Consider the following 107,351-nt stretch of genomic DNA (forward strand, 5'->3'; position numbering starts at 1 on the left):
GAGATTCAAATAGAGAATTCATCAGCAAACAGGGGGTAATATGAAGTAGTAAGATTTCCTAGAGAAAGCAAGTAGAATGAATAAATAGAGACCCAAAGGAAAGACCTACATTTAATGGGTGAGAGGAGGAAGAGAAGTCATACAGGAAACTTAAGAACTAGAAAACCAACAAGGATGGTGCACCACAAGTCAAGGGGGAAAAGAATTTCTAAGAAATTCAGAAAAGTGCTGATGGGGTTGACAATTGGTCATTAGTGACCATCCTGAGAGCAGTTTTAGGGGAGTTGTGATGGCAATATCTCAATTGCTATGGATTGAGGAACCTGTGAAAGAATCCTTGTAAATGTGATGGGTGAGAGAGAGTGGCAGGAAGTTTAAGTGTTCCTTCATAGAAAGCAAAGTGATCTGCTGAGAGGGAAGTGTGTGGGCCTGCAGAGGTGGAGGGAAGGAGGGTTTGTAATAGTTGTCCTGAGAAAGAAAATCTTTAAATGCCGCTCTCTGCCAAGTTTCTGCTCAATATTTTTCTCCCTTTCATGCTAAACTTCAGGAAATGTTGCTTTGCCTTTTCATTTTCTCTTCCCCTTCACTCCTTAAAACCACTTTCATGGTAGTCTGGCATTTGTGTCTATAAAACAATGACTTTCAAAAAAAATCTCCAATGACTTCTGTGTTCCACCTAATGTACATTTTGTCACTCAATACTGTTTGTTCAAAAGAATGAATATGCCTGCTCTGATTGTGTCTAAATTATGTAATTCTGATTTCCAACAATGAAGTAGAAATATAAACTCTTATCTCCTCCCAACCTCAGTGGAATGTTGGAGTTGATAAATTGAGATTGTAAGGCCCAGGGAACATCTCTGAGACAAGTAGCTATAATTAACATCATTTTCCTAATAGGGTTGTTTTAGGGATTAAATGAGGCAACATAATAATTATTGCATTGTCCAATAATGTCAAATTTGTAATAAACATCTGGCATATGATAGTAAATGGTAATGACTCTTTATATTTTAGTTTGAAAATTAGCAAACTAAAATTTAGTAACTAAAAAAAGAAGATCCAGCTATTTGGGGGCCCTGGGTTGCTCAGTCAGTTAAGTGTCTGCCTTTGGCTGGGGTCATGATCTCCAGGTCTTGGGATCAAGCCCCATGTTGGTTCCCTGCTCAGCCTGGTGTCGCCTTCCCCTTCTCCCTCTGCTCCTCCCCCCCCCCACTCATGCTTTCTCTCTCTCTCTTTCAAATAAATAAATCTAAAAAAAAAAAAAATCCAGCTATTTGGGGGTGCTTAGGTAGAAAAATATTAGGTATTTATGAGATGATATGTCTGGAAATTTCTTCAAAATAATCTCCTCTGGAGTTTAGGGGTGGAGTACAGGAATTGGCCGTGTGATTGAAGCTGAGCATTCATTATTCTACTTTTGTATACATATGAAAGTGTCATAATAAAAAGTTATGATTTGTTTCACTTTGATTTGTTTCAATCTATGAACTATGTTGACGCAACACACTTGGTATATTGAAATGTAATGAAAACTTAGTTTATAACTGACAAATGGCTTTTTAAGATTTATATACCTTACACCCCACTCCACTCCTCAAAGATAGGAATGCAAGGAAGGTTTAATTTGACATGGAGATAATGACTTCAATTTATTTATGGCTTTTATAATATCATAAATAGCCGTAATTTCAATAATTAGTCTCGTTGTCTTATCGTTCCCCTTAAACTTCACTCATCATTAAATAGAAACTACAAGGCCCAGAATGCACTGCACGACTAACGTCATATCGAGGACCTCGCATCTCCTTGCTGGTTGCCCTTGCCTAATTTGAATGAGAATATCGCGGCGAAAATTGACATCTGTGACCTACAGCAGATTTTCAAATCTTTGTCCGCCTGAGTCAGTCGAGAGTGCCATTCCGAGACAGGGTGGGACCTTTCCGTTCAGGCATGGCTTCGGGCAGCCTCATCCTTTTCTGGGGCTTCCGTGCGACAGGAGGGCTCCGTTAGTGCGCCTCCAAGATGGCGACGCTGTTGGCGGTAAATTCGGGTAAGGGCGGCCGGGGCAGAAAGGAAACAGTCGGGCAGGGCGATGGTTGGTTCTTTAGGGAGAGACCCGGACTGTGAGTTTCCTCGCAATCCAGGCCTTCACTTCTGTATCGTGCTTGCTTTTCCCTAGCTCTGGCCCTAGAGTCCCACCCCTCCCCAGTTTGAATGGCGCGCGTCGGCGCTGCAGCTCTAGCTCTGGAGTTGGGGTGGAGGCACGGATGCTTGGTCCACTGGAACCGGGCGTGCAGTTTCTTGCAGCCAGGGTCTGAGCTTGGTCCCTTCAACTCCCCACCCCATGATGAGTCTTTGGCCCGGATTTCGTCAAGATACATAAGTCTCCGGCAGTGAGGCCAGAGGACCCGAGATAATTTTTAGCTACAAGCGTAGGCTGAAAACTCGCCCCTCAGAGTAGGTAGCGCAGTCCCTTATGGATTTTGGGCGGTCTTGTAGGAAGCGAATATCTTTGATTATGAAGCCTGCAACCTGGAAGGTGGCTGGGGAGGCGGTGCCACCGGCTCAGCCGATGACTCTGAGCTCTGCGCATGTGGCGCGTCCCTGTATACTCTGCCTTTGGAGTGGTAGATCTTCCGGGCAGGGTAGAACCAAGAAGGTAGTTGAAGGACTCTAGAGGATTTGGGGTCGGTTCTCTTTTGGTGATTCTCAACTTGGGCGGTACCGTTCCCAGAGGCTTTTGAAAGAGTGGGTGCATTTTGATTGTCACAATTCCTGACGCCTAATGGGCGGGGCAAGGATGCCAAAAGTCCTGCACAGGGCAGAATGGTCTTGAAAACGGAGTATTCCTGCTCAGAATGAGGTGCGGTTAGCTTCTTAGATTCAATTTAAAGAGCATGTCTGTGTGGTAAATGCTAGTAGAGAATCTCACTCAAGAGTAATATTTACTGGGCAATTTTTCCCCCCCTTTCTCTATGTAGTCTTTTTTGGGGGGTGGGGGTGGGGGGTGGGAGTGCTGGTTCTGCTTTCCACAGGACTCATATTCTTGTAAAGTTGCTAAATCTGAATTTTGCAAATCAACCCATTTCAGGAACACTCACAAATTATTTTATAATGATGAAGGATTATATTTATTGAGCATCTGGTATGTCCCAGGCATTGGACTAAGTGTTGTACTTGCATTATCTCATTTAATCCCCTTTGTACACCTATGAAGTAGCTGCTATTAAGTACCCCAGTCTACAGATTGGGAAATAAAGGCTTAGGGTAGTTAAGTAACATCCCCAAGTTTATACACCTAATGATTGTAAACCAGTCTTAGGTGCTTAAACTACTTAAGCACAACCTAATTCGTTTTATTACATCAAATTTTCATATATATGAATGCTGGTCATGAAGTTATGTTCTAAATATTTCTGTCCTCGTCTCCTACCCAGATATAATCTTAAAAACAAGGCTTGCATATTATATGTGTGGTTATATACTGTTCTTTAGTACATATCCCAAGTTTTTATCATTAAACATAAATCATTGAAGGAACAAGGAAAGGGAGTTACCAACAACTGCAAAGAGTATACATTGTATAATAAGGCCTTGTGACAGGAGTGTTTAATTAATAACATAGAAAGGAAACGTTTTTCACAGCTGAGTCAGGAGAATATATGTATATTTAATTAAACATCCTAGGGTAGCAGCCCAAAGGACCATAGATGGATGAGTGGATAAACAAAATGTAGTATATACATACAGTGGGATATTATTTGGCCTTAGGAAGGATCCTGTCATATGCTACAACATAGATAAACCTTGAGGACATTGTGCTAAGTGAAGTAAGCCAGTCAGAAAAAGGTAAATACTGAATGATTCCACTTATATTTGATACCTAAAGTAGTCAAACTCAGAAACAAAGAATGTTGGTTGCCTGAGGGAAGGGAGAAATGGAGAGTTGTTTAATGAATGGGTACAGAGTTTCCATTGTGCAAGACAAAAAAGTTCTGGACATCTGTTGTGCAACAATGTGAATGCACTTAAGACTACTGAACTCTACACTTAAAAATGTTTAAGATAGCAAATTCTGTGTTGTTGTTTTTACCACAATTCAAACAAACAAACATCTTATAGTTGTGGACAGGGAAAAATAGAGGTTGTAGATTCTAAGACCTTTGCTTGAGTTTCAGCTGCGTGATTTACTGGTATTGTGACCTGTATCATTCCAGCCGAGTAGACCTACAGGCTTGTTAGTAAGCAACCATTGACAGTGGTTAGCAGGCTTTCTGTGGCAGTCTTGTCACCCCTGTCCTGGTCACAGCAGTCTTGTCACCCCTGTCCTGAAAGACTGTTTCAGACTTTTTCCACAACTCCTCAAAACTTTAACTTGTAACTGATCCCTCAGCCTCCTAGTCATAGAGAAGAATAAGAGCCAGTAGGCATGCACTCTCTTTTTTCACTCTAAAAACTTTAAACCTACATATATCTATACCTTTTTTAAACAGTTTCCCTGTGTCTAAGTTAAATCCCACCCTTTATGCCCTCCTCCCACCCTTTATGCCCTTCTCCCTACTATCTCCTCCCTCTCCTATATTCACCTCTCTCTTTTCTTTCCACTAACCTCCCCTTTTGATCTTGATCTCATGCCTTTTCCCAGTTACTATCCTTTTGCTTCTCTTCACAGTCAAACCTTTCAAAAGATTTGTCAGTATACACTGGTACCATTTCCATACCTTTTCTTGCTCTACCCACTCTAGTCTCTTCCCATCCTCTTAAACAGCTTTCAGTAAGGTAAATGTGCTTTTCTATTTCATTAAGTACCTCAGACTTTAAAAATCTTTATCTTGTTTGATCTTTTAGGGCAAAGAGCAAAATCTTTAATATGGGTTAGGGAGGCCTGCTTGCTATGCCAGTTGCCTCCTTACCAAACCCTTATTTCCTGTACTCTAGCGCTCTTGGCTTTTTCAGTTCTTTGAGAGGGCAGTGTTCCCTCTTCCCATGGGAACCCATGTGCTGTCCTCTCTTCCTGGATGTATGTTCTCCCCTCCTCCCTTCAGTTAACTCCATTCTTGATCCTTCAGATTTCAACTAATGATCACTTCCTCAAGGAATCCTTCTCTTCCCTGACCTCCTTGACTTCGTTGTATTCCCCGATTCTGTAATCTCTTGCCCTGGGTACCTCTCCTTCATAGCACTTGTCAAGTTGGATATTACCCTTACGTCTGACTATATAATTACTGTGTTTTGTCACTGCACTGTAAGCTCACCAGTACCGAGTACATGATAAATGAGTGAATGAATGTGATTTGCTGGAGGTATTCCTAAAGATTAAAGAAAATATATTTCTCAAATGAGCAGATCACTTATGTTAAAACATATTTAGTAATTTGGAAGAATTTATAGCCTTTTTTCATTTGTAATCACAGAAAGATATTTATGAAAATTAGCCAACCAATGATGAAAACTCTTTGTTGCAATTAACTACATGTTGTGTTGATGTTAATGATAGACTAAGGATGCCAGGATACATGGGGTTTTTGGTAGATTTTTGACCAGTTACTGGATGCCTCTCAGCTTCATAAAAGGGGGGGAAATAGAATTTTTCTCTATAACTCAGTCAGCTTATAATGCTAAGTATGTTTAATACAAAGAAATTTATTGGTTCTTCAGAGGTTCTGTTGTATATTGTTACTTTTATTTATTTTTTTTAAAGATTTATTTATTTTTATTTGAGAGTGTGCATGCCTATGGGGGGGCGGGGGGAGGGGTAGAGGGAGAGAGAGAATCCCAAGCCGACTCCCTGCTGAGTGTGGAGGTGCACTCAGGGCTCAGTCCCTCGATTCTGAGATCCTGACCTGAGCTGAAATCAAGAGTTGGACGATTAACCAACTGAGCCACCCAGGTGCCTCAATATATTGTTACTGTTAAAGAAGAGAATTTACTTTTGTCAGCTCTTTCTCAGAATTTTTAAATACCTGTGGTAAGGCAAGTTTCAAATTTGCCTACAAGTTGTTTGATACCTTTCTTTCTTTCTTTTTTCTTTTTAAGATTCTCTACACGCAGTGTATGGCTTGAGCTCATAACTCTGACCTCAAGAGTCCCATGCTGTACCGACTGAGCCAGCCAGGCTCCCCTTGATACCTTTCTTTTGTACCCTGTGCCAATCAGTTGCTAGTTCGGGCTCTTTTCTACTAACAGGCCTTTTCTTGTCATTTTACTGCCCTCATCCTCCTTTAGGTTCTATCACCTTATTAGCAGCTTACTTAACCTGTCATCCTAGGTTCCTGACACTTCTGTGGTTCTATTTAGTCCAGCAACCACACCATTGCCCTATAGTACCAATTTCATTTTGTCATCTACTACTTGAGACTTTCCTATTTACTAATAGGAAAAATTCCATCTTGGCCTGGAATCCAGGACTCAAACCTGCTCTATCCTTTGCAGTTAGAGAAGGCCAAGAAAATGATCTCTAGGGAAATTAGCTAGTTAGCATCCAACCAGTACCTCACTGGCAATCAGCAGGATCGAGGGGTTAGGTTCTCATTTTGGCGGGCTCTTAGTATATCCAGAGTTGATTGGATCCTAGCAGTTGATTTTCTTTAATGAGACTCAAAAGACAGATAGGTAAACCAGTATTTCAATTTATTGATCTTTAATGGGAAGTATATCTGCACTGGTACTCATGTTGGTTTTTTTTACTCTAGAAATTTATATGACAAGCTATATTTTTTACTCAGAAAATTGGCAAGAATGAAAGCAAAGCAGGGAGTAGACTGCTGTTTATGTGAGGTCTAGACCTGCTGATTCCCATCCCCCACATCCCCACACCAAAGACCTATAGCTTCCTGCCCTGATCATCAGATTAGGTTAGGCTAGGTTCTCCCTTTTATATGTTCTCCTAGCACTCTGTACTTCTCCATTTTCTTTTATTATATTGGTAATTGTTTTCTGAATTCTATGTTTAATGTCTTTCTCTGTGTCAATCTCTAAGTTCTGTGAGGACTGGGATCCTGTTTGTCTTGCTTGGTCAATAGTCCCTGGCACATAGAAAGCCCTCAGTAAATACTTGTTGAGTGAATAAATGATCTGGTTTGACTAGTTTAGTCTGTCCTCTCCCAGCACATTCCCCCTTAAAAAATTTTTTTCCCAGTGCATTGCCTTTTTCTGACAACATTGTTCCTAGGACAATGAACATTTAACACATTTAATTAGGTTACATTATCATGCCATCTTACTGCCCTGGTAGGTTTATTTTTTATTCTTTTTTTTTTTTTCTTCTTAGAGAGAGAGAGAGATAGTGTACACATGAGAGGGGGGACAGGAGGGAGGGGCAGGGAGAGGGAGAGAGAGAGTCTCAAGTAGACTCCATGCTCAGCAGAGTGTGCCCTGCCTGCCCTGGTAGGTTTCTTTGGATTTGTGTTTTCTCAGATAGCAGTTAAGCATGTTTACACACCACCCTTAACAGTTTAGGCTGTAGATAAGTTCCAAGTTTCTGGAATGACTGATTGGTATTTTTTGTTTGTTTGTTTTTTGTTTTTTTAAAGATTTTATTTATTTATTTGACAGAGAGAGAGAGCACAAGTAGGCAGAGCGGCAGGCAGAGGGAGAGGGAGAAGCAGATTCCCCGCTGAGCAGGGAGCCCTTCGCGGGGCTCGATCCCAGACCCCGGAATCATGACCTGAGCCGAAGGCAGACGCTTAACTGACCAAGCCACCCAGGCACCCCGACTGATTGGTTTTGACTAGTTTCCCTTTCAGAGTCTTTATAAACACATATGGGTACTATATTTGATTGTTTGCAAACAAACTTGGGTCTTCAGGGAGTGTTATTCAAACAGTGGGTCTAAAATAAATACAGTGAATAAAATAGTGAACAGGATACAAAATCTTGGAGTGCATTGATACAATGAATGAATATTAGTACTTTATATACAACTTTTCAGTTTTGCATATAAGTGGGTACTAGATTGAGATACAGATTATTTCTTACCATGGGTTATAGTCAAAAAAGTTTGGAAGTCACAACTCTTTAACATCACTATGGCTCTTTGAATTCTCTTTTACACTTTCACACCTGTCTTTGAGCCTTAGCTCCCACTTTCCCTTGGCTGCTCTTTGTCACCCAGATTTTCCCCAAATTGCTGCACAGGTGTAGTCATCCCTTAGAAATTCTTGACCATCGTTTTGTCTTTTGAAATCCTTATTTATTTTTTGTGGCAACAATCATATTCCCTTTTTTGTATTGTTACTAAAATTTTTCACTTAAGTATGCTTTGTCTCCAAAACTTGATGTGAGTTTTTAAAGACCAGATTGTTTGTCTTATCCTCTGTAATATTTTATTGTTAAGGGCTTAAAACATTTTTAGATAAGTGAATTTGGCTGAGTTTAGTTGAATTTGCCTAGGTATGTCTAGATGTGATCTTAATTTCTTCACTTACTAGATATGTCAGAAATACCTGTATTTATCCCAAACATGTTCGTTTTCCAAGTATTATGTATAGAGACAATATAGTTTAGCAGTTAAGGCACATTCTGATGAGAAACTGGGTTCATGACTCACCTATCCAGTGTGGCCTTGGGTGAGTTTCTTGACCTCTCTGCCTCAGTTTCCGTATCTATAAAATGGAGGAAGACATAGTGCTGACCTCATAGTGTTCTGAAATAAAATAATATGTGTGAAGAGCTTAGAACCATAGCAAAAGCTCAGTATTACTTACTGTTATTACCTTTACAAATCAAAATGTGATCCTTTTTAAATAAATTTATAGAAGTGTTCCATATTTCTATGTTGATTTTTAATAGCTAGTGTCCCAGCCAAAATAAAGTGCTTTTTTTCAGCTGCTAAGTTTTACAAAATCTAATCTTTTGCCCCTGCTCCTGCTTTTATTTGGATGGTGGGGAGGATAGGAAGCACCTACATTTACTGAGTGCCTGCAGTATGCCAGGCACTGTCTTGTGTCTCACCTGGTTTATATCATTGAATCAATCCAACCCTATGATATAGATGATTTCTCTATTACTTATGCACAGAAACTGAAGTTTAAGAGGTTATTTCCTTGCTCCATGTCACACATCTAAAAAAGTGGCAAAACCATAGCAGATATTCCAGTTTAAAGTCAGGATTTACTTTATGTTATATTAAGTTAAGTAAAATAATGTTTTTATTGTCACTTGAGAAACCTGATATGTATGCTTTTATATTAATGTTTGGTTTGTAGGTAGAACCCTGTATATTTTGAAGTAGGTATGGTGAGCATGACTGAAATGTGTGGACAGTAACCTGATGTTATTTTCCACATGTATGTTTTATCTGATGTTTGTTTTATTTGTTTTTTCTTGAAGCTGCCAGCCTCTGGGGTCCTTACAAAGACATTTGGCAAACGGTGGGAAATGCTCTTTGGAGAAGACAACCTGAAGCTGTCCACCTTCTTGACATGATTTTGAAGAAACACAAACCTGACTTCATCTCATTGTTCAGAAACCCAGTAGGAAATTTTCTTTTTTGCTTCTTGGATATGTTTTTTTTTTTTTTAAAGATTAGAGAGCAAGTACATTTTTAATGCATGTGAATGAAATATACTACTTGTCCTAGTCCTTGACTCAAGTTTTCTTTACGAGTGTAATTTTTCCTAGAAGCAGTTATTACCTTTCTGTTCTCCACAGATGCTGATACTGTAATCTCTAGCCAGGAGATATCTTAGTAATATTTGAATGTGATGTAGAAGATTTAGTATATTCCAGAAATATGAGCCTCCTTGGAATTTCTGACCAATAGTTAATATATCTAAGCTCAGTAAGATTGATTATTTTGTTTATTTCCAGGTACACTTTCAACATTTTAACTCTTCATAATGTTATGTAAGTTGTATTAGCTGCACTAATTTATTCTTGCGTGTCATTAATCACTGCATCTTGAAATCCTTTTCAACCAGGAATTGAGTACTTCAGTGGAGGGAATTTATATTTGGAAATTCCTTTCCTTGCTGTTTGATAATTTTCTCTTATAGACTAACAAGACTATCTAAGAACTGTTTGTCTTACCAGAAATGGCCTTTTGCTTTTTAGCTTTTTTATTTTTATTTTTTTCCCTTGCTGTCTTTAGTAGAAAGAGCTGTAGCCTGGGAGCCAGTTGAGCTGAGTTCCAGTCTTGGCTCTACCACTAGAGTTGTATGTGCACAGGGACGTCACCTGACTTATCTGGGCATTAGCTTTTCCATCTGTTTGTTTTTTTTTTTTTCAAAGATTTGTTTAATTTTTTTATAGAGAGAGAGAGAGCGAGTGAGTGAGCAGGAGCACGAGGGGCAGAAGGAGGGGGAGAGAGAATCTGAAGTAGATCCACACTAAGGGTGGAGCGCAGTACAGAGCTTGATCTCATGACCCTGAGATCGCAACCTGAGCCGAAACTAAGAGTTGGACGCTTAACTGACTGCCTCATCCAGGCGCCTGCTTTTCCATCTGCTAATAGTAGAGTTGGATTAAATGACCGATGTGGCCATTTATAAAATGTAAATTTCTGAAATTTTATGATCCATCAAGTAATTCTATGCTGTATGTCATTTGTTAAATATTTGAATCAAGTAAGACTTTTGCGAATAAGACTGCATTTTACATAATATATTAACAAACTATCCTTAGTCCTCCTAACTGATTCAACAATTCATATATCCATTTGTTATTTCCCACTTGCAGGCCTTATGTTTTTATTTATGAAATATATAATTAGAAACGTTCCTTACAAATTTGAAAAATAGTGTACTGTTTTGTGTGCTTTCTCAACATTTTGTATTTCAGAGTTTAGCAGAAGCAGTTATTGAGAAGATAGTAACAGCATAAGTGTTGAAGGTAATAGGAAGTGTCATGTCATAAAGGTCTAATTGTAGATTGTCTGATAAGCAGTACTTCTTCCATCATGTTACCTGTCTGCCTTATCATGAATTAACTTCTCTAGGTAATAATTTAAGACCTTGTCTCCAGTATACTATTTTCATTCCATGATTTTATTTATTTTTACCATTGTAGCCAAAAAATGTCCAACAACATGAGAAGGTTCAGAAAGCCAGTACAGAGGGAGTCGCTATCCAGGGTCAACAGGGAACCCGACTTCTTCCTGAACAGCTCATTAAAGAGGCCTTTATCCTTAGTGACCTTTTTGATATTGGAGAATTGGCAGCTGTTGAGCTTCTCCTTGCCGGTAGGTTGACATTTAAGTGAATCTGTGGTAAGATAGTACAGAATTATAAAGTCATTCCCTCAGGGTTTAAAGGGTTGTATCATTCAGATTCCAAAGTAGTTTAGTTGAAATACCATACTCAAAATATCTCCTTCTGTTTATCTTTGATTAATGGGAGGGCTTTAGTGAGTGGAATTGTTAAAGGTAATTTAACTGTTTTAAAATAGGCTTTTACATGGTAATTTACTAGCAAAGAATCATTGGCAGCATCTCACAAATTTTATAGCACAAAGAATTTATTGTCATGTAATGAGTAAGAAAGTAAGTTCACCGCTTTTTTGGAGTTCTTTTTGAGGAGGTGATTCAGATAATAGGTTAGAAATAAGATAATTTTAGTAATACTGAGTATGAGGAAGAAAATAAAACTATGTGATATAGAGAGATGGGGGCTTTTAGGGGGCAACTCTAAATAGGATACTTAAGGAAGGCTTCTCTGGGACATTTGACCTGAGACCTGCATGATGACAAGGTGCCAGAGTTGTTGGAGAAGGGTGACCCAGGCAGAGCAAACAGCAAGTGCTTGAGGTGAGGCCAAAGGCACACTAAAGAATAATGAGACCATGGGTAAAAAGATGCAGGAGCCTCACAAAGATGGGGGAGGGCGAGGGAAGTTAAGGAAGAGAGCAGGAATCTGAGTATATTTAGTCTTGCAGGCAAAGAAAACTACTTGGATTTTATTTTGCAGTGGGAAGTTGCTGACAGGGGCATTAAGCAGAATAGTTACATATAAAGAGAGAGAGAGAGTGCACGCGAGTGGGGGGAGGGGCAGAGGGAGAGAATCTCAAGCAGACTCCGCACTGAGCACGGAGCCCCACGAGAGGCTCGATCCCACGACCCATGAGATCACAACCTGAGCCGAAACCTGAGTTGGGCACTTAACTGACTGAGCCACCCAGATGCCCCAAGAAAGTCTCCTATGTTTAAAGATATCACGTGGCTTCCAAAATCCTTTTTGACCTAAGGCTGCATTAAAAGAAGTATAATACTGAGAAGTAGGAAGATAGTTTTCCCACTCTATTGTGGAAATGTTAACTGGATAGGCTTTGAGTTTTTAGTTTAACTCAGAACTTGCATTTAACAAACATTTATTTTATGTTTATCATGGGCCAGGCACTGTGGTAAGACTCCAGGGATAGAAACACGAACGAAACTTCAACTAGTGTAAAGGAGCTCATAGTCTAGTAATTGAGAAAAATATGGAGACAGGTAATTATACATTAAAGTGCATTAATGCCAGTTTATGCAAGATTTAGTGATGGTCCAGAGGCAAAGGGATTAAAGTGACCTCAGGGTGTACAGAGAAGTCTTCACAAAGCTCATGAGGCCTGAACTAGGTGTTGAAATACGAGTAGGCACATGTCACATGGAATAGGTGTGCACTCAGGAGGACAAAAGGCGTCCAGGTACGAGGAATGGCCTGTGCAGAGGTGTGAGCCGCAAGATGAATTTGGGGACAGGAGAGAGTGGAGTGATTGGACTTCGGGGAGAAGACAACTAGCCTTAGGAAATTAAACCAAAACTAAAAAAAACAAAAGTGGAACTTATTCAAAGGAGAGCAGTTGAAAGGGCGAGTGAACTAGAAACATAGGAATTGGGTTATTTACTTTTCAGAGAAAACTCTAGGGGAAGAAACTTCTAAACATTTGAAAGACTTCATGTGAAAGAGGGGGAAATGGGCATTAAATATTATTAGACTCAGTGGACCGCAGAGAGACCAGCGTGTGGAAATCGTGGATAAAGGTGAGGTTGAGAGTTTGGGAAATGGTGAGTTCCATGTGAGTGCTGGTGTTCAGCACAAATTGGATGGCCTCTTGAGGATGTGGGAGGAGGAAAACAGCAGATGGGTGTTTGGAGTAGAGGACCGTAGGACCCCTTGAACCCTGAGATTCTGTGATTTCTTTGAACTGAACATTGGTATAGTAATTTTTTGTCTCCTCCTAAACACATATTTACTAAATTATTTCTCAACTCCCCTATCTAGGAGAGCACCAACAGCCACATTTTCCTGGTCTCACCAGAGGATTAGTAGCTGTTCTTTTATACTGGGATGGAAAACGGTGCATTGCAAACTCCCTGAAAGCCTTGGTACAGTCCAGACGAGGAAAAACATGGACCCTCGAACTCAGGTCTGTTGGCTTCCTTGGATTTCAGGGCGTTTTTGGAAATTACTTGTCGAATTGTTATTTTAATTATTAGAAATAACAAAAATTTCTCCTTTTAGTATGTATAATTTAAGTAAAATATGTAACATAACTGAGTATTCTGCAAAGAATGACAAATTAAAGCTGCTTTATTTTGTTTACAAATAAAAAATAATTATTTATGATTAGAAGTTTATTGACGCCTAATTACCTAGCAAGGATGAAAAGAGCTGAGTTACAGTTCATCCTGTTTTTTTTTCCAGTAATGAAACATTATTGTCAAGAGCACTTGCTGTATCTGTATGATGAAGTGTAGACGTGACTGTTCATTGTAACTTTCTCCATTGATTTCTTTTCATTACAGTCCAGAGCTGGTTTCCATGACAACCCGCTTTACAGAGGAGCTGATGGAGCAAGGATTGACTTATAAAGTCCTTACTCTGGTGTCACAGATTGATGTGAACAATGAGTTTGAGAAACTACAGCGGGAGAGAGGTTTGGGCAGTGAAAAACACCGAAAAGAGGCAAGGGTTCAATGAGATCAGTTCATGGGTCGTCTGTGTCGTTTCTCAGGCAGAAAAGTCATGGCATTTAGAACATTCTAACACAGGCATAGGAAAATTGCTAATGTCCATTGAAATGTATAGGCATCTCTATCCAATATTGACTTTCAGCTGTTTTCACTTCTTTCTAGTCACTTATGTGCTTTTGTAGCTCTTTTTATGGAATGAACTCTTGAAGGAATTACATGAAGTTCCAAGGAATTATGTAAGTTCCAAGCTCCTTCATTACATAAAGGAGCTTGGAACTTAAAATGAGGAATTAACAGTAGGGTTTGTTTAGAATTCTAGAGGTGAGATTTTAGGGTTACTTGTGGATTCAGATAGATTTATTTAGTTAGTTAGCTTTGTAAAAGGTGGTTTACTTTTTGGAATAAGACTAGGCTTCACTGTGATTTATGTATACTGATGATCATACATTTTTATCTCTAGGTTTCTGATCTCATCAAGGAGTGCAGGCAGTCTCTGGCAGAAAGCCTTTTTGCCTGGGCTTGTCAGTCACCTTTAGGCAAAGATGACACTCTGCTTCTTATTGGACATTTGGAAAAAGTGACAGTTGAGGCTAATGGCTCGTTGGATGCCGTGAATCTGGCTCTTCTTATGGCTCTTCTGTACTGCTTTGATATCAGTTTTGTAGAACAAAGCACAGAGGAAAGAGATGGTATTGAATTTTGTACCTATTAATGTCTTTATTTAAAAAAATCAGATTAAATTTTGGAGGTTACACCTAAGAAGGGCAATATTTTAACTACTAAAATAAAAAATTGTATATTTTATTCCTGTATTTTTTCCTGTGTGTGTAATTCATCAATATTTGAATATTTAGATAAAGATCACCTTTTAAAAATATGTACCCTGTTAGATATCTCTATTTCCCTTTTCGGTTTTGGAATAGGAAAGTGGTAAAAGTTATGTAATACATGTTCATGAGTTCTGCATGCACAATCAATTGCTTGTTTCTTTATATTAATTATTCACATTTCAAACCTTTCACGAAAACATTCTAAGGGAGGATAACTTATCATTTTTAGTAATATATTCTCTCTAATTTATATTTTCTCTGAAGTAGGTAATATTTTTACTTGGTAACCTCATACACTACTGCTTAGAAATGAGGATCTCAAAAATGATTCCCGAAGATTATTGGAAGATTATTGCCTTTTAACAGCATAGATATTTATACTTACTTGAACAGTTATCCTCTGTCCACTTTTTTTTTTATTATGTTATGTTAATCACCATACATTACCTCGTTACCTCTGTCCACTTTTGATCGTGTCATCGGCATGTTCTCTCAGTAGGTATGTAAAGAGGATAGACATTTTCCACTCATGTTTGGTGACCATCTTTAGGCATTAGGAAAGGCTTATGGAAAACATAAGTAGCCCTTTCCTCCAGTCAAATTGTCACACAGTGCTTTGCGTGTCACAGAATAAGTGCTACCTGTGCTCATCTAGGAATGCTGCCCGTTAACTGCGTTCGTCAGATTTCCTGTCTTGAATGAAGTAAAGCACAGAATTAAGTAGGGGCAGACTGTGTTCATGGAAGCTTGTAAGTGGGACTTCCAAAATCAAAATGAAATGCCTGGAAGGTTTCATAGGCTAAAATGGAAGGTTTTGTATTAGGTTGTAATTTTATAAATTTAGGATGCTTATATTAATTAACTCATTTTGATTGTAATTTCTTGTCGGCTGTTCTGTATATGTTTGATTAATAAATGGGAGAAGTGAATTAGTAGTACATGTATAGTAGTAGATGGAAACTTTTAAAACACAGGAAATTAAATAAAGAATGTGTTCTTGGTTAAAGGTTGGGAACCACTGACATCAAAAGGAAGTACAAGAAAATAATGAAGTAAAATAAATGAATTCTTAGGTGTTAGTGGTGTTTCCCATTTTAGTATTTATTCAGAATCCTGTGCTTGTTTGAAGTACCATAGTATAATTGAACTGTAAATTGAAAATTAGTATTATTTAGCAATTTCATTTGTTATAATCAGAGTAGATACTTGTTTGCAATTTGGATCCTTTGTTTTGGCCAGTTTTTTTTTTTTTTTTTTTTAAAGATTTTATTTATTTATTTGAGAGAGAGAGAATGAGAGAGAGAGAGCATGAGAGTGGGGAGGGTCAGAGGGAGAAGCAGACTCCCCGCTGAGCAGGGAGTCCGATGCGGGACTCGATCCAGGGACTCCAGGATCATGACCTGAGCCGAAGGCAGTCGCTTAACCAACTGAGCCACCCAGGCGCCCGTTTTGGCCAGTTTTTGCTTGATATTTTAAATTCAGGCATTTATTTATCTAGTAAAATTCTTTTTTTTTTTTTTTTTAAGATTTTATTTTTAAGTAACCTCTACACCCAACATGGGGCTCGAACTCACAACCCCAAGATCAAGAGTCATACACTCCAGCAACTGAGCCAGCCAGGCGCCCCAAATTATATCTTTTTTGATCTTTAAATGTCATTGATTTATATATTTTTTAAATTTATTTATTTTTTTTTTTTTTTTTTTTTTTTTTTTTTTTTAAAGATTTTATTTATTTATTTGAGAGAGAGAGTGAGAGAGAGAAAGAGCACAAGAGGGGGGAGCGGGAGAGGGAGAAGCAGACTCCCTGCTGAGCAGGTAGCCTGATGCGGGACTCGATCCTGGGACTCCAGGATCATGACCTGAGCCGAAGGCAGTCGCTTAACCAACTGAGCCACCCAGGCGCCCTTAAATTTATTTTTTAAAAGATTTTATATTTTATTTTTTTAGAGAGAGAGAATGCACAAGCAGTGGGGTGGAGGCAGAGGGAGAGGAAGAGAGAGGGAATCTTAAGCAGGCTCCGTGGAGCCTGACACAGGCCTTGATCTCATGACTCTGAGATCATGACTGAGCCAAAATGAAGAGTCGGATGCTTAACCGACTGAGCCACCCAGGCACCCCTAAAGATTTTATTTTTAAGTAATCTCTACACCCAATGTGGAGCTTGAACTTAGAACCCCAAGATCAAGAGTTACACGCTCAACCGATTGAGCCAGCCAGGCGCCCTGATATATTTTAGAATTTATATACAGGAAAAAATGAGTGACTCTTTAACTGTTTTTTAAATTTTTTATAGTAAGCTTTTTTAAAAAAATTGAAAAAAATAGCATTAAAATTTAGAATTGTTGTCGATTGCCTCTTTCAGTTTGTTTGCATATAATTTTTGTGGTGGTAATTTTGTTTTTGGTTTGTCAAACATTAATGTTAATTAGTCCACAGTTATTTGATAAGAGTACTCTGATTTTCTGATTTTTAGACATTACTCCTGTATATCAAAAGTGAGAATTTTTCTACTTTTTGGTATAGTGGTCTATATTTGTGTTTTCAGATATGATTCATCAACTTCCACTGTTGACAGAAAGACAGTACATCGCAACAGTTCACTCCCGCCTTCAAGACTCACAGCTTTGGAAACTCCCTGGGCTGCAAGCCACTGTTAGACTTGCCTGGGCACTGGCATTGAGAGGAATATCTCAGCTACCTGATGTGACAGGTAAATTGATTGTAGGTAATTTAGTTATGAGAAAGAACATATCAACTTTAATGGTATTTTGAAAGAGGTATTATCTTTGACATATATAAGCATGAGCACAGGAAGGTACCTAGAGTTGTGTTAAATGAAGCTTTGGAATGTGGTGAAATACCGATTTTTTTTTTTCTTGTTTCCCGAAAGAATTTTTATGAAATATTATTTCTCTTTCTTAGAGCCAGTGGCAATGCTCTTTTAGCTTCTTTATTTCCTTAAGAGTGTAAAATTTGAAATGGCAGTATCATAATTTTTTAAATTAAAATTTACGATTTTTTTTAATGTTTTCTTCTTTGGTTTTCACAAAATAATTTTTCACAAATTAAAAACTAGTATTATTTAAAAATAAAATATGTTAAGGGTGCCTGGGTGGCTCCAGTTGGTCAAGCATCCAACTCCTGATTTCAGCTCAGGTCAGATCTCAGGGCTCCCGTGCTCAGTGGGGAGTCTGCTTGAGGATTCTCTCTCTCTGCCCCTTCCCCCACTTGTGTGCACGTGTGCACGCACACTCTCTCTCTCTCTCAAAAAAAAGGCCATTCTTGAAATAATACAGACAAGTTTTTGTTGTTTGTTTTTAAAGACTTTATTTATTTTTAATATTTTATTTATTTGACAGAAAGAGAGAACACAAGCAGGGGGAGTGGCAGGCAGAGAGAGAGGGAAAAGCAGGCCTCCCACTGATCAGGGAGCCTGACGCGGGGCTTGATCCCAGGATCCCAGGATCATGACCTGAGCCAAAGGCAGATGCCCAACTGACTGAGTCACCCAGGTGCCCCTGTTTTTAAAGATTTTATTTATTAGAGAGAGAGAACACAGTTAGGGTGAGCAGGAGAGGGAGAAGCAGGCTCCCCACTGAGCAGGGAGCCTGATATGGGGCTTGATTCCAGGACTCTGGGATCATGAATTGAGCCAAAGGCAGATCCTTAACCCACTGAGCCACCCAGGTGCCCCCAGACAAGTTTTAATAAAATAGGAATTTTGAAAAATTAGTTACTACTCTCTTCATAGACTTCTGAAAAACTTAGACCAAACATGTTTACTACACTAATTTATAGTGTTTGAAACTTTATTAAACTCCAAAATTTCAATAAACTTTTTAGACATTAACACTCAGTTTATAAAGACCTAAATGTGAGATAGGAATCCATCAAAATCCCAAAGGAGAACACAGGCAGCAACCTCTTCGACCTCAGCCGCAGCAACTTCTTCCAAGAAACATCGCCAAAGGCAAGGGAAGCAAGGGCAAAAGTGAACATTGGGACTTCATCAAGATAAAAAGCTTTTGCACAGCAAAGGAAACAAGTCAACAAAACCAAAAGACATCCGACAGAATGTGAGAAGATATTTGCAAATGACATACCAGATAAAGGGCTAGTATCCAAAATCTATAAAGAACTTATCAAACTCAACACCCAAAGAACAAATGATCCAATCAAGAAATAGGCAGAAGACATTAACAGACATTTTTCCAAAGAAGACATCCAAATGGCCAACAGACACATGAAAAAGTACTCAACATCGCTCGGCATCAGGGAAATCCAAATCAAAACCTCAAAGAGATACCACCTCACACCAGTCAGAATGGCTAAAATTAACAAGTCAGGAAATGACAGATGTTGGCGGGGATGCGGAGAAAGGGGAACCTTCCTACACTGTTGTGGGAATGCAAGTTGGTGCAACCACCCTGGAAAACAGTATGGAGGTTCCTCAAAAAGTTGAAAATAGCTACTATATGACCCAGCAATTGCACTACTGGGTATTTACCCCAAAGATACAAATGTAGGGACCCAAAGGGGTAAGTGCACCCCGATGTTTATAGCAGCAATGTCCACAATAGCCAAACTATGGAAAGAGCCAAGATGTCCATCGACAGATGAATGGATAAAGAAGATGTGGTATATATACACAATGGAATATTATGCAGCCATCAAAAGGAATGAAATCTTGCCATTTGCAAGGACGTGGATGGAACTGGAGGGTATTTTGCTGAGTGAAATAAGTCAATCAGAGAAAGACATGTATCATACGATCTCACTGATATGAGGAATTCTTAATCTCAGGAAACAAACTGAGGGTTGCTGGAGTGGGGGGTGGGAGGCATGGGGTGGCTGGGTGATAGACATCGGGGAGGGTATGTGCAATGGTGAGCACTGTGAATTGTGTAAGACTGTTGAATCACAGACCTGTACCTCTGAAACAAATAGTACATTATATGTTAAAAAAAAAAAAAAAAGATAGGAAGGGAAAAATGAAGGGGGGGAATCGGAGGGGGAGATGAACCATGAGAGACGATGGACTCTGAGAAACAAACTGAGGGTTCTAGAGGGAGGGGGGTGGGGGGATGGGTTAGCCTGGTGATGGGTATTAAAGAGGGCATGTACTGAATGGAGCACTGGGTGTTATACGCAAACAGTGAATCATGGAACACTACATCAAAAACTAATGGTGTAGATGTATGGTGATTAACATAACATAATAAAAAAAAGATTGATGCTGCTTTATTACCTAAATAGTCTTCAAGAAATAGTTCTTGAATTGATCATCATGTGATTTAAATTCCAGTATTTCTGAATTCAAGTGATGGTGTGTAATTAGTCGTTGTTATTAATATTTAATTAGTAATTTTAATAATAAGTATTAGTCATAAAGAATTAAACTATTTTGTTCTCAAGGAGTTTGTATGGTATGGGTAGATATGCAGGCTTTATTTCAAAATGCAAAATAAAACATAAAAACCCATCTGTTTTCCTCTGGTTGAAACTCTTGGCTTGTATCTATTCCTGACCCTTTTCAAGGCAATGAAAATGTACTTTGAGAAGCATACTCTGTATTTGGTCTGTATAACGCTCAAGTAGAATGAACTACAAACAATTCTTTTCCAAAGCCAGATTACCACAAAGTTACCTAGCAGTTTTATATGTAAATTTAAAAGAAGCAAGCAACGATGTATTTCTTGATGGAAGGACACAGCAGCACCTGTGACATACTTTTACCAAAAAAATTGAATGTAAGTCAGATCAAGTCTCTAGATCAAACTACCAATTTTTAGTATAACCAGAAGACAGAGGAGTGTCTTAACTATACAACTGGGATAGATATCAAACCACATTGGGGAAACTCTGTAGGATAAAAGTCCAGTTTCTGCAGCAGATAAAGGGCAAGTGAAAAATTAAAAAGATACAGGAGGAGTCTACAGATGTATCACTCAAACATAATCTGTAGATCTTATTTGGATCCTGATTCAAGCAAACAAATTGCACAAAAAGACAAAAAGCAAAAAACCAAACTAAAATCTTTTATAGCATTTATGGGACTGTTGTAAATTTGATTACTGTGTGGATATTTGATATTGAGGAATTGTTTTTTTTTTTAAGATATAATGGTATTAAGGTATAATGTTATTTGTATGTATGGTTTATTTTTTGTTTTTAAAGTATTCTTTTGTATACTGAAATACTTACAAATGAAATGTTAAATTGTCTGGCATTTGCTTAAATCTCATTTGGGAATGCGTGGAGATCCAGATGAAATATGATTGCATAAATGTATAACATCAAAGTTAACTGATGGGTTTTGTGGTGGTTCATTATATTGGTTTATTTTTAGATACCTATTTGAAATTTTTTGAATAAAAAGCTAAAAAAAGTTACAAGTAGACCAGTTTGTCTTTAGGTTAAGGTTTAGTTTTTCAATTTTTGCTACTTTGTTATCAAATTAGAAGAGTTACTTAGGTGGTCATGTTCAGGTCTTGGTCTCACTTACTAGCTGTGAAGACTTTTTCTGAATGATCTAGTTCATTTCACTGAGATTAAAGCCTTGGCGTCATTTTCATATGTTAATGTTTTGATAATAACTCACTGACTATATCAGTGTTACATCATATATTCTTGAAGTAATTTTTTATTGCTCATGTTGTTACTGTGATGAGCAATTTGTTTCCTAATGTACTTTTTAAATTAAATTTTATTTTTTTTAAAGATTTTATTTATTTATTTGACAGAGACACAGTGAGAGAGGGAACACAAGCAGGGGGAGTGGGAGAGGGAGAAGCAGGCTTCCCGCGGAGCAGGGAGCCCGATGCGGGGCTTGATCCCAGGACCCTGGGATCATGACCCGAGCCGAAGGCAGACGCTTAACGAATGAGCCACCCAGGCGCCCCTGTACTTTTTTTTTTTTTTTTTTAAAGATTATTTATTTATTTATTTGACAGAGAGACAGTGAGAGAGGGAACACAAGCAGGGGGAGTGGGAGAGGGAGAAGCAGGCTTCCCGCTGAGCAGGGAGCCCGGTGCGGGGCTCGATCCCAGGATCCCGGGATCATGACCTGAGCCGAAGGCAGACGCTTAATGACTGAGCCACCCAGGCGCCCCTCTAATGTACTTTTTCTGTAGCTCTTTTGAATTTGTGAGTCTATTATAGTAATACAGTCTTATTTTTAACATAGCACATGCCTGAGGGTTCAGAAGATACCTGAATTTTGAAACATCAAGAGAGTATTCTGAAATGTTATAATCTAGTTTAATAACTTTCCCTTCATGTGCTGTTTTTCTAAATATATTTCTAGCTCTGGCTGAATTTACAGAAGCAGATGAAGCAATGGCAGAGCTCGCAATTGCTGACAATGTTTTCCTGTTCCTCACTGAATCCGTAGTGGTGTCAGAAAACTTCTATCAGGAGGAATTTTATATCCGTAGAGTCCATAATCTCATCACAGATTTCCTTGCACTTATGCCAATGAAGGTAGGTATAATAATGTAGGATAAGTAAAAAATAGTAGAAAATTTTTATGAAATAAAACTGATCAATTCACTTTATGTTTTGGAAACTAATAAAATCTTCCATTGTAGACTATAATTTGACAGTAGTTGTGTTACAGCTTTTGAATTAGTAATTCGTGAAAATGAAATAAGACGTGGTAATTGAGACTAAGCTAAAAGAACAAAATATTTGACATTGAGAATAGTTTATAAGGAGAGAGTAATAGTTAAATTACTATGCGTAGAAAATTGTTAACGTCATGATACCCCAGGGATCAATGCTTAGATTGTCTTATTGATATATTTATACATGATTTGGAAGAAGGCATAGTAGAAAATCTCCAGTTTTATAGATAATTGTGTACACTCTTAATTATAGTATATAAATGGACTTCTGCATGCATACAGGTAATGTAATGGATTTAAGAAACAAATGCAAAGGCTACTTTCGAATAAAGAGTTCAAGCTGTAACTTTGATCCAAAAAGGGATTCTTAGAGCCATTTCAGAGAGTTTCTCCAGAGCATTTTTTTTCCGTGCAGTTTTGTTCCAAGGAAGCCATCAAAATGCGGGCAGGAAATAAATGAGGGCATAAAGCTCTATGAACTCACTTTTTGTGTGTATTTAAAAAAAGCACCCTAAAGGACGTATACTTGTAATACTGTAGTACAGTTCTGCTACCATACCTCCTGAAACACATAAGGCAAATGGAAAGACTACCTCAAGTGGCAACAAACGATCAAGGAGTGAAGTGCTTATTCATTATTTAATGAATTAAGTGTTTGTTGAGTTTCTCCTGTGTGCCAGGTACTATACTAGAAGTTGTGAAGAAGACAGATAAGTAGTAGACTCATTCCTTACCAATAAAGAATTTATAATCTAGTTGGAGAGATTAGGTAGTGACAGTGAATGAGAGGTATAGACAGTAAATTTATGGATTTATTTAGGCTAAGAATAGCTCCCTCAGGACTAGAATAGTCAAGGAATACTTTAACAGATAACCTGAACCCTCAGTAACCTCGAAGGACTTGATAGATTAATATCACAGAATTTTGGAATAGGAAGAAGCATGCTAATCCTTTCATTTTACATTTGCAGAAATGAAGTCGTAGAAAGGTTAAGTCTTAAGTGTTTCCCAATCAGTAGTCCAGATGGGACTTAAGTTATGGAAAGATAATCATAAATGGCTTGAATAATATGAAGAGTGAATTCACATAATTGGAGTACTTTGATAGATAATAGGAGTATTTAGGTTATTGGTCTCTTCTTGAACGAGCTTTGCTTTGTGTGTATCAGTGAATTTGTCCTTTTTATTCAGATTGATTGGCATAAAGTTATTCCTAATACTCCTTTATTATACTGTTTGTGTCTGTAGGATCTGTAATGATGTTTCTTTTTTCATTCTTAATTTTGGTAATTTGCATCTTCTGTGTGTGTGTGTGTGTGTGTGTGTGTATGGGTGTGTGTGTCTTCTTAATTAACCTGGCTAGAGGTTTATCAATTTTATTGAACTTCCTAGAACCAGCTTTTGGCCTCATTGATTTTCTTATACTTTGTTTCACTGTTACTGATTTCTGCTCTACATTATTTTCTTCCTTTTTGCTTTGGGCTTAATTCGCATTTCTAATTTATTAAGGTAGAAGCTTAGATTATTGATTTGAAACCTTTCTTTTTTTCTAATACAAATATTTGATGTTACACATTTATCTCTAATTATTGCTTTAGCTGTGTCACATAAATTTTGATATGTTGTGTTTTCCTTTTTGTTCAATTTAATGTTTTTTAATTGTCCTTGAGACTTCTTTGATCAGTGGTTTATTTAGAAGTGTTGTTTAATTTCCAAATATTTGGGGGCTTCCAGGCATCTCTCTGTAACTGATTTCTAGTTTATTTTTGTTGTGGTCAGAGAACATACTTTATAGGATTTCAATTTATGTTAAATTGGCTGAGGTTTGTTTTATGATTCAGAATATGGCCTATCTTGGAAAATGTTCTACGCACACATGAAAGGAATGTATATTCTCCTGCTGTTCTGTGGAGTATTCTGTAAATGCCCATTAGGGAAAGTTGGTTGATAGTGTTAAGTCTTCCATGTCCTTACAGATTTTGTATACTTGTTCTAATAAATATTGAGAGAGGAGTATTGAATTGTGGGTTTGTCCTGCTTTTTTTGTTTTGTTTTTAAAAGAGAGTAGTTTCTTCTATCAGTTGGCACGAATGTTATAAGGTGATGGTTCTCAGCCAGTGCAATAACGTCCTTCAGAGAGTGTTTGGGAAATTAGTGGCACCACTTTTCCTTGTTAAAATATCTTTGGTGGAGGAAGAATGAAGGGGGGGGAAATAGGAGGGGGAGACGAACCATGAGAGACGATGGACTCTGAAAAACAAACTAAGGGTTTTAGAGGGGAGGGGGATGGGAGGATGGGTTAGCCTGGTGATGGGTATTAAAGAGGGCACGTTCTGCATGGAGCACTGGGTGTTATGCACAAACAATGAATCATGGAACACTACATCAAAAACTAATGATGTAATGTATGGTGATTAACATAACAATAAAATTAAAAAAAAAATCTTTGGTGGAGTTATTGGTGGAAGTAGGTAGTCCAGAGATGCTAAACTGTCCTGCAGTGTTCAGGATGATCCAACCCGGTGAAGAAATGTCCTGTTCAAAATGTCAGTAATGTTCCTTTTGAGAAATACTGTAGTTAAAACTCAACTTCTCTGTACTGGAAAATGCACTGACATTTTAAGATATTTTTAAATTATGGATAGTGGTATCACAAAATTCCTAGTATATTTCTTCATGTCATTAAAGTGGAATAGATGTTTAAACAGTTTTTCTATTATGTAATCACTTTTAGACAGTTGCCTGATTTCAGTATTATTAACCTATATACTAAATTTCCATATTAAACTGTATGTAATGTATTTAATAGGTGAAACAGTTGAGGAATCGGGCAGATGAAGATGCTCGAATAATTCATATGAGTATGCAGATGGGTAATGAACCTCCCATTTCACTTAGAAGAGATCTGGAACACTTAATGCTCTTGGTAAGCCATTACACTGGATGGATGGTCATCTCGCCCTCCTTCCATTATTTATTCCCTAACTGTAGAAAATTTCACTTTTAATGTTTCAAATATACAAGTGAATTCCGTAAAAATGTAAATTTTCACTTAAAAGTAATTGTTGAGTTACAGGCATTTTCACCCAGTCTTTGCTTACACTTTGCAGATTGGTGAGCTATATAAAAAGAACCCTTTTAATTTGGAGCTTGCTCTCGAATATTGGTGTCCCTCAGAGCCTCTTCAGACTTCCACTATCATGGGTTCTTACCTTGGGGTGGCTCATCAGCGACCCCCTCAACGCCAGGTGAGCTCTTAGTTTTTCTACTTTTCTACCTTGGTATGATAATTGGGAGTCTTGAACCATGAACAAATGTTATTTCCTGATGTTATTGCCATTAACACAAATGATCTCTTGTGTAACTTAGAAATTTACACTGTTTTCTTTTCTTAAGGAAATTTGAAACTCTTAAATTTAAGTTCTTTTTTTTTTTTGCAAGGAATACTTTTTTTTTTTTAAGATTTTATTTATTTATTTGACAGAGACACAGTGAGAGAGGGAACACAAGCAGGGGGAGTGGGAGAGGGAGAAGCAGGCTTCCCGCTAAGCAGGGAGTCTGATGCGGGGCTCGATCCTAGGACTCTGGGATCATGACCTGAGCCGAAGGCAGATGCTTAACGACTGAGCCACCCAGGTGCCCCTAAATTTAAGTTCTGATATGTAGTTAGCCTTTTGTAACATACTAGGTATGTGTCAAATTGTAGACAGAAAGGTGTGTAGTCTTTCTATGTGTCATTTATTTGAATTTTATTGGTATTAGTATTAGTCTGTACTCAACAGGCATGACAGTAACCAATATACATCATTCTTTTTTCTTTTTGTCTTAAGATATTATTATTATTATTTATTTTATTTTATTTTTCTAAAGATTTTATTTTTTCATTTGTCAAAGAGAGAGAGCACACAAGCAGGGGGAGCGGCAGGCAGAGGGAGAAGCAGGCTCCTGCTGAGCAAGGAGCCTGATGCGGAACTCGATCCCAGGACCCTGGGATTATGACCTGAGCCAAAGGCAGACGCTTAACTGGCTGAGCCACCCAGGCGTCCCTAAGATTTTATTTATTTTTTTTATTTTTTATTTTTTAATTTTTATTTTTTTTAAATGTTTTATTTATTTATTCATGAGAGTCAGAGAGAGAGAGAGAGAGGCAGAGGCAGAGGGAGAAGCAGGCTCCCCGCCTAGCGGGGAGCCCGATGTGGGGCTCGATCCCAGGACCCTGGGATCATGACCTGAGCCGAAGGCAGACGCTTAACGACTGAGCCACCCAGGCGCCCCCATAAGATTTTATTTTTAAGTAAACTCTACACCCAGCATGGGGCTCGAACTCACCACCACGAGATCAAGAGTCTCATGCTCCACAGGCTGAGCCAGCCAGGCGCCCCCAATATATACCATTCTTAAGAAGTTGGGGAAGATAGGAGAGGTATAAGTACTAGAAGGAAAGGTTTAGAAGTTAGAATTGATGACAAAATGCCTATGAGTCAGTAGATAATGTAGGAAAAAGTCCATTTTCTATCCTATGTTAAGTAGGATACGCAGTCTCAAATAAGATGGATTGCAGTATCTTATCTTTATCTTTTTGGGATTTGCTGTTCTAGAAGCTTTCATGTCAAATAATTTTCAGTTATGCTAGAGTCTGGGATCAGATGCCTTTTTACTGCATTTCTTACATTTATTTTTCTCCCCATTTAAAAAATGTTTTGGAGAAGTGTTTATTAAAATTTTTTGAAGATTAAAAAAATCTTTATATTATGAAATACTTCAAGCATTTGGAAGAGAGAATAATTATAATGAACACCCAACATCTCAATTTAATAGCTGTTAACATTTTGCCTTGTTTGCTTCATCTACTACTGCTGTTTTTACTACTTTGATTTTGCTGGAGTACATTAAAGTAAGTTATAGACAGCATGACATTTCCCCTTTTACTAGGTAAATAAATATCTCTCAAAAATAAGGCTGTTTTTCTACATAATTAGGAAATCATTTATACCTAACAGATTTAACAACGATTTCCAGAGATCTGTAACATTTTCAGTTCTGAATTACAACCAATGAGCCTCAGTGTCTGAATAGTATTTTTGTTATTAGATTTAAGGAATAAGCAAGATAAAAGGAAAAACTAAGAAGTGGATTTACAGAACAGGAATGTAGGAATGTGGTACTGGCTGAACACAAAACAGTACGGTTAGGTTAGCACCCAAAATTCTTTCAGGTTCCTAGGTGTTCATGCTAAATTTGACTGGGATTCATGAACCCTGGGTTCCAAGTATATCTGACTTTGTGGTTAATTTTAGAAGAAGAAATTTCTTCCATTGCTTTACATATTTAAAATGTGAGTAGTCTTATGTTCTGTGACATTGAGGTGTTTTAAAAAATAATTGTACTTTATGTTCACAAAAATATTCTATAATTGCATTAAATTGCTAATGACGATCTTGAAAAAATTTTTCATAAGTAGATTACCAGATTATTAAATTAGAGCATTTAGTTTTAGTTCATATGTAGTCTTTATTAGTTAGTCTGTGCTACCTAAAAGTTAAGATAAGCTTTATGTAAACTATTGGTTTTTCCCTATTTCAGGTTGTCTTGTCAAAGTTTGTTAGGCAAATGGGTGACCTATTGCCTCCAACGATTTACATTCCTTATTTGAAAATGCTCCAGGGATTGGCCAATGGGCCCCAGTGTGCTCACTACTGTTTCAGCCTGCTTAAAGTCAATGGTAGTAGTCATGGTAAGAAGAATCTGGATGTTGTCTAAGTTTGTTGTGACATTCTTGAGTTCACTATCCCCCTGCCTATTAAAGAATATTAGTTATTTGTACTAGGTTCTACCAGGTGTATACATTATTTTTATAATAATGGGAAAGAAGCACATTAGTAGCTTTATGCGTTAGTGATGGTCTCACAGATTGGGCAGTTTTACTGTTTGCTTTATAAAATATAATTCAGTTTAAGAAATCAGAATTGATACATAAAAACTTTGAAGAACCCATCTGGTACTCAAAACAGAATATATACCCTGGCCACATGAATTTGATTTTTTAAATTCATGTTCATAAGTACTTGTTTTCTAAATTTCTGTACTTACAGTTTCTCTGTCAACCCTCCCAATTTCCTCATTTAATTTTCAGACTTGAGTCTGGTTAAATTTGCAACACTGCAAAAGAGAAGAGAAAGAAATAGTTATTAAGCATCTGTTTTGTTAGGTAGATATTATTACTTTCATTTTTACATGTGAGGAAACAGGTTTAGAGAAGTAATTTACCCACGGTCATGAGGAGGAGGAGGATTGGACCTGAGATCTGCCAGCACTAAGGCCAGTGTTCTGGCTACTCTGTCAAGGCCTGCTTGTAGCGTAATTTAAAATCTAGACTGCACTTACCTCTCTCTCTGGGAATTTAAGCTCACATTTAGGAATTATCTGATGGGGAAAGTAGTCCTACATAATTACAGCACAACACAGAGAACTCTTACGGATATAAAGCAGATAACTGACATCCAAAGTAATTTGCCTTTGCACTTACATGGGCACCACCCATTCTTAGCCCTGAGGAAAAATTAACCCAGAGTTTTAGTTTACAGAGGAATTCTAACCCTTTTTCAACACACTCCTTAATTTAGACAACACACTCTACTTATCTAGGACAAAGGCAAAGTTTATTGCTTTAAATTTATTTTCCTCCCTCGATTTCCAAGCACATCCTTAGACATTCTTGAAACAAAATTCTGTGCTGTCTTTACAGTTGAAAATATTCAGGGAACAGGTGGCAGTCCTGTTTCCTGGGAACATTTCTTTCACTCCTTAATGCTTTACCATGAGCACCTCCGGAAGGATCTTCCGAGCGCAGATAGTGTCCAGTACCGTCACCTTCCTTCACGTGGCATCACCCAGAAGGAGCAGGATGGATTGATTGCTTTTTTACAGCTCACCTCCACCATCATTACTTGGGTAATTATCATCCACAGCATGTGAGAGCATAATTTTATTTGTTTTCTAGCACAGGGGCATTTTAAGGAACTCCCAAATTTTCATGAAATGCTTGAAGTTTATGAGTGATGAATTTTGCATATATAGAATTCTGTTTTTAAGTTCTGTGTTTCTTTACCTTCAGAGGGTGTAGTAATGGTAGCCCAGCTTATTGCTGTCAGCTAGTGGGAAAATAATAGCATATGCCTGAAAGAAAATAGAAGGGCAAATACGAATCAGTTGTGACTGCACATCCTTCTAGAAGGTTTCCTAACATAGGTGTGGATATGTGTGTTGGTGTTATGTATACATAAAGAATATATTTTTTATTTATTATTTTTTAAATTTATTTTTTAATGAATTTATTTTTTTATTAGAGTACATGTGCGAGTGGGGGACAGAGAGGGGCAGAGGGAGAGAATCTCAGGCAGGCTCCACGCTAAGCACAGATCTCAAAGCAGGGCTCAGTCTCATGACCCTGAGGTCATGACCTGAGCCAAAATCAAGAGTTGGATGCTTAACCGACTGAGCCACCCAGGAACCCCAAGAATATTTTTACTTAAAAAGAAAAGTTTTTTACTAAAAAAAAAAAAAGAAAGAAAAAAACCAAGAAAAGTTACTTACTGGATTACTTTTATTCTCTCCTTACACCAAACCATCTTACCCCTCACTATCAAATTAGTCTTTATAGGAAACATGAGTTTCATTACATAATTTCTCTACTTAGAAACCTCTTCTAGTTGTTCTATTATTTCCTAGAGCAAAATTGTTTACTGAGACATTCTGTCTTAAGGACAGGAATAGTGTCTTCTAACTTTTTGGCTTTTCTAGGAGTGCTTAACATTATTATTATTATTTTTTTAAGATTTTATTTATTTATTTGACAAGAGAGACACAGTGAGAGAGGGAACACAAGCAGGGGGAGTGGCAGAGGGAGAAGCAGGCTCCCCGCGGAGCAGGGAGCCCGACGTGGGGCTCGATCCCAGGACCCTGGGATCATGACCTGAGCCGAAGGCAGACGCTTAACGACTAAGCCACCCAGGTGCCCCTTAACATTGTTATTAAACATTAAAACATAAAGTTAGGGGGCGCCTGGGTGGCTCAGTTGTTACACATCTGCCTTCGTTCAGCTCAGGCATGATCCTGGGGTCCTGAGATTGAGCCCCACGTCGGGCTCCCTGCCCAGCGGGGAGCCTGTTTCTCCCTCTGCCTGCCGCTACCCCCTGCTTATGCGCTCTCTCTCTGACAAATAAATAAATAAAATCTTAAAAAAAACAACAAAAAAACCCCATAAAGTTAGTAGTTATTTCTTGTTGAATTAAAATGGAATGGTATTGGCACGCCTGGGTGGCTCAATCAGCTAGTCAGCTAGCTCTTGATCTCTGCTTAGGTCTTGGTCTCAGGGTCATGAGTTCAGGCCCTGTGTTGGACTCTACGCTGGGTGTGGAGCCTACTTAAAAAGAGAGTGGCATTTGATGCCACATATATCTTCATTTTTTTTCCTCAAAAAACTAAAAGGTATTCATTCATATATTATAGTAAAAAATATACTACATTGTTTCAGAAAGGATTGCAAGTGCTTAGGTAAGATTTATGTGACCTTGGCAGACCATTTATCTCATATGGATTATTTTCCATACTTAGAGCTATAAAAGTAATTCTAAAAGGCTATTTCTACCCTATTCCTTACATTGCCTGAGCTGTAATTTGATTGGATCCACTGGTACAACTCAGGAATAGCCATAGGCTTATCTTTGTCTTAGTATGTATCAAGCCTCTGAATGCTCAGTATGAGTGCTAGCAATTTAGATGATTGCTGGTCATTTTTCTTAGCTTTTAAAGATGGGAAAGTCTCTCTTGTTCTTTTTGTGTTTGATTCCCAGAGTGAAAATGCTCGTCTGGCACTCTGTGAACATCCTCAGTGGACCCCGGTTGTGGTGATTCTGGGACTCCTGCAATGCAGTATCCCCCCTGTTCTCAAAGCAGAGTTGCTGAAGACCCTTGCAGCTTTTGGAAAATCCCCTGAAATTGCTGCTTCTCTTTGGCAGTCGTTGGAATACACTCAGGTAGCATTACAAGCTCTCTTATTTATTACAGTTTGGAAAGTGAGGCTTGATAATATGGTAGAAGCAAGGGCATCCAATTTGCAACTTACAGTATGCCCTGAACTTCCCAGTTAATGATTTAGTACCGAGCCAGTGGTTTAGAACCGAGCCATAGCATCAGAAACTAACAGGCTTAGGTTTTTCTCTTAGATCAATTGACAGCTTCACTAGGTTACCAGAGATAGGTTCTTCTCTTAAGACTTTGTTTTTCAGTGTCTGTGAGATATTTATAAATGGACAGAATTCCTCAACTCTGTCTTTAAGACCAGGCTGATGAAAGCCTTCAGACATTATTTGTACTCATTAAATGTGGGGAATACCAGTTTTTCTTTTCTGTTGCTTTCTTTTATGTCCTCCTGTCCCATCCGAAAAGAACAAAGTATCTCTATTAACTTTTATTTTTTTAGATGTAAGGCCTATTGGAATTTTTCTGTGAAGGTATAGTTATTCAGTATATACACTAAGATTAAAAAGGAGAATAAGGTTGTGCTTTACAGAAATATCTCTAGGAAAATGGTTAGGTGGAATATGTGTTTGTCTAAAAATAATAAAACATATAGGAACCTGTGATTCTAACACCATTTTGAAGCAGTAAAATGTTCTTGTTATTTTCTAACGTGTGTCCTGAAGATGTAATGATACTTTATAAGAGCAAAATGCAGGGAGCTGGTGTGTGCAGGGAGCTGGTGTGTGCCCTTAGGTTTAGTATTAATACTTCATTTTTTTCACTTATGAGTGTATCACCACTTAATGTTCTAAGTGTTCAGTGTGCTCCTCTATACTGAAAATGAAATATGATTGGGTTTAGACATTTTTATTCTTAGAGCAAGACTTGTTTTTAAAGGATCCTACCTGATAGTATATTTTCAGCTTATAAGAGTGGTAAATAACATAACATTAAGTGTAATTGATTATACCGTATACTGCTTATGTCCCTAGCAAGGTCAGATCAGAACATCTTAACTCAGAACTTTTGCCCACACAAGAAACCTATTCAGACCTGTTCTTAACAAATTTAATTATTGGTTTTCTGGTGCTGATTGTAGGGCTTGTCTTGAACACTGGTGAGATTTTGTCCCATAAATCCTCTTTAAGATTTATTCCTAGAATATCTCAGAGGAAATTTGCTGCATATACTTCTTGTGTGCACTTAGAAACTACTAGTTTTTTGAAGCCCAGATAATCGAAGGTTCTGCCTGAATCCCACACAACTGCCAATGAAAGTCCCATCAGAGACTTCTCAGTTGTGCTTTCTGATCAGCATCAGAAGATACATGCATGTGTTGCGTGAGGAATATGACTATTATATTGCAGAGCCACTACTTTTCATTGAGGAGTGGGGGATGTTCCTAACATCTGTTTTCTTACTATTTTAAGATACTGCAGACCGTAAGGGTTCCAAGCCAGAGGCAAGCTATTGGTATCGAGGTAAAGTTTTCCTTTTTCTTTAAATGCTCTCTATTCATACAATCACATGGTGAAAATTAACAAAAATTGTTCTTAACCCTGTTAGGTTCCTATAATTTTCAAATTTAATATAATTTCATTTGAAGTGTTGTCTGGTCAGTGTTGAAATGGAGATGAAATTTTTCGTGAGAGGAACCAAAATACTCTAGGTTTCAAAGTTGGGAAAGGATGTTACATGGCAGCCATCCAAGCTGAAAGTTTGCTTTAAATTCAATTTAATTAGGTTACTTGGGTCAACCTGAAGTGAGAATTTACTTGTTTTAGTTTCTTTTCTTCTCTCTCTACGCTCCCCCTCTCTTTTTCATAAAGAAACATGTAAGATTTCTATTTTTAATTCACAGTTGGGAACAATATGTGGGAATTTGAAATTCTTCCATCTGATTGATCTAGATTTATATACTACTTTTGTGTCTTTTCCTCTAAATGAAAAATGGTGATGTATATTAGGTTTCTTTTGGTGTGGTGATGATACGTTCAGTATTAATGAGTCAATGTCTGCAAGATGTTTTGTACTTTATAGCTGATTGTTTTATATTACTAAATGTCTTTATTTTTCTTTGGTAGGTTGAACTAAATGAAATAGAATCCCGGTGTGAAGAATACCCACTGACTCGGGCTTTTTGCCAGCTTATTAGTACTTTGGTGGAGAGCTCATTTCCTTCTAATTTGGGTGCTGGCCTGCGGCCCCCTGGCTTTGACCCTTATTTGCAGTTCCTTAGAGATTCTGTGTTTCTCCGATTCCGCACAAGAGCTTACCGGAGAGCAGCTGAAAAGGTAATGTTCAGAGAAAACCGTTTTTGTCCTTATTCATTTATTGCTGCTTTTTCCTTTATGAAAGATATAAGATGCTATAAATTCATTTTAGCTTTTGCCAATCAGTAAAATTCATAGTCTTAATACTAAGGTGTCCATGATCTGATTAAGTTTATATGCATTAAAAAAAAAAATCTCGGCATTAAAACCAAAGCACAGACTTTTTAATGATCAGTAGTTTAATTGATATGAATTCATAGTCATTCAGATCGTTAATTGAACAAATTTGGACCAAAATTGAACCAAAAATGTCATACCTTTGTCAGTTGGAAACACATTGTCCTTTTTGGGGATGATTTTGTTTAGGGATTGAAATAAGTTTTAAACTTGCACACCAATTTCTATTGATTTAGTAGCTCTTTTGGGTTGTGGAGTCTCGGCTTAGTGGGAAGGTGTATTATGATCCGTCAGGTATGTTTGCCACGAATGGAGCCTGAGGGAGCGCTGACATTTACATACATATTTGCTCTGGTTGCAACACACTCAGAACTGAACTTACCATATATATCATCTTATGTAATTCCAATATTACCGTGAGGCAGGTACTATTAATATTCCCATTTTACAGATGGAGGCTTAGCAAGGTTAAGGAACTTGCCTAAGGTCCAGGACCAGGATTTGAACCTAGGACTCTGATTCCAGATTCAAGCTCATAACCTCTAAGCTATGTAAGAGACCCTTCCAGGTTCTGACGTAATTCACTTAGTCTATAATACTGTTTATTGCCTCACAGAATATGCTTGGATGTGTCCTGTAGGGACATTTCTGCTTTATTTTTATAATTTGCTGTTTTTGAACCTGTTGGGTTTATTTGTTGTTGTATTAGTGATTATAAAAATAATTTTTGTGCTAATTTGGGACAATTAGGAAAATATAGAAAAATATAAGAAGTAGTGATATTATCCATAATCCTGTTGCCAAAGGAAGGATAACTTAGTCTTTTTCCTATACATACATACTTTAATTGAGATAATTAGTTTAGTTTGCATCTCTTTTTGGCCACTAAATATGGTATCATGAGCACTTCTTCATGCCATCAAAGATTCTTTGAAAACAGTCTCTTTAATGACTGCATGATCCTTACTTGTTTTTAGCGTGGTTCATGTATTCATTCCCCTTTCATTGGACAGTTTGTTTCTCATATTTAGTCCCAAGTAACTGAAATTCATTTTTTGTCAGTTTTATGATTTTTGCTTCTCACATAGTAAAAATAAACACTGTGGGGGTGTACATTTAAGTCCTAAAATTACGTCGGTGACCAAATAATGGACACTAAGAATGGCAATCTCTTTAACAAGATGTTCTGATAACGTTTTTGTACTTGTCTTAGGTAGCTTATTTGCCTTTTCCTAAAAAGGTCATTATGACCTAAGTGTTTAGAGCTTCAGTCAGCCGTGTTCTTTCCACATTATTGTTTTTCATTCATGCATATGGACACTTCCAGTGCTGCTGTTTTCCCTAGCTACTACCCCAGCATACTTACCCTCAGGCTTTTTTCCCTCAACTTCATGAATTTTTTGCACTTGAAAGTCTTCTTCAGGTTTAACTTCTGTTACTATATTTTAGAGCACTAGCTTCTCACAAAAACAGTGCTTTAGATTGAGATAACATAGACTATTAGAGCCAGTGTATATATTTACCAATCCTAAAATCCATTATTATGTGGTGATAAGCCTTTTTTATTTAAATAAATGATCTTGAAATTTTTGGAAAATACAGATAAGTGGATAATTTTAAAATAATAATTTAGGGGCACCTGGGTGGCTCAGTCGTTAAGCGTCTGCCTTCGGCTCAGGTCGTGATCCCAGGGTCCTGGGATCGAGCCCCGCATCAGGCTCCATGCTTGGCGGGAAGCCTGCTTCTCCCTCTCCCACTCCTCCCCCTGCTTGTGTTCCCTCTCTCGCTGTGTCTCTCTCTGTCAAATAAATAAATAAAATCTTTAAAAAAAAAGTAGTAATTAAAAAAAAATCACTGTATAGTCCCAGTTCCCAAACTCAGTCTTGATAAAATTATGTGCAGTGGAAATGATTTTAAAATAATAATTAAAAAAAAACACCCTAACTACAGTTACCAACCTCAGCCTTCATAAATTCTATATAATGGATTTTTTTAAAAATAAAGTTTTAATTTTACTGTCTATACTGTTGTATATATTTTTCCCTTGGCATAAATATTTTTCCTTGTACATAGTTTTTAAAAACGTTTTTTAACAGAAGGGTGTTAATGGGGTCATTAGATGCAAGCCCAGCAGTGATCTTCACTTCTTTGGCTAGAGCCATAAGGTAGAATACTGGTCTGGGAATAGAAGTCCAGGGCTTGATTTCCAGTACCTTTGCTACCAAGCTTTATGGTTTTGGGGAAGTTACTCATGCTCTCAGCTTCACTTGCTTTCTCTGTGAAATAAGGGTGATTAGATGATTTCTCAGACCCTTTACAGCCAGGATTTTTAGAGAAAATATGAAATATTTGACACTTTGGCGAAGTGTCTTCATGTTCTGGAGAAAAGTGGGAGGAATGAAAAGTCTAGCAAGGCTGTCACCTTGGACTGTTTTATTGTTACTGTAACATTTGTTTCTTTCTGTAGTGGGAAGTTGCTGAGGTTGTTTTGGAGGTGTTTTATAAATTGCTCAGAGATTATGAGCCTCAACTTGAAGATTTTGTAGACCAGTTTGTGGAATTACAAGGTAATTTAATTCTGTCACTTTCAAATAAGCTGTCAGCTATTTATAAAGCTATTTATAATTTATAAACTCTAAGATACAAATTATTTCTAAATTTATGAATTAAGTTAGAGTGTAATCTTTTTTGTTACATTATTTTAGTTATTTTAATTGTTCTGAGCAAGAGAAAATAAAGTAAACTTTCGCCAAATGAAAGACAACACTGCCTTACAGATTCTTTGAGTTAACATGTTATAGGTAACTGACTGCTATGAGCAAAACAGCCCTTTTGGGAATTACAGCTGTATACCCTTTGTGTCCTTGTCTTTGAATTGAAACTTGCCCATTTAGATGCCATTTAATTTACAAGTCTCATACATTACATATAAATCAAGGGTGTGACAAAAATACTGACTGTCTTTTGGATTGTGTTGTGTTCTATTTAGGAGAAGAAATCATAGCCTACAAGCCACCAGGATTTAGTCTGATGTATCATCTTCTGAATGAGTCACCAATGTTGGAGCTTGCCCTTAGTTTACTGGAAGAAGGCGTTAAGCAGCTGGATACCTATGCCCCTTTCCCTGGTATGTGCCTGAATGTCTTAATGTCATGAAAACAGTTCTCATATTTTCATTTTTTTGTAAATGGAGGGTTAAAATAGATGATTTCTGAAGTTCTTTTTCACTGTGAGATTCTCCATATGTACAGTGGTGTTTTCAGTGAGTCATGCAGTAAAAGCATATTTAAAGTCAAAGAGTAAAGTACAGAGACTCTCACTATAACTGTGTCTCATTGCATGTTTTTTTATAGGTAATTATGATTATCTTTCTTTCACTTTAATGTCTTAAACATGTCTAAATTTAAATCTAATGTACTTTTTGTTTTCTTGTCCATATAGTTTTTGTAAAGGAACTTAATTAGTGCCTGGTACATAGAGTTCAATAGGTTTTATTTAATATCATGACTACTGCTAATTATCATGATTTATTGAGTGCTTAGTATGCATTTGATGCTTTTAAAAGCACATTTAACACATTTTTTTTTTTTTTTTTTTAAGATTTTATTTATTTGTGAGAGAGAGAATGAGAGACAGAGAGCATGAGAGGGAGGAGGGTCAGAGGGAGAAGCAGACTCCCTGCTGAGCAGGGAGCCCGATGTGGGACTCGATCCCGGGACTCCAGAATCATGACCTGAGCCGAAGGCAGTCGCTTAACCAACTGAGCCACCCAGGCGCCCTATTTTTATTTTTTTTAAAGATTTTATTTATTTATTTGACAGAGAGAGAGACAGCGAGAGAGGGAACACAAGCAGGGGGAGTGGGAGAGGGAGAAGCAGGCTTCCCGCGGAGCAGGGAGCCCGATGCGGGGCTTGATCCCAGGACCCTGGGATCATGACCTGAGCTGAAGGCAGACGCTTAACGACTGAGCCACCCAGGTGCCCCAACACATTTAATCTGTACAAAATCCCTGTTATTAGATATTATTATTTCCAGTTTGCAAATAAGGAAATTGATGCAACAAAGCGGTTTCATGTATTTCCACAGTAAGTTGTAGCTCTGTGATTTGAAGCTAGGCAGTTTGGCTCCAGAGTCCATGTATTTTAAATTTGAATGGTGGGATTATAGATGATCCTTGTTCAAATTCTCAGTTTCTTTATTTGCAGATTTTTCTGCAATGAGTATGTATTACTCTAAATCAGTTTCTCAGTCTTGGTGCCATTGACATCTTGGGCCGTATAATTCTTTGTTGTGTGGACCGTCCTGTGCGTTGTAGGCGTCTACCCACTAGATGCCTGTAGTGCTTTTCCAGTTGTGACAACCAAAAGTATCTCTAGGCCTTGGCAAGTGTCCTCTGGGGCCTAAATCACCCCCCCCCCCCAATCTGGGAACCATTTCTCTAAATAATCAATGAAGAGATAAGGGAAAGTGACTGAGAAGCCATTGCATACAGGTAACCTTAAGGTACGATAATTACTGTGAATTGGCATGGGTGAGTAGTTTTATGCAGTTGCTGCTGCAAGTGAACACTTGAGGGCCTTTTGAGTCTAGAACTTGTCCTTTAGCTTGTTTTTCTAAGAACTATGCATTTCTAAGATTCATGTAGAACTTTCTAACTTCAGTTTATGTCTTTTGTAGGGAAGAAACACTTGGAGAAAGCAGTGCAGCATTGCCTTGCACTTCTCAATCTGACTCTGCAGAAGGAAAATCTCTTTATGGATCTTCTAAGAGAGAGTCAGCTGGCTCTAATAGTCTCTCCTTTAGAACAGCTGTTACAGGGAATCAATCCCAGAACTAAGAAGGCTGATAATGTGGTGAATATTGCCAGGTAAGTAGGTAGAAAAATGACGAAAACACGTGGGCATTCTACCTTTGATTTCCAAATCTGGTCAGATCCCTTATTCATTACTTGGGGGGTAGGGGGCTCATTTTGTTCTTGTCTTCTTTAGCCCTTTTGATTTTAATTACTCTGATGTTTACAATTTCTTTTTTTCCTTCTGATGGATTCCATATCCTAAACATTTCTAAGTATAAAATGATATTATCTTAATATTGTTTGTCTCCTGGAGTGGAACCCTCTTACACTGTTGGTGGGAATATAAACTGGTGCAGCCACTCTGGAAAACAGTATGGAGTTAAAAAATAGAGCTACCCTATGACCCAGTAATTGAACTAGTAGGTATTTATCCAAAGGATACAAACACAGTGATTCGAAGGGGCACATATACCCCAATGTTTATAGCAGCAGTGTCCACAATAGCCAAACAAAGGAAGGAGCCCAGAAGTCCATTGACAGATGAATTTATAAAGAAGATGTGTGTGTATGTATATACACACACACGCACGCACACGTGCCATGGAATATTACTCAGCCATCAAAAAGAATGAAATCTTGCCATTTGCAACGCTGTGGATGGAACTAGAGGGTATTATTCTAAGCGAAATAAGTCAGTCAGAGAAAGACAAATATCTTATGATTTCACTCATGTGGAATTTAAGAAACAAAACACATAACCTTAGGGGAAGGGAAGGAAAAATAAAATAAGATGAAAATTAAGAGGGAGGCAAACCACAAGAGATGCTGAACTCTAGGAAACAAACTGAGGGTTACTAGAGAGGGGTGGTGGGTGGGGAGAAGGGGTGACCGGGCGATGGGCAGTAAGGAGGGCACGTGATGGAATGCGCACTGGGTGTTCTATGCAACTGATGAATCACTAAATTCTACCTCTGAAACTAATAAAAAAATATATAGTTTGTCTCCTTCAGGGAAGCTGGAAGTTTGGCGGTTAGGGGCTAGGAAGGAAGCTTACCAGTGTGTATACCCTAGCTTCCGGTGGCTTGCTTGGCAGTGTTTGGTGTTCTGTGACTTGTAGAGGTGTCGCCTGCATTGCCGCCTTCAGCTTCACATGGTGTTCTCCCTGTGTGTGTGCGTCTGTTCCAAATCCCCCCTTTCAATAAGGACAGCAGTCATCGGACCAGGCTGTCTATAATGACCTCACCTTAACTTGACTGACTGTGTCTGCAAAGACCCTATTTCCACATAAGGTCACTGTGTGTCCTGATTGAGCACTGCGTGTTCAGATACCAACGACTGAATTTTGGAGGAATGCAATTCAACCCATAACAGACTGTATCTAGTTAGAACAGAAGCCTTTGTCTCATTCACCCAAGAGCGCTGTATGGCCTGGTTCTAAATGTTCCTTGTAGAGAGGAGTGAAAAGCCAAAAGTTTTGTCACATTGTTCGTCAAATGTTTTTTTGTTTTAAAGATACCTCTATCATGGCAATACTAATCCGGAATTGGCTTTTGAAAGTGCCAAGATCCTCTGCTGTATCTCTTGCAATTCCAATATTCAGATAAAATTGGTTGGAGATTTCACACATGACCAGGTAACTGATTTTGGTGTTGTTATTTCTTCTGGTACTTTCTGAGTACGTATGGGAGTCACACTGTCTGTGGAGGAATCTTACTCATGTTTATGAAAAAATTCTGTGAGAGTAAGTATATTTATATATGGTGGTGAAGACCCGTCCATGTCCTGGGCTGTGATCTGTTTTGAAGAGAACACCATCCACAGTGATGCTCCAGACGCTGCTAAGTTAGAACAGCTGTTACAGGGAATCTGTGGTGTGTGCCTGGCAGGCGGAGGGAAACTCTTGCCCCTCTGAGTACATTAAGGTGATGAGGTTTGTAAGTGTGGCTTCTGCTTGTGTTCTGCATCCTTTGTCTCACTCTGTCGGTCACTCTGACCGTAGTCTGAGTGAGCCTGTGCAATTCTGAATGTGTCTCACTGTTGAGTTGTCTACTGCTGTGGCTTTCTGGTGACTTCCATTTGTGTCACTTCATTTGATACTGCACTGTAGACAGTTTTCAGATGTTCTTCTATTAATCTAATTTATAATCTCTTTCTATTCTGAATAGCTCGGTTCTATGCTGAATAGCTACTATTGGGGAATCTGCTACTTTTTTCCCCTGCTCTTTATAGGCATTTTCCCCTTGTATCTTCATATTAGAAATCACTGCTTTAGCTAGTTGAATTTTGTTGTGTACAGTGTTTTAAAAGAGGGACTCTTGGGGTGACAGGGTGGCTCAGTTAGTTGGGTGTCTGACTCTTGATTTTGGCTCAGGTCATGATCTCAGAGTCCAGAGATCAAGCCCCATGTCAGGCTCCGCACTCAGTGGGGAGTCTGCTTGAAATTCTCTTTCTCCTTCTCCCTCTGTCCCTCCCCTCCGCTCATGCTCTCTCTCTCTCAAATAAATAAAATCTTTAAAAAATAAAACAGAGACTCTTCTGGCATTTTAGATGGGACAGATCTTCATTCTGTGTCACTCTTCCTCATATTGCAAGACTCTTAGCATCCCTGGTGCCCTGCCAGTGTCCGTCAGTAGTAAACTCTAGTTGTGACAACTCAGAATGCCCCCACATGTTTCCAAGTGCCGTCTGGAGCGGCAGTGCCACCCAGGTTGAGAACCGCGGTCTGATCTGGCTTTTGGATAAAACTACATGATAGAGAGGATTGTATTTTCATCACGAATCCTCCTTTGTTGGGCTGGCAATCAGTGTATCACCCACATATTGAAGTTCCATTAATTAATTGTAACAAAAAAACCCCACAAAAGCTACATGATAGGGGATGTGGAAAGTGAGGGTTCTCAGCTCACTCATATACATTTGAGTATGAATTATTATTACCAATTTTAATATCCTGCTAGGTTCCTCGAGGAGATGGGGCAGTGTCTAATCTCTCAGCCCAGCCCAGATACGTAAAACTGGTGATAAGCAATACATTTCTAAAGAGAGAAGATGAGAATTTTATTTTATATTTTAGTTAAGATCTCATAGCATTGGGTATACAATGAAGAGATCATGAGATGGCAATTTAATGTTATTTTTTTTTAAAACCGGTTTGATCCTTTGGGAAAGAAAATTAGGGAAGCAAGTTTTGAAACCAGTAACTTAAAAAATTTTTGTTACTTTTATTATTTCTATAGAGAGCTAACTTATGGCAATTTAAGGAACTGAGTTCCCTATTAATTAAAAGCAAAACTGAAACCTAAGTACTTTAGAGATTTGCCTTTTTTCTTTGTAGACAAATGTTTATAATACATAGCATATTTATCATAGTTTCTTTAATATTTAAGAAGCTTATAATTTGTCTTTTAAAAAATCTTTATATGACCCCAGAGTGTAAGTCAGAAGCTGATGGCTGGATTTGTGGAGTGTTTGGATAGTGAAGATACAGAAGAATTTGTACGTCTAGAAGAGGGTATGTCTTCTACTAACGTGGACATTTTTTACTCTTTATAAATAATATAAAGAAAACTGTTAACTGTCTCTTGGTGATACAAGAGAAGTTTGAGAATTTGCTGGCACAAACACATAAGGCTTTCTGGAAACCTCTTAAATCTGCACTCTAATGGCTGATGAAGTGAACTTTAAGAGAATGTGGAGGTTTGCAATACAAGCTTTATGTATTTAAACTTGACTTATCTTGATTTGTTTATTGTTTTGTAATTTTGTTTGTGGATTTCCACATTAAGGATCAGATCTTGAAAAGAAGCTAGCTGGAATCCGTCATGAAACAAGAATCCACATCTTGAATCTTCTCATCACCTCTCTGGAACGCAACCCACCCAACCTTGCTCTCTATCTCCTGGGCTTTGAACTGAAGAAACCTGTCAGTACCACAAACCTGCAAGATCCAGGTATAACCAGAAGACACATAGACATTGATTTCTTTTCGGTTTTATGTAGCTAAATGGTCATTCGTTGAATTCTGGGCTCATGGGATAATTCACTGGAAGTGAGAGGTTATATGGTAGGTAAGTCTTTAGAACTTAGATCAAGTCGACAAATTAAGCTTTGGAAAATTAGCATTTATTAATTTTCTGTGTCAGTATTTGAAAGTGTGTTTACAGTGGAGCATATATTTATGTAATTTGATATTTCTAAAGGGATTTTAAAGTTTTTAATGCAGAAATTTGAAAAGCTGAACTTCTTTTTGGTCTCCCGTAGGAGTGTTAGGTTGCCCTCGGACGTGCCTTCATGCCATTTTAAACATCCTGGAGAAGGGAACTGAAGGGAGAACAGGCCCGGTGGCAGTGAGAGAATCTCCTCAACTCGCTGAACTATGTTACCAGGTACACAGAAGGCTGTATTTGATAGCACTTAGTAGAAGAAATTTAACTAGGTGCTTGAATATATCACAGGTACGGAAGTATAACAGTAAGACTTGAGTTAAAATGAGTTCATTTGGTAGTTTGGCTGGTCTTTCATTTATAGATAAAAATCCACGGAGCACAAACCCCAAGTTCCTATAGATCTACAGATCCTGTATGTTGCTCCTTTGAAAAATGAGGGAAATTAGATTTTTGAGATGGATTTTGAGCTGGTAGTGTAGAACGTGTCCAGTGGTGCTATTTCAAGTTGTCTCTTTTTGGTGAAGATAGTAGTGGATTTGGGTCAGAAGACCTCTGATTCTCATCTCTGCCCCTTAACTAGCTAAATCAGCTTGGGTGGGGCACGAAACTTCTCTGAGTTTAATGTGTGCAGCGGGCTGTTGTGAGACTTAGCTGAGAATGTAGGACTGTGGGTGAGAGCGCGATTTAAGAACCATGTGACCAGCGCTAGAGCTAAATGTAAGGTGGTGGAAAGTCAAATTAGTGCAAAGTTGAAACTGTACTGAGAGCTTCTGTTTTGCCTGTGTTCGCTTGTGATTATTCCCCGTCTTACTCATTTTGTGTGTGAAAAACTAGGCTTTATAAGATGCGACTTGTTTCTGAATTTCAGCAGCACCCTTGATTCACATTTTCAGAATAAGAAAGGCATCGTTGGCTTCTAGTGACCTGGAGCTTTTTCTTTATTTTTCTTTTTGTAATCTGTTACAGTTTTCTCCTGTCCTCTGGCTGTCCAAACAGCCCTTCACTGTAAGTCCTGTAAGGAAAGCCTGTAAGCTAGGTCTTCCTCAGAATCAAAATGAATTCTTCCTTAATGGGAGAACAAACTTGACATGCATTTTACTTATTTATTTACAAAATTATTTATTTGAGAGAGAGAATGAGGAAGAGAGTGAGAGTGGGGAGGGTCAAAGGGAGAAGCAGACTCCCCGCTGAGCAGGGATCCTGATGTGGGACTCGATCCTGGGACTCCAGGATCGTGATCTGAGCCCAAGGCAGTTGCTTAACCGGCTGAGCCACCCAGGTGCCCTTGACGGGCATTTTAGCAGTACTCTAGAATTTGACGTATTTAGGTAGAAGTAGTTGATAAGCTTAATCATGGAGGATCATGGAAAGGAGTTAGGCAGATGAAGTAAGTGAAAGGAGCCAGATTTAAGACAGGAAGCTGGGGAGAGGGCGACGGCGGAGAGTCTGACCGGAAAGCAGATGCGCTGCTACTCAGTACAATTTTTAGAAGTTACTTCGAGTAATTTGCTATTAATAATAGTTAAAATACTAGACTGTATGTATTAATATACTTAGGCTGACTTAAAGATTAGTTCTATAGTGATGTCATCAGCACTCTCAATTATATTCCAATATGTTTTCTTGAGTTGGGGTACCAACAACTGCTTGTAACTGAGCATCTGTTTTATATGTGTGTTTATCCATTTTGCTTGAGTTATTGATGGGTCTTAGTTTCCATTTAGTAAACCTTGGGTCACCTTTTATCTTAAAATTTTTAACACAGAGAAAATGATTTGGGGATTTTCTTATCTCATTTGAACTCTTTAGGTGATCTATCAGTTGTGTGCATGCTCTGACACATCCGGTCCTACTATGAGGTACTTGAGAACCAGCCAGGATTTCTTATTTTCTCAGTTGCAACATTTACCTTTTTCTAACAAAGGTAGGACATTATTTTCCCGCACTATTGTAACTAATTTGTAAAGTCCATGTTGAATGATTTTATTTATACAACATTGGGGGGTAGCAGTTACAGTACTTGTGGAATTCTGCTTTCATTTTGTTACTTTGCTTCTTACTTTGGGTTGCTTTTGTAATTTATTCTTGAGAAGCCTCACTGTTCTAGCTGTTGGCATAAAATTATTTAAAAATAGCTTGTCAAGGATAGAATTTGATCCTTATACTACCAAATAAAGATTTTAAATTCTGTTGAAGAGATAAGAAAATATTTATATGATTCTGGAAATTTAGATTTTTTGAGTGAAGGTGTTTAATAATTAAAATCTCTTATTTTACTTTTGTTTCTTATGTATATGTTGAAACCAATTCAGGTCTTGACATGAGAAATGGAAAACTAAGTACAGTGGAAACTATAGCTGAGTTTATTGACCTGACCACCACAATCCCAGGCTATGTTTTATAGGATTCTACTTTATATAATTTTCTTTTTGATCATTTTGTAACAATTTTCTGAATTCATATTATATCCAGACAGTTGTAGTCTGTGGAGTTTTTTTGAAGATTATTTTGTATCATCTTTATGTTTTGGGAAATGTAAGCCCACAGATTTCATAATAAATTTGGATTACTAGTAATTATCAGCTACTAATCTACTTTTTAGAGTGAGGGTGTGAGAAGCCCTTGGGAATTATCTAATGGCAAAAAATTTTTCACTTCATTTTCATAATAAACATGTCTTATTTTTAGTCCTAAGATTTTGTTTATATAACAAGCTTTTTAAGAAACCCTCCTTTCTACCTAATCAGGAGGGAAAGTTAATGTCTTATTTATTACTGTATCTGTCTTTTAAAAATCCATCTGGTTTTGCTTATTGGGAGTAGAGCTGGTGGCAGTAGGAGTAGGAGTATTTGGTGTATTTTATGTTTATACTGTTAAAATTTAGGACTTCAGATCAGGCCCATTAAGGATATTGGATTCAAAAGCTTCTGTAAGTGGTTCCCAATCCTAATTATAGGTTTCATTTTTGTTTTTGTTTCTGGAAAGGTTTTAGTTTGCACAGAGTGGGGAGGGGCTCGGTCCTTCTCAACGGCCGCTTTCCTCGTGGCTGCCAGGACATCGTGAAGTTCCTCTCATCTTCTTGGTGTTGGTGCGTTTCCGCACCGTTTTCTTGATGAACTTGAGAGCCCCTTGCCCTTGGAGGCGTTAAGCAGCTCCACAGTGCACTGCTCTTGTGGGGTGAAGCCCCACACCTCTCAGATCATGTCCCGCATGAACTTGGTGTGCTTGGTGAGGCGCCCGTGGTGGCTGTGCCTCAGCTTTTTCGTGTTCTTGGTCACCTTGTGGCCCGCGGTGAGGCCCACAGCCGTAGGGTAGCGCAGGCCATGGCTGTAGCTCTGGAGTGGCTGCTGTGGTGTAAAAACCAACCCTAGTTATATGTTAAATCGGGTGTCCTTGATTATCTTCAGAGATATCGTAAAATCATGCATTGTGTATTTGTTTTAGGAAATAAAAGTCAAACTGTATGTTAGGGTTTTTATTTTTTACAAGTTATATATTTGAGAATTTTTTTTTAAGTATGAAGTTCCATATAATGTCAAAATAGGACAGACTTAGATCTGTGTAAAATTATTCTGGTAACGGAAACTTGATTCTCTTTTGTTCTTCATTTGCTTTGGCTTATTTTTTATAGACATATACTTGTTTATTTTTTCTCTCTTAGCATCTGTTTTTGCTTTTTTAATTTTCTTAGAGTGATAAATTATTATGATGCCAGGTTTTATAAGTTATTGACAGTGTGACATGGGAAAATATCTGATGAGTTATGGAATTTAGGTCTGTTATGATTCTGTGTTATTACTCTATGAAACTAAATTTCTGTATGTAACTTGCAGAGTATGAAATGTCTATGCTGAACCAGATGTCATGGCTAATGAAGACTGCCTCAATAGAACTAAGGGTAACTTCTCTGAATCGTCAACGGTCCCATACCCAGAGGCTCCTACACCTCTTACTGGATGACATGCCTGTGAAACCGTACTCAGGTCAGTGTGTGCGTGTTGGCATTTGTTTTATTGTGCTGCTGACTGGTCTGTGTGAATGCAAGCACAACAGTCTTGTGCTTAGCATGTGATTGTAGGCCAAACAAGTTCTTTCTGTCTTTAGAAGTTTTTTCCTTAAAACACAAAATTTTTAAATCATCCCATAATTGTCATTTTATTATTGTTTGAAGCATCCACATTCTGCTATATTCATATCCACAAATATTCAGTGGAGTTTGTCACACTGAGCCAGCATGACCCATGATATTTTAATGTGTATTATACATGCAAATTAAACATAAGCTTTTCTAATCATCTCATTGGCATGATTGGGTCCTGCCTCTTTGGGAGTTCTGATTATCCTCTTTACAATTGTGAAGTGGATCTCCTAGGGACGGAAAGAATTAGATGAATGTTGTTGGTAAGTCCTCGTCATCTTTGCATTTCAATTATCCATTTGTGGAGGGCTCTTTGACCTAGCAACAATGACCTAGAAAAAGAAATACCTTATGTTTGTTATTTCCAAATAAATGTTACAAGTATGTTCTTTTCCTGATCTGTTATTATTGATGCTCTAACAGATGGTGAGGGAGGAATGGAAGATGAGAATAGGTCTGTCTCTGGGTTCCTTCACTTTGACACTGCTACAAAAGGTAAAGACCTTTGAATCTGTAATGACTTTATAGGTATATATTAAATTGCTTAAAATTTCAAGAGGTAATTATTACTCCTGTGTCTGCAAATTCTGAACTGGTATAGAAAAGCTATAGAAAGGATTATTTGCCATTCAGAAATAATTTTTTTGTAATTAGGATGAATGAATGGAAAAAATATTTTTGTAAATGGATATATTAGGAATAAAGTCAAATTTAGATTTCGACACAGTCTCCTGTTGCTGGACTTGCTTGACCATCGCACCGCCTTTGGGCGTGAGCTGAGTACAATGGTTTGCTTTTCTCCTCACTATCCCAAGTACAACTGAACTACTTTTTATTTATTTCTAGTACGTCGAAAAATTCTAAGTATTCTTGACTCGATTGACTTCAGTCAGGAGATCCCTGAGCCTTTGCAGTTAGATTTCTTTGATCGGGCCCAGATCGAACAAGTTATTGCTAACTGTGAACACAAGAACTTACGGGGACAGACAGTCTGCAATGTCAAGGTGAGGATTGTTTTGAAGTGCGTGCCATATCAAGGGCTTCTGACTTTGAGTCATCGGACAAAAACAGAACCATACACTTGTTGTTTTCTGATAAGGATATTGGTTTATTGGGCTGTGTTTTCATTTTTCAAACAGCTGGGAAATGAAACTGAATAGGCCACACTAACTTTACCTCTTTAAAAGTTTCCCCATCACCTTCCTGAGAGCAGTCATGCTGCCCAGCTATGGAACGGTTTTAGCTATTTAACTCTCTACCAGGTAAATGGTAATGGCCTCACTAGTAGGAAGAAGATACCCAAGGGCATTTGCACCAACTGACCTGCTACCGAGGCTCTTTGGTACCACTTAGTAATGTGAGGGATACCTAAAGTTTGTGTCTAGAAGCTGGACAGTGCCACTTGAAGATTATATGTAAAGGTATCCAAAACTTTTCCCTCTAGGGCAGTTTATAGTAATTGCTAGAGGTATTGTTCTGTCAGTGTCTGCAGTGGTCTGATTTTTCTCTCTTTTCTCAATTATATAGCTTCTTCATAGGGTTCTTGTAGCTGAAGTAAATGCCCTTCAGGGTATGGCAGCCATAGGCCAGCGACCATTACTAATGGAGGTAAGCCCCATTGAGTGTATATTAGTTTTAACCTTTTTAAACTACTTAACTGCCAGTTAGAAAACAAAACAGTAAATTGATTTGTAGCTGATTAATTAGTAAACTGCTTAAAATTAAACGTTAATGGAATCTTTCATTTTGACTTTAAAATTTTTATAAACTAAACTGAAGTTAATGTCTGGATGCCAGAAGAAATAAAATCTTTTTCTGCTATGCTAGTTAAGGATTTGCAACCTGTCCATATTGTGTATTAGACTTCCCTTGCTCTCTGTCAGTGAGGGAAGAGAGAGTCATTTGTCATCACAGGTGGGGAGTAATGGTAAGAGGTCAGGCAGGAAGAACCACATACATGGAGACACAGCTGGCTAGGCCAAAGCCAGAGGCAAAGAAATAAAAGGTGTGTCAGGGAAACGTGCCCTTGACCTTGAGTTTTAGGCAACTAGTGTTTGAGAGTAAGCGTAAGTAGACAATACAAAGAGAAAATGGGGTTAAAAAGCTCATTTCTACCCCTATCACCTCTGCTTATTGGCATGCATGTGGAAGGTTTCCAAAGTGTACTAAAAATGTATTCAGGGGCACCTGGGTGGCTCAGTTGTTAAGCGTCTGCCTTCGGCTCAGGTCACAATCCCAGTGTCCTGGGATCGAGCCCCGCATCGGGCTGCCTGCTCAGCGGGAAGCCTGCTTCTCCCTCTCCCACTCCCCCTGCTTGTGTTCCCTCTCTCACTGTGTCTCTCTCTGTCAAATAAATAAATAAAATCTTCAAAAAAAAAAAAAAATAAATAAATAAAAATGTATTCAGATGAACAGACAGAGTTAAAAATAGGACTCTGTTGGGGCTCCAGGCTGGCTCAGCTGGAGGAGCGTGCGACTCTTGATCTCAGGGTGGTGAGTTCGAGCCCCACATTGGGTGTAGAGATTACTAAAAAAGATAAATAAACTTTTATTTATTTTTAAAAGATTTTATTTATTTATTTGAGAGAGAGAGAGAGAGTGCCCTCGTGCACGAGTAGGGGGAGGGGCAGAGGGAGAGGGAGAAGGGAAAGCAGACTCCCCTCTGAGCGGGGAGCTGGATTTGGGGCCTGATCGCAGGACCCCAAGATCATGAACTGAGCTGAAGTCAGACGTTGTTAACCAACGGAGCCACCCAGACATCCCAATAAATAAACTTTAAAAGAAAATGGGACTGTATTAATAAAAGATATTATTTGCCCATGTGTTTACCTTGTGATTCAATTTCTGTGGCTTTAGGAAATCAGCACTATACTTCAGTATGTGGTAGGAAGAAACAAATTGCTGCAGTGTCTTCATGCAAAACGGCATGTGTTAGAGTCATGGAGACAGCTGGTAGAAATTATACTGACAGCTTGTCCCCAGGACCTCATTCAGGCAGAGGATCGACAACTGATTATTCGTGATATTTTACAAGATGTGCATGATAAGGTGACGTACTTCCTAAATGGCTTCCTGAACTTCCTTACTTCCTAATAACTTCCTATATTGCTGAACAGATATTTGTATACCATTTAAACACAGTTTGCCACCATCCTTCCCCCCCCACCCCTTTTATAGTAGGAATAAATAGAGCTGGGCACTGGCGGTGTTGAAGACTTTCCTTGAGAAAGGCTTCTGTACAGTAGTGGCTCTCAACCAGAGTATGCATCGGAATTATCTAGGGAGCTTTTTAAAAATACACAGGGATAGATCCCACCCTGGACATACTGGATGGGACACTGGTGGTGAGACCATTTATGTGAATTTACATTAAAATCCTCCCTAAGGAATTTTGATAGGAATCCCTTTTGGTTAAGAACACGTGTTACCAGCATCATGTTTCAATTTCTTTCTGTATATTAGCTTTTATTTGCTTTGAACGGTGCCATTCCATTCTTACATTCTTATGGTAGTTGGAAAGCTAAATGCATATAAAACCCATAATGACTGTAGCTGAAAGCGCAGTCTTCACTCCGATTTGTCTTTCTGCTTTAAGATCCTGGATGATGAAGCAGCGCAGGAGTTAATGCCGGTGGTGGCAGGTGCCGTGTTCACCCTGACTGCTCACCTAAGCCAGGCCGTTCGCACGGAACAGAAGCAACCACTAGTCTTGGGACCCGGAGAGACCCATTACGCTTTTATGCTTGAGAGTTCTTTCACGCCCACTCCTCCAGCAGACAACCCTGTGGTGGGTTTTGCTTCTATTGGAGATTCTTCGCTTCACATTATATTGAAGAAGCTCTTGGACTTCATTTTGAAGACAGGTCTTTTCATCTCAATTTCTTATAAATTACACCTTTTGTATTTGTTTTAACTTTAATTTGAAAAGAGACTTCTACTCTATGTCTCCCTAGGTGGCGGGTTCCAGCGAGTGAGGACGCACCTGTATGGCTCTCTGTTGTATTACTTACAAATTGCCCAAAGACCAGACGAACCAGACACATTAGAAGCAGGTAGAACTAGACACATTCCTAATCTTTCCTGTTTTAGTGATTGGTTACTTTAAATTTTAAAAAGGCCCTTTTCCATCTTTTGGCTAAGCAAAGCTGTAACAAATTGTTGAGTCTTTATGGAATCATTAAAGCGCCTACTCTAAAGTCGAGGAAGAATGTTTAATTTTCTAAAATTAAGAAGATAGTACATGAGTACTATAAAAACAAACCGTCAGATACCACTTTAGCTTATATATATTTTTGACTCCCTCTATTGTCTCTGGTCGCACTGAACAATATGCGATACTTAGCGTGTCCATGTCTTTCTTTCCTTTGCAGTATGTCACAGTGCATATCTAGTTGAATCTTTTCTTTCTTTTTTTCTTTTTAAGATTATTTATTTATTTATTTGATAGAGAGAGTGAGAGAAAGCATAAGCGGGGGGGTGGAGTAGGAGAGGGAGAAGGAAGGCTCCCCGCTGAGCAGGGAGCCCGATGTGGGGCTCTATCCCAGGACCCCAGGATCATAACCTGAGCTGAAGGCAGCCGCTTAACCGACTGAACCACCCAGGCGCCCTTAGTTGAATCTTTTCAAATGACTGTTGTTCCATAATATGGAAACGTTTATTTCCCCACTTGCATTATTCATAGGCACTTCCATTATTTCTAATTTTTTACTGTCAGGAAAGTGCTGCAGCAAGTATTCTTTTATATGCCTGTGTATTTTTCAAGAAGAATCCTTCACGGTGAAATTTCCATGTGAAAGAGTATGCACGTTTTTATTTTAGTAGATTCTACCGAATGGCATCCTACCAGTTTGAAGTCTCATCAATAGTGTACATGTGTCTTTTTGTACTAATGTGAGGTTTTTCTTGGATAAATCCCAAGAAGTAGAATTTCTTGGTCAAAGGTAATACCTATTTAAAAATATTGATAAATCCACTTTCTAAAATATAATTAGCATTTTTAGTTAGGAGTAATAACCTGGACTCTTTGGTCTCTGGATATGAAAAATATTTTTTTTTTTTAAAGATTTTATTTATTTGACAGAGAGAGAGATAGCGAGAGAGGGAACACAAGCAGGGGGAGTGGGAGAGGGAGAAGCAGGCTTCCCGCCGAGCAGGGAGCCTGATGCGGGGCTCGATCCCGGAACCCTGGGATCATGACCTGAGCCGAAGGCAGACGCTTAACGACTGAGCCACCCAGGCGCCCCTGAAAAATATTTTTAACCATCCAGCAGATGAGTATATAATATGCTACACCAGAGTTATTCTGCTATTTAAGAACTTGTCGTAAGTACCTTTTGGTAATGGACTCCTGGTACCCTTCTGAGAACCTTTATAAGTATTTGCTATTTTGTACACAGATTTTTAAAAACCACTCTGTATGTAAGACCCAGATCATATTATTCTTTACTGGCTATATATTTTTACATATCTTTCTTAGAAGGTAATAATAGCCAAATGATATATTTATAGAAATGCCCTACCCACTTAAAAAATGCACAAAAATATTTTTAAAGTCATTAAATAATAGTTCAGAGAAGCTTTTTAAACAGATAAGAGCTTTTATAAAGAGAGATAGTAATGGGGATTCCACTCCCTGCTCCTCTCACCTCCCCCATTTTTCTCTTGTCTAAAATTTTTGTAACATTCTATTTAGTGGAACTATGGCAAAATCACCACATAACCACTAGGTGGCGCGCCACAACATGCTTTTTATAAGGCATCATTATCAAGATGTGATAAAGTAGTAGGACCACGTGGGGCGCCTGGGTGGCTCAGTCGGTTAAGCGTCTGCCTTCGGCTCAGGTCATGATCCCCGGGTTCTGGGTTCAAGCCCCGCATCGGGCTCCCTGCTCAGCGGGGAGCCTGCTTTTCTCTCTCTCCCACTCCCCGCTGTCTCTCTCTCTGTCAAATGAAAAAAAAAAAAAAGTAGTAGGACCACGAAAGAAAATTCTCCTTTGTTTTTATTTTCAAATGATCTGTTTTCAGAGTAATTTCATCCCTTAATTAGTTTTTTTACCACTTAATTGCTGCTTATTTTGACTTATTTTAAATAGCAAAGTAATTTATTCCCTAGATACTAGTGTTTTTAAGTTTCAAATTAGACATTAAATTCAGAGTGGTTCAGTCGGTTGAGCATCCGACTCTTGATCTTAGCTCAGGTCTTGATCTCAGGGTCTTCATTTCAAGTCCCACATTGGGCTCCACACTGAGCATGGAGCCTACTTAAAAAAAAAAAAATTAAATTCAATAAATATTTATTGAGGGCCTTTTTGTATGTGTATATTTTGACTCTGTACTTACTTTCTATTTTGTTTTAAAACAGAAACTGAATTTTTAAAGTCTATATACTTATTTTTCCATACTTTTACTTTATTTATTTATTTACTGTTTAAAGAGTTTATTTTAGAGAGAGCACATGCAAGCAGGAGGAGGGGCAGAGGGAGAGAGAGAATCTCAAGCAGGCTCTGCACTGAGCATGGAACCCAACATGGGGCTTGATCTCAAGACCCTGAGATCATGACCTGAGCTGAAACCCAAGAGTTGGACGCTTAACCGACTGAGCCACTCAAACGCCCCTACTTTATTTTTAACATAATTATACATACTGAATACTAGGCAGCTATTTTCCCTGTTTTGTTTAAAAGGAATCTGACTTACAGAGAGTAAATGACTTGCTTGTCTGTGACAGATCTGAGATTAGAATTCAGTTTTCTCAATTTGTAATAGAATGTTGCTTTTCCTGACCAGATCTTCATCTTTTTTGTTGTTGTCGTCTTTTTGCAATTTGTAATTTTTTCCTTTTAATTTGATAGATAATATGTACCAGCAATGTATTTGTAGCTCATGTTATAAAGGATTAATTTCTAGTATGTGAAGAGCACCTACAAATCAATAACCCAGTAGAAAAATGGGCAAAGGTTATGAGCTTACAGTTTAGGGAAAAGGAAATCAAATGGCTCTTAAGCATATAGGTAGCTTTCTTTTTTTTTTTTTAATTTTTTTATTGTTATGTTAATCCCCATACATTACATCATTAGTTTTAGATATAGTGTTCCATGATTCATTGTTTGTGCATAACACCCAGTGCTCCATGCAGAACGTGCCCTCCTCAATACCCATCACCAGGCTAACCCATCCTCCCACCCCCCTCCCCTCTAGAACCCTCAGTTTGTTTTTCAGAGTCCATCGTCTCTCATGGTTCTTCTCCCCCTCCGATTTCCCCCCCTTCATTCTTCCCCTCCTGCTACATTCTTCTTCTTCTTTTTTTCTTTCTTAACATATATTGCATTATTTGTTTCAGAGGTACAGATCTGAGATTCAACAGTCTTGCACAATTCACAGCGCTTACCAGAGCACATACCCTCCCCAGTGTCCATCACCCAGTCACCCCATCCCTCCCACCCCACCCCCCACTCCAGCAACCCTCAGTTTGTTTCCTGAGATTAAGAATTCCTCATATCAGTGAGGTCATATGATACATGTCTTTCTCTGTTTGACTTATTTCGCTCAGCATAATATAGGTAGCTTTCTGAAAATCCCTATTGGTAGATTCCATCGCCTCGAGCTCGCAATGCAGATCTGGGAAGGAACAAAAGCATATATTCTTTGAGTAAATTCTGTGGAAGATTTTTATATGTCTTTCTAGTTAAGAACAGTGTAGTTAAAATCTGACATTGCTTTTGCATATGTAATCCCTAGGGGTTAGTTGACAAGAGTTGATATCACGAATATCTCTCTTTGTCTGTATTCTTTTCACCTTTTATTTTCTTTTCTACCAGTGACCACTAGGAGAAAATATGGATAATTTGACCAGAGCCTAAATGTTTAATGTGAAGCACCATTGTTACATTCTTAATTTCTTTTTTTGGTTTATTTCTTAAGCTCTAGTATTATAAAAACGCTTCACGTTTAAAGACAGATTGATAATTTCAAAGATACACATTTTTTAGCAGGTTAATATTTTCAATAGAAGTTTATTTATAAAGCCATTTTATGAAGTTAGGCTAACACTTCGGAGCAGAGTGTAGTACATCTTTCTTAGTTTTATCTCCATGAGATTAGCTCTATTTGAATGTTCTATTGTAATCTCAGTAAAATGGATTATATTGCTTTTAAAACAGATTTATTAATGACTTTTCATTTTCTAGGAGCTTATCATCCAACTTTAATTTATAGCTGATTGATATAGCTGTATGGAAGATATTGGTTCAATTACTTAATTTTAAAATTGTTTAAATTGTTGCAATCTTAAACACTTTTATTATAAGCTTTTCTCACATGTTCTGTTTATTTAATTATTATTATTTTTTAAGTTTTTTTTTTTTTTGACAGAAAGAGACACAACGAGCAAGGGAACACAAGCAGGGGGAGTGGGAGAGGGAGAAGTAGGCTTCCCACTGAGCAGGGAGCCTGATGAGGGGCTATTTAATTATTTTTTAAGATTTATTTATTAGAGAGAGAGCTCATGTGTGTGCGCATGAGTTGGGGGGGGTGGCAGAGGGAGAGAATCCTCAAGCAGATTCCCCACTGAGTGCAGAGCCCAACACAAGGCTCAGTCTCACAACCCATGAGATCATGACGTGAGCCGAAACCAAGAGTTGGATGCTCAACCATCTGAGCCACCCAGGCGTCCCATGTTCTGTTTTAAATTGGCTTTTCTTTTCCCTTAATTTTGACAAGTTAATGATATTCAGTTTTACACTTTATTTATAAGTAAGCATTAGAAATTGTCGTAATTCTTTTGCGCTCTTGTGACTTTTGAGCAAGAATATATATATATATTTTTTAAAGATTTTATTTATTTGAGAGAGAGAGAACAAGTGAAGGGGAGCGGCAGAGGGAGAGGGAGAAGCAGACTTCCCACTGAGTAGGGAGCCCCATGTGGGGTTCAATCCTGGGATTCCAGGATCATGACCTGAGCTGAAGGCAGACGCTTAACCGACTGAACCACCCAGGCACCCCTGAGCAAGAATATTCTTGTTCTTTGTGAAACCATAATATCAATTCATCTTTTTTAAAAAGGCGGTTAGAAAAGACAATCTATTGGGCACCTGGGTGGCTCAGTCGTTAAGCGTCTGCCTTCGGCGCAGGTCATGATCCCAGGCCCCACATCGGGCTCCCAGCTCGGCGGGAAGCCTGCTTCTCCCTCTCCCACTCTTCCTGATTGTGTTCCTTCTCTCGCTCTGTTTCTCTCTGTCAAATAAAATCTTTAAAAAAAAAAAAAGAAAGAAAAGACAATCTATTACCATTATTAAATTTTTGAGAAATCTTTTGTGAGATTCTCAGTTTTTATGGTCTAGGCTTAGTGTAATCTGGCATTATAGTATAAATACACCCATAAGTCATAAAGTAGTGGGACTAAAAGGATTTCATAGAACATCTTGCCTGCTGTTGACTCTGTTCTTTTGGGTCTGATTCCAGTAAGTGACTTAAAAACACTAGCTATAGCTGTATGTGTGTGTATGTAGTTGAGTGTAGGCTCTTTGCTTGATGTGAATTTAGATGCACATTCCTCATCACTTGTTTTAGAACCTGAGAACCTGGAGCGCTTGTGTGGCTCAATTGGTTAAGCGACCAACTCTTGATTTTGGCTCAGGTCATGATCTCAGGGTTGTGAGATGGAGCCCTGTGTTGTGCTCCAAGCCAGGCGGGGAGCCTGCTTAAGATCCTCTCCCTCTCCCTCTGCCCCCCCCCAACTCGCATACACATGCACTCACTCTCTCTCTCCCAAATTAAAAACAAAAACAAAAACAAACACCTCAGAATCTAAGAGTTAACAATCAGGCATTTAAAAAATATTTCTAGCTTTTATTTTTTATTTCAAAATACATACTGAATGTAGGAAATTTAGAACATACTAGTAAAGGGAAGAAGAAGTCACACATTTTACCCTGCTAAAAACTACCACAACATTTTGGTTATAGCCAGCCATCATTTTATTTTATTTATTTATTTTTTAAATTTTATTATGTTATGTTAGTCACCATACAATACATCATTGGTTTTTGTTGTGGTGGTCCACGATCCATTGTTTTCGTATAACACCCAGTGCTCCATGCAGTACGTGCCCTCCTTAATACCCATCACCGGGCTAACCAATCCCCCTCCCCCTCCCCTCTAAAACCCTGTTTGTTTCTCAGAGTCCATAGTCTCTCATGGTTCGTCTCCCCCTCCAATTCCCCCCCCATCTTTCCCTTCCTTCTCCTAATGTCTTCCATGCTATTCCTTATGTTCCACAAATAAGTGAAACCATATGATAATTGACTTTCTCTGCTTAACTTATTTCACTTAGCATAATCTCCTCCAGTCCCATTTATGTTGATGTAAAAGTTGGGTATTCATCCTTTCTGGTGGCTGAGTAATATTCCATTGTATATATGGACCACATCTTCTTTATCCATTCATCTGTTGAAGGAAGGGCATCTCGGCTCTTTCCACAGTTTCAGCCATCATTTTATATTGATTTATAATCTCCCTTTTCTCTCCACTCAGTATTTTATGAACTTTTTTCCTTCATTAAGTAATATTTTTAATAGTTCTGTACATTTTGTCACTTATGGAATACCATAATTTATTTAGCCTACCCATTTTTGGACATTTAGATTATTTCTAGTTTTTCACAATACAAATAAAAATCAGTAATCATTTGGTGGTTGGTTATTTTCACTTATTCTAAGAAGCAGAAAATATTAATTGGGTTCTTATTTTCATAAGGATTACATTTTAGTAGAAATGACAATATATGTATTTATAAAACAGAAAGTGTTAAATTGGATGATATAGACCAGATGCCAGCAAACTTTTTCTGTAAAGGGCCAGGTAGTATTTTAGGCTTTGCAAGCCATATGCTCTCTGTTGCAAGTACTCAACCCTGCCATTATAGTGTGAAAGCAGCCAGAGACTGCAAATGAATGGCCGTGGGTATGTTGCATTAAAGCTTTATAAAAACAGGTCAGATTTTGCCCTCAGCCTTTAGTTTTCAAACCCCAAGTATAAATTATAAGAGGTAAGAGAAAAAAGATCAAGACTTTCACTGGGCTTTGCACGTAAAGATGTTTTTACACAGGAATAAATGGAGGAGAGCTTTTCAGGCAACGCCCAAACTAGGAGGGAGTAAAGACTAAGGGGGATGTCCTGGGTATAAGCAAGGGAGAAGGTTGATGGCAAAGTCAAGTAGAGAGGGTAGGACCATATTATTGATGACCTTGAAAATGAAATTGCAGTGTTAGAGGTGGTTGGATTAAGCAGTCGGTAGCCATTTTTAATTATTGAGAGATGTGATATGAAGTTGGTATTTAGAAAAGCTCGCATGGCAGTGATTTATAAGGTATGTTGGAAGAAGGGACGGTTTGCTGTATAAGAGACTAACTTGGTGGTTTCTAATGAGCCAATTTACCCTCCAAAGATGGAAGATTTAAAAGAAAGTTCTAATTAAATTGCAGACTTAGAATTTTCTTATTCCTAGGTGGTGCTGTTAGTAAATAGTATGTGGAACTTGGAGATCTTATTCACAGTTTGAAAATGAAAATCAGGTTATTTCTATGATACCTATCCTGGTTTTCTGCAAATCACTGCTTTCAGTTTTCACTGTGAAGCCCTAGGGGTATCTCGGGTATCTTAGGGGTTTTGTGGAAGAGTCTGTGGAGTAATGTTCCAGCAGCCCTCTACCCTCATTTCAGCCATGTTTGAAATATGCAATTTGTGGCTAAAACAAACTATAATGTGGTGGCTTTCAGACTTTTACTCAAAACCTTTATTCAAACAGAATTTTGTGGCAATCCTATGTGTAAAATAGGAAAAATGCCATAGCTCCTCAGACTGGGTTTTTGAATTACCCATCCTGAGGACATCTGGTGGCATCCCTGGGACAAGGTTCTGAACTTTCTCTGAGCTGTTAATCTGTCAGTAATATTGGTGCTACTGTGCTAACGACTGGGCTAAATAATGGGAGACTAGTGGTGGACAAAACAGAATCCCACTGTCACACCACCTGAGGTCCTGGTAAATCAGTACCATGCAAAAATACGACAGTACCGTGTTGTGTATGTGTGTACGTGTAGGGAGTGCTGGAGGTGGTTGAGAAGTGGTATTAGAGGCTGCAGTGATGAAGAGGAGGCAGCCATGCTAAGACTCAAGGAAAACCATGGGAGATCAAAGTGCAAAGATCCTGAGACCAAAGTGGTAAATTTCAGGGACAGAAAGGCTCGTGTGGTGACAGCTGGTGGGAGAGGTGAAGAGTGGAAGATGAGGCTGAGAAGTAGATGGGACCATGTGACTTAAGGAAGTGACATAATGAGAGATGTAAAAACCGTACTCTCCTTTGACACTATTTGAGATTAAAAATAAGTATGAGAAATAAAATTCATAGTAGTGGTAAAAGTACTTAGAGAGAAAATACTATTAATACTGGAAGTTTGCCTGCTGCAAACTTTATAATGGAGTGTAGGCCACAATGCGGATTAACTTTTATTTTTCATGATGAAGCCTGCTTCATTTTTACTCTCCATTCTGATCAATTCATCTTGAGAACTTTTCCCTAATTTTATTTTATTTTATTTTTTTAAAGATTTTATTTATTTGACAGAGAGAGATACAGCGAGAGAGGGAACACAAGCGGGGGGGGAGTGGGAGAGGGAGAAGCAGGCTTCCTGCCGAGCAGGATTTTGCTGAGGGCAAAATCTGACCTGTTTTTATAAAGCTTTAATGCAACATACCCAGGACCCTGGGATCATGACCTGAGCCAAAGGCAGACGCTTAACGACTGAGCCGCCCAGGCGCCCCAAGAACTTTTCCCTAATTTTAAAAGATAGCTGCTAGGTAGTAAAAAAGTCATAGGATTGGCTTCAAATACAGGTCATGGCTTTATGTAATATATTTTTGAAACTTTTCTAGAAGGTTTATATGAATCTCATGTTAAAATGTATGATCATATCTTTAATTATCTAAATTGCCATCATACAGGGTATACTTTTTCTTTTAATAAGTATGTCAATTAAAAAACATAAAAGAATAAAATTATCTGATTTTTTGGGAAGCAGGTACTTGTCTACATTGTACCTGATTTTTTTAGCCACATTTCTCATAGATCTCAGTGAAGGATGAAAACAGATTGGTTAGCAGAATAAACACAGGATACTGGTTCTCTTGTAGTCTCATAATTCATCTTGATTTCTTTAAGAATAGTTAGTTTATCCTTTTCCTAATACCATTGCTAATCTTAGTGTACATACATGGAACGTGTGCACTGGGTCCCTGAAGTTCACCTACCTGGACCCACTGGTCGGTGGGCCTTTGGGTACATGCAGTAATGGAGGGATTTTTTTCTTGTGTGTATGAGGTGTAATTACTCAGTTACCAAATTGTTTTTATTGGAGTGTTTGAAATATTTTCTTTTATAACCCTTTTAGCCAAGAAAACCATGTGGGAAAGGCTGACAGCCCCTGAAGATGTATTTAGTAAATTACAGCGAGAAAACATAGCCATCATTGAGAGCTACGGTGCAGCCCTCATGGAAGTGGTCTGTCGAGATGCCTGTGACGGCCATGAGATTGGAAGGGTACGGTAACTCCTGTTTAGTAGAATAATTGCATAAATATTTTGGCTTATTAAGGTATAAACTGCATCAACTTTCAAATGCATGTTGCATATTGAGAATTGTTTTCTGTAATGTATTTTAGTGAATTTTCTTACTTGCTGTGATTTGGCATTTCTATCGTTTATTCATATGTTTTGTTTAATTCTGTTCAGAATCTCAGTTCAGAATCTTCCCTCAGAATAATCTTTGTGCTGACTGTGAGGTTGGCCCTACACTGGTAGAAATGCTGCTTAAGGAAGATCTTGGTTAAGAGAATGCTGGGTGCACAGCTTTTATACTGAATATGTCTTTCTCTGCTTTGTGGAGGGGCATTTGCATTTCTGTTTCTTTAAAATACTGTGTCAGACTGGTGGTAGCGCAGTGAGAAGGTAACTTCTTGCTGGTGGAGAATTTCATAGCGTTTGAATCATACACAAGTGATCCTGGAACAACATGGGTTTGAACTGCGTGGATTTGTTTGACTAGTAGAGTACAGCACTGTAAATGTATTTTCTCTTATGATATTCTTAATAATATTTTCTTTTGTCTAGCTTACTTTATTGGGAGAATACAGTATATAGTACATGGGACATAGAAAATATATGTTAATCTACTGTTTATGTTACCAGCAAGGCTTCCGGTCAACAGTAGGCTGTTAGTAATTAAAGTTGTGGGGAGTCTAAAGTTACACGTGGTTTTTCCACTGTGCTCCTAAAGCCCGTGTTGTTCAAGGGTCAGTTGTATTTGAAGACCGTGGGAAACGAGATTTTAAGAAATAGGATGAAATATAAACTGTGTAGTAAGTTCTCAGTTACATTGAAAAAAGTTTAAGTGTTTTTATGCATTGAAAAAAGACTGGGAGGAGAGAGACCAAAATGGATTAATGGAGTGTTTATCAGACCACATATTTTCTATATGCTTTTCTACGTTTTCTAGGTTTCCTGTAATGAGCACGTAAAACTTCACAATTAGGAAAAAAAGCTATTTTAAAAAGTCCCTGTCCTCCTTTTATTGATAAATCGAGATTCTGTGTACATAGCTTTCAGTTTCTCAAAAACAAAACAAAACAAAACCAAAATAAGAAAATGTTATTTTCAGCTACCATCCCCCTTGTAAGAAGAGTTCTGAGTATTTTCACATAAAGGCAGTTTCTGTCGATGATTTTGGTGGCCGTCTCCGTGTTTCGGACTGTGATTTGTTCTTCCCTCAGATGCTGGCCCTGGCTCTACTTGATCGGATTGTCTCCGTAGATAAGCAGCAGCAGTGGCTTTTGTATCTTTCTAACAGTGGCTATTTGAAGGTGCTTGTGGACAGCTTGGTAGAAGATGACCATACTTTGCAGAGCTTACTAACTCCACAACCTCCCCTTTTAAAAGCCCTTTATACTTACGAATCCAAAATGGTAAGGCTTTATATTCATTTGAAGTTAGATCAACAGCTCACTTCCTCTTAGAGCTATAGCTATATTAAGGAACATTAATGTGGCCGCAATTTTGAATATTTCCATCTTTTAAGGAGTTTGAAATTTGGAACATATGTTAGAAATGCATCTTCTAAGCATGCCAGAGTTGAGTTGAAGTGATCCTGAGAGGGTTGGTGGGTAATGGAACTGCTACTCACTCAGGCTGCTGCTGATGGCGAATGATAGGACACTCAGTCATCTGAGGAGAGCAATGAGCAAAATTGTCTCTTCACAATAAAATTCAGACTCTGTTAGTTGCCTGGTGAACATTCTAGTGTAGATGTGCTGGTTCTAGTTTAACACAGGATTTTCAGTACAGTATATAATCCATTATTTCCTTTCCTCCAAATTTGTTTTCTGTTTCCTCCTGGTTGAAAATACTACAGTGTCACAATAACAGGAGCACTGAAGTCTTAGATTCCTTACTAAGTTCTTTCCCTCCTTTGTTTATTCAGTAAGTATTTATTAAATACCTACTACATGCCAGGTGTGGCACTAGGTACTAGAGCTACAGTTGTGTGCAAAACAATCTTCCCTGCCCTCATACGCCCACATGATGATCAGAGAAACTACAGTTGAGTTGAACACGTCCTTCATGCCAAGGCACTGGATGCGACATTTGAGAGATACGGTGCCGTTCAGTCATAGAATCCTCTGAGAACCGTAGTGTGTGCCCCTGCCCAGCTAGCTCAGAATCTCTCTTCGGTGTGATTAAAGATCACAGATGTGCTGTGAGAGAGTCTCATTTGTATCTCAGGCCCTTGAATATGATTTCTGTACTGATGCTTTTCCCTTTGTAACTTCGTAGGCATTTCTTACAAGAGTGGCTAAGATACAGCAGGGTGCGTTAGAGCTGCTGAGGTCTGGGGTGATAGTGAGACTGGCACAATGCCAGGTCTATGACATGCGCCCAGAGATGGACCCACAGGGGTAAGTGTCCATATACATTGGTGTTGCTTCCTTACTAATTCTTCACTGTAAACGGTCAGTGAGGGAAAAAGATATTCCAAACATAATTTTGCCATTGGTTTATCATTCTGTTTGAGCAGTATTCTTTCATCCTGATGACTCTTTTTGGGTCCTACGTCCCTGCCATTTACTAATAAGTGGAAGTTGCTAGTAAGAGTAAAAGTAGGAGGGACCTAATGCTTTCCATTTTAGAGCAGTAATGTAAGAGGGAAATAGAGCCATTTTGTTAGTAAATGTTTTTCTTCCCAACTTTAGTGTTCTATTCAATAGAACATATATTTTTAGGGGCACCTGGGTGGCCCAGTCGATTGAGTGTCTGATTCTTGATTTTGGCTTGGGTCATGATCTCAGGGTCGTGAGATCTAGCTCCATGTCGGGCTCCGAGCTCAGCGCGGAGTCTGCTTGAGATTCTCTCTCTCCCTCTCCCCCTACCCCTTTCCTGCTCACGCTCTCTCTCTTTCTCTAAATAAACAAAATCTTAAAAAAAAAAAGAATATTTATTTTTAGTTATAGTGATCCTTTAAAGTATTGTAGTGAAATTATAATTTGTTGTGGATTTCCTATTCCTGATGACTTGAATAGTATTTTATATTTTTGTCATTGTAGCATTTTATCAACTGCTTGCACATTTGAAATCTTTTAATCAAACAATTTTTTAAGTTTCAAGCTTTTTTTTTTTTTAAGATTTTATTTATTTGACAGAGAGAGACACAGTGAGAGAGGGAACACAAGCAAGGGGAGTGGGAGAGGGAGAAGCAGGCCCCCAGCGGAGCAGGGAGCCCGATGCGGGGCTCGATCCCAGGACCCTGAGATCATGACCTGAGCCGAAGGCAGACGCCCAACGGCTGAGCCACCCAGGCGCCCCTGAGTTTCAAGCTTTTTAACAGATTTCTCAGTTCAGTTTGTATATGGGTTTTTTTCCCCCTCATTTTTGTCTACCTGGCTGCAACATTATTAGCATACCCTCTTAGCAGTAAATAACACTTAGGTCAGTTTTATTAATTTTCTTCAAAAGATCCATTGCCAAATTGAATATTTGAGTGTTTCAGGATTAACTGTAGAACTATTTTACCTCCAGAAAAGAAATGTTTTTTTTATATTGCTTCCTAAAATTTTAAACATGAGCGTTATTATTTTCCCCTTAAGTAAAGACAATTGAGTTATTTACATTCCTCAGCTCTTGGCATTTATTTATTTATTTTTTTTTTTTTTTAAGATTTTATTTATTTATTTGAGAGAGAGAGAATGAGAGAGAGAGCACATGAGAGGGGGGAGGGTCAGAGGGAGGAGCAGACTCCCCGCAGAGCAGGGAGCCCGATGCGGGACTCGATCCCGGGACTCCAGGATCATGACCTGAGCCGAAGGCAGTCGCTTAACCAACTGAGCCACCCAGGCGCCCAGCTCTTGGCATTTAATCACTTGTCTGTGCAAAGCCTTTCTCTTATTCCATATTTTGCTTCCATTCCCTTCTCTTCAACAGGCAACCATTTTCTTTTTCTAAAAATTTAAATACAAACATTTACAATATATGATGGTTTATTAATACCTAATCTTAAAAGTGAAATGATTTTACAGCCTCATTTTAACTTTTTAAAATCTTGATTTTTTAATATAATGGGCAATGTAGACTCATTTCTGGCTTTGCGTACAGGAGAGGGAAATTTGGAGAAAATAACTTCCGTTTTTATCTGTTTCTTGTTTATAGTTTCTGTGGCCCACGGGAGCATTTAGAGTAGAATAAATATGTTGAGGAACTTCCAAGCATTGTCTTCAAATTATGCAGATTTTCTTTACTGAGATTTTTTAGAACTGAAATAACTGTTTTTACTGTTGGTATGGGACGCAGAATTCTCCTTAGTAGCTTCACATCTTAATCAGGCACCTGTGATTGTTTGACATGGAGGTGGTCAGGAACTGTTAGCATCCCTTAACTCTTGGACTGTCGCTCTCTCCTTGTTGGGTGGAAATGAATGAAGCATGTTCGGCATGAGAGACCCACCAGTGTTCATCCCTGCCCCGGTGGACCGCTATCGGCAGATTCTGCTCCCAGCTCTCCGCTTGTGCCAGGTCATCCTCACGTCCAGCACAGCCCAGCACTTACAGGCAGCGGGGCAGGTGAGAAGAGCCCTTGGTGTAGAAGGCGTCACGCAGAGTCCTCCTTTTATCATTGCACAAACCCGAGGCATCGACAGCACCCGGGCCTTTACCTTAGTCACACTCTCTGTGGCAGCCCTGGGCATCGAAGGCCAGCCCCTTGTGCTTTGCTGTGAACTTCATTGGCCCGCTCTTGACTCTTATTTGAATGAAACCCCACAGCGAAGAACAGAATAGTGAGATGGAAAGCAAGATCTCTAAGTTTGTTCTTCTGTAAAATGAAGCGGTTATTGTGATAGGAATAAACTGGCTTCTAAAATGTAATTTAGCCAGGGATTTACTGAGAGGCCGTACAGTATTTTAGACCTTACAGAAAATATGAAAGATAGATGATAATGGTCCATTGGGTTGTGATATTTAGAGGATGAAGTAATTGAGATAAGTGCATTTTCTAACATAAAAATTTTTTTCATTGGGCACCAGAAATTAGTTTTATTTTCATCCCTTTTCAATGAAACCTTCAAAAAAAATCTTTGTTTCTTTAAATTAATAATACAGTGTATAATTTAACCATTCACTGATTAGACTCATCAATATGACTCTGCAGTTTTTGATTGTATTGCTCTATTATTACGACACCCTCAGGAACTGTGTCCTAATACCTTATAGTAATTTTAGGTGCTTTCCCTGCCATCAGCCTTCAGGCTTATGTCACTGAGGTAGAATGCTGCTCTTTCTAACACAGAACCTTGTTTTATGCTGCATTAGTACATCCTGCCACTTCCATATGTGGCCTTTGAATCAGTTCTTTAAAACTCAAAGACTTTCCTTGTCTTCTCCTTTATTGAGATTAAGATTTTTTTTTTTATTAGAAGTGGGACTTTGTGATGATGTAAGATTCTCTAATGCCACTCTTGTACTGGCTGTGGCAGAATCCCCCAAGGAGCTTGTTTTAAAAATATAGATTACTGAGGGGCGCCCAGGTGGCTCAGTCAGTTAAGCGTCCAACTCTTGATCTCAGCTCAGATCTTGATCTCAGTGTCGTGAGTTCGAGCCCCACGTTGGGGCCCAGCATGGAGCCTACTTAAAAAAAAAATTACAGAGTTCTATGTCCAGTAATTACGGGTTAAGGCCAGGAATCTGAATAAAAAATAAAAGGGGGCATAGTTCTTGAGTGATTCAGATGTTTGGCCTGTTTGGCGTAGTTTCAGCCTTCAAGGCATTTATGATCTAGTTGAGGAGACATCATATGTGAAAGTAATTGGATTCCTCCATGAAAGTACAGTAGAAAATGCCACGGTGGAAGGGCAGAGTTTGGAGGTCAGGATTTTTATCTCATTCGTATTATATCAAAAGGAGAATTTAACAAGAGCTTTAATGTGATTGTCCCCATGTCAGGCTGGTCAGATTTTCATAGAGCAACTTAAATTCAGTGAATCATTTTTATACCTACTCCTGTTCTAGGTCTATTTGGACAAAAAGAAATTAAATAAGGGTTAAGTAATAGTTTTCATTTAGTAGTTGTAAGTTATACTTTTCTACTCTGGCCTTTAAATACAGTAATTTCTAAAAGTTGAAATCATCTTTATCTTTGGCTTTCTTATGAATTTTAGGTAAATATTTGCTTCTTGAAGAAATAAACTATAAATGTAGAAGACAGTTGCTTATATACATTCACTATGATTCATTACATTGAACTTGGTGCTTCAGCGTTATTAAAAAGATGAATTACAGATATAGAAAAAATTTGCTAATCTTGACCTCCCTTTTTTCCGTTTCCCCTCCTTTTCCTTGGCTCAGGTGTTGCAGTTTCTCATTTCACATTCTGATACCATACAAGCAATCCTGCGCTGTCAGGATGTGAGTGCTGGGTCTTTGCAGGAACTGGCTCTGCTGACAGGAATTATCAGTAAAGCAGCACTTCCTGGTGAGTTGATTATGTTGGATGGACTTTGAATAATTCTTTACAGACTGACGTACACTTAATAGAATGAGGCTTTTATGGCTTTGCAGTACATAGGACTTATTTGAAATTGGTACTAAGAGTTAACTGCTTTTTTAAAATTAGTAAGTTTATATGTATAAGAATGATATATGATCATACAAAAAAATTCAAAGAGTTCAAGAAAATAATTAATACTCAAAACCTCACTACCTAGAAATTACCAAGTGCTTTTTTTAGTCAATCACCACATGTTAACATTTGGTGAGTAGCTTCTCAAACGTTGTTTTCTGTATATGCATATACAGGAGAGATGGAGACGGAGACATACTGAGGTGATTTAAGAGAACAAGATTACCTTTTACGTGCAGTTTTAGAAAATTATTTAATTTTACATGAACTTTTTTTTTTTTAAGATTTTTTATTTATTTATTTGACAGAGAGAGACACAGCGAGAGAGGGAACACAAGCAGGGGGAGAGGGAGAGGGAGAGGGAGAAGCAGGCCTCCCGCGGAGCAGGGAGCCCGATGCGGGGCTCGATCCCAGGACCCTGGGATCATGACCTGAGACGAAGGCAGACGCTTAACGACTGAGCCACCCAGGCGCCCCTAATTTTACAGGAACTTAACAGATTAAAGAATTAATTGAAGAGAAATTGAAGACATTGCTGAATTCCAGACAAATGTTTCTTTACTATGAGAGCATAAGAGCTATTATTCTTTTTTTTTTTTTTTTAAGATTTTATTTATTTATTAGAGAGAGAGCAAGAAAAGAGCGCTTGTGAGCAGGGGGAGGGCAAAGGGAGAGGAAAAGGGACAAGCAGACTGTGCACTGAGCACGGAGCTGGTGCCAGTGCCGGGCTAGATGTCAAGACTCGGAGTTGGACACTTAACCAACTACCCAGGCACCCCTATCTCTTGGTATTTTTAATTTGTATTGAGGTCCCCTCCCCCAAGAAAAGTATATTATATGATGTAATGTATGGTGTTTAATATAACATAATAAAAAAGGAAGTATATTATAGTCCCTGAATTCTCTAATGTTTATCAACGTCTAAAGGTTGCCTCTATTCTTGAATGATGGCATAGCTGATTATGATTTTATTTCCCTCAGACCTTGTAGCTCATGATAATAGCTCATATTTATTAAGCATAATGTGCCAAGTACTTATTTTAAACACTTAGTATATTTATTTATTCCTCACAACAATCTTATGAGGTAGAACTATTATTTTCCACATTTTACAAATGAGGAAACTGAGGCACAGAGAGGTTGCCTTGTCCAGAGTCACATATATAATACTGGTGGTGTGGTTTCCCAGCCAGTATGGCTTCTGAGCCTGTGCAGTTAACTCGTAGACTCTACTACCTCCATTTTTATGTTGCTACCAAGTCTGAGGCCAGCCCATGATTCCACCCCCCCAACCCTGATATGTTTTCCTCTGTAGGGGATATCAGTGCTTGAGCCCTTTGTATTGGGAGAAGAGTGTTTGGTAGGGTGGAGGGCAGTGCCCGTGCAAGCACTGGGAGCCCGTGCTTATTCTGAGGAGAGCGCAGCTTCCACTCCACCCAGTCGTGGCGTATCTCAGTCCTAGAGGCTTGTTATGCTCATTTCCCCAGCTCATCCCAGTGTTTTTAGATGATACCAGTCAGGCCATCCTTCTTGCCTCTACTAAGGTCCCACAGTGCTTTGTAGTGGTTCTCCTAACGCTTTTCCCTTGATTTCTCTAGGCCTTACCTAATTACTCTAAAAGGCTTCTCTGCAAATTGAAGAGTCTCCATGAGAATTTGCAAGAGTTTTTGGTCTATCTTCTTTCCTTCACACTGCATCTGAGGAGTGGAATAAGGGTCATGAGCTGAATCATGCTGCTTGCTTCACCAGAATTTTCTCTGTTTTTTTTGTCCTTTGCCATCACCATTTTTCAGTATTTGTGGCATAAGTTTCCCCACCCCCACACCCTTTTGGTGAATTTCATTCATTCTGTAGGTTGATGACAGGAGGGACACTTTATTTATTTATTTATTTAAGAGAGAGAGCAAGAGAGCAGGGGGGAGGGGTAGAGAGAGAGGGAGAAGCAGGCTCCCCACTGAGCAGGGGGCCCGATGCGGTACTTGATCCCAGGACCCTGGGATCATGACCTGAGCCAAAGGCAGAGGCTTAACCGACTGAGCCACCCAGGCGCTCCAACAGGAGGGACATTCTATGATGCTACTTCATTCTGCCATCTTCACCTAGAAGTGCTGAGTTAGGTATAAAGAGAATTTACCTTTTATCAAATCCTCTGATAAGGTGGTTTTATTCATGAAGTCTCCTGTCATTAATTTTTTTTAAATGCCTAAAATTTTTGTATTTTGCTAATGGCATCATTTGACCCTGTCAATGTATTAAGATTGTATTCGGAAAAGCAGTTTTTTTAACATGCTCATGATAAATTCAAACAAAATAGAAGAACAGAGTAAAAAGTACCATGACTAGCAGTTCCTGTTATCTAAAAGGAATTAGTTATCAGTTTACTTTTCTAGAAGTTTCTATGCATATGGTGTAAAATTGTCCCCTCCCTACACAAATGAAATCATACTATACACACTGCTCTGTAATTCTTTTTTCCAGATCTTTTCTCATCATCATATAGAGCTCCTACCTCATTCTTTTAAATTGGCTGCATAATTTTCCAGTTGTGAGAGTTAACCAGATCTTTGTTGTTTAACCAGACCCCTGTAACATGTTGACTGTTTCCAGTCTTTTTTTAAATTTCCAACAGTGTGGCATTTAATAACTCTGTGTGTGTGTGTGTGTGTGTGTGTGTGTGTGTGTGTACACATAAGTGTTTTTGTAGATTTGAGCTGGTAGGCTTGATAAATTCCTGACAGCGCTTGGTCTGAAAATATATATACTTAAATTTTTTGGGGGGAGATAATGCCGAATACCCTCCCCAATTTTTTTAAACAAACTCTTAACAGTTTTAATTCCTATCAACCCTACTCTGCAGTTTAGCCCTTGATGACATACTGTTTTGTATTCTTCCATAATTTTACTGTATATATTTTTTTATCTTAAATGCTCCCGTTAAGTTATAAGCCCATTTATAACTGTGTCCCCTTTATTGCCTAGCCTTATACTGGGTATGTCCTACCTCCTCAAATACCGACCAGCAGGTTAATTTTTTTCTATGACTCAAAAATATTCTGGAGAGTGTTTTGGAGTTGAGAGCGATACAAATGGTACACAGAGGACTCAATTGACACTTAGCAGAAGGGTCTTACAGAAACTGAGAATTGGTAGCCTTTTTTTTTTTTTTAAAGATTTTATTTTTAAGTAATCTCTATACCTAGTGTGGGGCTCGAACTAAGCCCCGAGATCAAGAGTTCCACGCTTCACTGACTGAGCCAGCCAGGCGCCCCAAGTAGTCTTTTTAAACAGAGGCAGCAGGTGGAAGAAAAGAACTGGGGCGTAGCAATACATGTTGCAGAGATCAGGTTTGAGGACAAAGAGGAAAAGGCCTGAATTCCATGATAGTATTAGATACACGATCCAGCTTTCGAGGGGTAGGGTGGGAAAGAAGGGCTTAAAATTGCAAGCAGCGAATGTGGAAAAAATATTTTGAGAATTTGATATTAACCAGATTTTTGCTTGTTTTTGTTTTGTTTTGGAATACAAGGGAGACCTGAACATATTTTCAAAAAGTGTGGAAAAATCCTCTGTGGCAGGGTAGATTTTGGTAAGCTGGAAAAGAAGGTGATTCTGGGAGCAGACTCCCGGAAGAGGCAGAGTGGGAAGGGGTAGAGTAATGAGGCACAGGTGAGGCAGAGCAAGCCAGCAGGTACCAAAGGATAGGGGTATTTTCTGTGGGTTTGGGTGAGGTCCTGGGCTGAGAGATCTAGAAAGAGGAGGTCTTGTCATTATGAGGAGCAAAGGATAAGGTTCTGGGTTACATGCTCTGGAGCGCATGCTTGGAAGTGAGGACTGAATTAAAAGGATTGCGCACACAAAGTCAGGGTGACTAGGACAGGTGCAGGTGGATCCTCAGCATGACGACAGCCATGGAACAAAGAGGAAACCAGTGGGTTTGCTTGGAGGACTTGATAGAAATAAAGGGTTTTTTTTCCTGATACTCTGAGAGGTTGATCACTTTGATTTAAGAATTTTGTACTAAGTCTAAACAGAAGTTGCATGGGAACTTTTTTGTGTATGTGCAAACTGTACTTTGCTTAAGGGAAAAGAAAAAAAAGCAAATGATACAGTACCTAGGAGAGTTAAATGAAAAAAGAAATGTATTTCATTATAAGTGTTTTATATCCTAAACTCTTTCATGAGAAAGTAATTTACTGCTGAGTTTAGAAAATTTTAACTTTTATGGTTATAAATAAAAAGTAGGTTTATGTCAAAACCTTTAAAAAGTACCTTTTAAAATTATGAATTCAGTCTAGATTTAGGTTGCATATAAATGAATAAGTGGTGAACTTACAATCTTTGTGAAGTTGTATTTCCCAAAGCTCCTTCATGGCAAGTCTGTGTCTGTTCTTATACATAAGGAATATAAAATGCTAGAACCACTCTTCCTGGTTTTTTAATGTTTTTATTTTGTTGATTATAAAACTATATTTAAAAGCATTCCAAATTTTATAGGTATATTAAATGAACTTGATGTTGATGTAAATGAAGGATCTCTAATGGAGCTACAGGGACATATCGGAAGATTCCAGGTAACTGATTCTTATTTCTTTAAAGAGTAGCTCCTATAAGACTTACAGCAAAATATAACAGTCCTCTTATCCATTCTCCCTGTTCTGCTTCCTGGATTTGGGCAAACCCTCTTTTTTTTTTTTTTAAGAATTTTTTTATTTATTCATTTGAGACAGAGAGAGCAGGAACAGTGGGGAGAGGCAGAGGAAGAGGGAGAAGCAGACTCCCTGCTAAGCAGGGAGCCCAATGTGGGGCTCGACCCTAGGACCTGGAGATCATGACCTGAACCGAAGGCAGACGCTTAACCATCTGAGCCACCCAGGCGCCCCTGGGCAAACCCTCTTGATGGTTTTTAATTGATTTTTTGGTATATCTAAATAATATGCTTATTTTCAAATTTTAGGAATCACCTGTTGATTTTCCATTGAGGAGGATGAGACCTTAGATCTCTTTTCTCCTTTTCTTCCACCGTACAATATGGACATTTCTCACAACACTGCCTCCCTCCCCACTGAAACGCAACATAATTATATCATAATTTTGGTTAGATCATGTGTCATTTATGATTAAGAATGGGTGATAGGTTACTTCTAGGTGCAACGTTACGTTTTCCCTAAAGTGAGTGGTGGTTTTTTTTTTTTTTTTTTTTTTACTTGCTTGGCTTTTAAAAAAAAAAAATTTTTTTTTTTAAGATTTTATTTTATTTTATTTGACACAGAGAGAGAGAGAGAGAGCAAGCAAGCACAAGCAGGGGGAGCAGCAGAAGCAGGCTCCCCACCGACCAGGGAGCCCAACGTGGGGCTTGATCCCAGGACCCTGGGATTATGACCTGAGCCGAAGGCAGACGCTTAACCTGCTGAGCCGCTCAGGCGCCCCTATTTGCTTGCTTTTTATGTACTTACTTCTAAATTATTCCCAAGCTCTCTTCCAGTTGTGTAATCTCCTTTTAATATATTCAAACGTATTAGATAGCTTCTCAACTAAATATTTATTAGTCTTTCTGGGAGCCTCCTGGCCTGCTTTGATCTGAACCAGCTTCACTTTTGATTGGCTTCAGAATAATTGTATTTATATATTAAAATTTATATTTCATTGTTTTTGATACAGTAATTTTCTTAACCAGTCCTCTTTTTGTGAACTGTTTTTTCAGGTTTCCAAAAGAAAACTGCTGCTATCAGTGTTTTTGTGTACAAATTTTTGAGCTATAGATTAGATAAACCTAACTGGTCTCACTGGATCCGAGGGTGCACACACAGAACACGTGGAGCCTTATCCAACTCCGGAAGGGCTTGCCCTCTCACCAGTAAAACCCAAATGCTCTGCCTTTATTTCCCTCTCTCTTTTTTTGTCTTCTAATTTTTTTTCGTTGGTAGGGAGAAAAAGGTCTTTTTGAAGGATTCTTTCGTAGGTGACTTCTAGAAATGTGGTAGTGCATCTGTTTTGTCTGTAAGGGTAGCACACAGGTAATATTTTAAAAAATAGATATAACTATTTTGGCAAACTAAGTTTATATTGTCTTTTTAGTATGTTTTGCCTTATCCAATCTTACTATGTAAACTAACATCAGTTTACATAAGTTATTACATATTATACCTGTGTATGTCTGTATGTGTACGTAGGTGTGTGTGTGAGATACCAGTTTTTAAAGTACATGTTTATTGTCCACTTATTATGTGCAGAGCACTGTATACAAATGTAAATGATTCATTCATTGTCTCAAATAATCCTGACCACAATCCTGTAGAATAGGAATCGCTATTTGCACCCTAGGAATGTGAGCATTGAGGCTTGTGGAGGTTAAGTAACCTGTTGTAGGTTACAAAGCAAGAGGTCAGGTACCTCCTAGTGGAACCCACATCTCTAATTTCAACCACTAGATATATTGCCAGTTGTGAAAAGCTCGTCCTTTCCTTCCAAGAACCTTAGGAAAAATTGTAATGTCAGCTGAAAAGTACCAACATTTCAAGCAGATGACATTTTCATTTTGTGTGTTCCCACCCCCTTTTATGGAGTCCCCAGAAGTGGCCCTAGGAGAAACAGCCTTTAAGTTTGAGCCATTAGACAAAATTATCATGGATGTGCTTATGACAAAGTGTTGTCTATTTGCCATTCCATTTTGCTTCTCATTGTTTATCAACTTGTGTTTATTTAATGGGTATCTACCAAGGAATTACTTCGTGTGATACAGAATATTCTTTGGCTAATGCTTACAATGTAATGGGGATTAATTGCTAAAAACAAATATGGTGTTCTTTTAGTGAGTTGACTGCCAAGCAAATGACATTTGCAAAAAGGTGAATTTTAATAAGGCTAACTTCATTTGTTTCAGTTGGAAGTAAGAAATGAGACTCTTTAAAGAGTGATTCCACTCCCCAATGAGTTTTTCTTTTTTATATCCCTCAAAGAGAGGTCACTAATTTTAGACATACCCAATTAGATATGAACAAAGTATCTTTCTCTTTCTCAGCGTCAGTGTTTAGGACTACTAAGCCGCTTTGGGGGCTCTGACAGACTGCGTCAGTTTAAATTTCAAGATGATAATGTGGAGGGAGATAGAGTGAGCAAAAAAGATGAACTCGAACTGGCCATGCAGCAGGTAAGAGGAGTGGGCATTGTGTATCTGTTCTTGAACATTTGTGTGTTTTTGGAAGGATGTGATTAAAATAACAGATGGGAGTGATTTTGCAATTTGATTTATAACTTTGTTGTAATTTTACAAATTGATCAGTAACTTTGTTCTTCAAATCTGGAATTCTGTGACATTTGGGCATTTGGGGAACTGATATTTTTGTTACTGTTATTCTTCCATTGTAGATCTGTGCCAATGTCATGGAATATTGCCAGTCACTCATGTTACAGAGCTCCCCCACATTTCAGCATGCTGTGTGTCTCTTCACCCCTAGCCTGTCAGAAACCATTAATAGAGATGGACCACGGCAAGGTGAGGCTGCTCCTTTCTTTCTGTATTTGAGGATTAAGCTGCTGTGATTAAGACAAGCTCTGGTTGGCTCCAGAGAGACACAGTTTTTTTCTTTATGTGTAATTAGTGGGAAAATTTGTAAATGACTTTAGGAAGGATCGGTAAGGAGGTACTGTCGTTAGTCCCGTGTATAGGCTAGAGAGCTTGAGAGGACAGAGAACTTCAGGATATTCTGAGGATACATTTAGAAGAGCTTTGCGGGGAGAGTATGGTTTTGAATAGTATTGGAGACCCCACAGAAAGGCTCTAAGATTGGTGAGTAAGCTAGCTGGGTGAAAAATGTACAAATATAACAGATGGTTAATGTGTGAAATCATGTTAAGCTGAATGTAGTGTCTAAATTGGGTCTTGTAGTATAGCTCCAACTTTCTATACCACAGCAAAGTAAAATGTAGATGCTAAGTAGGCTGACATAGTCTGTGACTTCCTAAGGACATAGTAGGCGAGGTCTGGAATATGAGGGCTATGGGTTGATTAAAGCTATTATCCTGTGGGACACTCAGAAGACAAAGCCCATTGTGATCTTAGTGGTGCTTGGTAATGGAATGCACTGCTGCTGATTTCCAGAAGCTTTTTGTGTGAGGTTTCTGAAAATCATTTTGTCACATTTTCATCTTCTTCAAGATCTTATTTTCCCTGAAAATTACTTAATTACATAAAATATTTAATAGAATGATATTATGAAAAATATATTAGCTTAACAGCATATAACCACTGTCTCATGTAAATGGTGCTGAGAACTATTTGTTTCTGTTTGTGTAACTTCATTATAAAGTGTCCAAGGGGGCCCCTTTCTTCTACCTTGAATCTAACATTTTAAAACAAATTTAACCTGTTCATAACATTTTCAAATGAAATTGTGGTTTTGTCATTTATTCTTCAAAAACATTAATCATATGCTACTAATGTATCACTAGTAATTATTAAAATTTCATTTGGTTTCTTCTCACTTTGAGCCAGTCTTTCACATACCAGGTCATTCTTAGATCTTTAATACTTGATGATGAACTTTATGAAGCCTTATATATTGGTCTTTATTTTTCCTGAGACTTTTTAAAGATTTAATCAGCATACTTATCTTTGCCAGTTGTAGACACAGGAGTGGGTAGGTGTGTGGTAGGTTCAGGAACATGCAGTTGTAGGGGGACAGTTTAACCTAGCAGTGAAGAACACAGACTGATCATGAACTGCCTAGATTCGAGTCCCAGTTCTGTAAGCGACTATTGATATGACTTCAGAAAAACTACTTAGCCTCTTTGTGCCTCAGCCTCCTCAGCTGTAAAATGGGAGTAACAACAAGCTCTTTTCCAGTGAATTATTGTAAGGATTAAACGTGTTACTCAATGTGAAGTGCTTTAGAACGGTGTCTGGCACTTAGCACTGGTTAAGTGTGGCCTGTAACTATTTTCATTCTGGCTGGCCTTCACTGTTCCTGTTGAGTATATGTGCTATTGCTTGTGGTTCAGGGCCCTCTCCTGTCGCACTCCTGCTGCCGCGCCCTCACACTCTCCTGCAGACTCTGGTTCTGTAGTCAGGTTTGTCGGGAGCCATCCTCGTCTGACGTCTAAGTCTGGTAGCTTCTGCACACCTTAATATTTTCTAGATATGAGCACATCAGCATATGAGAACTCCTGATAGGCTTTGGAGTACTCCTCTCAGCACTAGACCATTCTCTTTCTGGATGTGTTCCTACCAGAGTAGGTATCATCTAAATGTTGCCTGGGCACCAGGGTCCCTAATTTCACTAGGAGAAGGCTCCGTATCATAGAGACTGTCCCATCTTCACTGAAGACTGGGAGGGGAAACCTGGCAACTCAGATGAGTCTAGGATGTCCTGGTTGGTGGCAACATCCACTGACAAGGAACTGTTCTCTCTCTTCCTCTCCTCATGAAGACCTATGAAATTTGACTTTGAAGCAAAGTTAAGGGAGATAGTGGGGAAGGAAGCAAATGCACATCTCTCCTGCAGTATTCTTGGCAGTTAGAGCCATTAAACAAAGATTATCTCCAAATTGAACTTGAAATTACTAAGGTATTTCTCAAGGAATTCCTCAGTTGTAAGAGGAAATTGCTCTATTTGCACCAGTCCTTCCAGTTCTTCCCTTCACGAACGACTTTCCCAACTTCTCATGGTTCCTTTGCACCTTCATCAGAAGCTAGGTGAGTAAAAGGTAGATCATTTTGTTTTCCTACCCAAATGGACTAATGGTGGTAAGAGAGTTGTTGAAGTTTAAATTTAATTATATTTTTTGACTGTCTCAGTGTTCTCCTTCTCTTGGGAGAATGACTTTGAGCTGGGAATTCAGCAACCAGAAAGGTGCAGACCAGAAATGAATCCATATAACTAGAGCTGTAGGGTGAGGCAGGAATTCTTCACCTGGGCTCAGGAACCTCCAGACTTGTGTGTATGGCGCGCGCGTGTGTGTGTGTGTGTGCATGCACACATGCACACGCACACCTGTGGGGGGGTGGGGGGGAGCTGGATGCAAAGGTTTATGATAGATTTCTCAAAGAGGTCTTCCCCAGTAAAGGGGGAGTTCTGCCAATGTCCACCAGCCAAATTTCCTTATTCTTTAGGGCTCTAGCTCTATGCACATAACTGATCACAGTAGCTCTCTCTGCTCCTCTGAACTGTCAGAAGTATTCAGAAGTAGTTTTGGGTTGGTTTTAATAATAGTTTACATGCCCTTCAAATCCTGGGCATCCCTCGTTTAAAACAGGTCTTATAAGTGGAACATTGTTTTTTATTATCAACTCTGTTAGATACTCAAGCTCCAGTGATTCCATATTGGCGCCTGCCTGGTTTGGGCATCATTGTCTACCTGTTGAAACAGAGTGCTAATGATTTCTTCAGCTATTACGACAGCCATCGACGGAGTGTCAATAAGCTACAGAATGTAGAGCAACTTCCACCAGATGAGATCAAAGAGGTATGAATTTTATAATGAGCTGTGGAGATATTTGAGAAGCCATTGCTTTTCCTAATAAGGGTCACAGTACTGGTGTCCGACTTGTGAGTAAAGTTGATGTATGCAGTGAGATGAAAGGGCTTGAAATGATTGCTCTGTGTGGCTTTAAGAAGAGTCCCCCGCTGGAGCGGCACGCCTGGTAAGCAGGGGAACTCTTGCATGGAAGACAGGGAAGTCGCACCTGTTAGGGAACACCGCCTGCCCTTCAGCAGAATGGCAGCTGGCTTTCAAAGAAGGGTTTTGGTAATTTATACTCTAAAATCTGTGCTGAGAAACTTGGGTTTCAATTGCAGAGGCTAATTCAATAGAAGTGATCCCTTAAGTTAAGATGTCTCTGTGCCTTCAGCATCTTCAGTATCTGTTGGGTGAATTTTTCAGACAAATGGGATGGCTCTCAGTGACCCAGAATCACTCGCTGCTGTTTATTGTAGCTAACGATGCTGAGTTGCTAGGCTTGCTTCCTCAGTAGCTGCCTTTCCCATTTGGCACAGCTGAACGGCACGAGGGCTCCCTTGGCCCACGCTGAAGCTTCCCTGAAGCCATGGGGCGGCCCGGATGTAGAACCATGTTGCCATTCCTCGTTTGCACCAACTGTCCTGAAAAACTCCATGTCACTCTTCAGAGTAGTCAAAGCTCCCTCTTGCCACTCTTCCAGTAATCACAGGGAACGTGTAGTGGGTGGTGACAACGCGCCAGGCCCTGAGCTACAAGTTCTGTCTCAGTACATGAAGCAGATGTTGCTATGCCTGTTTTCTCGGATGAGGAAATCGAGGCCCTGGAAGTTTGGATAACTTACCCAAAGCCACACAGCTAGCAAGTCCCGAGACAGGAGTAACTGATGGGGTTCAGGTAGTCCCTGAGATTGGGCGGTTTACCTCTGGCAGCCCTTCCCCCTCATGTGTAGCTTATGGGCGACACCAGTACTTGCAAGAGGGACGCAGCCTTCCCATCAAGGACGTGGTGCTCTCCCAGCCCCACTTCAGGGTGCCTTCTGCCAAAGCCAGCAGCTGAATTTTGAGTTGGCCCACTGTGCTTATGCCGAGCAGAGGTGTGATGAAGGGAGTTCTGGGTTGATGAGCCTATTTTAGTTTCTGCTGTAGAAATCTGCTTTACATTTTCTTCAGAAGATACGTGATGGCTGTTACAGAAATTCTCCATGGCACTGTTAAACCTACGGCTTGAAAAACCTACTGTTGTGTTTTGTTTTAGTTTGACAGGAAATTGAGGGTTGGTTGGCCCCTCAGCAGATTGGAAACGTCTGTTTCAGAGATAAGACCTTTTCCAGAAAGCAGCAGATGAATCTTCATTTGTGAATTCGACTACTTTGGCTCTCAGTTTTTTAGTTACCGGCTTCCTAACTAGATATTAACTCTTGTCTGCAAGGATGTTTAAACTTCTTTGAATGTTTTTCGCAGTGCCTATCATAGTGACCCTCCCTGTAGATTTTCGTGAAGTTTCTGTTAGAGTTTATGTCATCGCTAATACTGTGTTTGTTTCTGGTCCTCAGTTGTGCCAGTCTGTGATGCCTGTTGGTGTTGAGAAAATCTCCACTGCCCAGAAATATGTTCTAGCAAGACGGCGTTTGGTGAAGTTGATCAACAATCGAGCCAAACTCCTTTCCCTTTGTTCTTGTATCCTTAATGGAAATCACAGTGGGAACTTGAATGGTGACCTTTAAGAGAATCTTTAAATGTAGGAACTGTTTATTGATTGTCACATTATTTGGGCATCAAAACTGTATGAGAAGGGACATAATTTTTTTTCCAGTAAATGCCTGATCTGTTTCCAAACTGAAATTTTTTTCCTTCTCTTTTAGATTTAGCTAGTAATCCTGATAATGTATACAGTCACTGTCTGGACGGGAGGCAGGGACACAGCACCCCCCGGTCCCCACCTCCTTCCTCTCAACACACCTTGCTCTGCTCTCTGGGGGGACACCTTCAGTGGAACCTTTCCCCTCGCGATTAGACCGAGGCCGTGGGTACATCATGAAGTAGTGCGGTCTCTCCTTTGTTTTCCTCCTCAGAAACTGGTTTGATGAGATTGTTTTCCTTTAGTCCGAGCTCTCTGTAGTTATCATAGAGACCTGCCTGTTTATTCTTTGGCGCCATCTGGAGTACTACTTGCTACACTGCACGCCCACGGATTCTCAGGATTCCTTGTTTGCCTCCAGAACCTTATTTAAAAGCAGAAGACTACAAGGTAAACTTTATTCTGAAAATTAGCGAACATACATACCTACAGATTGCAGTGCCTTGAAAAACTAGTTACACTTTTATTTATTTTTTGTGTTTCCGGGTTACTAAGAGTGGATTGGGCAATCTAGAGCTACTTAGTTATTAGACATAGCTGTTTCTTGTAGTTTACTTCTATTCATGGGAGACTGCGTGGAGCATAAGAACATCTTAGACCCCGCTCTTTAGCTTCTTGCAGTTAAGGGCTGGCCAGCTCCAGAATCCCCTGGTCTTCAGGTTCTTCCACCGTATGATAGATACATACTTGTAAAGCTGGTTTGTTTGTGTCTTTTGTTGCCAGATTCCTTCACTCCAGAAACCAACCTGGATTTTAGAAGTGGGCTGACTGGAGTGAGCCAACATGACATAGACCAGGTGAGGGTCTCTTCTCATACTCTTTTTCTTTTTTGAAAGGAAAAAGGAAAAGCCTAGTATGTTAGTATGATGATGATTTTCAGGATTGTGTGCAAAGACCTGATTCTGATTCTGACCTGGCCGCCTAACAGCTCTGGGACTTCAAACAACTTACTTTCGATCCTCCGTTTCCTCACCGAAGAAGTGGGAATGATAGTTCAGGCTCAAGGAGTTTTGTCAGAGTGAAACGAGGTCTCGTATGTGAGGCTTCTAGGGCAGTAGTGCCTGGAAGGGACATAGTGAGAGTTCAGTCATCAGTAGGCATCGTGATCCGGAAACTCCCAATTTCTTTAGATTAACTTTGTGGACTTCTTAGGCACAAAGTGTCACTTAGCACTTAATTTTTTATTTTATTTTATTTTTTTTTTTTTTTTTTTTTTTTTTTAAAGATTTTATTTATTTATTTGACAGAGAGATTGACAGTGAGAGAGGGAACACAAGCAGGGGGAGTGGGAGAGGGAGAAGCAGGCTTCCCGCTGAGCAGGGAGCCCGATGCGGGGCTCGATCCCAGGACCCTGGGATCATGACCTGAGCCGAAGGCAGACGCTTAACCGACTGAGCCACCCAGGCGCCCCAGCACTTAATTTTTTAGAAAATAATTTAATGGAGAGATTGTGAGCAGCCATTAAAAATTCCATTGCAGGAGACTATGATATGATACAGTATTACGTATTAAGAACCTCTTGACCAGTAATACTGGAATGGAAGAAGAGCATTCCAAAAACAACTAACGTAAAAACCTCACATGAACCTAATAGGAGTCTTGGGAACAAAGCAGTTAGCAGGGTACGTGATGTTAGATAAATGGAATTACAACTAGATCTGCTGCTAGGCATCTGAGTGTCCCTAGCCCTGGTCTGATAGAGCCCCGCTCTTCCCTAACCCTCTTGGTCACTGCCTTTCTTGATGCGGAAGGTTGGGCTTTATCCAGGAAGGAGCATCCTCCAGACCATACTTAACCAGACGTCATACATAGCGTGCTCTCATCCCAGCCCTGACTGCATCTGCCCTTTAAGTGACTTCATAATAGTAATTCATGTTTTGGCTAGGCTTGTTTAGGGAAGCCAGTATTTAGTGAGGCCATGGGCAGAATTAGCCAAAGAATAGTTCTTCCAGAAGATGTTTGATAAATATGTGTTGAATTAATGACTATTTCTGTTTCATTAGACTGCTCTGTTATAGTTAGAAGAAATGCAGGATTAATAAATAATCTTCTCACTCTGTGCTTTGATTTTACTGCAAAACTGAAGGCAGGTAGAGTCATCTAATTTTATACTTAATTTTAGTGTTTCAGTATAATACCAATAGAATCCATCCAAAACTACATATGAATTCTAAATTACATGAATTCTAAAATGTGTACCAGGTTCCTTTCCTCTGCTTATATATTTTGAAAATAAATGCATGCAAATGTTTTTTTTTTTTTTAATTGAAAAATCAAATAAAAGTAAAAGCTTCTTCCCAACTTACCCTTTGTTTCTTTTCCCCAGTGGCACCCACTCCTAACAGCTTCTTGTATTGCCCTTCGGGAAATGTTTTTGTGTATATGCCCATATATCAACAGCAGCATCGTAGTTGTTGCTATTTAAGATTTTACACTTTTATACGGACAGGAAAGAGGGAAAAACAATTCTGTACCGATAAATTCTAGCATGGAAATGTGAATGTTTAGTTACTTTGCTACATGAGAAAGGACCACATTACAAAAATTCAAAGGTATTTTAAATTGGAAGACATAGAATAAAAAAAACATTTGAGACTGTAATTTTAATAATGACATGTCATCTTTGTTACCTCTAGCTTCAGGCTGACGCCATCAGCGCTTTTGGAGAATCACTACAGAAGAAACTTCTGGACATTGAAGGATTATACTCAAAAGTCCGATCTCGCTATAGTTTCATACAAGCTCTTGTCAGACGTATCCGAGGACTGCTGAGAATATCCAGGAACTGAGAGCCTGTGCTTATGCTCTTCTAGGGAAGAGATGAATTGGGGAGAACTGTCCCCTTTTTATAGATTAGTTTGTTTCTAAATTATGACCAAAAAATATTTTGCTATTTCTTTCTTTATATATGGACATTTTTTCTGTAAATTTCTTTGCCTGGTTCCAACCTCCTAGTAAAAAAAAATAAATACTTTTTAAAAAAAGAAACAAAACAAACGTATGGTCAGTCTTTTGAAATTTTACCTAGAAAATGATCAACATTAATGGGAATCCAACAAATAAAATTCCCACAGTGGTGGTTTTCCCCTAGGGATATAATTCTGAATGTTACATTGAAGGCATAGTCTGAAAATTCTAATGTTTTATCCCTTTGTTGTCTACATTACTCTTCTGTGATATTCAGGGTTACTCCATGGGGTAGAGCGGACAACAAACTATAGCTATGCTCTTTAACAGAATAGTGTGCTCAGTACTGTGAATGTATTACAGAAAAGTCCCAAGAAATGAAGCCATCTCTTCCCTAAAATTGTTTTTTTTTTTCTGCATATAAATGATAGTATAATAATTTGCATTTGTTCCTTAGAAATGATTGTGAAATTTCCCAAACTAATCACCTGTAATTAATATGATGGCTACGACTAGGGCAAAAGAACGTATACAATCACCACTCTACTTCTTGCCCAGTTGTACTTACGTTCAAGTGACTACATCATCTCAAAGTCCATTTTTCCCTTTCCAGCCACCAATTATTTCAGCCTAATATATAGGAGAGACTGCAGAAAGAGAGTCTTGACTCATGCAGTAGCAGAAAAGTTATACTTAGTTATACAGTGCTGCTCTTTAAAAAATTTTTATATCATTTCCATGGCTTTTTAGCATCTTTTTTAAAAGTGCTTTGTCATTGTTATATTTTGAAGTTAATTTACTGCCCACCACTTAGAAACATTAGTCTTTAGCTGAAAAGCATCCTGCTAATAAATAGAAGTCTCAGGGGAGTGTGAATGTGTGAATAAGTGGGTACACCATGGAGTAGCGACTGCAGCTCTCCCCCACCCCCACCCACTACAGTCAGGCCTCTGGTGACATCAGAACACAGGCAGGAGCCCAGGAAGAATCAGAAAGGAGCCTGGGGCACAGAATCAAAGCATTTTGTAGACCTTGGGAGTGTGAAGCTAAATTGACAATGAAGATTTTTAGATTTACTAAACTTTGTTTTCCTGTTTTCCCATCATTTCTTCCAAAACTCCAGCAGACTGGATCGGAAGTTGGACACTGGAGAACGTGTGGGGAGGGAAGGCAGGAAGGATTGCAGCTGCAGGCGTGCTGCTTAGAAGGCTGACCAGGAATGCGATTTGTATAATAAAGTCGGAGGGAGACGCTAACAGGCTTGGGGGCTGCAGAGGACGCACTGCCTGACTCAGCATGGTTACCTGGGGTGTGGAGAGGGGCTGTTGTGCTCTGCAGCAAGGCAAAGGGGATCAAACACTCTAGAACTTTCATTTTAAAAAGGTTTAGCGTTTAAAGGGAAGGTTCGTCTAGTCCTAAAAACTGCTAAATAAGCGTAGGATCTTAAAGCATTGTTTTTACTGAGTTAATCTGTTTGGTGGGATTAGAAAAAAAGAGGTGAGTACCTTCTTTATTACTGTAGTCTTCGTAAAGTAGTGTTGCATGAGTATATAAGTCTGAACTTTATCTGAGCTATAAAAGCTGTTCATACACAATTGAATCTTTTCTAAATATTTGTCTGTTTTCCCAAGTTAATTTGAAAAATGTTAACTCTTCACAAGAGTTGAAAGTACAGTGAACCTATATACTCTAACCTAGCTTCACCAACTGTTAACATTTTGCACATTTGCTTCATCTTTTTTTCCCTTAACTGTCTGAAAGTAGGTTGTAGACATCGTGACACTTTATCCATAATATTTCAGCAGGTATTTCCCTCCAAATCATAATACCATTATTGCACTTAAGACATTTGCTAATAAAATGCAATAAATAATTTTCTAATATTCAGTCTGTATTCAAATTTCAATTGCCCCCCAAAATGTACTTCTAGAACTTTTATGTTTTTACCCAGAATTAAACCAAGAATCCACATTACATTTAGTTCTGTCATGTTCCCTTCATTCAGAAGCGGTTCCCCTCCCTTTTCAGGGGAGGTGTTTAACCTGACACTTTTAAGCTATTTTGTAAAAGGTCCCACAGTTTTTGTTTTTTAATTCAGGTTAAACATTTTTGGCAAGAATACTACAATTCTATGGGTGATATGCCTTCAGCATATCGTATCAGGAGGTACATATCAGTTTGTCCCATTATTTTAAGCTTGCTCAATTAAGGTAGTGCTTGACACACCTCTCCATTGCAATGAATAATCTATAGGTTGATATGTCAAGACTGTGAATTTATGTTTCCAAAAACCTTTTCAGCCATTGCTTTTTATCATGTATTCAAATTTGAACAATTTGTGTATGGCTTCAATCATACAAATAATATAATCAATATAATAAACGTGCAGATACCCACTCTATCCTCATGTCATATACTTAATTTGATCAAATCTTTTAAATTAACCATCTTTGCTCCAGAATTATTTTTTTAAGGAAATCTATGGTAGATACATTTGGGGCTCCTGTGAACTCCTGATCCCATTCCCCTACTTCCCTCCCAGATACAAGCTTTGTCATTCATTGTTGAATTTGCCATTCATGTTTTGTGCTTCCACTACATATGTGTGTGTACATAAGCATTAAAAAGGATTGTTTTACAGGGTTTTTTTTTTTTTTAAGTTTTTAATTCCAGTTAACAGAGCATGTTACATCACTTGGTGCTCATCACAAGTGCACTCCTTAATCCCCATCACCCATTTAACCTATCCCTAGTTTTACAGGTTGTTAGTCTTTATATGTGTGTTGTCATACTATGGAACAATTTGCAGTTTGCTTTTTTTTGGTTCAACATTGTGTTTTTAATAATTCCTCATACTCATTTATTATAAATATTGAATGGTAGTTACTGCATTTTACAAATACCCTAATTTATGCATTCTATTGTTGGTGGACCGGCATACATTTAAATTCCCAGTATTTTGCTATTACAAACAGTGCTGCAATGATTATCACACATGTCTCGTTGGATGAGACATAGGACGTGTAAGAAGGCCTCTCTGGATTATGTAACTAGAAGTGGAAATCCTGAAATGGAGATTAAGAATTTTAAATTTCACTAGACATTGCAGTATTTTTCTCAGTGGTTCCTCCAATTTACTCCAATTATCTTTTTATTGTCCCCATAGGTTTGCCTTTTCCAGAATGTCATGGACTTGGAATCATACAGTACGTAGGCTTTACAGATTAGCTTCTTTCACTTAGTAATATGCATTTAAGCTTCCTCCAGTTCTTTTCATGGCTTGATAACTTTTTTTTTTTTTCAAAGCACTGATTTCTAGTCCATTGTCTGGATGTACCACAGTTTTTTAATCCGCTTACCTACTGAAGGGCATCTTGGTTGTTTCCAGAGATTGAAGTTCAGATTTCTTGGGGTTTAGACCAGCTAGAAAGGGAGTGAAGCCAGAGGGGAGCTCACAGCTTGTAAGAATATGGAACAGCTGAGACTGGAGATCTGGCTAAGATCGAAGAATTGGTAAAATAGGAAATAAGATTTGTGACTATAATAATTCAAAGGTGGAGCAGGTCCAGTAGATAATAAAGTATGGGTTATGAACATGGCGGTAGATTGCTGAAGTGGTGTGAGGATGAAGGTCACTGGAGGTGAGTCTGGAAAATACAAGTATATGTGGCCTTGGAAGTCACCCATGATCATGATAGCTTGGCAAGGCGGAAAGGAAGGCTGTTAGATGCTAAAGCCTTTGGTGAATGAGGGGACCACCTGGGAAGTCAGTAGATGAAGGGATCATGAAGGGATAAAGGGAAGGCATGAATCTTGAAGTGTTTCCATCAGAGGACATTTAAGTAATAATCTCAAAGTAGCAAAAAGAATTCTGCCCTTTTTCCCCCTCTCCTTGTGGTTATTTGGGGGTATAAGAGAAAGAACCTTTGAAAAGACCTTAGAGGAAAAGGCTTCCTTTCAGGATTTATCTGTGAGAAGGGGATAAGGTTTTATGCAAGGATCTTCAATAAATCCTGTGTTCAGAGCCTGTGCCAAGCACTTGATGGGCACTGAGGATGGAGTCATGGACGGAATGAAATCCTCATCTTCATGGAGCTCACAGTATGGTGTCTTGCAGCTCAAAAGGTTTCAGAGGCCACTGGTAGCATCACTTGGGAGCTAGGTAGAAATGCACAATGTCTGGCCCAACTCAGATGTACTGAATCAGAATCTGCAGTTTAACAAGATTTCCAGGTGATTTGAATGCACATTAGAATTTATGGAGCACTGGTCAAGATTTGCCTGAGTCTTGTTTTAATCTAGGTATGTTGGAAAGTGAAGTGTGTTATAGCCATCTACCAGCATCTCTCTCTTGGCGGTCACTTTAGTTCAAAGAGATCCCACTCCTCTGGTTATAATTGATGAGAGAGCACCCAACACTAACTTGACCAACAGCATTCCTTTCCCAGGTATTTGAAAATGGTAGGGAAAGAGTGATCCAGTTTTTCTATCGTTGGATCATTTAATGAGTAAACTCCAGTAACAATGGTCATATTCTGGAAGGCAGAAAAAAACAAAAGTCAAAATGAGCGGACAATGAAGCAGATGTATGGAGAAAAGCAGAAATGGAGAGAAAATGCTGCTTAATTCTGGACACCTTTCCCATTCCCCATCGTTGTCCACCTTATCTCCATAACACACTCCCATACGGTTTAAGCTATTATGATTTGGTTTTTATGGTTTGGAACTAGAGTTCTACTTAATATAACAGATAATGGGTGAATTCAGAAGGCTGAGAGCAAAGTGGTCTTGCTTTGGAAGCGTGTGTTAATGGAGGTTGTTCAAGGTTTTGAAGACCAGGAGCAGGAGGTGGCCCATAGTATGATTGGGTAGCTCTGTGTGGAGACAGGATGAGGAGAGGTCTTCTAGAGCTCACTGTCCACCCCAGACACATGACAAGCATTTATTGATCCCTCACGTTGTCTCATTTGATTCACATAACAGTTCAACGGGGAGCTGGAATTAGCCCCATTTACAGAGAAGGAAAGCAAACTTGAGAGAGGTTAAGTAGCCAGGAAGTGAAGGCAGTCATGAATTGCACGCGGCTGTGCCAGACTCCAAAGGCCTCTAGCTTAACCAGTTAAGTACCTAGCCTCTATCAAAAGTGCTCATTGCAGGTTACATAGCACACCTGTGGCACTTTTGAAACGTACAGCATCTCCCTCCCCTCACCTCCCACAGATTCTGCGTGGGGTCTGCGTAGATTATGTTGCAAAAGCGCCACGGATGATTCTGCTTTGCACCTAGGTACGGGATCCGCTGCCTCCTGCAGACCTTCTAGGTGAGGGAGTCCTAAGTCTGGCTCTGCATCAGAATCGTTGGGGCGCTGGTAGTAATCTAGATCCCCGGCCCGACCCAGGTTTACAGAAGCGGGATTTGGAGACTGGCGTCCTGGATTCTGAATGATCAAATCTGTCCAGCCAGACCTGCCTGGGACTTGAGGCTGCCCTGGGCGCGGGCCTTCTCCCCAGTCCAGGCGGTAATTCCGGGGCGCTCCGCCAGTGGGCGGCAGAGCGCCGCGAGCGGCTCGGGGCGAGGCGAGGCGAGGCGGGAGGCGCGGGCGGGGCCGGGCGTGACCCGGAAGCCCACGGCGGGTTCCGCCCCGCGCTCGGGGAGAGGCAGGCTCGGACCGGCCCACCGAGCTGTCGCCGCCCTCCGCGCCCTCCTCGCCCTCCTCGCCGACGCCATGCTCCAGTTCCTGGTGAGGGGAGCTGCCCAGGAGGGGCCAGGGGTGGGTCCGAGGCCTGTCCAGCCGGCCTAGGGCCGGGTTTCGGGGGGTCTGGGCGTGTGTGCGGGTCCCCGCGGCGCCCGCTCGCCGCCTGTCGGGGTGGGCTGCGGGGTTTGGTGTCTGCCGGGCCCAAGCCCCGTGGCCAGTACTTGTGCAGTCGTCCGAGTCCCTCAGACCTGGAGGTGTCAGCGGGCATTTTCACAGCCACTTCTGTGCCGTCCCGGCGGGCACTGGGTGATCCTCGTGCTAAGGCTGTTGGGGCCCCTAATGGCTTGTAGGCTCCCCTCTTCTGCCCCCACGCCCCACCCCGGCCCTGCTGGTGGGTTTTCTGGGAACGTGGGAGGGCCGGGAGGGCCAGCAGCGAGCTCTAAGTTAGTGAGCCGCCTCGCGAGGCGCGGACGCACAGGGCAGAGTTGGAGGCTTCGGGGAGCCCTCGTCAGGCCTTTCATAGCTTCCAGCCTTGAGGATGGCTGGTTGCTGGCATGAGTCAGACCCCGGTGTGCACGGAACTCCTCCAGAGGGCTCATTCTAGGGGGAAATGAGTGTTACTGTGAGTAAATAAATTCTATCCCATGGCTCTTTATTTCGGTTAAAAACTGGCTTTCTGGCACAGCCGAGTGTATTTCAAAGGTTGCCTGGTGAAGGTTCCCGGAGGCCTCGCCAGACATTTCCAAGTCCGAGTCTGTCTTTCTTCCAAGTGCTTGTGCCTTCCGAACTTCATTCTGATTAAGAGGCAGGTGAACGTTCCAGTTATCTTCCAGGTGGCCAAATGGAGTGCTCTGGGGAGGAGATGCCCTCCGGAAGGTTACCTGCTTTATCCAAGAGAATTTTTTAAAGTGTCCCCTTTGTCTTTTTTGAGGTGGTAATTGATTTTTTAAATCCTTAGGAGGAAAGAGGTGTCCTTGACATAAATTGCCCAACAAAGACAGGGCTGTTCCTTTGCCTCTGGAAGTTTCTCCAGTGTCCTAACTAGGAGTCAGTAGAAATAATTACTGCCTTTTAGTTGTAGGAAACACTCAGGTTAAAAACAGTATCAGCCCGTGGGCGCCTGGGTGGCTCAGTCTAAGCGTCTGCCTTCAGTTCAGGTCATGATCCCAGGGTCCTGGGATCGAGCCCCACATCGGGCTCCCTGCTCAGAGGGAAGCCTGCTTCTCCCTCTCCTACTCCGCCTGCTTGTGTTCCCTCTCTCGCTGTGTCAAATAAATAAATAAAACAAAAACAACAAAACATCAGCCCCAAAGTGTAAGATGATAGCATTGAGCCTAATACAGCTGTAGCTCATGGACAGACTGAGAGGACGTTGATTAATTTTTTCTTTTTTTTTTAAGATCTAAGGTTGCTTTTTTTTTTTTTTAAGATTTAAGGTTGCTTATCTATTGCTTTCATTGTTCATTCCTCTGTGGATTAAAATATTTGCCCATCATCCCGGTCTCAGAAACTTGTTCCTGTGGTCCTGCTGCCCTTTGCTTTTACTGCAGAGGCTTCCTTAAGGTTTCGCTACAGTTGTTTTAAGGAAACTTTGGAAGCTTTTGAGGGGAAGCCTGACAGGATGGGAGCTCTGTGCACACTGCCTGTCAGACCGTTACTGGCACCAGCTATTGCTCTTGGTACCCTTAAGCACGACCTCCTTAATCCCTCCTCCCTTGGCTTTTGGATCGTTTGTGTCTGTATTTTCTGACATTCTTTAACATAACACACATGGATTTATCTTTACAGAAGAACCCGTGAGGGTGACTGGCTCGGGTGCTGGCCCCTCCAAGGGCTGAGGGGATCAGTATCTTGGTGCAGCAGCTGGGAAGGGGCCCTATCTAATCGCGCCTGTTAGTGCTGGCTGCTTTTCCCTTCTTTTGGTTACTAGGTTTTTCTCAGGGCATAGTCCTTGACACTCTGCTCTTTTCTTCAAACCCACCCTCAGGGACCGTGTTCCTTGCCATGCTGTCACCTTTCTCCTCTGCTGCTGCTTCCAGGACTACCTTGCGTCCCTTTTTCTGAGTTCCAGTTGGCTGTCCTCTCTTGTCCACTGAACATCTCTCGTCCCCTCTATCTCAGATCCAACACGTCTGGACCCATTACCTCTTCTGTTCCCCACCCTGCAACGCACGCCTCACACCTAACTTCTTTCTCTGTTCTCCAGTCCTGGCTGTCCCAAATTTGAAATACATAATCCTTGATTTATTTCTCTCCTTCATTCTCCATATCATTTAGCTGCTATGCCTAGCACATATATTTCCCTGCGTGCTCTTGGGCAAGTTACTTATCTGCTCTGTGCCTCAGTTTCCCCAACATAAACTGGGCAATAATAGTACCTGCTTAAAAGGCTGCTTATAAGGCTATGAAATTAATTCATGAAAAAGAGAACGCTACCTTGCACACAGCACTCTAAATGTTAGCTCTTGTTTTAAGCCATGGGGTCTTCATTACTCACCTTATGAAAGTTCCATCTTTATGTTCCTACTGCCAGGTTTGTAGAGTAGGTGTCTTTTACTCCACCGTTGCACTAGCTACACCAGCTTAGCTGGTACAGGAATGTGGGTTTTGAATTGGAAGAGTTGTTTTAGGTTCTGGAGTTCAGCTAACATGCTGACACGTCAGTTTCCACTACTAAGGGGGCCTCCGGTTTATGTTTCATCACCTCCCATTAAAATAGGCTCTCTACTTTCTCAGATGATCTATATCATTTTTGGTCAGTGTCTCCCTAACTAGTTCTTGGTGTTAAAGAGCAGTTCTTTTTTTTTTTTTTTTTAAGATTTTATTTATTTATTTGACAGAGAGACACACAGTGAGAGAGGGAACACAAGCAGGAGGAGTGGGAGAGGGAGAAGCAGGCTTCCCGCTGAGCAGGGAGCCCGATACGGGGGCTCGATCCCAGGACCCCGGGATCATGACCTGAGCTGAAGGCAGACGCTTAACGACTGAGCCACCCAGGCCACCCCTAAAGAGCAGTTCTAATCCACGTGACAATCCTTTACATATTTGAAGAGCATTATCTTGGTACCTCTCTCTATCTCCCTGACCCCCTCTAGTCTTTTTAGACGAAACATCTCTGATTCTTCCGTCCATTCCGTCCATTCTTTATGGTTTCAGGTTCATGCTGGTTAGCCTATTCCCTGAATATTCTAGTTTTTCAGTCTTTTTTTTTGAAACATGGCACTCCTGCTCCAGTCTGATCAGCCATAGAAAAGTAAGGCTGTCTTCTCTAGTTCTAGGTTTCCCTTGACGCCCTTGGTGTTCTGTCCACTCTTGCAGGTGCCAGAGTAACCATCCAGTATTAATTGTCTTATTCACATAATCAGAAACTGTCAATGGTCTTTATGTCCCTGCACATCAGATAGTAACCACTTGCACATCAGATTTTCAAGATTTGCTCATCTGACTCCATTTTCCCTTACTACTGCCTTTCAACATACCTCCTCTGTTTTAGATTGACTGGGCTATCTTACCGATCTGGACCACCTATGGACCTGGACCACCTATGGACCTTTCTGCCTTCAGACCTTCCCATCTGGTTTTCCCTTTGTCCTCCTCTTTTTTTTTTTTTTTTTTTTTTGCCTCCCCAACCATTCTCAACTCCCATCTTTTCCCATAAACTTTTCTTTTCATAAAGAAAGCTCATGGATCACTGTTATCTTTCTCCCTGTTAATTTACATCTTAAATGTCTTTCATCAGTGTTTTACTATCTTCTCAGTAATAGTCTTTCACTTTGTTTTTTGTATTTATATTTCCAGGTGCTCTTTAGTTGTTGTGAGTGGCATCCTTTTTAAAATTACATTTTCAGATTCATTGCTGATGTATAGAAATGCTAAGTTTGGTGTATTGATTTTTGTATCTAGCGGTCTTAGCTATCTTTTAGCTCCCATAATTTGCAGATTCTCTTGGAAGTGAATCACTGACAGGGTGCCTGGCTGGCTCAGTGGGTAGAACATGTGACTCTTGATCTCTGGGTTGTGAGTTTGAGCCCCACATTGGGTATAGAGTTTACTTAAAAAGATTTTTTTTAATTAAAAAAAAAAAATTGGGGCACCTGGCTGGCTCAGTCAGAGGAGTGTGTGGCTCTTGATCTTGGGGTCATGAGTTTGAGTTTCACATGGGGTATAGAGATTAAATAAATAAACTTTAAAAAAAATTTTAAAAAGGAAGTAAATCAATGAATGCAATACTGTGAAGGCAGTCATATCTCCAGTGAAGGCAAAAATGACAGTTTCGTGCTCTTTTCCAATTTTTGTCTCTCTCTGTCTTGTCTCGAGTTAGGACTTCCAATAGGAGAGCAGATATCCTAGTTTTTTCTTCTGCTTTTAGTGGAAATGCTTCTCAGGTTTTAATACGATGTTTGTGTTTCTGATATTTCCTAACATTAAGGAAATTCTCTTTTATTTCTAGTTTAAGAGTTTTTGTTGTGATTGGCTGTTGAATTTTATCATGCTGTTTCCCCATCTGATGATCAAGTGATTTTTCTCCTGTAATATGTTTATAGAGATTACGCTAGATTTCTAACATGACGCACTTGAACTATGTGGCCCATTCAGACCATCATTTGGTGATGAATTGTTCACTGCACCTTCACTTATTTTAGTCTTGTCTTTCTAGAAAAGATCATAAATCCCAGGGGAAGAAGCAACATAGCTTATGCTTAGATTTCCTAAGCACATGGCACTTAGTCAATACTGTGTGATTTATTTATTTAATTAGATATTCCTCCTTTGCCTGATTACTACTCAGATATTCATAAGATACTTGAATATTTGAATCAGCTCCTTTGAGAACAGCCAGACCGGTTCTACCTGATGGACCTCTTTCCCAAGTGTTACAGCGATCTTTTTCATGAATGTCCCTATTTAATTTACTGGCTCAATTGAAGAATTAACAGCCCCCCCCTTCATTATCTAAGGAAAATTACTGCATATAAAACCTAGCTTACATTTTAAAAATGCACATCTCTATGGTGGTAGTAGAAGAGATATAGGTTATATCCTCAGCAGATTTTTGGTTTAATGTATAGAATATGAGTTTTATTATTACTTGAAGCAGATGCTAAACACAGTTGATAATTTCTCCACAACAAGTCTTAAATGTTTAAAGACTAAAGGTGAATTTTTTTCTTGCCTCCTTGGGATGAGCAGTCTTGAGAGAGCTTCTGTAGGTCTCTAGACTTATGTGGAGAAATAAAATTATCAATTTGTCTTTTTATTAATGTTAGATAATGTATACTTCTGGTTTTCTTGTCAGTGTGTAGCTTTTCTCACCTGAGACCATAAAACGTTTTTAGGTATCCTTTTGAATGCTAGCTGTAGCTATATTTGCTAAATAAAATGAGATTATTTTTATTATTTATTTTTAGTGAGATTATTTTTAGATTTCTTAAGCCCTTGTCAGTAAATAGGAGGTGGTTCAGATTCTGTGTCATAATTTGGGTTTGGTTGTGTACTCTTTGAAAATGTAATTTGAGGAGTCCTATTTCAGAATTGTTAGGTATTCAGTTGGGGTTATTGCCAGGAGCCATCCCCGGGTAAAAATTGTAGCTTTATTTGCTAATTGACAGATGTAACTTTTTGATTGGGGAAGAGGTTGAGCAGCCAATGATAAGAGATTGCTATGGAGTTGGCTTTCTTATTTTTAAGACTTAGTGGTTGTGATTAAACAGCTCGTGTGTCCTTACATAAAAAAGAGTTGATTTTCTGTGGTGTTCATACACAGAGCCAACGGTTTATCTCCGTGGTCCTCATTTTTTTTCACTCTAACATTTCCATTCTTTTCAAACATTTGTCCAATCTAGAAACCTTGAAGTTGTCTTTGATTTCCAGTTTTATCACATATAGCTGATATTTTACCAAATCTTAATGATATTTAAAAATGATTTTATTTATTTATTCATGAGAGAGAGACAGAGAGGCAGAGGCAGAGGGAGAAGCAGGCTCCCCGAGGAGCAGGGAGCCGGATGCGGGACTCGATCCCAGGACTCTGGAATCACGACCCGAGCCGAAGGCAGACGCTTAACTGACTGAGCCACCCAGGCGCCCTAAAATATTTTTAAGATATAATTTACATCCTACAACTCATCCATTTACAGTGTAGAATTCTGTGGTTTTTTTATATATGTTCACAGAGTTGGGCAACCATTACCACTATAATTTTATATCCAATATTTCATTGTCCCCAAAAGAAACCCCATATCCATTAGCATTCATTTCTCATTCCCCTCTTCCCCAGACCTGGACAACCACTAATTTATTTTGTGTCTTTATCATTTACCTATGCTGGACATTTCCTTTAAGTGGAGTCGTATAATACGTTGTCTCTTCCGACTGCTTTTCACTCAGAACGGTGTTATCAAGGTTCATCCATGTTATAGCATGAATTAGTACGTAATTAGTAGTAATGAATAACATTACATTGTATGGATATACTACATTTTGTTAATCCATTCACCAGTCTATAGGCATTTGGATTGTTTGCACCTTTTGGCTATTATGGATTATCTTGCTGTGAACATTTGTGTACAAGTTTTTGTGTGGATGTATGTTTCAGTTCGCTTGAGTATATACCCTAAAGTAAAATTGCTGCATCATATGGTAACTCTGCGCTCAACTTTGAGGAATTGCCAGACCATTTTCCAGAGTGGCTGTACGATTTTACATTCCCATCAGAAATGGATGAAGGTTCCACTTTCTCCACTTCCTTTTCAACACTTGTTTATCTTTTTGATTAAAGTCATCCCAGGTGGGTGTGATGTGGCACCTCATTCTGGTTTTGATTTGCATTTCCTTAATGATTAGTGATATTGAGCATCTTTTCATGTGCTATGGGCCATGTATATCTTATTTGGAGAAATGTCTATCAGATCCTTTGCTCAGGAGCACCTGGGTGGCTCAGTGGGTTGAGTGTCTGCTTTTGGCCTGGGTCATGATCTCAGGGTCCTGGGATCGAGCCCCGCATCGGGCTCTCTGCTCAGTGGCGAGTCTGCTTTTCCCTCTCCCTCCCCCTCTCTGATCTCTCTGGCTCTCTCTCTCTCTCTTAAATAAAGAAATAAAATCTTGGGGCACCTGGGTGGCTCAGTCGGTTAAGCATCTGCTTTTGGCTCAGGTCATGATCCCAGGGTCCTGGGATCGAGCCCCGCAAGGGGCTCCCTGCTCGGCAGGGAGTCTGCTTCTCCTTCTCCCTCTGCCTGCCGCTCCCCCCGCTTGTGTTCTCTCTCTCTCTCTCTCTGTCAAATAAATAAAATCTTAAAAAAAAAAAAAAAAAATCTTTTTTTTTTTTTTAAATTTTATTATGTTAGTCACCAAAAAAAAATCTTGAAAAGAAAAATCCTTTACTCCTTTTTAAATTGGGTTGTCTTTTTATTGTTAAGTCATAAGGATTCTTATATTCTGGATACAAGTCCTTTATCAATACATGATTTGCAGATATTTTATTCCATTCCATTGGGTTTTTTTTTTCATTTTCTTGATGGTATTCTTTTTTTTTTTTTTTTAAGATTTTATTTATTTATTTGACAGAGATAGAGCAGGAACACAAGCAGGGGGTAGTGGGAGAGGGAGAAGCAGGCTTCCCGCCAAGCAGGGAGCCCGATGCGGGGCTCGATCCCAGGACCCTGGGATCACGACCTGAGCCGAAGGCAGACGCCTAACAACTGAGCCACCCAGGTGCCCCTTAATGGTATTCTTTGAAAGACAAACATTTTTAATTTTGATGTCCTGTTTAAGAAACTGTGCTTTTTGTGCTATTGATGTCCTGTTTAAGAAACTGTTGCCTAATACAAAGTCATAAGATTTACTACTTTGTGTTCTTACAAGAGTTTTATAGTTCTAGCTTTTACATTTAGGTCTTGATCCATTTTGAGTTAGTTTTTGTTTATGATGTGAGATAAGGGTCCGTATTCTCTTTGGCACGTAGATATCCAGTTGTCCTAGCATCATTTCTTGAAAAGACTATTCTTTCCATTGAATGTATTAGCACCTTTGTTAAAAATCACTTGACCAGGGGCACCTGGGTGGCTCAGTCGGTCTATTGATCCACTCTTGGTTTAGGCTCAGGTCATGATCTCCAGGTGATGCGATCGAGCCCCATGTCCAGCTCTGAGCTTGGTGGAGAGTCTGCTTGGGATTCTCTCTCCTTTTGCCCTTCCCCCTTCTTCCCCTGCTCGCTCTCTCTAAAATAAATAAATCGTTAAAAAATCACTTGACCATAAATGTAAAGGTTGATTCCTGGACTCTACATTCTATTTCATTGGTCATCATTGATTTTTATTTTGTTATTTTTTTAATTTTAATTTTAATTCCAGTATAGTTAACCTACAGTGTTATATTAGTTTCAGGTGTACAATATAGTGATTCAACAATTCTGTGTATTACTCAGTGCTCACCCATTCCCCCACCTACCTCCTCTCTGGTAACCATCAGTTCTCTATAGTTAAGAGCCTGTTTTGCGATCATCATCATTGACTTTTAAGAAGAAAAACAATTCAGTCATGTTTGCTTGCTGTCCCTTCTGCTGCCACACTAATCTGGGCCTTCTCTGATCTGTACTTATTCATTGTTCAGCCTTTTTTGAGTAGAGCTGCTAGGTGAATACTTCCAAAGCAGTGCTTTTATCGTATTGTTGCTGGTAAAGAGTAGCCATTGGCTCCCTACCGAGGTTACATGGGAACTAAACTTTGCCTGCTTTTTGAGGTCCCTGAGCCAGCCCTACCCAGGGCTCCATACTTACTTCTCTCCTTTTCTAAAATCACATCCTCTTCTGGTCAGTCCCATTTCTTTTAGTCAAGTCATCACCTCCTCATTCATACCTTATGCCTTGATTCTCCACATTCAGTTCCCTTCCCAGTTTATATTTTAACACTTTCTCAGCATAATTAGAGGCTTTAATAAGTTGAGGTACAATGATCTCTTTCACATATGGTTTCTTAGAAGAATCACTTCTGTGTCATTCATGTGGCCACTTAATGCATGACCCATTTCTGGTTTTTCCTGCATCTGTTACATTCAGGGTCCTGTACTGGCTGCTGCCTTCAGTTATATAACTATTTTATTTAAATGTAGCTTTTCTTCCTACACATCCTGTATGAACTCTTAAAATGTGTAGGGACCGTTTTAGAATCCCTTCACAGGGCTGAATATGAATTTATTTTTAGTATATAAGGGTCTTGAATCTTTTAATCAAAACCTTTGGGGGCCAGATGTATTTGACTTTTTTTTAAAAAGAGTCTAGAAAGGTTTAAGGTATATATACCTTGTTATTTAACCCAGTAGCACTCTGGGATAGCACTCTTTAATGACCTATATTAAAATATTTACTGTTACACATATTCTCCAGTGGGATGTGGAGCAGGATCCTATGTTTAAAGATTGCTTTTTCTGTAGCAAAAAGTGAGTATTCACACTGAAATGTGATAGACTATAAATAGTATCATATCAGTTCAGGTCAGGTGTGATTTTGCTGCCAGTTGAGTTACAGTGAAACAGTTTGATTAGAGTTTTGGGTTTCAGAATTGTAATAGATTGAGGAGCTTCACTGATTCTAAGTGTATGGTGTAATTGTAGAGCTGGAAAATTCTGTCTCTTATGTATGCTGCCCTGGGCGGGTCTAGACTTGCCTCCTGTGGCTCTTAGCTGTAGCCTCTTCCTCCCACCCATTTGTTCTCTAACCACTTTGCTCATGTCACTCCTCTGTCCCCACATTTCTGGTGTTTTTACCATTTATTATCCCCCATGTGCGTGTGAGAAGCAGCTATATATGATTGCAGAAGGGATGTGATAGTAATTTATTTAGTGTTGAGCTTGGGAAGCAGTCATTTTTCTTTTTTCTGCACTGCCTTCTCTGCACGGAGTACTGTGGGGGAATCAGTGATGTGGAGGGGGCCCCATGGAGGTGGCATACAGCCATCTGGATGGACTCCTGAGGAGGCGTCCAGGTCTTGGCCTGGAAGAAGTTAAGCAATCTTGGCCTGCAGAGAGGTTGCAGACTCATGGAAGGCCTTCTATAATCTGGCTCCAATCTAACTTGTCAGACTAATGAGTCACCATTCCTCAGATTTATATTTTATATTTTTTATTAGATTAAAATGTTCTCTCTGTGTAAACTTGCCTAGTGAGCATCCCATGAATAACATATAAATGCTTTTCTGGCTTCATGCATTTTCCTCAACATTTCACTTAATATGTAACATTCTTTTATGTTGTGTATTTAATTTTACAATATCCCAGTGGTAGACCTGGCGGTGTTCTGAAACTGGAATTGGATAGCACTTGTCTAGAGGCCCATAGTTTTTGTTTTGTTTTGTGTTTTAAAACAACTACCAATTTTTCATGTGCTGGTGAAATTGCCAAAGTGAAGCCAACATTAGATATGCCATATTTATGTTGAGACACACGTGGTAAGAACCAGGAATCCTAGAATGTTGGAGCTGGAAGGAACATTGTTAGTATAATGTTTTATAGATCAGGAAACTCCAATCAGCTACAGCTACACAGCTTGATAGTGAGTAGTAGAACCAGAATTCTATTTTTCTTGAAAATTTTCACCCTGTTATCTGGTGTTAGAGCTAAAATTCTCATTTGACCCCCCCCCCCCACAAGTAAATATAATACTCTTTCTGGATTTGGAAAACTTTTGTCTACCTGGTTTCAACCCACAGGAGTGAAAAAAATCATTTTGCTTCTTGGTGCCAACTTGGTAAAAGTATTATTTCACAGAATGTGCCTAATTAATCAAATGATTAGAAAATGGACTCTGATTAGAGAATGGATAGCTGCTTTTATGCTCCTTAATTAACTAACAACCAATTTAAATTGTGCTTTTGGTGTTTAAAGCACAGGAAGGCAGTATTCTTTTTCCCTATATGTATCTCTGACTTGAAGAGAAGGTTCGACCACACCATGTAGAACTGACGGTGTTAAGTGCCATACTTTTTCTGTTAAACTCTGCTGTGTATTGAATAGGAGCAATGCCGATTAGAGAAAATGATAAACAAAAAAACAAATGCCAGTTTGAATTTATGAAATTAGAAATTAGGCGTCCTGTTGGAGATTCTTAATTATTGGAGGAAAAAAACCCCAGGGAATTATGGATCATCATTAAACTCAAAGTTTAATGAGCTTCGGTTCTTTTGTGGTGAATGGAGTGCTTTAAATTTTCATGAAACAGGTTTTGTTCAGGAAAATAGTCACCCAATGGCATAAGCATTTATAGTTCTCTAAAAATCATGCCTGTCTCTCCTCACTGAGTAAGAGCTGGTTAGGGAATCTTTGTCCCCCACAGGTCTTAAGTGTTCTGCCCATTAGGTTCCACCCATGGCAGAGTGTTAAGCCATATGCTGTCTCAGTTGTATGTCAGAGTTTCCCATGCTCTTCTGTCATGATACATTTTCGGTTTTGAGTATGAATCTAATTTAGGTTCTGTGTTCCTTTGTTGTGAATGACCCTGAAAAAATCACTTCGTTACCCTGGGCCTCAGGTATGAAGAGATTGAATTGTGAAAATCTCTTCATTGTCCAAGATAATAAGTTTAGCTGAGTACTTTTTTTAATGGGATATTTTTAATTTGATGTAGCAAGAAGTAACAATACTTATAACCAAAAAAGAAAGAAAGACAAAAAACAAATTACTTTTAACAACAAAATCATCTCTTTGGCTTAGGTTTCTGGAACTGACAGTTAAGTATTTATGGAGGTTGTGAGGGGACAGGGAGAATCTAGGGTAGATTTGTTTAGTGCTGCCATTTATTTTTACTTTTGTATGCTCTTTAACCTTTTGGGAGAGTATTTCTATGTTTATTTTATAGAAGAAAACTGAATCTCATACTGCCTAGCCCTAGACTGGAAACTGGGGACTTGAACTGTCCTGAGCTCCTTAGACTATTGTCTATATAGTTTGGTTTGGTATCAGATGGCACAGAACTTGGTATCCAGTGTAACTCTTCCTGTTCTATTCTTTCAGCTTGGATTTACTTTTGGCAACGTGGTTGGAATGTATCTGGCTCAGAACTATGACGTAAGTGGCCATATCCATATCCACCCTGATTCCATGTCACAAATTTGTAGTGATCTGTCTTTGTTAAAGTCAGGTACGCCTTCCAGCACAAATGAAATCCATAGACCTGAGGAAAATGTCCTGAATTTTGTAGAAAGATTGTCCATTGTTTGAAAAATACATCTCACAGAAGCATCTGTCCTCCATTATCACAAGAGGGCAAAATCCCATCAATTTAAGATGGTCTTGTGATCTTGAACTATGTTTGTTAGCCCAGAGTAATTAATTACTAAGTTGGAGTCTTCTTACAGTTCTATGGAAAATTATGTGATAAGTGGGAATTTAAAGACTAATTGGTAGCATACTACCCGCTACGTGGTAGTAATGACTGAGAATTTTAGTGATGGATCTTTATAATGCAGCTCAGTTAAGGAGGTCAGAGTTTTGTGAAGTGAGGAGTTATATTAGCCTCATTTTATAGATGGGAAGTTGAAAACCAGGTGACAAAACTGTAAAGAGAGGGAAAGGAAGGAAGGGGTGGGAAGAGGGAAGGAAGGGAAACATGATATTAACTTTTGATCTGTTTGTGGTGAAGCTTTTAACGTGACAAAAGAAATTCTTTATCAACCTTCACTTGACTTACATGGTTTTCTAGGGAGGAGCTTTATTAATTTATATCACCTTTATTGTTTATATGTACAGCTTCTACTTGGCACTGGATTGAGGTGCTAAGTGAGTATATAAAAGGAGAAGTCAGAATCTGGCTTTCAGGGAGGGAGCATACATTACTTTCCAACTTCTGAGATCCTTCTTATGCAGTTAGGAGGCTAAGAAATTCTATTTAGCAGGTCACTTTCAGAGAAAAATAAAGACTTGTACAACAACCCTTTATTGTTGGAGGAAGAGAAGTAAAAGATTATTGATTAGGTTGATGCAAAATTACAATAATCTTTTTTCTCTTTAAAGATACCAAACCTGGCTAAAAAACTAGAAGAAATTAAAAAGGACTTGGATGCCAAGAAGAAACCCCCTAGTCCATGAGGCGGACTGCAGCACTGCCTTCTGGATGTGTGGATTCTGCTGTTCTTGAGGGCCTCCTTACCATCTGAACCAAAAGCTTTTGTTTTAAATTCCAGCCTCAGCAATTTTCCTGTTAGATCCTGCGTTACCTGAGAGCACAGATGGGGCCACAAGTTAAGAACCACCCTTTTCCAGCTTCCTCACCTCGTCCCTTCCTCCTTCCAGCCACTTGAGACGGCCTAAGACTGGAATTATGGTGCTAGATTAGTAAATGTGACCTTTAATTTGTAGTCTCTCCTTTATTCTTGGAATTTCTACTCTTTTCTAAAGAAAAATTGATGAGTTTTGTATAGCCGATCAGACATAAATAATGCTGATTACACAGCTTAGCGATTATAATGGGTGTTTAAACATTTGGTACTAAATTATGTTGTTTTAAAGTCATTAAAATGAAAGCCCAGAAGCCAGTTACTCCGGAATTATCCACTTACTATATACTGTTGTCAGACAGCTCCATAAGTGCTAATTTAATCAGTAAATCAATTTACTACTCATTAACTGAGAAACTATATTCTGAGAACCCTGTCAGGAACTAGGGAGTTAGTTTAAAAATGTAAAATAATGGCCCTTATCCTCCATAGAATTCATAGTCTAGTATTCATGTTTTTCCTTAATCATGTCTTTGATTTGGCTCCTTTCCCTCAAAAGAATCCTACTTATCTTAGGGGATTACAGGTGCATTTGACGTTATATGATGGATAAATGACAAGTTGTAAAGGAAATTTTATGCCTCTTGACATTAAAAATGTATTTACATTATACCTTTATAGCGATTCTCATGAGAAACTTGAGGATTTTTTTTTTTTTTCCTGCAATCAGAAATCACCATTGTATGTTGACCCATAGGTAGGGACATCTCTAAGTCCCTCATTTAGCAGGAAGAAGCTATGATGAAACCTCCACCCAACCGCCAAAGATTTGTCATTGTTTATCTGTCGGGGTGGAACAGAGAGGCCACTTTTAGGCCACAGGCTTGAGCAATAGAAACCTGAGCAAGGCAAAAGGGCCCACAGTGACCATCGAGCTGACGCAAACAGGCTCATTAAGCCATAGGCCCTAACCGACCAATGGGCTACTTAAAACCAGTCACGGTCCCTGAGATTGCCAAAAAGGGAGAATTCCGTAGTCCCTTACTTCTCCCTATAACTGTGGCCCCTCATCACCACCTCTTGGCAGTCTCTCCTTTGCTGTCCTGCCCGTTGCCCCCTTGCAGTGTATTCAGTAAACTTCTGTTACTTTAAGAAAGAAGGAGAGAAAGAGAAAGATCACATTGTAATTTGTCAAATATATAATTAGTCCATTTTTAAAAAATTAAATGTTTATATACATCACTTGTACCCTGGGTGAGGATACAAAAGTGACTCAGAGCAAAGGGCCTCTCGTACTCCTGTCCTTCAGCTCCTAGTTCCTCTTCCTGGAGGCAGGCACTATCAACAGTCTCCTGTATACTCGGAGAAGGATTCTCTGCCTAAACAAATACATGTGTGTGGGGGGGGATTTTACACAAATCATACACTGTATTGAGTTCACCCTTCGCCCCCCTCCCCCCTCTTTTATTCCCCCTTAATGGAGATCATTCCCCCCCTCTTTTATTCCCCCTTAATGGAGATCATTCCATATCAGTATGTAAGGAACAAGAAACCTCTTTCCCTTTTTTGGCTACATGAGATTCTATTGAATGGATATACCATAACGCATTTAATCTGTTACTGATGAACGTTAGGTTTGCTGTCTTTTGCTGTTACAGTGATAACTTTGAACGTAAAGTTACTGTACATATCTGTGCAGGGTATAGCTATAAACTAAACCCTAACAGTGTAATTTGCACTAACTCTAGATAAAGTCCCATTTGATTGTGTGTTTTGTTTTAGGGACTTGTCGGGCAGCTCACTGATAATGCCATTTCTGAAGACATTTTACCAGAATCCATAAACTGAAAGGAGGAATTTAGAGACACCTTTTTCCAGACAGTGATGACATTGGTACTGTGTGATTCTAAAACAAAGGGGTTCTGCTTCTCTTTGGAAACAGGGATCTCTCATTCATGGGTATAGGTTTTATCTCTGGCAGCTTGTCCTGGTGTGTGATACAGATTAGCAGCATATTACGCTTTGGCTTTACCCTAGAAGTGAGATCATGGGCAAGGGGCTTATTTTTTGACACTGTTGTATTCTCTAAGATGTGGATGCAATATCTACCTCACACGGCTCACATGAGAAACAGTTGAGATAATGTGTGTGATGTGTTGCACAGTGCTTTGCAAATTGCCCAATAAATAATAGATATTGGTCCAAACATGCTGCTTTTGGTCAGAATACTTTATTTTTCTGCAGTCATTTTTTTGGAACCAGTTTATGAGCCATGCAAAATTTGTCATTCTGTGGTCACTCTCTTGGTTGCTGATGAAAATCTAGAGTATCTACCTTGATCATACCTCCTGGTTCACAAGATTTGATCTTGAATGACTGAATTGTTAGCAGAATGAACCACAGCCTTAAAGGATAAAGTTTTACCACCTTTGAGGGTATTCAAAATGCTACAAGTTTAGAAAGGGGCTTCCAGAGTGTGAGTCCTTGTCACAGATATGGTAGCATGATTGCTCGTGTGTCGTTTCCAGAGTGGCTTTTTAGGGATAAAGGTAATTTAGGTAGTAGGAGATTAAGTATCTCTATATTATGTCTAATCTCATTTGGATATAGGGCTTCCTCAGGAATGACTGACTCTTCCCTTTGCTAATAGGCTCATTTCTACCAGTGGGAACCATCCAGCAACTCCGTTCTTGCGTTCACCTTCATGTGAACTGCAACACAGTGAGAACAGGCTGCCTCAGTGGTCACTCTTCAGGTACCCTCTTCTAGTTTTAGGTTCTTGCAGCAGCGAAACGGGGCTCAGAGTTCTCAGGTGAGATTATCCTCCCTGAGATAGAGGAGGAGCTGAGAACCATCACAGATTTTAGGGTGTGGTTGAAACTTTGTAATGTGGGTGAGGGTTGCAGTGAGTGTGATCGTGGCACTAAGAGTTGCGTTCCCCGGGTGTTTTGTAGGGACTTTTGCCTCACAAACCATCAGAGGGATGGGAAGAATCACAAGACATACTCTTCTCCTTTTAAAATTGTTTGAAAACTCCTGTTGATGTGATTTAAGAAAACTTTTGGCCATACCTGATCATAAAAGGAAGGTTACCAACTGTACAAAATAAGACTTTAGGATTGATGTTGGGAACTTCATAAACACAATGAACTTGAAAAGTTTATCCTTAAACCATCATCCTCCCAAACAAAGGGAGAGAAAAACCCAAACAACTGTATTTAAAATCATCAAAAGGGGCTATATTTTAGGACTTGAAGTTACCAATTGATGCCTTTAGACATTTCTTTTGATTTGGTGTTTTATGCAATTAAGCAGTGACCTCCTGATTTAAAGGAACAGTTTCATTTTTTCTAACCCATTTATTCAATTTTCATTTGTAGGACTGCAGAGAAAGTTACAATGTGGTTTTTCTAGTTGTCTGTGCATACAGGTTCGTAGAGCATATGTACACATGCATAATGTTTTCATTTCCACTACGCAGTTCACTCCCTAGATACTCTGCCGGTGTTTGTTTTTCTGCTGAGGTCTCTTGCCTTTTTAGTAGTACTTCTGGTATTCTCCCGGAGGGAACACCACACACTGTACTGGAGTCCCATCTTGGACTCTGCGCATAGCATTTCCATTCCTTACTCATGAATGAGTTCTTTTTTCCCTAGTGACTGTTAGGGCCTTGTGGAAGGCAACAGGGTGGTGAAGGGAACATATTTTGAGATCTTGCCCGGTCTTAATAGGGGAGTTTGTGACACTTAGATTTTCATGTTTAGTCTATACCTTTTCTTTTTTTTTTTTTTTTTTAAAGATTTTATTTATTTATTCATGAGAGACAGAGAGAGAGAGGCAGAGGGAGAAGCAGGCTCCCAAGGAGCAGAGAGCCCGATGCGGGACTCGATCCCAGGACCCTGGGATCATGACCTGAGCCGAAGGCAGACGCTTAACCATCTGAGCCACCCAGGCGCCCTAGTCTATACCTTTTCTAAATCTCCATGCATCGTAATTTAGTCAAGTACATTTTTTTTGCAAGGCACTGGGAAATGACAGAACAGTGGGGTTTTATGGAAAGTGAACAGGGTGGGGCATTGCAAAGCCTGAGTCGTGGTCTGCTTGGATCATTGCCCAAATGGCAAAGCCTTATGAAAGGGGCAGTGTGGTTGCATCATTCCTGCATGTACAGCATCGGGACAAGAAAGAGTCACCATGTAAATGGCCGGGCAGTCGTGCTTGGGATTCGTTTAGTGAGGGCAGCCGCAGGATGGCTTACTGTGTACTAGGGTTTTCTCTGGCCTTTGTGTGCCAGTGGTTTGAACATTTTGCTATACTGAGAGTTATTCTAATGTTTAGATGTACTTTTTCTTCTCTTTTTTTTAAAGATTTTATTTGAGACAGAGAGCATGAGCGGGAGGTAGGGCCAGAGGGAGAGGAAGGGCAGACTCCTTACTGAGCAGGGAGCCTGACGCGGGGCTTGATCCCAGGACCCTGGGGTCATGACCTGAGCCGAAGGCAGACACTTAACCGACCGAGCCACCCAGGTGCCCCCAGATGTATTTTTCAAACATGGTCCCTAAGTGTGAAGCCAACTGCATTATTTGGTATTCAACTGAAGAAACAGATTTATTCTGACATTTCTGAGGGAAAACTAGCTATCTTTTATTTACTAAAAGATAGTTCATGAGTCTTTGCCATGTAAATCCTAATATAAAAGATTGTACCATGTACTTCATGGGTGACTTAAAGGAATGTCAAAGGCAATTTTCATAGGCAATTAAGCAAGTTTGATATGTAATTGACTTGAAAATAAGGTGCAACTATACTTAATGTCTTCGTTTCTCAGTCATCTATAAAATGAGCTGGTATAAGATGATCATTACTACTTTCCATCCATATAGTGTTGTGATATTAGAAGATAAAAATCAAATTAGAATATATTTGCAAGAAACCTAAGACTACTAATACTAAGGTGAGCCCTTACTTACTGTCCACCAGTGGAGTGATTTTAGATGACAGGAGTTGTTAGTCATCGCTGACATTTCCTGTCACTGGAAGGAGCAGGCTTGGTTAGCCTGCCCTCTGGCTTTGGGAAGGAAGAGTGCTGCTCTTGGGAAGAGTCGGTGGAGCTGTCGGAAGTAAATGCTCTTTCTAAGCTGAGTGCACTAGCCCTTCGGAGCATCTGGCTGCAGCCGCGGAGGGGAGTTGCACTGCTTCCCTTTAGGACTGAGGAGGTTCTCGAATGCTGAGCAGTGGCCAGGAATTCTGAGTCCGCTTAATTCTAAGTCACCTCTTCTTTCTCTTTTTACTTATCTATACTCCCAGAATCTTATTATTTGCACCTTTGTCTTAATGTGACTAGAGGCTTGGTGGCTAAGTTCTGTAATGGGTCAGACAGTTGACAGTTTGGCAGCCGTGACAATACGAGAACACCCTGACTTTTCTGAACATTTTATAGCAAAATAACTGTCAAGATGCTGACTCGATCAAACCAGCTCTAGTGTACATAACACTAGTATTTTATTTGGGCTCAGTAGGTCTTTATTTTTTTATAAGGAGTCAGATAACGTGGCCTAAGCCAGTTGATAGGGCAGAAGCAGTAATGTCCGTGGTTAAATCTGGTCAGTTGTGCTGTGGTCAGAGCATGCAAGTGTTGGCTGGCACAAAAGAAATTTTAGAACTCACAAATACTTGATAAACTAAGGGAGTGACTTTATTGATAAGTTATTGTGTGGGAAAACTGCCCATGCTATCAATAGTAACTTAAAATCAATTAAAAGAATGGAGTAACTGTGGGGTATTCCTTATCCAATAAGACCGATTTAGCAAGGAACTGGTGGTGGAAGTCAGAACTATGTATTGCCTACAAGCTGGCGGGGGGCTTGGGACCTATATCCAGTCATATAGCAAGGACATCTGTTGTGGGGAAAATGGCGTGGTTTTCAGGAGGAAGCAGGAGGCCTTGATTTCCGAAGTGATTTTTCTCACGGGCAACATTTATTGAGTAGTTAGTTTACTATATTGTATAAGTTGCTGGAGACTTTCAGGAACATAAGACATCTTCTCTCCCCTCAAGGGGCTCACTGACTTGTAGAAAGTGACTGATGCCTTTGGAACTTTC

The 107,351-nt window shown here is 39.3% G+C and overlaps 2 protein-coding genes and 1 pseudogene across 7 annotated transcripts; 2 read left to right on the forward strand and 1 right to left on the reverse strand.

The window, feature by feature from the left end:
• The first annotated feature begins 1,913 nt into the window (after nt 1-1,913).
• NUP205 (nucleoporin 205) lies at nt 1,914-84,752 on the forward strand. 4 transcript variants are annotated; one of them, XM_036100628.2, is made up of 43 exons: nt 1,915-2,053; nt 9,334-9,476; nt 11,011-11,182; nt 13,203-13,347; nt 13,727-13,886; nt 14,355-14,583; nt 17,272-17,436; nt 22,033-22,208; nt 25,161-25,277; nt 25,462-25,599; nt 27,935-28,085; nt 29,097-29,302; nt 31,204-31,386; nt 32,803-32,853; nt 33,457-33,666; nt 36,290-36,389; nt 36,812-36,949; nt 38,500-38,689; nt 40,130-40,250; nt 42,047-42,128; nt 42,403-42,567; nt 42,878-43,002; nt 44,593-44,707; nt 46,617-46,766; nt 47,345-47,416; nt 47,768-47,925; nt 48,449-48,529; nt 49,778-49,969; nt 50,517-50,784; nt 50,875-50,973; nt 60,367-60,515; nt 61,744-61,935; nt 62,804-62,925; nt 64,941-65,079; nt 66,859-66,985; nt 71,627-71,703; nt 74,151-74,279; nt 74,498-74,624; nt 77,427-77,593; nt 79,140-79,263; nt 79,706-79,834; nt 80,168-80,241; nt 82,081-84,752. In XM_036100628.2, the coding sequence occupies exons 1-43, from the start codon at nt 2,026-2,028 to the stop codon at nt 82,231-82,233; spliced, it is 6,039 nt and encodes a 2,012-aa protein (XP_035956521.2). In that variant the 5' UTR covers nt 1,915-2,025; the 3' UTR covers nt 82,234-84,752. The 4 variants fall into 4 exon arrangements, with proteins under 4 accessions (XP_077915722.1, XP_077915723.1, XP_035956521.2 ...); XM_036100637.2 differs by lacking the exon at nt 1,915-2,053 and adding an exon at nt 2,847-2,866; XM_078059596.1 differs by lacking the exons at nt 77,427-77,593; nt 79,140-79,263; nt 79,706-79,834; nt 80,168-80,241; nt 82,081-84,752 and adding an exon at nt 76,750-77,090 and having other exon boundaries at nt 1,914-2,053.
• On the reverse strand, nt 45,672-46,391 carry LOC118540855 (large ribosomal subunit protein eL36 pseudogene; annotated as a pseudogene).
• Nucleotides 84,753-87,961: 3,209 nt separating the features above from the next.
• Nucleotides 87,962-101,918, forward strand: STMP1 (short transmembrane mitochondrial protein 1). 3 transcript variants are annotated; one of them, XM_036100749.2, is made up of 3 exons: nt 87,962-88,091; nt 100,047-100,100; nt 101,046-101,918. In XM_036100749.2, exons 1-3 carry the CDS (start codon nt 88,077-88,079, stop codon nt 101,118-101,120), a joined length of 144 nt encoding a protein of 47 aa, XP_035956642.1. In that variant the 5' UTR covers nt 87,962-88,076; the 3' UTR covers nt 101,121-101,918. The 3 variants fall into 3 exon arrangements, with proteins under 3 accessions (XP_035956642.1, XP_035956632.1, XP_035956623.2); XM_036100739.2 differs by having other exon boundaries at nt 87,973-88,121; XM_036100730.2 differs by lacking the exon at nt 87,962-88,091 and adding an exon at nt 88,534-88,668.
• The last annotated feature ends 5,433 nt before the right edge of the window (nt 101,919-107,351 follow it).

The sequence above is a fragment of the Halichoerus grypus genome, chromosome 12, assembly GCF_964656455.1.
Source record: "Halichoerus grypus chromosome 12, mHalGry1.hap1.1, whole genome shotgun sequence".
Classification (NCBI taxonomy): domain Eukaryota; kingdom Metazoa; phylum Chordata; class Mammalia; order Carnivora; family Phocidae; genus Halichoerus; species Halichoerus grypus.

Bases quoted from the DNA above. Each gene is read 5' to 3' on its own strand.
- STMP1 (XM_036100739.2), top strand. From the start codon at position 88,077: ATGCTCCAGTTCCTGGTGAGGGGAGCTGCCCAGGAGGGGCCAGGG. The intron at 88,122-100,046 runs GTGGGTCCGAGG...CTATTCTTTCAG, and splicing joins CTGCCCAGGAGGGGCCAGGG to CTTGGATTTACTTTTGGCAA. The intron at 100,101-101,045 runs GTAAGTGGCCAT...TTCTCTTTAAAG, and splicing joins ATCTGGCTCAGAACTATGAC to ATACCAAACCTGGCTAAAAA.
- NUP205 (XM_036100628.2), top strand. From the start codon at position 2,026: ATGGCGACGCTGTTGGCGGTAAATTCGG. The intron at 47,417-47,767 runs GTAAAGACCTTT...ATTTATTTCTAG, and splicing joins CTTTGACACTGCTACAAAAG to TACGTCGAAAAATTCTAAGT. The intron at 49,970-50,516 runs GTGACGTACTTC...TTCTGCTTTAAG, and splicing joins TACAAGATGTGCATGATAAG to ATCCTGGATGATGAAGCAGC.